Source organism: Aquarana catesbeiana, linkage group LG13, assembly GCF_042186555.1.
Source record: "Aquarana catesbeiana isolate 2022-GZ linkage group LG13, ASM4218655v1, whole genome shotgun sequence".
Classification (NCBI taxonomy): Eukaryota; Metazoa; Chordata; class Amphibia; order Anura; family Ranidae; genus Aquarana; species Aquarana catesbeiana.
In genome coordinates, this window is record NC_133336.1 from 193,355,823 (window position 1) to 193,500,001 (window position 144,179).

The 144,179-nt window shown below is 44.4% G+C and overlaps 3 protein-coding genes across 4 annotated transcripts in view; all 3 read left to right on the forward strand.

Annotated features, from left to right (window-relative positions):
- LOC141117205 (Fc receptor-like protein 3) overlaps positions 1-1,010 on the forward strand; it is an 80,207-nt gene extending 79,197 nt beyond the window's left edge. The window contains exon 11 of the mRNA XM_073609915.1: positions 1-1,010. This exon is cut by the window's left edge and continues 2,752 nt beyond it. The gene's annotated coding sequence lies outside the window, so the exon portion shown is untranslated.
- Positions 1,011-23,170: 22,160 nt separating this feature from the next.
- On the forward strand, positions 23,171-92,645 carry LOC141117206 (low affinity immunoglobulin gamma Fc region receptor III-B-like). Of its 2 annotated transcripts, none has more exons than XM_073609916.1 (7): positions 23,171-23,271; positions 27,227-27,247; positions 33,974-34,231; positions 47,714-47,965; positions 79,592-79,873; positions 81,126-81,407; positions 91,227-92,645. In XM_073609916.1, the coding sequence occupies exons 1-7, from the start codon at positions 23,241-23,243 to the stop codon at positions 91,394-91,396; spliced, it is 1,296 nt and encodes a 431-aa protein (XP_073466017.1). In that variant the 5' UTR covers positions 23,171-23,240; the 3' UTR covers positions 91,397-92,645. The 2 variants fall into 2 exon arrangements, with proteins under 2 accessions (XP_073466017.1, XP_073466018.1); XM_073609917.1 differs by having other exon boundaries at positions 91,328-92,645.
- A 36,393-nt stretch (positions 92,646-129,038) lies between these two features.
- Positions 129,039-144,179, forward strand: part of LOC141116640 (Fc receptor-like protein 3) — a 24,294-nt gene continuing 9,153 nt past the window's right edge. The window contains exons 1-5 of the mRNA XM_073609032.1: positions 129,039-129,312; positions 133,870-134,121; positions 136,521-136,799; positions 139,866-140,147; positions 140,793-141,074. Of these exons, the coding sequence (XP_073465133.1) occupies positions 129,039-129,312; positions 133,870-134,121; positions 136,521-136,799; positions 139,866-140,147; positions 140,793-141,074 (1,369 nt within the window). The remainder of the gene's footprint in view (positions 129,313-133,869; positions 134,122-136,520; positions 136,800-139,865; positions 140,148-140,792; positions 141,075-144,179) is intronic.

Below are 144,179 nucleotides of genomic sequence, written 5' to 3' on the forward strand. Positions count from 1 at the left end.
TTGGATTTAGGTCTGGTCCAAACCATTGATCTAAACCATTCCATTGTAGCTCTGGCTGTATGCTTAGGGTCGTTGTCCTGCTGGAAGGTGAACCTCCGCCCCAGTCTCAAGTCTTTTGCAGACTCTAATATGTTTTCCTCTAAAATTGCCCTGTACTTGGCTCCATCCATCTTCCCATCAACTCTGACCAGCTTCCCTGTTGAAGAAAAGCATCCCCACAATATGATGCTGCCACCACCATGTTTCACGGTGGGGATGGTGTGTTCAGGGTGATGTGCAGTGTTAGTTTTCCACCACACATAGCGATTTAATTTAAAGCCAAAAAGTGTCATTTTGGTCTCATCTGACCAGAGCACCTTCTTCCACATGTTTCCTGTGTCCCCACATGGCTCCTCGCAAACTGCAAATTGAACTTCTTATGGCTTTCTTTCAACAATGGCTTTCTTCTTGCCACTCTTCCGTAAAGGCCAGATTTGTGGAGAGCACGACTAATAGTGGTCCTGTGGACAGATTCTCCCACCTGAGCTGTGGATCTCTGCAGCTCCTCCAGAGTTGCTATGGGCGCCTTAGGTACTTCGCTGATGAATGTTCTCCTTGCCTGGCCTGTCAGTTTAGGTGGACGGCCATGTCTTGGTAGGTTTACAGTTGTACCATACTCTTTCCATTTTCGGATGATGGATTGAACAGAGCTCTGTGAGATGTTCAAAGATTGGGATTTTTTTAACCTAATCCTGCTTTAAACATCACCACAACTTTATCCCTGACCTGTCTGGTGTGTTCCTTGGCCTTCATGATGCTGTTTGTTCACTAAGATTCTCTAACAAACCTCTGAGGGCTTCACAGAACAGCTGTATTTATTCTGAGATTCAATTACACACAGAAGGACTCTATTTATTAATTGAGTGACTTTTGAAGGCAATTGGTTCCACTAGATTTTAGTTAGGGGCATCAGAGTAAAGGGGGCTGAATACAAATGCACCCCACACTTTTCATATATTTATTTGTAAATAATTTGCAAAAACATTTATAATTTTCCTTCCATTTCACAATTATGGGCCACTTTGTGTTGGTCTATCACATAAAATCCCAATAAAATACATTTACGTTTTTGGTTGTAACATGACAAAATGTGGAAAATGTCAAGGGGTATGAATACTTTTTCAAGGCACTGTATCCTCATAGTATTTTACTGTACATACAAAATGTCTTTGCAAAACACAATGCCGAAGACATCTGACACCACTCGCTTCTTATACCCACAAACAGGCCTGACAGAGATCTAATCTATCATCACTGGCCACAACAAGTCCGATCTCTATACATCTTCCTTCCTGTTCAAATTAGAATTCTGAGTCAGTAGAAATCTTTGTGTAATCTCTATGCTATGTTAGACTTAATTTATTTTTAAAAGCCCAATTCCAGATGAAACTTTTCTTTGGCAAACATGTGTGATATGTTGTACAATAAAAGTAGAGTTTTCCTTTAATAATCCTGCTTTAGTTTTTGTATTCTATTCCTTTATGTTACGCTGTCAGTACATTTACTGGACTGGAAAATGTGCGCAAACCCCAAAGGTTAATAAATAAGTGAGAGATGGGGCCACCACCTAAGTGTAGCCATTTATTAGTATAAATAGAACATAAAAACATATATGCACTCACTATATCAAGTGAAGGGTGGGAAGATCATAACTATTATCCATGCCAAGTATGTCCGGGAAATGGCCAGGGATGGCAGAGTTCAGGTATCGTTGCTCGTTGTTGGCTACTGCACTGTGATGTGAACAAGGAGCTGGACAATATTATATACCGACCAATGTATCAGATGATTACTTTCGTCCATGATTACTATTTTCTGTAAATCTTTCAAAATAAGTAAAGGTTTCTATCTACTTTGGAGTATATGTCCACCCAAAACATTTTTTTAAATCTTTGGATAAAGTAGGGAAAGGATTAGAACCCCTGTTGGGTTGCCATGTGATTCCATTAGAGACATTTCTTACCTACTGTGAAGCCTCGTACACACGATCGGATTGTTGGCCAAGAAAACCATGGAATTCTGTCCGAAGGGCGTTTGCCCAAACTTGTCTTGCATACGCACGGCCACACAATTGTTGGCCAACAATTACGAACGTAGTGATGTACTACGTTGTTTTTCAGCTCTTTAGCGCCACCCTTTGGGCTCCTTCTGCCAGTTTCGTGTTAGTAGAAGTTTGGTGAGTGTTGATTTGCGCTTTGCATTTTGCACTTTTCATTTTACACTTTTCATTTCGCGCTTTTCAGTTCGTTTCTGAACGGCTGTTCATCAACCAGCCATGTTGCGGAATCGGAGGAAATAACGTGTTATTTATTATTGGCCTTGGAGTTATTGCTTTGACATTATTTTTTTGGTTGAAAAATAATGATTTGATTTGGTATATTTTCTATATTTTTGGATGCATAGAATGCACTTTTTGGTAAAGTTCTATTGGCAGATAGCATGTCTAATTTTATTTGTTTTCTTTTTTAATGCACAATAAAAACAAATTGTGTAGAATAATACTTGGCTATGTGTTTTACTTCAAATCACAGTTTGGGAGTAGGCAGTTACATTTAAAAAAATACAAAAAAAATGTAAAATTAACAAGGGACACAAACATAGTTGTATCTTTGATCTTAAAAACTACAGGATAATGGTGTTGTGGTAACTTGCCCAAATAAAAAAAAAAAAAACAAAACATAATATTATTCTTGATATCACTAGAAAAAAAAAGCCTTTGAAAATTTGTTTACAATAACTCCATCAGTATCACCAGCAAAGCAGCTTCATTATTATCCCATTAAAGAAGAAGAGAATTGTGCGCTGCATTTCCAGATTTCATAATTTGCTGCGTCACGAATGTTAATTCTCCATTACGAACTGACTGACCGATTCCGGCTCGTTCTTGCTTCCGAGCATGCGTGTTTGTACTTTGGACTTTTGTCCAATGGACTTGTGTACACACGATCGGAAAATCCATCAACACACATTTGTTGGCAGAAAAAATTTGAAAACATGCCATCCAACAATTGTCCGATGGAGCGTACACGCGGTCGGATTTTCCGCCAACAGCCTGACATCGAACATTTCCCATCGGAAAATCCGATCCTGTGTATGGGCCTTGAGAGTAACAATGGGCTTTACCAGACCAGTAGGAGAGGTAAAATCTTCAACAAGAACACAAGAAAAAAATACAACGGTAAAATAAGTATTGAACACGTCACAATTTTTCTAGGTAAAAATATTTCGAAAGGTGCTAATAACATGAAATTTTCACCACATGTCGGTATCAACCCATGCAATCCATACATACAAAGAAACCAAAACAAATTAAGTTATGTGTAATAAAATGGAATGACACACGGAAAAAGCATTGAACACACTACCTGAAATGTATTTAATACTTCATACAAAATCTTTTGTTGGTAATGACAGCTTCAAGACGCCTCCTGTATGGAGAAACAAGTCGCATGTATTGCTCAGGTGTGATTTTGGCCCATTCTTCCACACAAACAGTCTTTAAACCTTGAAGGTTCCGTGGGCCTCTTCTATGAACTCTGATCTTTAGTTCTTTCTATAGATTTTCTATTGGATTCAAGTCAGGTGATTGGCTGAGCCATTCTAGCAGCTTTATTTTCTTTTTTTAAAACCAGTTGAGAGATTACTTGGCTTTGTGTTTGGGATCATTCTCTTGCTGAAATGTCCACCCTCGTTTAATCTTCATCATCCTGGTAGATGGCAGCAGATTTTAATCAAGAATGTCTTGGTACATTTTTCCATTAATTCTTCCTTCAATGATATGAAATTTAGTACAGTGACCTCATATGCAAGTGAAAAAAGTGCTAATAGTAAATGTAAATCTATGTTTCTATAATGGAAAGGTCATACAATCCCCATACAGTCACATAGACCAAAAAGTAGACAAACAGATGATTGAAAGTAATAAAATAATAATTGTGAAGCAAAAAAAGAATATGTGCATTCATAAGTGAACATCAGAGTCCATGAACAACTGTATATGACGACATGGTGACTTGAAAAACTTGGTGCAGACACTTTGTCAGTAGCTAATCCACCACCGATATATATAAGGCTTACCGGAAAAGTTGGATCCAAGTAGGCATACGCCTAATGAGTCAGTAAGGCTTGTGATATAATACACCCAGGGGGATATTTGATCAGCACATACAGTATCCAATGGGAGATAAACCGCATGTAGTCCTTCGCTGCACTACTTCCAAATGGATGCCCACCGGAGGGATGATGGCCAAAGAATGGATCAGAAAGTTTCCCCCAAATGGTGTAATTTATAGGAAGAAGAAGGAATAGGCCATAGAGTGTGATTCCATTTCAATAAAAAACATTGTGTGTAAAAAGGAAACACTCACATTTGTTGAAGATAAAAAGCGCTTTGCAATAAAAAGTAACGAAAGTGACGCAGTGGCATCAGCAGAGCCCGTCCCGATGCGTTTCATCTAATAAGACATCATCTTGTACATGTAGCTCACACCTACATAAACTTGTTGGAGATCCCATTCTAATACCATGGCTATTAATATAGAGCTGCCCTGTTCTCCCCCAACTTTGAAGCTATAACAGCCTCAATTTCTTTTGAAAGGCTTTTTGCAAGATTTTGGAGGGTGTCTGAGGGATTTTGTGTCCATTAAGCCAAAATAGCATTTTTGAGGTCAGGTATTGATGTTGGATTGATGTTGAACAAGAAGCCTTGATTTGCAATGGACTTTCTAGTTCATCCCCAAAGGTTTTCAGTAGGGATGAGGTGAAGGGATCTGTGTAGGACACTTGAGTTCCTCCACACCTAACTGGTTCAACCATTTCTTTATGGAGGTGACCACCATTTGTGATATCAGGTACTGATACTCTGTGAGAAGACCTGGCTTGCAAACGCTGTTTCAATGCAATCCAAAGGTGTTCCGTAGAGTTGAGGTCAGGGTTCTGTGAAGGACACTTGAGATATTCCACACCAAACTGGTCAAACCATGTCTTTATGGAAATGGCTTTGTACACAGGGGCAAATCCATGCTGGAACTGAAAAGGGTCTTCACCAAACCGTTACCCATAAGTTTGTGCAGCCTATTGCATTAGGGTGTGCACCCCAAAGCTCAAACACACATGCCTTTCACTGCAGCCTCAGTTGCAAGGAACAGTGAATGAATGGGAAGTTCTCTGTGCTGAGTGGCTTCCTTTTCATTCACAAACTGAAGCATAGTAAACACAGTTTACTAAAATTACATGTTTACTAGCCCCTTCCCCTGCTCTCCATCCTGGAACATCCCCTGCAGCATCTGAGGGGAGAGGAGAGGGGGGACCCCAGCAGCACCAGGGGGACCAACAAGGGAGGGGGGAGCCTGTGCAGTAGGGGTAATCGGCACAGCACATAGTGATTAGGGTGTGCCCATACCTGGCCCACACCCTGCACACATCTATGCTTTTACCACAAGTTTGGAGGTCCAAAAATGTCTTTGTATGATGTAACATTAACAGTGCCCTTCATAGGAAAGACCTGAACTCAGTCATTTGGAGGAATGTCCACATGCTTTGACCACATTGTGTATGACACCAAGGCGAGATTGCAAAAACTGGAGCATGCAAAACCTGGAGGCGCTCTGTATAGAAATATTATGATCAAAAAATGTGTGAGCTGCTATCAAAAAGGTAAGCAGACAGATGTAGAAACCCTGCAACCACTTGATAAGTGTACTCAATCTCTAAAATAAATATAAAATTATGTAAATATAGTGGTGCAGTGTGCTGCGCTTTTAAATACATATATTTAAATAAACCTTAAATAAAGTGAACTTGAAATAAAATATAATATATAAATGTAAGCAAGTATATCTCTAAAATAAAATTGCTAGATCCCAATTTGAAAAAATAATATATAACCATGCAGATAAGTAAGTGTCACATAAATGCACTTGTGTTATGTACTCTAAACTGGAAAGACACATACACACTTAACAAATAAAATCAAGTCCTCATATAGATCCAATACTTATAGTGCACTCACGATTGTATACAGTCAGGTCCATAAATATTGGGACATCAACACAATTCTAATCTTTTTGGCTCTATACACCACCACAATGGATTTGAAATGAACAAGATGTGCTTTAACTGCAGACTTTCAGCTTTAATTTGAGGGTATTTACATCCAAATCAGGTGAACAGTGTAGGAATTACAACAGTTTGTATATGTGCCTCCCACTTTTTAAGGGACCAAAAGTAATGGGACAGATTAACAATCATCCATCAAACTTTCACTTTTTAATACTTGGTTGCAAATTCTTTGCGGTCAATTACAGCCTGAAGTCTGGAACGCATAGACATCACCAGACACTGGGTTTCATCCCTGGTGATGCTCTGCCAGGCCTCTACTGCAACTGTCTTCAGTTCCTGCTTGTTCTTGGGGCATTTTCCCTTCAGTTCTTTCCCTTAAAAAACTCTTTGGTTGCTTTCACAGTATGCTTCGGGTCATTGTCCATCTTCACTGTGAAGCGCCGTCCAATGAGTTCTGAAGCATTTTGCTGAATATGAGCAGATAATATTGCCCGAAAAACTTCAGAATTCATCCTGCTGATTTTGTCTGCAGTCACATCATCAATAAATAAAAGAGAACCAGTTCCATTGGCAGCCATACATGCCCACGCCATGACACCACCACCACCATTCTTCACTGATGAGCTGGTATGTTTTGGATCATGAGCAGTTCCTTTCCTTCTCCATACTCTTCTCTTCCCATCACTCTGGTACAAGTTGATCTTGGTCTCATCTGTCCATAGGATGTTGTTCCAGAACTGTGAAGGCTTTTTTAGATGTTGTTTGGCAAACTCTAATCTGGCCTTCCTGTTTTTGAGGCTCACCAATGGTTTACATCTTGTGGTGAACCCTCTGTATTCACTCTGGTGAAGTCTTCTCTTGATTGTTGACTTTGACACACATACACCTACCTCCGGGAGAGTGTTCTTGATCTGGCCAACTGTTGTGAAGGGTGTTTTCTTCACCAGGGAAAGAATTCTTCGGTTATCCACCACAGTTGTTTTCCGTGGTCTTCCTGGTCTTTTGGTGTTGCTGAGCTCACCGGTGCGTTCTTTCTTTTTAAGGATGTTCCAAACAGTTGATTTGGCCACACCTAATGTTTTTTCTATCTCTCTGATGGGTTTGTTTTGTTTTTTCAGCCTAATGATGGCTTGCTTCACTGATAGTGACAGCTCTTTGGATCTCATATTGATAGTTGACAGCAACAGATTCCAAATGCAAATCGCAAACTTGAAATTAACTCTGGACCTTTTATCTGCTCCTTGTAAATGGGATAATGAGGGAATAACACACCTGGCCATGGAACAGCTGAGCAGCCAATTGTCCCATTACTTTTGGTCCCTTAAAAAGTGGGAGGCACATATACAAACTGTTGGAATTCCTACACCGTTCACCTGATTTGGATGTAAATACCTTCAAATTAAAGCTGAAAGTCTGCGGGGGGCGTGGCCAGCGCGGCATGTGAGCAGACGTCTAGTCACAGAGCTCCCGCAGTGATCCTGATTTGATCCGGTTACCGGTACTCTATTAACCCCGTTTTCGGCTTGATCGAACGGGGAGAACCCCCGGCACATTCCGCACCCACTCCGGTGTACCAAGAGGGCATGATGACCCGTGGACAGAGAGGAGAAAGTTCCAGGATGGATCCTCAACATGGCGCCGCTCTGCCGTCCACACAGAAACGTGACAAGCTGAAGGAGGGACAGCACAAGCAGCTGAAAAGCTCTAAGGATGGCTCCGCTGACCACCCTAAGGACATGAGGTACTATGCTCAAAAACTGTCTGAAAAACCAGGCCTAGATGCAGCACAGTCACTAAATGAATGCCCTGATTTTAATGACACTGTGGAGGAAGAATGTATGGAAGCACAGGGAGCAGGGGCCAGGCTGACACAGGGAGAGGACAGTGAGGCTATGCCTGATGAGCCTGAAGAACATGAGGAGGAGGAGGGGGGTGCACAGCCCACACTGGCAGACATCTTAAAAGCAGTTAATAAATGTACAGCCTCTGTAAACAATCTACAAGTACGATTTGGTGGCCTCAAGGAGGAGGTTAGTCTCATCAGACAAGATATCCAGAAAATTCGAGAGCGTACCACTGCAACAGAAAGCAGAATCAGTGAGCTTGAAGATAAACTACCTGCACTGCTTAGAGACTCCCAATCCACCACACGTCTAGCAAGAGCTACGGATATCCGCGCTGAGGATTTTGAAAATCGCCTCAGGCGCAATAACGTGCGCATAGTCGGCTTACCGGAGAAGGTGGAGGGCCGTGACCCCACGCAATTCATAGAACAATGGATGGCTGAAATATTCGGTAAGGAGGCTTTTACTCACTTATATGCTGTGGAAAGAGCTCACAGAATACCTGCCAGACCTCTCCCGCCAGGAAACCCCCCCCGCCCAATACTGGCCCGTCTCCTGAATTATAGAGACAGGGAAATTATCCTGAAACTAGCCAGAGAAAAGAGGAATGTCCAGTACAATGGCACGCGGATTTCATTCTACCCAGATTTCTCAGCTGCAGTCCAGAAGAACCGCGCACGGTTCTCGGAAATTAAAAAACGCCTGCAGAGAGTACAAGCCTCTTATGCAATGCTTTACCCTGCAAAACTCAGGGTTACATTGAGAGGCAGGGCACATTTCTTTGAACACCCGGCGGAAGCTGCGGACTGGCTAGACGCTAATGAAAATGAGCTGCGCCAGGATAGGAGACCAGAAGCGGAGATAGATTGATATCCCTAACAAAGGCCCAGGGATTTATCTTTTTCTTTTCCCCTCGGAGGAGGGTTGTGCCGGAAACAAACATTGATTCATTCTCTACAAAAAAGCGAGTTCGACGACAAGATGGATCATGGCAATGTACTTCATAGCAAGTACCAGAAAATACGTCATTGCTGTTTGGAGGGACCGGTTGTCCCACACAGGTTTGGTATATAAGTTGACACACCGGTGTCGTGGATTACAAAAAATAGTTGCCTTTCAACACGACAAGTGCATATTGATGGATAATTTATATCAGAAGAGGCACTTTTGTTCGATTTATGCACCGTTGTGCGTTTCACGTTACTTCTACACACAAGTTTATTCCAGAGCTATCGAGGTATTACGGTCCCTGGATAGAGCCGTAACTTTCTTCTTCTTGCATTGGCAGTCTTGTCACTTCTTGGCCCCTACGGGGTGCTGCGTGATGGTTCTTCCCCCCCCATGGATGAGAGTCAGGGGGGCACCATGTTGTTTTACCCTGTTATTTTCCAACTAGACACCCAAAAATGATGACAGTAACTGTCCTTTCCTGGAATATTAGGGGCCTGCAAGACCCCCTAAAGCGAACGATGGTATCATCCTTATTGAGGAAACGTCTCCCGGCAATATGTGCTTTACAAGAGACCCACCTCACTGCTGATTCACTGTCATGCATTAATTTCAGATGGGTGGGTAGGGCATACCACTCCACTCACACCTCATATTCTCGGGGTGTGAGTGTACTGGTGCCTGGCTCCATAGATTTTGTGGAGTTAGATTCTGAATTGGATGATGAGGGGAGATATGTATTTTTATGTTGTACATTGTTTTCCTTTAAATGTATACTGGCATTTGTATATGTGCCCCCGCCGTACAATAATCTGGTGTTGAGGTCCCTGATCACGTTCCAAATGAGGTACCCGGAGACGCCAATGTATGTCTTTGGAGACTTCAACAACTATATAGACGCAATACTAGATAAGCACCCGCCTGTGATGGGGGGAAGGGGGGTACACCGTACAGCTCTTAGGAAATTCATTGAGGAGGTGGGATGGAGGGACCCATGGAGAGCTAAAAACCCGGGAGTAAAACAGTTTTCCTGTTTCTCAAAAAGCTATGCTTCACTATCAAGGATAGATTTATGCCTATGCTCTAGTGCAGCTGAACGACACATCTCTGAGGTGACTTATGCTCTTAGGAGTGTGTCGGATCACTCCCCATTGATAGTAACTTTAGAGGTGCGCCCCCCTTCCACGATGGCAAAAACCCCATGGAAAATGAACGCTTTTTGGCTGAGTCTCTTCCCTTCCCATGAGCAAATAGAATCTCATATAATAGAATTTTGGCGCCTACATGAGGCTGACGAACAGTGGCCTGTAAACTGGGAAGCCTTTAAGGCGGTCCTGAGAGGCCTATTTATAAATGAAATTCAAGCTGTTAAGAGAAAGACACATGCTCAGAGGGAGGGAATTGAAAACATGGCAAAGGAACTCGAGAGCAAATTTATTACAGATCCAACCCAAAGTAACAAAGAGGAGTGGCTCTCTGCGCAAGATGCGTTGTATAGAATCACGACATCTACAGCAGAGAGGAAGAGATTTTTTCATAAAGCAGCATTTTACGAGGAGGGAGAGCACACTGGACGCCTATTAGCAACCATTGCCCATGCCCATCAAACTTCCCCCTCAATCGGGGCCCTAAGTACACAACTTGGAGGGCTAACCAATGCCCCGGACCAAATCTTAGCTGAATTGGTGGGATTCTATTCCTCCCTCTATGAGTCCAAACAAACATATACCTTGGACTCATTAACCGAATATCTAGACAATATTCAGCTCCCCAGCTTACAAGTGGCAGCTAGGGGGGAACTTGACGCCCCTTTGACTGTCGAGGAACTGCAGTTGGCGACCAGTCTGTTCCCTAATTCCAAGGCCCCGGGTGACGATGGACTACCCATCGAAGTATACAAACAATATGGCGAGCTTATACTTCCACGTCTATTGAAGGTATTTGAAGCAGCGAAACAGAGTGGTAACCTTCCTCAATCAATGACTAGAGCAAATATAGTTTTGATACTAAAACCCAATAAAGACCCTCTTGACCCGGGGTCATACCGCCCTATATCTCTTTTACAAACTGATGTAAAGATATTAGCCAAAGCATTAGCAATCCGTATGAATAAAGTCATATCCAGTATAATTCACTCGGATCAATCCGGATTCATGCCCCAAAAGTCGACTGCGATAAACCTCCGTAGACTTTTCCTCAATATCCAATCCCAGGCAGACAATAGGGGAGATAGAGCGCTGCTGTCACTGGACGCCCACAAGGCGTTTGATAGCGTCGAGTGGGACTATCTATGGGCAGTGATGCGAAAATTTGGAATTGGGGAGGGCTTTATCAAATGGGTGCAACTACTCTATTCGTCTCCTATAGCGGCCATTAGGGAGGGGGGAAGGATTTCTTCACCCTTTAAACTATACAGGGGTACGAGGCAGGGGTGCCCCCTGTCTCCGCTCCTGTTTGCTATGGCTATTGAGCCCTTAGCGGCTACGATACGCGCTAATCCCTTGATACAGGGTTTTAGATACGGAGACATTCAGGAGAAGGTAATTATGTATGCAGATGACACCATGCTGCTGCTGGGTGATACATCTAACTCACTGACAGAGGCAATGAGAGTAATTAGACAATTCGGGAAATACTCAGGCTTAGTTATTAACTGGACCAAGTCCTCTCTGCTGCTTCTGGATCGCGACCCGCCAACAACCCAACAAAATATGCAAGACATACCAATCTCGACATCCTTCAAATATTTAGGTATACAGATTACAGCCCGTATTTTGGACTATGTGAATCTTAATCTAACCCCATTGATCAATAGATGTCGTGACCGGGTCAAAGTGTGGAGTAAATTAAAGCTGTCCCTGGTAGGCAGAATAAACTTAATAAAGATGATCCTTATGCCACAATTACTATATGTGCTCCACAATTCTCCAATGGTTATTACTCTGAAAAAGTTTAGAATCATCAGCTCCCTCTTCCGTTCATTTATATGGCTTTCTAGGCCTCCTAGAATTAAACTAGAGCAGTTACAACGTCCCAAAGACAATGGAGGTTTAGCATTGCCTAACCCCTGGGTGTATTATTTGGCCTCTCAGCTACAGCACATTGCTAGAGCCATAGGTCCCGGGAAGGACCTGGAGATGAACCTGAGAGACCCTTCGGCCCACATACTTCGGTTCACTTCCAGGAGAGAGGTAGTGGATGGATTAGAGGCCTTACAATATAACAAATCTAATAAGCTTTACCCAACTTATGCACTTATGCAGAAAATTTGGAACAAGGTCAGGATGCTGCAGGGGGTGGAGGGCTTCACCAGGTATAGCCCCATCTGGGAAAATAATCACTATTCCGAAATAGCTAAAATACCCTATGGACCTAAATGGCAACAGTACGGGGTGTCCCATATAGTCCACATACTTAGAGACGGTAAATTGAGACCCTTCTCGGAGCTCAGGGAGGCCTTTCAATTACCGGCCTCTATGCTCTTCTATTACAGACAACTTAAACATGCAATGGATGCACAAAGGGGCCCCGATATTTGGAACCTGCAACCCACTCCTATTTTCAACCACCTATTTGCCATAACTACTTATAGAGGATTTATATCCGACTGCTATACCATGTTTCTGAACCTTTTCCTAGGGGACGCGCCTCTGAGGATCATGTCCCACTGGGAACAGGATGTTGGCTCCTTTGGGGAGGAACAGTGGGAGGAAGCCTTACTGGCAGTCTCCACGTGTTCATTAAACGCTGCTCAAAAGCTCTCACAGCTCTATATTATTTCCAGAGTGCACTACACACCGGCTAGATTGGCCCGTATGGGTTTGGGCACTGATCCCACCTGCACCAGATGCTCCAGAGACCATGGAGATCTCATACACCTCCTGTGGAGATGCCCAAAATTACACCTCTATTGGAACGAGGTTATTAATACCATTAATAGAGTTTTTCAAATAGTGATACCTTTGGATCCCAAACCATGTGTGCTGGGGATTGTGGATGATCTACTGACTGAGGATATCCTTAGACAGGCCATCAGAAGAGCTCTGTTTCAGGCTCGCCTGCTTATCCTCAGGCACTGGAAATCCGCGAGTCCCCCCACGGTACAAGAATGGATTACACAAATGGGGGCCACAATCCGTATGGAAAAAATTATATACCAGCATAGGGGAGTGACACAAAAATATGAGAAACTATGGGCTCCATGGTTGGACACTCCAGGTCTAGCGCCAATAGATTTGATATATGATCGCTTATTCTAAAAGTGACCTTTATTAACTTCAATTCTCATGAGATATATGTTGTGCACTGTATAATTAGCCAGTATGCTATGAGGTGATAAGCAAAATGTCCATTGAAGAAGTGTGGATAGCCCACAGAGAGATTTATCTGATGAGAGGTTATGTCTCTTCTTTTCCCCTCTCAATTTTCTTTTCATCCGATGTAATGGAATATGTACCTCCTTTTTCTGTACCTTTATTTTGTTCTTTATCCTAATACATATGTATGATGTGACTTCTGCCATGTAAATTGTTTAATGAGCTCTGGAACTGTATACGCCTATTCAATTTAATAAAACCTTTTGTTTGAGAAAAAAAAAAAAGCTGAAAGTCTGCAGTTAAAGCACATCTTGTTCGTTTCATTTCAGATCCATTGTGCTGGTGTATAGAGCCAAAAAGATTAGAATTGTGTTGATGTCCCAATATTTATGGACCTGACTGTATAAGGTATGCACAGTAAAAATGAATGGCCAGTATACAGCTCCTCACCACACTTCTGGGTTTTGTCAGACCAGAAGTACAAAAAATAAGGTATAGACCGGAGAAGAGACTCTGGCACCTTAGAAAAGTGGACTATAGAGACCAAACACAGGAGGCAAAATCAAAAATAATATAAAACATACTTTTTATTATACATTGTTAAAAGAGGAAGTTAAAAACATATACATACACCCCTATACATATAGGAGAAATAGGGCCTTTACATAAGCTGTGAGTTGCTCCAAAGGACAGGTGTAGTCACATCTACCACAAAATGGATATTGTCCAATATGGATGGTGCAAAATTGGATCTGATGCTTATAAGGTCACCGCGTTTCACCAGATATATGGCTTCTTCAGGACCCAAGAGCGGAGCACACAATCGGAAGCAACTCAGGTGATCCATCCACCCATCTAGGCTTGGGGTGGGCACAGGGGCACAAGCAGCTAATATCTTTCCACACAAGCAGGTAGAGGTGACCAGGACAAAGACTAGGAGATACATCTGTGCAGATGGAAAATAGCACATTTAAGAGACTGCTCATATGAAAATATATGGTGCCCTTCCAATATGGTTGGATTGTGTCCAAGATATAACGTGTACAGGATTCACAGATCCCAATGGGAGGGAGCACCAGATGTAGCAGGAAAAGAATAGACCCACGATCACCCCCAAAATTAATAAAAAGGAGTGATCATCCTATTCAAATGGAGCCAGGTGGTTATTCACAATAAGGGGAACATATGAAAACTGGCTACTGTCCAAGGGATGACTATTCTCAAAATGGAGATAAAGAGAGGAAGACATGTGTAGCTCCAGCATATTTGCCTGTTAATGTAATGCAATGTTAATTTATGAGCAGTTTTATAATTTAGTATTTGGCATCATCTAGTGGACAAAATGTGGAATGGACTTTATTTTATTTTTTTATTTTCAAGAATGTGAGAAATGTTACAGGAAGTGATTGTTTACATTCTACAATGAACTACCTACCCAGAATGCCGGGAGACCTACCCATGAACACTTAGCACTGAAATGCATCCTGGGTAGACTATAAAAAGGCCCTGTGTGGCCATCTTAGCTCTCTTCTGGACACGTGGCCTGCCTGTGAGGACCTGTGCGGAGGTGTTCCAGAGAGCCCGGCCTACACCTACTGCGGAGCAGCACGACCAGCAACTTCGATTTGTAGCAGCGGGCTGGAAAGACGGTGTAGCAGCACTAGGAAGGATCCAGAGATACCCATATGAGCCACCGGAAAGGTCCCTGTACATCTTGCTGAGCAGAGCGGAAGTGGATGGGAAGGAGCAAGACACCGGAGCGGAACTGTCCTACTATACAGACCTGGTTGGGTGAGAGGGCTGCTGCCCAAAGTTTTCCTAACGCACTTTTATACACCTGAATCTGTAACACAGTGTGCTGGGACCTGTAGTCCAACACAGGAGATCTTAAGGAACCAAAGACTGAGTTCAAACAGGACTCAAGCCTTTTCTATATAACTAGCACTGTGTTACATAAAGTTAATTGCATCGGAGACAGTTGCAGGTTACTACACTACACGGATAATTTTCAACATCCACTTACCTAACCTTGGTTTATTTAACCGATGGATTACAATTTATAATTCATAAATAGCTAGCAGAAGACAGAAGAAGGAAAAGACTTCATCTCTCATTGCAAGGCCTTGCACTCTCCAGTTAATCAGAGGGACTACATTATAAAGCAGGGGGAGCTCCCTGGGGATTGCATTTGTGCTTTATTTACTAACATTGTCTTCTTGTGGATACAAGGGTGCACTGGAAGTGGGAAGGTGCCCAGAGTTAAGGTGTTTCCTATTCTGGCATTCGTCCCATTTGGAGACGCTCTTCCAGAGACCAGTTAATATAACTTCATGTGTACAAACTGTTGTGAATATTTATTGGGCTGTTGCACTATGTTTGTGTGACAGTACAATTAATGTAAGTACTATCTTTATACCAATTCCAGTAAAATTACGTTCCTGGTTGAGTACAATTTGTGTGGAGTTGTTCCTTTTTCAGCAGGTGGAACATCGGATACCCAGGTGATAACAAAGGTATATTATCATTACATTATACATTGTGGGGTTAACCCTTACCATTAGCTTCACACTAACACTGCACCACAGCTGTGTCAAGGGGATTGAGTCAAGTCATTGGGGGTGTAAAAGCAGAGTACAGGTCCAATCACATACCAACAACTCCTTCGGGGGTCAGTGCTACACATGCTTGTAGTACAAATCATGAGAACAGCTTATGTGAAACTTTGGTCCACCTATAGATACAGCGCAGTAAATAGGTGTTCCCACCCAGGGGGTAATGTGTTATTGGCAGGATCATCAGGTCAAAATAAAGGGAAAAGACAACTAATGCTGCCACCACACCTAAGGGCCAGTGTGCTGCAATATATCACATTTTGTTTTTTGGTTGAGATACACTTCTTCAGGCAGCAGAGGGCGCTGTTTACCACAAGACACTTTCCAATAAAAATATATAAGACACTTAAAGCGTAACTCCACTTTTGTTAAGAAAAAAATTCCCATCTGGGTGATATATGTACATTGCAAGGATTATAACAAACTTTGTTGCAGATTCCTACCTTTTGTTATTCTGAAGAAATCCATGTGTGTTTGTCTGTGCCTCTGTTCTGAGTGCGTCTAATGGGAGTGGTTTCATAATTATCAATCAGGTGTGGAGATACACAACACTAATGAGAAAATCCGCTGTGAAATGCATCCCTTTAGACGTGTTCCTACTGAAAGTATCTCTCAAAAAAAATTTTTTGTAGCAGGGGATGCCGGAAATCTGACTTGTATCCTAGGCAGACTTCTGGGAAAATTGGTGAGCCAATCACACAAGCAGGAAATTATATTTCTGGGGAGGGGTCAGTACACACTCTGTGTACAGAAAACCTCCAGGTAGCCATATTGTAATGTATTCTCAGAAAATTACATTGGCGGCAGATTGAAAAGGAAAGGTAATTTTTAATAACATTCAATTACAATATAATTAGTGTCTCAATTATATGGACTATTTTATTTTTTATTTTTTTGCTATTTTTACGGCGCACGTTTAGGAGATATTTACAGTTTACAACCTCTTTAAAGTAGAACTATAGGCAAAACTTTTATTTTCATTTTGGATAGAGTAAGGGAGGGTTATAACTTCTGTAAGGTCTATTTTTGCCATTTTTGTTTCATTTGGGAGATTTCCCTTCACTTCCTGTCCTTTAGCCAAACAGGAAGTGAAAGGAAATCCCCGCAATTTAAGGTAATCTCTTGGGGACCCCCTATTTTTCCATTCATCCTTTCTTCAATGAAAAGAAGTTTGCCAGAATCATATGCTGAAAAACAGCTCCACACCATGATGTTCCCATCTCCAAACTTCAACGTTGGCTGTTTGCGAGCGTGCATACAGACCATGGCGGTTGAGCGCATTACTTATTGTTTTCTTTGAAACAATTGTACCTGCTAATTCCAGGTCTTTCTGAAGTTCTCCACAAGTGGTCCTTGGCTCTTGGACAACTCTTCTGATAATTCTTTTCACTCCTCTATTAGAAATCATGTTAGGAGCACCTGGTCATGGTCGGTTTATGGATAAATGGTGTTCTTTCCACTTCCGGGTTATGGCTCCAACAGTGCTCACTGGACAATTCAGAAATTTGGAAATCCTTTTGTAACCAATGCCATCAGTATGTTTTGCAACAATAAAGTTGCAAAGGTCTTGAGAGAGCGCTTTGCTTTTACCCGTCATGTGACCAATCACAGCTAGTATCACAATGTTAAGATAAAAAACAAAACAAGTGTAGCGCTAATGAAATGAATGTCCAATATGTAAAAACCATAAATGTTCCCAAAGATAAACAAAAAAGGCAAAAAGGCATCAATATGAGAAGTCCTTCAAGAGACTGAAACTTCAAGGAGACATCTATGATGAAAATAAACACACCACCACCTGAAGATGAAGAAGCTTACCAGATGGGATGGACCCAAAAGGCATACGCCAAGTGGGGTCCTTCCCGACGCGTTTCGTCTTCATAGACGTCGTCTGGGGGGACTATGAATTCGTCTATGAAGACAAAACGCGTCGGACAGGACCCCACTGTCGCCACTTCTTTTCTCAGCGCTGTTTTATCTTTTACCTGGATTTACATGTGAGTGTACATCCTTTTATTTTCAATAAATTACATATATTTTTTACGGATTTACACTATGTGGCCATTCCTTCTTTTTCCACTTGTCTACATCATCGTTTGGCTCTTCTAAACTCGATTCTGAGGGATACGATACCACCTGGCTTGCTTAATCTACATCGCCCCCCCTGGTTTGGACACCCACCATTTAAAGGGATTCAGCAACCAGCCGGTTCATTCACAAGTATCATCTTTCCAGGTCGTCTCGAGTCACTCACCACCCAAGCCTATCTGACCCAACTTGGCGTATGCCCTTTGGGTCCATTCCATCTGGTAAGCCTCTTCATCTTCTGGTGGTGGTGTGTTTATTTTCATCATAGATGTCTCCTTGAAGTTTGAGTCTCTTGAAGGACTTCTCATATTGATGCCTTTTTGCCTTTTTTGTTTATCTTTGGGAACATTTACGGTTTTTACATATTGGACATTCATTTCATTAGCGCTACACTTGTTTTGTTTTTTCTCTTGTCTATGCCTTGTTGGTTGTGTTAGCTGCTTTTGTTTTTATATAGGGCAGCGCAGAATCGTTTGTTTACAACTGTCATGTGATCTGTTGTGATTGGTCACAGCAGTCACATGGTACCGGCAGTGAGCCAATACACTGATCAGTCATCTACTGTGTCCCTGGTGGACAGATCATGCCGGAGTACGGCCTGGATCGGCCACACAAGAACAATAGGGTTCCTGCCCGTCATTTTACAATGACATGTGCAGGAAGCAGCTAAAGACCACAGGATACAACAGGAGCACTTCCTTTGCTATGATATTGCTTGGTCATACTGAGATTCCCCAATATCCCAATATGTCTCTGCTCTAATCCGACTGCCAGTTGGAGACATTCCAGGAGATTGACAAAGGATACACCCTATAAGGTATAGTTGCCAACAGTCATGATTTGGCCGGGACATTCACGGAATTCAGACCCATGTCCCGGTCTGAAAATGTCCCGGCCAGAATCCCAGGAAACTGGCTTTGTCCCAGGCAGGAGTGGACTGGGCCGGGGTGTCTGATCCCCCATAACAAAACTCGCTCTGCCATCACCTAGTGTCATCCTAGTCTGCCCACATAGTAAGCTGGGTGGGCTGGTAGTCGGGACTGGGTGATGAAGGGAGAGATTTAGCAGGCAACATGAGTCAGCTACTGACTGAGGAGGTATCAAGAGCCGGGCTGCATCCCAGCCAATGGGTGTGCTGGTACCATTATCGGCAGTGTGAATGGAGCTGCTGTGGAGCCACGTTACTGTCAGGTGAGGTGAACAGTACTGGAATCTGTAAAGAACAAAGTATAGCCGAACCTGTATGCAGCAGTGTCTCTCTCCCTCCTTCTCCTTCTCTCCCCCTCCCTCTCCCCCTCTCTACATCTCTCTCTCTATATATCTCTCCCTCACTCACTGTCCCTTTCACTCTCTTTCTCACTCTCTCCCCCTCCCCCTCTCTCTATCTCTCTCCCTCTCTCCCCTCTCTCTCTCTCTCTCTCTCTCTCTCTCTCTCTCCCTCATCCCTTCTCTTTTTCACTCTCTATCTCCCTCTCTCTCTTTCTCCATCCCTCTCCCCCTCTCTCTCCATCCCTCTCCCCCTCTCTCTCCATCCCTCTCCCCCTCTCTCTACATCTCTCTCCCCCTCTCTCTCTCCCTCTCTCCCTCGCCCTCCCCCCTCTCTCCCTCTCACCCCCTCTCTTTCTTCTTCTCTTGCTCTCTCTCCCCCTTCTCTCTCCCCTCCCTCATCCCCCTTTCTATCTCTCCCCATCTCTCTCCCCCTTCTCTCTCTCTCCCCTCCTTCTTCCCCCCTTTCTATCTCTCCCCATCTCTCTCCCCCTTCTCTCTCTCTCCCCTCCTTCTTCCTCCCTTTCTATCTCTCTCCATCTCTTTCCCCCCTCTCTCCCTCTATCCCCCTCCTCTTCCTCTCCCTTTCTCGCTCTCTTTCTCTCTCTCTCACCCCCTCTCTCTCTTCTTCTTCTCTCTCTCTTTCTCTCTCTCTCTCTTCCCCCCTCTCTCTCCTACTTTCTTTCTCCCTCTCCCTCACTCCCCCCTTCCTCTCTCCTTCTCCCCCTCTCTCTCCCCCCCCACCCTCTTCCCCTCTCTCTCGCCCTCCCCCCTCTCTCCCTCTCACCCCCTCTCTTTCTTCTTCTCTTGCTCTCTCTCTCCCCCTTCTCTCTCTCTCCCCTCCTTCTTCCTCCCTTTCTATCTCTCTCCATCTCTTTGCCCCCTCTCTCCCTCTATCCCCCTCCTCTTCCTCTCCCTTTCTCGCTCTCTTTCTCTCTCTTTCTCTCTCTCTCTCTCTCTCACCCCCTCTCTCTCTTCTTCTTCTCTCTCTCTTTCTCTCTCTCTCTCTTCCCCCCTCTCTCTCCTACTTTCTTTCTCCCTCTCCCTCTCCCTCACTCCCCCCTTCCTCTCTCCTTCTCCCCCTCTCTCTCTCCCCCCTCCCTCTTCCCCTCTCTCTCTCCCTCTCTCCCCCCTCCCTCTCCCCCTCTTTCTCTCCCTCTCCCCCCCTCTCTCTCTCTGTCTCTCTCCCTCTCTCTCTCTCCCCGATAAGACCCCCCAGACACAGCACAGGAGGGGATGAGGAGGTCTTTGGTACCCTTAAAGCCAGGTCATCATTTGGCCATGGGTTTTTAACGCTTAAAAGCAACACCGATAATACTGCCAGCACACCCAATCTAGTTAGGCAACTGTCTGTCTTCCTGTAAAACTTCCAGCCTAACTGCTGACAGGGAATGACATTTGCTGGTACTTGTAGTCCATTCGAATTGTCTCAGGGGACAGCCCAGGCCCTCCATCCCTCTTTTTCTCTTTCTTTCTTTCTCTCCCTCCATCCCTCTTTTTCTCTTTCTTTCTCTCTCCCTTTCTCTTTTGGGACGCTTGCCTTTACACAAGGAGGCCTGGTTCGCTCTAATTCACCCCAATGGTGTTCTATCGGGTTGAGGTCAGGACTCTGTGCAGGCCACTCAAGTTCCTCCACCACAAACTAACTCATCTATGTCTTTATGGACCTTGCTTTGGGCACTGGTGGAGGGGGGATTATGGTGTGGGGATGTTTTTCAGGGGTTGGGCTTGGCCCCTTAGTTCCAAGTGAAGAGAACTCTTAAGCCTTCAGCATACCAGGGCATTTTGGACAATTTTACGCTTCCAACTTTATGGGAACAGTTTGGGGATGGTCCCTTCCTGTTCCAACATGACTGCCTACCAGTGCACAAAGTAAGGTCCATAAAGACATGAATGAGCGAGTTTGGGGTGGAGGAACTTGACTGGTCTGCACAGAGCCCTGACCTCAACCCGACAGAACACCTTTGGGATGAATTAGATCAGTGACTCGGAGCCAGGCCTTCTCGTCCAACATCAGTGCCTGATCTCACAAATGCGCTTCTGGAAGAACGGTCAAACATTCCCATAAACACACTCCTAAACCTTGTGGACAGCCTTCCCAGAAGAGTTGAAGCTGTTATAGCAGCAAAGGGTGGGCCAACTCAATATAGAACCCTACGGACTAAAGCCTTGTACACACGATCGGATTTTCCGTCGGGAATTGTGTGATGACAGACTGTTGGCCTAAAATCCGACCGTTTGTACACTCCATCAGACAATTGTTGTTGGATTTTCCGCGGCCAAATGTTGGATGGCAGGCTTATAAATTTTCCACGGACAAATGTCTGATGTTGGATTTTCCGATCGTGTGTACACAAGTCTGTCATACAAAAAGTACAAACACGCATGTTTGAAAGCAAGGACGAGCCAGAAGCGGTCGATCTTGTAAACTGGCGTTCGTAATGGAGAATTAACATTTGTGACGCGGCAAATTATGAAATCTCAAAGCACAATTCTCTTCTTCTTTAATGGGATAATAATGAAGCTGCTTTGCTGGTGATACTGATGGAGTTATTGCAAACAAATTTTCAAAGGCTTTTTTTTTCTAGTGATATCAAGAATAATATTATTATGGTTGTTATTTTGGGGGGGTTTTTTCTGATGCAAGTTACCACAACACCATTATCCCGTAGTTTTTAAGATCAAAGATACAACTATGTTGGTGTCCCTTGTTAATTTTACATTGTATTTTATAAAATGTAACTGTCTACTCCCAAACTGTCATTTGAAGTAAAACACATAGCCAAGTATTATTCTACACAATTTTTTTATTGTGCATTAAAAAAAGAAAACAAATAAAATTAGACATGCTATCTGCCAATAGAACTTAACCAAAAAGTGCATTCTATGCATCCAAAAATATAACAAATCAAATGATTATTCAACCAAAAAATAAAATAAAAGCCTCATGCATGTGTCCTGCTTCTTAATATAAGGGGTCAACAATGCCAAGAGTTGGTGAAAGCAGGGGTCCGTCATCTGGAGATAATTCCGAAAATCATCCTGATTATTCTCCTGGAGCTCCCGCAGCAAAGTCATATGACATAATTGGTCACGATTAATAAAGCAACCAATTTTTGGTCCAAGAAATCCTCCTCCTCTTGTTCCTGGACTGGACTTGGGTCAAAGCAATAACTCCAAGGCCAATAATAAATAACACGTTATCTCTTCCGATTCCGCAACATGGCTGGTTGACGAATGGCCGTTCAGAAACGAACTGAAAAACGCAAAGTGAAAAGCACGAAATGAAAAGTGCAAAATGAAAAGCGCAAAATGAAAAGCGCAAAATGAAAAGCGCGAATCAACACTCACCAAACTTCTACTAACACGAAATTAGCAGAAGGAGCCCAAAGGGTGGCACTAAAGGGCTGAAATACATGCAGTACGTCACTACATTCGTGTTTGGTACATCCTTGCCGTTTGTATGCAAGACAAGTTCCTGGCCAATGCCCTTCAGACAAAAGTCTAAAGTTTCGTCTGCGGAAAATCCAATCGTGTGTACGAGGCTTTAGACTGGGATGTCATTAAAGTTGATGTGCGTGTAAAGGCAGGTGTCCCAATACTTTTGACAATATAGTGTATATAAATGTTATCTCTATTGTGGTAAATTTGATGCCTCTCTATAATTAGTGCTCAGTCACTAGTCAAGGCAATAATTGTGACTGCTTTTTGATTTTCATGCTGTTATACTAAAAACAGAACAGCCAGAACAATAAAAAAGAAAAAAATCATAAAATAATATTTAAAAAATAGAAAGAGTAAAGGGGAACTTGCAAGTGATTGTTGAAAAGGAAATGTTTATTTATTATATGTTCATGTGATTAATTAAGTAAATATATCATAAGCCTTGCATTTTAAAAACTTAATACTGTAAATCTGCAGATTTTTAAAGCACGTTTCATACTTCCCCGTAGCGATTTCACAGAGGACATAACATCTCCTCCTTCTTCCTTCCTTCATATTACAGACACATCTTTTATAGTTAAGTTGGTAAAAAAAAAATTCTTCTTGCACATTTTTCTGTCATCATGTGTCCGGAATTATCCATAATATTGGTCTGTAAGTACAGTTCACTTAAATCTATACCATGTTCTCATGTTGTAGCATTACATACATACCTAATTATTGGGAACAAAAATATTATAACAATCAATTCATAGTTCTGTCCACACCAAGCTGGTCAAAGGAAAAAAAATACTGGTTATGATTTGTTTTTTTCGTTTTGTTTTTTTTTACATTTAAAGTAGATGTAAGTCTTATTCAAATGACATTTAGCTTGCTAAAGCGCTGTGTATTATAAACAATTGCATTTATTTAAAATACAATATATGTTTCACCTGTTTTTTTTAATCTTTTGCTCAGTGCTGCTGATCTCCTGCAGCCTCCTTACAGTCACTTAAGGGAGAGAGTTCAAAATCTGGTACAACCAATCAGCTTTCAGGATTTTTATTGTCAAAGCTTAGATGAACAAGCCGAAGTTAGAAGCTGATTGGCTACCAGGCACAGCTGCACGGGATTTTGCACTCTGCAGTTTAAGTAAATCAACCCCTTAGGCTACATTCACACCCGAGTGTAGCGTTTTTGAGCAATTTTCTATGTTTTTTTTGTGTGTTTTTATGCGCCATTTTGGTGTGGTTTTATGTGCGACTTGTGCGCTTATATGCAATGTTTTTGGGCTTTGGCGTTTTTTTTATCAGCCAATAGAGAAAACTATTATCTGTTGCATCATTTGTTGCTAGGTATTTCAGCTTTTTTAGCTCTCCCATTAGCTTTTATTTCTTCTTTTATTGTTATTATTCATTTATTATAATGTTTTTTCGTTACGGTAACGGGTTCGAGTTCCGTTTAGGTTAGGGTTAGGATTAGGAGTTGGGGTTAGGGTTATTTATTATTTTATTTATTAATTTTTATTTATTATTATAAAAATAATAATAAATGAATAATTAAATGTAAAATAAATACACAAATAAATAAAAATCATAACTAAAAAATAAATAAATAAAATAAATTAATAGATTAGTAACAAGAAATAAATAATTGACCCTTAACTTTAACTCTTACCCCTTAACAAAATAAAATTATAATAAATAACTAAACACCCTAACACAAAATAAATCATTATTATTATTATTATTAATGTATTTTTGTTAGAATTTGGGTTTTTATTGTTATTTTATTATTATATTATAATAATATATAATAATTAATATTATATCATTATTATATATATAATATTATAATATATTGTTATTTTATTATTATATTATATATATTATTATATATTCATAATAATAATAATAATAACAACAATAATGTATTTAATATTTTTTTAAGGTTAGAGGTTAATTATTATTTATTAATGTGTTATCACATATTATTCATTTATTGTACTTATTTATGATGATTTTTAGTTATTTGTGTATTTATTTTACATTTATTTAATTATATATTATTACTATTTTATTTTACCATTTGAGCAAACACACAAAAACGCATGAATGGCCGTTTTGAGAATACAAACACACCAAAAACGCTCAAATCTGCCCGATTAGAGCTACAAAAAAAGCTCCAGAACTTTTTTGAGCTTCAGGCGTTTGGCTTCAGGTGACATGGAGTGGAGATGTGAACCGTCTCCATAGAGAATAATTTATATTTCTTACTCCTGCGTTTTGGAACTTTAAGTTACAAAATACTGAGGTGTGAATGGGCGCTATCTACCTGCATGCATCTTAATGAACATGCATGTATAAATGTCCAAATGCACATGACGTTTCTCAAGTCAATATAAAAGTCTGGTATTGGGCTTAAAAAATTCCAGAAATACACTCACCGGCCATGTTGTTAGGTACACCTTGCTAGTACCGGGTTGGACCCCATTTTGCCTTCAGAACTGCCTTCATTCTTCGTGGCATAGATTCAACAAGGTGTTGGAAATATTCCTCAGAGATCTTGGTCCATATTGACATGATAGCTTCAAGTTCCACCACATCCCAAAGGTGCTCTATTGGATTGAGATCTGGTGAGTGTGGAGGCCATTGGAGTACAGTGACCTCATTGTCCAATGGTGAGATGATTAGATCTTTGTGACATGGTGCATTATCCTGCTGGAAGGAGCCATCAGAAGAAGAAGGGTTCACTGTGGTCATATATTGATGGACATGGTCAGCAACAATACTCAGGTAGACCATGGCGTTTAAACGATGCTCAATTGGTACTAAGGAGCCCCAAAGTGTGCCAAAAAATTATCCCGAACACCATTACACCACCACCAGCCTGAACCGTTGATACAAGACAGGATGGATCCATGCTTTCATGTTATTTACAATAAGTTCTGACCCTACCATCTGAATGTCAAGACTCATCAGACCAGGCAACGTTTTTCCAATCTTCTATTGTCCACTTTTGGTGAGCCTGTGTGAATTGTAGCCTCAGTTTCCTGTTCTTAGCTGACAGGAGTGGCACCAGGTGAGATCTTCTGCTGCTATAGCCCATCTGCTTCAAGGTTCGATGTGTTGTGCATTCAGAGATGGTATTCTGCATACCTTGGGTGTAACGAGTTGTTATTTGAGTTACTGTTGCCTTTCTATCATCTAGAACCAGTCTGCCCATTCTCCTCTGACCAATGACATCAACAAGGCATTTTCCTCCACACAACCGCCGCTTACTGGATATTTTCTCTTTTTTTCTGACCATTCCCTGTAAACCAGAGAGATGGTTGTGCGTCAAAATCCCAGTAGATCATCAGTTTTTGAAAACCAGCCCATCTGGCACGTCATTTCCCATTCAAAGTCACTTAAATCCCCTTTGTTCTCTATTCTGCTGCTCGGTTTGAAATTCAGCAAGTCGTCTTCACTGCGTAGTAAAAGTCACTGTATTATATATACAGTATGTTGGATAAAACAGATTTGAATGGCTTCCTGTTGCATTCATTTACTCATTACTAACACACTAAGGTTACAATTACTAATTAGATTATAGAGGAATTTTTTATTTTTTAAATTTTTTTATAACCAAAGTACTAATCCAACCTCTATGTAGGTTCATGAAGGAATTTTGTTTTTAGGTTTTTGATCGTTGCTGTCCAGGATTTTTTGTTTTGTCTTTTTCTGCAAAAGAACTGAAGGCATTAAATGGAAAATTGCTATTTTCTTCTAAAGGTCTCAGGCACATTGGGCAATTGTTTAATATTAGTTGGTCGCATTCATTTGACTTGTTCTTTTTGTAGATTCTTCCAGCCACGTCTTTAGTTATGAGTGTCAGGAAGATACCCCAACATTTATATCCATACAAGGAATATAGACACCTTCATCAAATCACTATGGAATGTATAGATGTCCATTGTTCAAGAACAGGATGGGAGGTGTGGAAGTTGTGGAACCGCCCTGTTCTAGTTACATAATCCCATCCTTGGTGTCAAGAAGGCTTCATAGGAGTTAATCCTTCAAATTCAATGACTGAGGTGTGAATTGTCAAAAAGCAGGGTAGAGATGGTACAACGGCCTTACATATGGAAGACAGGTGGTGTAAAAGGCCCTCGACCCTGTTCAAGGATGGTTGTTCCAGTTTGATGTAGATGGCCTCCTTCATGCTTCTTAAGAAGGGTTGTCCTCTCTGTCCCTCCATAATGTTTGTAAACCCCCCCCTGAAAGCCAGGCATGTCTTTACCACACATTATACTAGCATTTCCTGTGACCGCACATACCAATGTATGGCAATATGTAGTGATAATGGCACATCTATTTGTAGCTCTATATGGGAGCGTTCATAGAGGGTGAAAATGCTGCCACATCAATCATAGAGTGTATGCAAAGGCAGAAGTGTTGGGGAAACACTTTTATAACAAGATTTTTCATTCTTGTTGAAGAAAAAGGTAATACATATTTTTATTTTCGAGATGAGGACCTAGACACTTTACTATCCTCTGTGAAAGAAACCCAATTTATTAATTTAAATAATTATATAGTTAGATAGTACAAAGTATTTTTTTACTAATCTCTTTGTGTCTCTTTTACAGTGCTGATTATGGGGAAAAAAGGTAAGTAGACATGATTTGCTGGGATAACTTTTCCTATGCTTAGCTCTCAGTGGTCCCTCATTTGGAGGGACTGTCCTGCTTTTGTAACTAAATCCCTCTGTTTGTCTTTCATGCCTAATACGTCTTTTTTTCCCCCTAGAGTATAGCAATAGTTGTTTCTTTTGCAACAAACCTTTCAATCGTTCTTTAGATTAGCCTGTCTCAATCTTTTTTACCAAGATGAACCTCTAAAATGAATTTTAGGTCTTGAGGAAATCCTACTTAAACCAATTCATCAGCAGTCAGTGGAACGAATGGTCCTAGTGTAGGCAGTATGTTAGTTAGGCACTTGGCTGGCCCAGGCTAGGAAGGAGTTAAACCTGCTTCTGCAGTTTCCCAGTCTTTTCTGGGCTCTGCCCTCTCCCCTTTGATGTAGATAAAAGGGGGAAGGGCTCTGTATGGTGGGATGCTACTGCCTGCATGGGAGAAAGGCAGGACAAGCCTAAAGATGTGATCTCCAGTTACTTCCCAAAGTTCCCACTCAGGATAATGTTACAACGTTTTTAGTGGAGGACTGCTGCGCCTTGCAGTCCATCGGAAAGCACCGAGAGTCCAAAGACCTGCCAAATCCTGGAGAACACCAAACATGGACTACTACCTTAAGGAGGTATGCCTGGGTAGTTACATAGTTACATAGTAGGTGAGGTTTTAAAAAGACACAAGTCCATCAAGTCCAACCTTTGTGTGTGATTATAAGTCACTATTACCTTGTATATCCCTGTATGTTTTAGTCATTTAGGTGCTTATCTAATAGTTTTTTTAAACTATCGATGCCCCCCCCCCCACTGGGACCACCGCCTGTGGAAGGGAATTCCACAATCTGGCCGCTCTTACAGTGAAGAACCCTCTACGTAGTTTATGGTTAAACAACTTTTCTTCTAATTTTAATGAGTGGCCACCTATCTTGTTAAACTCCCTGCCGCAAAAAAGTTTTTGTTATTGTGGGGTCACCAGTACGGTATTTGTAAATTGAAATCATATCCCCTCTCATGCATCTCTTCTCCAGAGAGAATAATTTCAGTGCTCGCAAGCTTTCTTCATAACTAATATTCTCCAGACCCTTTATTAGCTTTGTTGCCCTTCTTTGTACTCACTCCATTTCCAGTACATCCTTCCTGAGGACTGGTGCCCAGAACTGGACAGCATACTCCAGGTGCGGCCGGACCAGAGTCTTGTAGAGTGGGAGATTTATCGCTTTATCTCCGGAGTTGACCCCCTTTTTAATGCATGCCAATATTCTGTTTGCTTTGTTAGCAGCAGCTTGGCATTCTTCATGCTTTTGCAAAATCCAGATACACCACGCCTACGGGCCTTCCTTTATCTATATGGCAACTCACTTCCTCATAGAAGGTTAATAGATTGGTTTGCAAGAATGATTCTTAATGAATCCATGCTGATTACTGCTAATGATACCATTTTCATTACTAAAATCTTGTATATAGTTCCTTTTTATCCCCTCCAAGAGCTTACATACTATTGATGTTAGGCTAACTGGTCTGTAATTCCCAGGGATGTATTTTGGGCCCTTTTTAAATATTGGTGCTACATTGGCTTTTCTCCAATCCGATGGTACCATTCCAGTCAGCAAACTGTCAGTAAAAATTAGGAACAATGGTCAGGCAATTACGTGACTGAATTCCCTAAGTACCCTCGGGTGAAAGCCATCCAGTCCCAGTGATTTATTAATGTTAAGTTTCCCGAGTCCAATTCTAATTCTGTCCTCTGTTAGCCATGAGGGTGCTTCCTGTGACGTGTCATGAGGATAAGCACTGCAGTTTTGGTTACTAAAGCCCCCCGATTCACTTGTGAAGACTGATGAGAAGAATACATTCAATACCTTTGCCATCTCCCCATCCTTTGCAACCAGATGTCCTTCCTCATTCTTTATGGGTGCAATATGGTCTCTCCTCCCTTTTTTATTGTTTACATACTTAAAGAATTTCTTGGGGTTTTTTTTGCTCTCCTCGGCTATGTGTCTTTCATGTTCTATCTTAGCTGCCCTAATTGCACCCTCACATTTCTTGTTGCATTCTTTATAAAGTCTGAATGCTGATCCCTCAACCTTGTGTTTTTTGAAGGCTGTCTCCTTTGCTTTTATATGCATTTTATAGTGAAATAGAGATAGTTAGGGCACTGTATTGCCAAAGATTTCAGTAAAAGTTGCATCAACTGTTCGAAGCCTGGTCTGAAGTTCTTTAAAGGGGTGCATGATGTTACAGGGATTATGAAAGAACTAGGGTTAGTAAAGCACATATGGGGTATGTAAAGCCACTACTGCAAGGTAACGTGGAAGGACAAGTTTGAGGAGGAATGCAGCTGCTATGGGGAACCAAGAACTAGTGCAAAGTGCATTGCAGCCAGTCGGGAAGCGTGGTGCCTAGTGTAGGTGATGGGACTTTTGGTATCAAGGGAGTCGGTGTTCTGACTCTCTCCCTAGTGGTATCCCAAAGCATCCAGGATGGAAGCTGCGTTATGGAGACCCAGAGCCTGGCCACATGGTATGGAGAATGAAAAGAGTTAACAAGTGTACACATGAGGTCCATGCTAAGTGCATGGTGGGACCCCATTCTCTTACTGGGAGTAAGGTGATAGAGGTACACTGGACTAGTGGATAGGGCATATGCTCTGCAGTGTCCCTCCTAAATACAACATACACCCGGCAACAGTGCATAGTGACACAGGATAGCACTTTCCAGAGGAAAGCTACACTTTTATTATTGCACACAGTGGTACAGCTCCTCTCTAAGTTGGGGTACTGCCAAGTTAGACTTTCACATGAATGAGGCCCTGCCTGGTCCTGGGCAATGATGAGCGTGTACACGAGGAAAGGTACCCCCATGTGCAGGGTGAGGAGGCACCCGCCCATGCTTATATTTGTGGCAAGTGGAAAGAATTCCCCTTACATTGGTAGTCAGAGGAAAAAATACTCCTTAGAATGGTGGTCAATGGCAAGAATGTTCCTTACATTGATGGTCAGTGAGAAGAATGCTTCTTACATTGGTGATCAGTGGGAAGAATGCTCCTTACATTGGTGATCAGTGGGAAGAATGTCCCTTACATTCGTGGTCAGTGGGAAGAAACCCCTAGCATTCTGAGCAGGGACCCTGTTTGAGAATGGCTGTTTTAGATTCTTGCATTGGCTAATTATAGATGCAAATATAAAGTAAAATAAGCAGTGAAAAAGCCCTGTGGGGTTTTAATGACCATTCTTACACTTTAATTTGTCATGACGGCATTATCGGGGTTTGACACGGTGTGTGTCCATTGCCCAAATTTTCTGCGCTTTTTCCCATGTTAAAAGGTTGGGAGATATTCCTATTTACCACAAATGGTAAACCACACCTGCCCACCATATCTCCTTCAGATCTGCGCTATAGCCGAATGACGGCTACAGTGCGGATCTGCTTTGCCGGGAGGCCGTCAATAGACGTCCTCCCCTTTGCACGCTCGCCACGCCCCCCTGAAGGGTGTGCGCGGCACGCACTGTGATCACCCAAGTCAATGAGACTCGGGTGATCACAGATCGGAGTAAGGGGTAGATCCTGGCCCCTTACCACATGATCAGCTGTCAGCCAATGACAGCTGATCACGTGATGTAAACAGAAGATCGGTAATCATTTTTTTTTTCTTCTCACGCTGACAGCAATCTTCTCAAGCTGACGGTAATCGTTTTTTTTTCTTCTCACGCTGAGAGCGTGAGGAGAAAAAAAAGCCGATTACCGGCTTCTGTTGAAGGGACATCGTTCTCGAAGAGGAAGAGGCAGAGCCGCCTCATATGTGCCCACCAGTACCAGCTGCCAGTGCCACCTGCCAGTGCCACGAATCAGTGCCCACAGTGCCACGAATCAGTGCCCACCAGTACATAAGTGCCAGCAATCAGTGCCACCTATCAATGCCTTCAAGAACCACCTATTAATGCCCACCAGTGGTGCCAATCAGTGACTCATCAGTTCCACCTAGCAGTGCTGCCTATCAGTGTCACCTACCAGTGCCGATCAGTGCCCATCACTGCCACCCATCAGTGCTCATCACTGCCACCCATCAGTGCCCATCAGTGCCAGCTATTAGTGCCACTCATTAGTGCCCTTCAATGCCAACTATCATTGCCCTTCAGTGCCACCCATCAGTGCCACCCATCAGTGCCACCTCTCAGTGCCCACCAATGCCACCTATCAGTGCCCACCAGTGCCGCCTATTAGTGCCCATCAGTGCCGCCCATCAGTGTTGCCTTATCAGTGCCCATCAATGCAGCCTATCTGTGCCCATCAGTGCAGCCTATCAGTGTCCATCAGTGTAGTCTCATCAGCGTACATCAACGAAGGAGAAAAATTACCTGTTTGCAAAATTTATTAACAAAATATAAAACGATTTGGTATTTTTTTTTTTAAATTGCTTTTTTTTACATTTTTTTTAACAAAAAATAAAAAACCCAGAGGTGATCAAATACCACCAAAAGAAAGCTCTATTTGTGGGAAAAAAATGATAAAAATGTCATTTGGGTACAGTGTTGTATGACCGCGCAATTGTCATTCAAAGAGTGACAGCGCTAAAAGCTGAAAATTAGTCTGGGCAGGAGGGGGGCTTAGGTGCCCAGTAAGCAAGTGGATATTATAACATAAATATGTACAGTATCTCACAAAAGTGAGTACACCCCTCACATTTTTGTAAATATTTTATTCTATCTTTTCATGTGACAACACTGAAGAAATGACACTTGTCTACAATGTAAAGTAGTTAGTGTACAGCTTGTATAACAGTGTAAATTTGCTGTCCCCTCAAAATAACTTAACACACAGCCATTAATGTCTAAACCGCTGGCAACAAAAGTGAGTACACCCCTAAGTGAAAATGTCCAAATTGGGCCCAATTAGTCATTTTCCCTCCCCGGTGTCATGTGACTCGTTAGTGTTACAAGGTCTCAGGTGTGAATGGGGAGCAGGTGTGTTAAATTTGGTGTTATCGCTCTCACTCTCTCATACTGGTCACTGAAAGTTCAACATGGCACCTCATGGCAAAGAACTTTCTGAGGATCTGAAAGAAAGAATTGTTGCTCTACATAAAGATGACCTAGGCTATAAGAAGATTGTCAAGACCCTGAAACGGTTTAACAGGACAGGTTCTACTCAGAACAGGCCTCGCCATGGTGGACCAAAGAAGTTGAGTGCACGTGCTCAGTGTTATATACAGAGGTTGTCTTTGGGAAATAGACATATGAGTGCTGTCAGCATTGCTGCAGAGGTTGAAGGGGTGGGGGGTCAGTCTGTCAGTGCTCAGACAATACGCCGCACACTGCATTCAAAGAGTGACAGCGCTAAAAGCTGAAAATTGGTCTGGGTAGGAGGGGGGCTTAGGTGCCCAGTAAGCAAGTTGATATTGCTTACTGGGCGCCTAGTTGTATCAAAGGGGTATAAAGGTTTTATTATTGAAGTAAAAAGGGGATATGGGAGAGAGAATAACTTGGATGTTTGAAGAAGGGTTGATTTGTTGGTATATCTTGTAGAGAATGTTTGGTCGGCTAATTAGTAGATATGTGCGATTAGTTTTGTACGTATCGAAAATTCGTATGAATTTCCATAAGTTCGTACATGTGGGAGGATCTGAAATATGAATTGCTATGCTTCCGAATTTTGTACGAAATACGAAATTTAGTTTATGAATTTCGGATCCAAATTCCTAACGAACATTTGTAATTGTTATGAAAACTTAACAAACCTAAAAGTTAAAAACCCAGGATGTCAGCACAGCACAGAGATGGGGGGGAGCCCCTCATAATGATAAATTCATCATAACGAACATTCGTAATTGTTACGAAAAGTTAACAAACCTAACAAAAATACTAATTTGGGGGATCCCTGTGTAGAGAATTTGAGTAGTGGATTCAACATGCCCAGGTTTTACTAAATCTGGTAGGGTTGTCTTTCATTATATGTATCAGCTCTTCTATTTCAGCTGTTTGGTAACATGCAAAATTTTATACCAACCCCCCTAGTAAAAGTGTCCACACTGGTTGAGAGACGACTGAAAGCAACACAACTTCTTGTCAATAAACTCAATAAATTCAATAATCCTTCCTTTAGGTTAGGTTTAGATGGCCATTGTACCTCCTGTTGTAAAACAGCCTGTTGTGTACAGAATTCGGTAGTTCAAGCTGAAGACACAAAAGTAAAGTAGTCAGAGCATTGACTAATCTCTATACCAGCTCACTTCGTCAGACATTTCTCGCAGTCAAAGCAAGGCTAAAGACGGGAAGATTCTGCTATGCTGTCTCTTTATGTACTGTAACTTATAGTGCTCTGGGAATCCTTTGTCATGTATAAATCTATACTCCTAATAATATAATACAATTGAATCAAACACATTATTCTATTTTGGAGGTCGTATAATCCCCTTCGGGATTAGTCAGATTGCCACCTCTACCCTTCACCCACTTTTAGGGTTAATTGAACCCAATTCACAGGCCATGCAACAAACTCAGCCAATAGCAGGTTGGTTTAGAGAGCCTATTCAGTGTCAGTCTATACCTGTGCAAAACCATCGGGCCAAAACAGATTTATATCATAGAGAGCACAGGTTAAAGTATTGGCTGCAGAGAAAATATATTCTACAATGTTTTACAGATCTTTGACTGTATCTTTTTTTCTGTACAGTCTCTTTATTAATTGTTATGTACAATGTCTTACCTTGTAGGATATGCAGTGAGACCTGTGGTGACCTTCAACCCAAACTGGGACAAGATCTTCACAACTGAGTCTCTAACAATGACCTGCAATGTGAGGTCACCTATTCCAGCAGATATGAGCTACACCTGGTACAAGGATAATAATCTGATACACACAGGACAAAGCTTTACAATTGGACATGCAGCACAACATAACGGTGGGAATTACCAGTGTAAAGGCTCCAATACTGACAGAAGTGACTCCGTCAGACTGGATGTCAGTTCTGGTGAGTAAATATTCTGTACAGGGAATGTGTTATGGCTTTGGTCAACGTATTTACCGTTAAATTCACAAGTTTATAAAAGGATATTTATTGTTACAATACTACTGTATATACAATCTTAGTTTTACAAATGGGCAACTAATACAGAGTGAATCCATCACACTCGCTTTGCAAAGCACTCTTGGATTTCTACAAAAAAGTCCAGCACTGGCTGCATGTTTAAGGGAAACTTGTACTAAGATAAAAAAAATCACCCAGATCCCTTTTGGCTTAAAGTGTATCTAAACCCAAGAATACAAATTGAATGTATTGCAGCTTACCTTTCCCTAGATGTCCCAGGGTGTGTGACAGTGCGAGGTCCTAAAACTATGAAAATGGTTGTAGAAAGTACACAGGGTACACACATACACAAGAGTGCAGGACTCCGGAGTGTCGATTATGAGAGGAGACTTTGGTATTCTCAGATTGGGCTCCATCGTTTGGGGATTTCAAAAGTGCTTTGGGAGGGAAGAAATCTCCAATCCAGTGTCCAGGTCTTGCTGAAGACCAGCAGGATGTGGGTCCAGGTGCACACAGCCCTTATAATGGTAGGTTTGGGCATAGCTCAGGACTTCCATTAAGGTGTGCCCCTGATTTGGGACAGGGGTGCTCTACTCAAGAAACAACTTCATGCTGGAGGAGAGATTCTGTGTCCACAGGACTGAGAGAGAGAGAGAGAGTTGAGACGGCTGAGAGACTAAAAGAGTCTAGAGACTGGGAGAGCTGAGACGACCAGGTGAGTCCAGGGGACTGAGGGAATATTGAAGCCTCAGAGGTGTGAGAGAGCCTGGGGTATCAGAAGAACCCTGAAGTAGAGGCCAGGGAGTAGGCCTGTGCAGCAGGGTGCTCTAACAAAATGTTGAGAGAGCCAGGAGAACCCAGAGAGCTGGGTAAGACGGTCTGAGAAACCAATGTAAAGAGCAATAGTGCTGCTTATGTTGCGCATTTTATGTTATCTGGGCATTTTCTTTTATCTGGTTAGCAGCACTATTGCTCTTTACATTGGTATATTTAAAGTAATACTAAACACACACTGATTCATTTACATTGCCCCTTCTATTTCTGTATATGGATGATGGCACTATGATTATTTTGAAAAAAAAAAAAATCGAAGTACCTTTTTCCTAATCGATATACAGCTGTCACATGACCCAGGACCCAGATCATTCCCAGCCTGCCTGCAGGGAAACATAGGCAGGAGGAGCTTCTAGTCCTCTGCCTCTGGTCACATGTTCAATATAAAAAAACAGCCTTTGGAATACAGAGTAAAAATAAATAATTAATATAAAAAAAACTGCTTTAAATTGTCATACAAATATATATTTGAAGTCAAATGTTTATTATTTTTTGGCAATAACATTTTGTGGGCAATTTTCTGCCTGTAACAGGCTGTGTCTTGCCCCTCCAGCCTGTGTCTTAGAATAAAAGGGAGGTGAAGCCTCCGTTAATCTACAAAAAACCAACCCCTATAGTGTTTAGCTGGTTAATAGGCATGGAGGAGGAGGAAGGGAGTGGGCTGTCATTTACCACTGTGTATACACCCACATGTGTGACTCTATAGTCACATGGGCTGCTCAGATGTGATAGGGAGGAAAAGCTCAGCATAGAAACTCACTGAAAACTGAGCATGTGCAGAGCAGCCAACACTGCACTGCAAAATCCCCAACTACATTGGGGACTTGGAGATAGAGAGCAGCTGGATCATCCAGGATTTTTGCAGAATACAGAAAATAAATCCCACAGTGACTGAGTATGAACAACATGTAACACACCATTTATTGATAGTTTTTTTATCCCTTTCATGACTAAGCCTATTTTTGAAATTTGGTGTTTACAAGTTAAAATCCGTATTTTTTGCTGGAAAATTACTTAGAGCCCCCAAACATTATATATATATTTTTAGCAGAGAATCTAGAGAATAAAATGGCGATTGTTGCAATATTTTATATCACACAGTATTTGTGCAGCTGTGTTTTAAACGCAATTTTTTGGGAAAGGTGACACTTTCATGAATTTTAAAAAAACCAAACAGTAAAGTTACCCCAATTTTTTTGTATAATGTGAAAGATGATATTACGCTGAGTAAATAGATACCAAACATGTCACGCTTTATAATTGCACGCACTCATGGAATGGCAACAAACTACGGTACCTAAAAATCTCCATAGGCAACGCTTTAAATTTTTTCTATGGTTACCAGGTTAGAGTTACAGAGGAGGTCTAGTGCTATAATTATTGTTCTTGCACTGAGGTTCGCAGCAATACCTCACAAGTGTGATTTGAACACCATTTACATATGCGGGCGCGACTTCCGTATGCATTTCTTTGCTGCGCGAGCTTGCGGTGTCGGGGGCGCTGTAAACATATTTTTTTTTCTTATTTATTTTATTTATTTTTATATTTATAAATTGTGTTTAAAAAAAAAAAAAAAGATTGATGACTTTTATTGCTGTCACAAGGAATGTAAACATCCCTTGTGACAGTAATAGGTGGTGACATGTACTCTTTATGGAGGGATCGGGGGTCTAAAAGACCCCCGATCCCTCCTTTGCACTTTAAAGTATTCTGATCGCCGTTTTTGGCGATTCTGAATACTGTGTATCTTTTTAAAACCGGCGCCATTGGCAGCCAAGTAAACGGGAAGTGACGTCATGACGTTGCTTCCGTGTTTACGATTAGGAGGCTGGAACGAAGCCGCTAACGGCTTCGTTCCAGCCCGTCCCCAGCCCCGTAAGATTGGCGGGAGGCGGCGGGAGGGGGGGACGTCCCCTCCCGCTCCTCCGGTATAACAGCCGAGTGGCTTTTAACCGCATCAGTTGATATACCAGGAAAGCCGATTTCCGGCTCTTAAAAACAGTACTGGGATGATGCCTGCAGCTGCGGGCATCATCCCGGTATAACCCTAGAAAGCCGGTTACGCACATCTGCGTACGCTCGGCTAGAAGGGGTTATGATGTGGGTTTAGAGACACTTTAACAGACCACAAGAGAGCAGATAAAAGAAATGTATTGTAAAGCCTCGTACACACATTCGGATTTTCCGCAGACAAAACCTCTGACTTTTGTCTGAAGGGCGTTGGCCAGGAACTTGTCTTGCATACAAACGGCAAGGAATTGTCGGACAACAAACACGAACGTAGTGACGTACTAGATGTACTACGAGCTGATAGAGAGGAAGTTCAGTTGTCAGGCGCCACCCTTTGGGCTCCTTCTGCTAATTTCGTGTTAGTAGAAATTTGGTGAGTGTTCATTTGCGCTTTTCATTTCGCGCTTTTCATTTCGTGCTTTTCAGTTTGTTTCTGAATGGCTATTGTGGAATCAGAGGAGATAACGTGTTATTTTTGGCCTTGGAGTTATTGCTTTGACCCAAGTCCAGTCCAGGAACAGGAGGAGGATTTCTTGGACCAAAAATTGGTTGTTTTATTAATCGTGATCAATTATGTCATATGCCTTTGCTGCGGGAGCTCCAGGAGAATAATCCGGATAATTTTCGGAATTATCTCCAGATGACGGATCCCTGCTTTCACCAACTCTTGGCATTGTTGACCCCCCATATTAAGAAGCAGGACACATGCACGAGGCTTTTATTTATTTTTTTGGTTGAATAATAATGATTTGATTTGGTATATTTTCTATATTTTTGGATGCATAGAATACACTTTTTGGTTAAGTTCTATTGGCAGATAGCATGTCTAATTTTATTTGTTTTCTTTTTTCAGTGCACAATAAACAAAAATTGTGTAGAATAATACTTGGCTATGTGTTTTACTTCAAATTACATTTTGGGAGTAGGCAGTTACATTTTATAAAATACAATGTACAATTGACAAGGGACACCAACATAGTTGTATCTTTGATCTTAAAAACTACGGGATAATGGTGTTGTGGTAACTTGCACCAAACCTTTGAAAATTTGCCATAACTCCATCAGTATCACCAGCAAAGCAGCTTCATTATTATCCCATTAAAGAAGAAGAGAATTGTGCGCTGCATTTCCAGATTTCATAATTTGCCGCGTGACGAATGTTAATTCTCCATTACGAACGCTAGTTTATAAGACCAACCGTTTCTGGCTCGTCCTTGCTTCCGAGCATGCGTGTTTGTACTTTGGACTTTTGTCCGATGGACTTGTGTACACACGACTGGAAAATCCGACAACAGACATTTGTCTGCGGAAAATTTATAAGCCTGCCATCCAACATTTGTCCGCGGAAAATTCGACAATTGTCCGATGGAGCGTACACACGGTCGGATTTTCCACCAACAGCCTGTCATCACACATTTCCCGTCAGAAAATCTGATTGTGTGAACGAGGCTTTAGAGTTTATATATACCTCACCTCTGCTAGGAGTAAAGCCTCATACACACGATTGGATTTTCCGACGGGAATTGTGTGATATCAGGATGTTGGTGGAAAGTCCGACCATTTGTATGCTCCATCGGACAATTGTTGTTGGATTTTCCGTGGACAAATGTTGGATAGCAGGCTTTACATTTTTTCATGGACATCGGTCTGTTGTCGGATTTTCCGAGCGTGCATGCTCGGAAGCAAGGACGAGCCAGAAGCGGTCGGTCTTGTAAACTAGCGTTTGTAATGGAGAATTAACATTCGTGACGCGGCAAATTATGAATACCCAAAATAAGCGCACAATTCTTTCTTCTTTAATGGGATAATAATGAAGCTGCTTTGCTGGTGATACTGATGGAGTTATTGCAAACGAATTTTCAAAGGCTTTTTTTTTCTAGTGATATCAAGAATAATATTATTATGGTTGTTATTTTTTATTTGGGCAAGTTACCACAACACCATTATCCGGTAGTTTTTAAGATCAAAGATACAACTATGTTGGTGTTCCTTGTTAATTTTACATTGTATTTTATAAAATGTAACTGCCTACTCCCAAACTGTCATTTGAAGTAAAACACATAGCCAAGTATTATTCTCCACAATTTTTTTATTGTGCATTAAAAAAAGAAAACAAATAAAATTAGACATGCTATCTGCCAATAGAATTTAACCAAAAAGTGCATTCTATGCATCCAAAAATATAGAAAATATACCAAATCAAATCATTATTTAACCAAAAAAATAAAATAAAAGTCTCATGCATGTGTCCTGCTTCTTAATATGGGGGGTCAACAATGCCAAGAGTTGGTGAAAGCAGGGATCCGTCATCTGGAGATAATTCCAAAAATCATCCGGATTATTCTCCTGGAGCTCCCGCAGCAAAGGCATATGACATAATTGGTCATGATTAATAAAGCAACCAATTTTTGATCCAAGAAATCCTCCTCCTGTTCCTGGACTGGACTTGGGTCAAAGCAATAACTCCAAGACCAATAATAACACGTTATCTCCTCCGATTCCGCAACATGTCTGGTTGATGAACGGCCGTTCAGAAGCAAACTGAAAAGTGTGAAATGAAAAGCGCGAAATGAAAAGCGTAAATCAACACTCACCAAACTTCTACTAACACAAAATTAACAGAAGGAGCCCAAAGGGTGGCGCTAAAGAGCTGAAAAACCACATAGTACGTCACTACGTTCGTGTTTGTTGGCCAATCCTTGCCGTTTGTATACAAGACAAGTTCCTGGCCAACGCCCTTCAGACAAAAGTCAGAGGTTTTGTCTGCGGAAAATCCGATCGTGTGTACGAGGCTTAAGTCTAGGTTCATATCTATGCGATTGTGGTTGATGTGGTTTTCAGGAATGTTTTGTGGTGCGTTTTTCAACCCGTGTTTTTGATGCGGTTTTGCATGCAGTTTTATGGATTTTGCATTTTTTTTCTCTTTAAACACACCGTATATAGCTGATTGCTAAGGAGCCGTCCGGGAAGCTGGCCGCCACATCCTTAATAACCGATAAGTCATCAGCTGTCAGCGAGGTTCCCCACTGACAGCTGAATTTAAAAAAAAGAATTGCCAGCAAAAAAATAAAAAATCGGGAACAAAAGGGCCTGGTATGGATTTATGGATTTGGGGGGAATCTGACATCGTTTTTTTTCCTGAAATTTTTGTTTTTGCTGTCAATTCTTTTTTTTTACATTCAGCTGTCAGCAGGGAACGCCTCTGACAGATGATGACTCATCATTTGTTAACCACTTCAGCTCCGGAAGATTTACCCCCCTCCTGACCAGAGCATTTTTTGCGATTCGGCACTGCGTCGATTTAGCTGACAATTGTGCAGTCGTGCGATGTTGTACCCTATGTATGTCCTTTTTTTCCCACAAATAGAACTTTCTTTTGGTGGCATTTGATTACCTCTGCGGTTTTTATTTTTTGCGCTATAAAAAAAGAGCGACAATTTTGAAAAAAAAGTCAATATTTTTTACATTTTGCTATAATAAATATCCCCACAAAATATATAAAAAAACTAATTTCTTTCTCAGTTTAGGTCGATACGTATTCTTCTACATATTTTTGGTAAAAAAAATCGCAATAAGCATATATTGATTGGTTTGCGCAAAAATTATAGCGTCTACAAACTATGGAATAGATTTATGGCATTTTTATTATTTTTTTTTTTTTTTTATTAGTAATGGCGGTGATCTGCGATTTTTATCGTGACTGCGACATTATGGCGGATACATCAGACACTTTTGACACTATTTTGGGACCATTGTCATTTATACTGCAATCAGTGCTATAAAAATGCATTGATTACTGTGTAAATGACACTGGCAGGGAAGGGGTTAAACACTAGGGGGTGATCAAGGGGTAAAGTGTGTCCTAGGGAGTGATTCTAATTGTAGGGGGGATGGGCTTCCACTGACATGACAGCGATCACTGCTCCCGATGACAGGGAGCAGTAGCTCCCTGTCATGTCATGAGGCAGAACAGGGAAATGCCTTGTTTACAAAGGCATCTCCTCGTTCTACCACTCCTCACCTCAATCGCGGGCCACCGGCAAACATCGAGTTCCTGGGACCCGCGGGCATGCTCCCGCAGCGGGCGGGCGCGCCCGATAGGCGGCAAATTTAAAGGGACGTATAGGTACACCCATTTGCCTGCCTGTGCCATTCTGCCGACGTACATCTGTGTGACGCGGTCGGCAAGCGGTTAAGGATGCAGCGGCCGGCTTCCCGACGCGCTCATTAGCACCCATCTGTACACAGTGTTTTTAAAGTGAAAAAAGGAAAGAATTTTTGGTGGAACTTCATTGAAGTCTATTTACACACAAAACACAATCTGCTGCGAGAAAAAAAGTCCCTGACCCTTTTCAAAAAACGCAGTGCTGCAAAATGCACAAATGTAAACTAACATGACTAGTGTAGTCCAGATGTACCCCATCTTATCCCTTACTGTTTTGCCACCAATACTCCAACCCCTTTTACCATCCTAAATAATGAGACCACACCTTTTCTCCTGGAGTATAAATGGCCATAACATCCTCTTTTATTAAACAACTGTATAAATACTTCCAATATCAACTTAAATATAAATAACATATAACCTCAGAGAAAACAACATGTTTTAACCCAATCTGTTGGTCAATGACAGAGCTACCCCCTTTTTCACCACATATCAAAACAGTACACTGCAGGAACCATGTTTCAAACTGATAAGGCCTCCAGCTGTGCCGCTCGGAGACAACCCCCTCCCGCAGTGCAACATACCGGTATTCCTTTTCGGGAATACACAGGAGGGGCCATACTATTGATGACCCCCCACCCCTTTTTCCACATTTTATTTACCGCTACTGACTCGGTTGAATTGATGATAGGCAACTCCTATCCTCATATTGATTAGTGGTTCCAAATTAATAATAACTACTGCAGTAGGGAACAGACACAAAAGATACGCTCAGCATCTTTCCAAATTACTGTTCTGCTTTATTATGACGCAATTGAAGGTTTTTATGCACATGATTAGAGTAGGTATCACATTAATATTACAATTGTAGGTTTATCGTAACAAGGGGCGTTACATAGGCAGGCTTATTCTAATCAGGACTCAAAAGAATGTAAACATTTACTGAAAACATTATTAGTGCCGTGTGCACAGTGAGGGCAGAGTGCAATACATACAAAATACAATACAATTATATACAGAACTTACAAATTTCCATTACACTACCGTCACCGACCAACAGCAAAAACCAGCCACGGCCGAAAGGATGAAACCATATCCTTAAGGGCCCCTCCATACCCTCAAGGCCCGTTGTATTCCTTCCTGCAACCCCATGGTCCATAGATCAGTCCCCACATCTGTGAGGTGAACCCCATCCCTTCGCAAATAGAGGCCTACATTTATCTCCAACTCTCTATGCCGAATCACCATGCCCCCTTGCTGAACCAAAAACCTCCCCACCACCTTATTGACTCGTATACGAGCCTTGTTGATTCGCACCACAGACCTTGCATTGCGCCACGATGTTCGTGCCACAATATCGGACCATAACAGCAATGTGTTCAGAAAAATAGCATGTATGTGCAACAGATCAGCTTTTACATCTGCTATCAATTCCCTGACCATACGCACTCCCAAATCGTTACCTCCAGCGTGAATGACCAACGCATCCGGAGGTCTGTCTAACCATGCGTATCGTTCTACCTCTGTAACCACTCTACCCCACACCTGGTCTCCCCAGCCACCTGATAAAAGCCTCACTCCTTGATATGCCTAACTGCCACCCGTCTGGTCTTGCATCATCTCTCCTTGCCCCCCAACAAACGTAGGAGTGTCCCAGTATCCAGACGAGGCATAGAGACACTCCATCTGAAACGAAAAGACAACAAGGCAGGGTGACATCACAAAACAACAAAACTCCACCACATGTGTCCAACAACCAAAATTATTGTATATACTTTTTTTTTTTTTTAATTCCACTACTAATTGAGGGCGAATGTATGTACGGAATCTCTTTGATTCCCATCTACCGATCCTCCGCACAGCTGCCTCATCCAACCCGCATCTGGCAGCTTCTGTAGCCGCCCCAATGCGGAAGGAGTGTGAGGCGTATGCCTTCCCGTCCAAACCTATCCCAGATAAGCATTTCTGAAACACTGCCACAAATTGAAACCTTGATAGGTAAGAACCATCCTCATGACATAAAAATGGTCCCTCACCTACCGGTCTAATCTTCCCAAAATCACCAACCGTCCTTACCGGACACACCGCTGATCCTGGCAAGGCATACAGCCACACATCTATGCCTTTTCCTAATTGATCCGTTTTTGACCTCAGCCGTAAACACACCTTATCCGTTTATGACCGCACATCCTGTACCAAAATACCCCCCGTGTCCTTTCTGGACGGACTGACCAACTCCCCTACCCGAAAAGCCCCAAAAAACGCCAGCGAAAAAGCCGCTGTAAACAGTAAGCACTCATAACCTGAGTTACACACCGACCCCAGTTGTTCACAAATTGCCGACAGGTTTGCGAAAGTGACCGGCCGTCGGTTATCCTTTTTCTTGTGTCCCCTCCGGTACCCTTTTAATGCCTGCCTCAACCAAAAGTCCTTCGTCCAATCCTCTTTCCCCTGTAACTTAAACAGAAATGACAACGCCGCCAACTTCTTACCAATAGACGATACCGCCACCCCGTTTTCCATGTTTCTGGACACAAAATAAAGGTCCAATAATCTCACCTCCCCGCCGTCTTCCCCCGCCCCAGCTTCCTGGACAAGTCCCAACCATTCTTTCCATACCTTCACATAGACCGCCCATGTGGACTCACTCACAGACTGTTGTATCCATCCTGTGGCAACTCCAAGGCCAGCTCCCAGATCCAACCCGGCTAAGGAATTCCTTCCTTCTCTGCAGCCGGAGCTAATTCCCTGAACCTGTCCCACTGAAAGCGAGACAGCGAATCAGCCAGTGTGTTGTCAATCCCAGGTATATGTACAGCGTATATGAAAATATTCAATTGCAAGCACCGTAGTACCAACTGTCGTAGTAGCCTTATGACAGGTTGGGAAGACGCTGACATGCGATTGACTACCTGCACCACCCCCATATTGTCACAGTTCAATCTCAACTTTAAATTCTGACAAGACCGTCCCCACAACTCCATAGCCAGTACTACTGGAAACAAATCCAGTAATACCAGGTTACGCAGTACCAGCTTTCACCCACAATTTTGGCCATGGTTCCGCGCTCCATTGCCCCTGAAAAAAAGCGCCCTATATCCAGTAGATCCCGCCGCATCTGTAACCAACTCCACATCGAAATTACTTACCGGACCCGACAGCCACACCGACTTCCCGTTGTACTCAGTCAAAAAATGATACCATACCTTTAGGTCCTCCCGATGTTCTTTTTTAAGCCTAATGAAATGGGCCTGTGCTTTTACCCCAGCTGTAGCCGCCGACAGCCCTACCCATGGGGATGATCCTGCAAGCAAAGTACAACTTACCAAGCAAAGATTGAAGATCCCGCAGTTGTATTTTCTTCATCCCGTGGATCTGCCGTATTTCCTTCTGCAAGTCCACTAACTTTTCCTGCGGTAACCTACATTCCATTGCCATTGAATCAATAACAGTGCCCAAAAAAACGAAGTTCTGTTGTGGGGCCCTCTGTTTTTTCAGTTGCCAGGGGCACTCCAAACCGTTCTGCAATGTGCTGCAACGTTGACTGTAAAATCGCACACACACTTGAAGAAGAAGGGCCTATACATAGGAAGTCATCCAAATAGTGTATCATAGATTCAAGCCCGGACACCTCCCTTACAACCCACTCCAAAAAGGAACTGAAAACTTCAAACATGGCGCAGGAAATGGAGCAACCCATGGGCAAGCATTTGTCCACATAAAATTGTTCCTGCCAGTGGCATCCCAACAGTCAAAAGCTATCCGGGTGCACTGGAAGTATCCTAAACGCCGCCTCTATATCAGCTTTTGCCATCAGCGCCCCCTTTCCATATCGCCTGACCCATCCAACTGCCGCATCAAACGAAGTGTATGACACAGTGCATGCGTCTGGGTCAATGAAATCATTAACCGAGCCTCCTTTTGGAAATGATAAGTGGTGAATCAACCAAAACTTATTCGGCTCTTTGGCACCACACCCAGTGGAGACACCACCAAGTCTTTTAATGGTTTTGACCCAAACGGGCCGCCCATCCATCCCAAAGCCACTTCCTTTGCCAATTTATCCCCCACCACCCCCGGGTGTTGCAATGCAGATTTTAAATTCCGTGCTACTGGAGGAACCACCTCCAATGAACATGGTATCTTGAACCCCTCCCGAAACCCTTCGGTGATCAGTAACGCCGCTTTCCTATCCGGATACTTACTTAGGAAAGGCTGCATCCTTTCCACCTTCACCGGCATCATCCCTCTTGTGAGCAGACTCCCCAGTACGCTTTCCTTTTTTGAAGCCCCGAGACAGGGTGTGGGCTCCCCCACACCCTGAACATTCGTGGTTGAATTTTCACGATCTCCCGAACTTACAGGATCCCTCATTAAACTGCCAGCACACCCCCCCATTTTCTGCAGGCCGGTAGTCCTGAGGAGTGAGTACCCCCGGCCCCCCCCCCTGAAATAACCGAGGCGGGGCCCTAGCCCCAGCGTTGTTGAAACTCCTCATCGTAACGTAGCCACGCAGTTCCCCCATAAACTCTGTGTGCCTCTCCTAAAGCATCCATATAACAAAACAACCCCGAACAATGTTCGGGGTTCTTTTCGCCAATGACACTGGCCATGATAGCGAACGCTTGTAACCAGTTAACAAACGTCCGCAGTATCAATCTATATCTCCTCTTCTCCTCATCCTCCTTCTTGGAATTGTCGGGTTTAACCCTATCCAGGTTTAACTTTTCCAATGGCAACAAGGAGAAATTTTCCACGTACTCCCCTTTATAAATTTTTTCTTGAACTTTCTGCTTCAAATGCGCCCCCAGCGGGCCTTCGAAACAGACGTATATCTCGCATTTTGCCGCATCTGCCAGCCTAACCACATCAGTCCTTCCCTTAGGTTCTGTGGCCCCCTTCTCACCTGCCGTTTCCTTGCTCGTCACCTTCTCCATCGTCGTGGTAGCTGGTACCCCTGTGACCGTAGCCCCCTCTGCCCCCCCTTGTGCATCCCCCTGCGGAACCTGCCCTTGTCCCTCTCCAAAGCATCCTACCAGGAACCTCAGCCCCTCCAATAGCTCCTGGAGCTGTCCCCCGGACCCCGAACTGGCGGACGTGGTACCCGCCAGTTGTTGGACAGGAGCCTGTCCCATCACTCGCTGCGAAGGTGTCACTGTCCCCCCTGCATTCGTTGCCACCTCCCCCAACAAACCCTGCAAAGCATTAGTAAATGATAAGTTATCACTGGACTTACCGGGCTGACCAGGAGTCTTCCCAACAGCCGCCGTGCTACTCTCCCTCGCCGGTTCCAGATGCCGTGGCTCCTCCTCCTCGGACACCTCGTCTTCAGACTGTTCCCCCTGCACTGGGACTGGCGTCATAGGTAGCGTCATAGGTAGCCCCCCAGTTGAAGCCCTCCTGGAGGCCGTAAGCACCCTCTGTTGTGGGGCCTGCGATCCTCTGCGAACCGATGCCGATCCCCGCTGCCCTGAACTTCTTGCAACTGGGCCAGCCTGTTCACTGCTCCGTCCGCCATCTTGGGAAACCTCCCCCACCCGCGGCGTCGCTCGATCCACGACTCCCTGACATTGCGGCTCTCGGCGGTGGTCTCCCCTTCTGTCCACCCCCCTCCGCTCGTGTAGAGCTGCTGGGGACCTAGTGTGATCCCCCCTGTCTGTCCCAGTGTTCAGGGAAGCGGCGCCATGGTGGCCCCGCCCACTGCTCCTTGACCGCGCTGTGTAACCCGCCCGGGCCCCGCTGTGTCCATTTTGTGCCTCCTTTTCGCCGGCGGAGTTGACTGCTGTCCCCTCGGGCTCCGTGCCAGGCGGCCTGCTCCGTGTTCTGACCCCGGCGAGTAACGCGTCGGAGGCCGCGATCTCCCCGCACGCGCCGACGGCTCACCTTCTCCCTCTGCATGGCTTGCTTCTCCCCCGAGCATCGCTGCGACCTGGCTGTGAAGCCAGTCAGATCCATTTGCCGCTGCCGCCTGCCCCAAACGCGCCAAAATCTCCTCCACGTCGGCCATTGTAGCTGAGGAGCAGAGAAATTCTGCCTCCTCGTGTCTCCTTCCCAGCTCACTGCTCCGCTCTTGCTCCGCCCCTCCTTTTATATGGCCACTCCCCCCTACTTTCTTGTCATCTCCTCCCTACCTCTCCTTGAAACTTTTAACCCTATGTGTGTCACTAGACACACTATCATGCCCGGCCCTGCACTATTCCTCTTCTTTCCATCATTCCGGGCCTCACTTTCTTTATATAAGGTAATGACCAGGCATAGGTGTCAGTGGTTCCTGGTCTGCGGTCTGTCTTGGTAGCCGTCCCTCAGGTTGGTAATTGACATAATATCAGACGGATGGGAGGAGATATTGGGAAGAGGTAGATCATTGTTAGACAGACCTTGCTGTAATGTGATTTGTATATATTGATATGTTTCAGACTGGGTGATCCTCCAGGCTCCTCTCTACATTCATGAAGGTGACGATGTGACTCTGAGATGTCACCATTATCCCGGATATTCTGGAGGAAGGACAATATTTACCAAGGATGACACTGTAATAGGAAACTGGGGACCTGATTCTGTATTCCTTATTACAAACATAAGTATTGATAGATCTGGTAAATATACATGTAGAAAAGAGGTCTATGGAAGTCGTCTGGAGTCCTCAGAAGTATCTATTTCTGTCAAAGGTAAGTCCTTCTAGTTGGATTTGGGTGGGGGTGTCACAGTGTGTTATGCCCAAGATCTTCCGCTAACTAGTTTATATCAGGTTGGGCTCATCTTTGTGTCAGGTTAGCATTCTCACTGCACCTCCATATTGATTTTCTATATTTTCTAATTATATACAATATCATAGTTGCCAACATTTCCCAAAATTTTCAAGGACACTTTTTTAGCAGAAAGTCAGTGTAGGCGGAGCCGTGTGTTAATAAGGGGCATCCATTTTTGTGGGTGTGTCTGGTATTTAAAGAAATTGCAGCATGCGGATCGCGAAAATGGGCGTGGTTTAAATTACGCTAACTATTGGGCTGTGGCTTAAAGGGGGTGTGGTTAAATAGAATCTGTTTACAGCCTGTCCATAGGGATGCATGGACCTTCCCATCCTGAAAAACTGACAGGCAGACCTGATTGGACCCGCTGTGTGATAGGGGTCGTAGTGATGGGGTCAGCAAGGAGTGACTGAGAGAAATTGGGTTTAAAGCTGCACTGCCCAATTTCTCACAATCAGGACAGTTCTACATGAAAACAGGAGATACCATCTTTGTCAGCTAACAGCATTTTTTTTACTTCTATCTAAAAGTCTAAAAGATAGAAATAAAAGAATGCTGATAGCTGACATGTAGAACTCTCCTGACTGAGAAATTGGCCAGTGCAGTTTTAAACCTAATTTTTCACGGTCCAATGACTGCAGGATAAAAAAAAAAAAAAACTTTACCTTTAAAGTCCCCCTTTACTATCAGAGCCCTCTTTTACCATCACTGCAGTCTCATCAGTGCCCATCAGTATAGCCTTTCAGTGCCCATCAGTGCAATCTCATCAGAGCAGTGTAGTCAGTGCAGTCTGACCAGTACAGTTTCGTCAGTGCCGCCTCATCAGAGCAGTCTCATCAGTGCAATCTCGTCAGAGCAGTCTTTTCAGTGCAGTCCCATCAGTGCAATCTCATCAGAGCAGTCTTGTCAGTGCAGCCTCATCAGAGCAGTCTCATCAGTGCAATCTCATCAGAGCAGTCTCATCAGTGCAATCTCTTCAGAGCAGTCTCGTTAGAGTGGTCTCGTCAGTGCAACCTCAACAGAGCAGCCTTGTCAGTGCAGACTCATCAGAGAAGTCTCTTCAGTGCAATCTCTTCAGAGCAGTCTCGTCAGTGCAGTCTCGTCAGTGCAGTCTCGTCAGAGCAGTCTCATCAGTGCAGCCTCATTAGTGCAGTCTCATTAGTGCAGTCCCGCCAGTGCAGTCTCATCGGAGCATTCTCATCAGAGCAGTCTCGTCAGAGCAGTCTCATCAGTGCGGTCTCGTTAGTGCAATCTCAACAGAGCAGTCTCGTCAGTGCAATCTCATCAGTGCTATCTCATCAGAGCAGTCTCATCAGTGCAGCCTTGTCAGAGCAGTCTCGTCAGAGCAGCCTCGTCAGCAGTTTTGTCAGTGCAATCTCAACAGAGCAGTCTTGTCAGTGCAATCTCATCAGTGCAGACCCATCAGAGCAGTCTCATCAGAGCAGTCTCATCAGTGCAGCCTCGTCAGAGCAGTTTTGTCAGTGCAATCTCATTAGTGCAGACCCATCAGAGCAGTCTCATCAGTGCAATCTCATCAGAGAAGTCTCATCAGAGCAGTGTCGTCAGTGCAATGTCGTCAGAGCAGTCTCGTCAGTGCAGTCACCGACCTAGTAGTAAGAAGGACCTACCTGGTCCTAGCCACTCCAGCCAAGCTCTGCTCACTATCCGTGGGCTCAGCAAGCAGAACAAGGAACAACCCATACCTTTAGCGGTTTACCAGAGCCTTACATCTCAGGCCAAAAGGATGGAAGTAGTCCCGTCAGTCCCATAAGTCCTGCACCTCTTTTTCCTTGCTTCCCCCTAAAGGAAAGCTGCCAGAAAATAGAAAACCTCAGATTACATTCCTGTATGCCTTGGTCCTTGCATTGCTTCCCATGACCAACTTTAGTCAGTAGACTCTCACCAGACTTTTTATCAAGAGCATTTCTTCACTATCTATGGTACACCCCTATCACTATTTTAGGGATCTCCGGTGTCTACCTAGGCACCTACACTGTGTGTTCACTACAATGGCCCCAAACCTCACCATGGTGTCATCTAGTGACCAGTTTGGGGTACTACACCTGTGCCACTACACTACAGCTCATTCCCACAATGCTAGACACTTTAAAACAATGCACTCTCTGTGTTCCACCCGACACCCCTGCTGGCAAGGCTTTACAATATTTAAGCCCTCCTGCCTAAGGATTAGCCAGAATACCATAAATATGCAGATTAGCGCTTCCTAGCCTCCACTCACTAGCTTCCAGAAACGTCCCCATATTTTTAGAACCGGGGGGGGGGGGTACCAGAGGCCTGACCTGTAGAGCCCTCCAGCCTGACCTACAGTAACCTGACCTAATTACACAGATTAACACAACTACCATGAGTTCTACATAAGTAAAGACTTTGCTGTGGACTTTGGGTGTACTTGTGCTAGAAGGTATCTAAGTACCAAACGTTTGCTACATAGATACGTGGCTTCTCTGAAACTGATAGAGTCATAGATTTACTGGCCATTACCTGTTATCTCCAGGAAAGATTGCTGTAAGTTTGAGATTAGTTTGCCCACCCATTATTGCTATTGATCGTTTTGGTGTATCCTGTGACCCTAAACCCATCTCCAGTTAAAGTTCTTCAGCAATAAATATTAAAAAGCCATCCCTTAGACTAAGCCTGTATAGTCGGTGTGTGTGGGACTGTATGTGTGACTGGTAGCCTTTGTACGTTTGTGGGAGACCTGGTCATATTCTCAGTGGCCCCTTTAGGTGTAAGTGCTACATACAGCACATACACTTTAAAAATTGAAAAACTGCACCATGTGTAGCACCCCCTGTGTACAGTAGCTAAATTTAGTTGGGCCCCTGTTGTAGCCAGAGGAGCCAGGGTTAATTTGTTGAGTTAGGTTGGCAGGGTTCCGAGGGCTGAGTCTCTGTCGCCTCCCTCTGGCTTCTAGAAGCTCCTGGAGACTTTTACAACTTAGATGGTGAAGGGGCAGAGATAAGGCCTGAATATTTATGGATTCTCCTCCAATCCCTGGGTAAGGATGGTCCAGAAGGTGGAGAGATAGCCCATAAGTATTCTGGAACCTGGCCATGTGGGAGGCGCAGAGTCCAGGGTCCAGCGGCCTGGTTTGTGCTGGGGGGCTCTGCCTCCAGGCAGAAGGAGATAGAAGGAAGGTGCCAGAGAGGAATAAAGAGAGAAGGAGAGGAAGCCTCACCCCCTTCCAGCCTCAGCTAGGCATAGCTGAGTCACCCTAGAAGCCATTGGGATCTGTCCAGCAAGAGGCCTGTTCAGCAGTCACCACATGAACTACAGGAACTTTCCAAGGGACTGAGTGAGTAGCTTCAATGCTATATCCCAGAGCCTATAGAGGTGAAGCAGTCAGGTTCAATACCCAGCTAGCTATCTACAAGGGACAGCATAGAGACATTTAAGCCATCATAGCTATCCTACATCTCTGACTGGGGATTGTAGAGAGGAGCCAGGTGCTTTGGAATTACTCTGAGGAGGGGGAGTACCTGCAGTAAGAAGTTTCAGATTGTCCTTTTCCAGTTGGGCTATTCAGTTTGTTGTACTGGAACACAGCCTTGTGCCCTGTTCTGGAAGCCAGAGACAGTTGTTGCATGTTTTTCAAGTTCTATTATATTACAGTTCTGGGCATCCCATACCACCCTTTCCCCATCCAAGTTGATTCCCCTAATAAACTAAAAACAAAACAAAGCCCTTGGACTGGTTTCTGCCTGCAGAGTGTGTCCTGAAAATACCTGTTGCTTGGCTGTGCATGTAAAGAAGGACCAACAATTCTAGCGGCCCTTACGGGAGTAGCGCTACACATGATTATTCAGAATGGATGTTTACATTCAAGAGACCTCAAAAATCAATAAAATAATGTGTGTGTGTTGTAACTTTAGCTGATCAGTATTCATGAATTAAACAATCAATCCCAAATCCAGGACTAGGGATGAGTATGAGCAGTAGCAGCCGGTGGCGAAGGCACTGCCCCCCCCCCCCCCCCACTCGCTGTCTGCTGGTCAGTCCGGCACTTACAACATGAAGGTGGCAGGTGGTGGCTTTGGTGTCCTCTCCTCCAGCACGTTGGTTTCTGCCATGCGTCTCCTTCTCCTAGGTGCTAGGCGTCCAATAAGATCGCCTGACGTTTTGGCCAGTCGGGAAACGGGTCTCACGACCTGCTTCCTGATTGGCGGGGAGTTGATTTAGTGTGAAAATAGCAAATACTCATTTGCTATTGTCACACAACTGGGTGGGATCTGCACCCTGAGCCCACCCTTATTTGAAGCCTATTAGAGCCTCTGGCTCTAATCACATGCTTTAACCCCCCCCCCCATTGGAATCGATAGTCTGGCATCCTGTATGTCGATCAGCTAGCCGGACGCATGGATGGGGGGGAGGGGCTACCACTGAGTATGGGTTCAGACCTGCAGATGATTGGCCCAGTACAAGTGACAGGTGGACTTGCACACGTGGGTTTGGATTCCTGTCCGAACACACCCAGGCTCATCTTTACTCTACATGGCATCATAGGCTTGCACACAGGGTGATTAAGGTGTGTCTGGGCACACACCTAATCACCCTGCGCGCTAGTGCCGTATCATCCAGTTTTCAGGTCATATGACCCCGAGGGAAGGGGAGCCCACTGTGCCCTGTCACAGTACACCTCCCAGTAATCCATTGTATCAGCAACGCTGGATCTGCTCCATCATTTCCTATGGTGTTTCTGCCTGCGAGCTGTGGGCGGTTGCACTGTGCCAATCTTGTAATGTCTCACTGGCAGGATTGGCAGTGCCAGTCTACAGTGTGCTATTCACACAGGACAGAGGAGGCTGCATCTACCCCGTCCATACTCCACCGCCTTACAAAACCTGCTGGTGTGAAAAAGCTTGTTATGGAAGTGGCAGAATTAAATACAGAGCACACAGCAGCTCTAATCCTGACTGCCTGAGCCAAGAGAGCAGCTTGGGACCATGATTGTGAGTAGCAGGAATACTGAACATCCTCCTTCTCTCTCTCTTTTTCTCACCTCCTCTCTCTCCTACTCTCTCTCTCTTCCCTCTCCCTGGAACCCCCCTCTCTTCCCTCTCTCTCTTCCCTCGCTCCCTTTTTTCTCTTACCCTCCACCTACCTCTCTCTCTCACCCCCTTTCTCTCTATCGCCCTCTCTCTCTCTCTCTCTCTCTCTCTCTCTCTCTCTCTCTCTCTCTCTCTCTCTCTCTTTCTTACCCTCATCTCTCTTTGTCACCTTTTTCTCACCCCCTCTCTATCTCACTTCCCTCTCTCTTCCCCACCCTCATCCCTCTTTTTCACCCCCTCTCTCTCTCCCCCCTCTGTCTCTATTGCCCCCTCACCCCCCTCTTTCTTACCTCTTTCTCTCTCATCCCTCCCCTCTCTCTCACCCCCCTTCCTCTCTCACCCCTCTGTCTTTCTCTCACCCTTCCTCTCTCCCCCCCATATTCTTCTCTCTCCCCCCACCTCTTTAACCCCTCCCTACCTCCATCTCCTACTTTCCCATCTCTCTCTCCCTTCTATCTCTATCTCTCTTCCCCCTTCTTCCTCTCCTTCCCCCTTCTGTTTCTATCCCCTCATGCCCTCTTCCCCTCTTAGTTTCTAATAGGATATTTTAGGTCCTCGATAAAAAATGCGCTGTTAGTAGATTTTCTATGTTTTCATATTAAAAAAATAACGTTTTTTTGGAGGTTGGCAACACTATCAGGAAGGAGCCTAATGGGAGCCGAACGGCCGCACAAGGCAAGTGACCCCTCAATCATTAGGCATTGTTACTGTACTACATAACCAACGGGCGCTACCTACAGCCCCCGGAAACCAAACACAACTTTTGCCACAGCACGCTGCTAACTCCTCACTTTCATTGGGGCCCAAATTATGTTCTTGCACTCAGGCCTACTGGTTTCATAAAACGTCCCTGCCATACGCATTAGCATTATCGCTCTGTGTGTGGGCAGGGAGATGGCAAATGTATTAAAACATTAAAAAATGTTTTAATACATTTTTAATTGTTTGTTTACATTTATTTAAGAGTATGTGTGTATATATAAATATATATATATATATATATATGTAGACATGGTGTTGCAGCTAATAACAAACAATCCACCAAATCACCCCACTGCCAGACTTCATACATCCTTTCCAGAGACAATGAACAGTCTTTTGCGACCTTTGTTTTTGTTGTTTTATTGGTGGGTACAACTTGGATAGGGATTGGAATATGGGATGCCCATAGAATTTATAATTGCCATCATATTTCTAATTGAAGCACAAAAGCACAATGTTAGAGCCAGAAGATTGAATGTGCAAATTGAATTAGATACGAATCTCCTCCTGCATCTCCATGGAGACTGTTGCTCCTCCTGCGGCTCAACCTCTGCAGACTATTCCATCTAATGCCGCGTACACACGAGCGGAATTTCTGACAGAAAGAGTCCAATGAGAGCTTTTCATCATATATTCTGACAGTGTGTATGCCCCATCGGACTTTTTCCATCGAAAATTCAGACGGACTTATGCCCCGTACACACGGTCGGATTTTCCGATGGACAACGTCCGATCGGAGCGTGTTGTCGGAAATTCCGACCGTGTGTGGGCGCCATTGGACATTTTCCATCGGATTTTCCGACACACAAAGTTGGACAGCAGGAGATAAAATTTTCCATACAATTTAAAGGCTGCGCTGCTAGTGCAAATACATGATCATATTAACTGAAAATACCATAATTATGAATGAACACAAGTGAATTGTTTCATAACACAAAAAAAAAAAAAAAAAATGCATCTTCCTGGAAGACGACAGATTTGTCGAAACGGCGTGGGGAGGAGCGGCGTGCTGACGTCACCACCATACCACGCTGAACCCGGAAGAAACGGGCAGCAGCTGAAGCCGGCCGGCGCTGCATGTTTTTATAAGCGATCTTTACTGCACAAATTGTAAGTGCTTTTCTTTTATAAATTAAAGTGGATTTTAACTGTATTACGCTATGGAGCATTTCTTTCCTATTTATCCATGGTCTGTGAGCGGATAAATCACGTTTGGATTGATTTCCTGGAGAGGTGGCTTCCGATCTGCGCACTGACAGAGACCCAGTGGCTGGGGGACACAGCCACATGTGTGCATGATCTCTGTGACAGGAGATCTTTGGATCTGGTAAGGGGCTTACCTTACTTGAGGTGGAGGATCTTCTCTCTATTTTAACATCACGCTCCCTACGGAGATAATCTTTATATCACTTGAAGGAAGGGTGTCTTTCTCCCTCTATCCAACCATTTTCTACACCCACAAGACCTACAGTTCATTTCAATCTATGACTAAATGGACTCTACTTAATCGTTTTTGTTTACTGAATGTTCCACTCATTTTTTTTGCATGCGATTCTTTTTTTTTGCATGCGATTTATGTGCATTTTTTTTTTTTTTGTGTTATGAAACAATTCACTTGTGTTCATTCATAATTATGGTATTTTCAGTTAATATGATCATGTATTTGCACTAGCAGCGCAGCCTTTAAATTGTATAGCTAGTAAGGTGGAGGTTGTTTCACATCTAAGGTTGCAGCAGCATTTTACATTTCAATTTTTGGTTTGAGATATTTGTCTTTTCATCACACACATGTGGGGATCATTTCCACTTATGGGATAGCGCAGTATTTTTTACGATATTACAGATAAAATTTTCCGACAACAAAATCCGATCGCGTCAATTCCGACCGTGTGTGGCCTGTTCCGACGCACAAAGTGCCACGCATGCTCAGAAGAAATTCCGACACGGGACAGCTCGTTCTGGTAAACGTAGCGTTCGGAATGGATACAGCACTTTCGTCACGCTGCAATGTTCAAAATGGTTTAATACAGCGCACTCTCTTCTTCTTTATAATGTGACAAGAATTAAGTAGTTTTGCTGCTCATATTCACACACACTTCTCACAAACTTCTTTCGTTACTATTTATCGGGATTCCCTCAATATATTTTGATTTCTCACATCTGACAACAACATTTTTTGTTTTTTTTGGACTTTAATGTAGATTCTTTTTTTGTGTTTCTCTTTTTTTTTTTTTTTTTTTTTTTTTTTGGTGATTTTGATTTGTACTCCCGAAAATGTTTGTGTGTGTTTTTGGTGACAAGTTCCCACAACACCACTAATATGTTGTTCTATTTAATCTGTAGGAGATTGTTTGGTGTTGTTGTCCCTTATTGTACTTTAGAAATGTACCTGAATCGTCACCAACAAACTGTCCTTTTTGGATGAAAACACACACAGGAGAGTAGAATTTACCCAAAAAATTTATTAAGGGCTCACAACTAAACAAAGAGGGAGGCAACGCTGGAGAAACTGCAGAAGTGGGCAAAGCCTGGGACCCCCAGGGCACACATCAATTATTTAAAAGCAAAATTGGTGGCCTGAGGAGTCCTTATCTAAGGGAGGGCAGTCTGGTCCAGAAGTCCCAGAGATCCGGAAAGCAGCAGATGACATCTGTGTCCCCAGGCTGTGGTCATACGAGAGACTGCATCTTCTGTCAGACCAGACTGAACCCAGGGCAATCACTCTTTGGTCTTCCTTCCACGCTTCCTTACAGGCTTTGGCTGTGGTGGTGGAGTTGTGGCAGCAGGAGGAGGAGGAGGAGGATCGTCCCTCTCTATGACATCCGTCTTGTGTGTTAGTTCCCCACTCTCCCCCTTACGAAGGACTTTATAAATCAGGTCCTCAGAGATCTTGCGTTGGCCCTCCTGCATGCCCTGCAATTTTGTGGCAACCATGCAGGCAAAGGCCTCTTCAGGACTGGGGAAGGCTCTGAGGGACGCCGAAGCCTCCTGGATCAGCCTGTATGCTGAATCCTGCACGGGACTCGGAGTGGCCTTCCTGGCTCGTTTATATGGCAGGCGGAGGGGAGGGACCTGAGACTCAGTCAGGCTGCGACTTGTCCCTGGCTTCTCTTGGCTGCCACTTAGCCCCGCCTCCTCCTGGCTGCCACTAATCCCCGCCTCCTCCTGGCTGACACTAATAATCCCCGCCTCCTCCTGACTACCACATTCCACAGCCTCCTCCTGGCTGAGGTCTTCCTGTGTATGAAAAAGGGACATAGTTTTAGTTTTTTAGTCATCAATCACACACAATTTTCACCTCCTGACTGCTGCAAATTGAATGTTAACAAATATAACAGACTATGCTTCTGAGCCCAGCAGTTTTCATTCTTTTCCCAATTTTGGGTGCCTACTACTGTGTATTGATATGTAAAGCACTTTTTTTAATCAGCAATTAGTGATCAATAATAACATCTAATAAACATCATTTATTTATTGCCCAGAAATCAGTAGAAGAATGCTATACCTGACTCCAGCTGGGCTCCTCCACTTCTTCCTGGCTGGAAGGCCCAGGTTGGACATCGGAAGCCTCAGCTGGTATGGAAGGAAGAGTGGAAGGAAGAGTAGAGAGGGATTCCCTGACTTCAGTGTGGTCTGACAGAAATCGCAGTCTCTCATAGTACCACAGCCTGGGGACATAAACGTCATCTGCTGCAGCTCCGGACCTCTGGGAATCTGTGACCTTCTTGCGCTCCCTAAGATATGTGCTCCTCAGGCCACCAATTTTAGCTTTCAAATAAGGGATGGTTGCTGTGGGGACCACCGGCTTCACTAACTCCAGCAGTTTCTCCAGCGCTGCCTGCCTCTTCTGTTTGTGGTTATAGTGGTGATGTCTCACTTGCCACAGACAGGGCAGCTCCCTGTACTTGTCTATGAACAGGGGCAGGAAATTGTGGTCGTTGAACCCATCCATTTTCTCTGTAAGACACAACACAAGACAAAGCCTAATGTCAGGCCAAACTCCCCTAATCTTGTTACAATATAGGCTTCCATTTCGAAGCAGTATAGGCCCAAGTTTAGATCCTACCTTCGTTAGCACGATCGGCGTCTCCGACGCTCCTTCCTCCGCTCACAGATCGTACGTAAGACGCGCGCGTTACGATTTATACACACTGCGCATGCGTATAACTCCGCCGCCCCTGACGTTCTTTCTAGTCTATTCCCCGCCCCTTTTCGTTCGGCGCAGTGGGGGAAGAGCACATGGCGGATAGACAGCAGGATCGTGCTAATTGTAGCAACGAGGAGGAGGAGGAGGAAAGGCTGGAGCCTGAAACGTCCCGATCCAGAAGGAGATTAAAGGACTCAAATATGTCCTTTGGGGAGATGTTGGAGATGGTGGACATCCTGAAGAAGGCCGACTATGATGGAAAGTATGGGCCTTACCCCAACCCCAATGTCCGAAAGGCCAAGATCATGGCGAAAGTGGTCAGGAGTCTGCACCGGAAATTCGGGGTACGACGATCGAAAGATCAGCTCAGGAATCGGTGGTCGGACCTGAAATTACGAGAACACGAGCAGTACAGAAAGATCCGGAGAGTGCTGCAAATAAGTAAGTAGTTGTGCTGTGTTCCTATTCTTTATGTTTATGACGTTTGTGCTGCTCCATGTGCTTTTAGGAACTGTTGTACAGTTTAAAATGGCAACTTTCATGTTCATGGGCACATTATTCGTTCGGATCAAACATTTTTATTTCGGATGATAAAATACCATTGTTTAGGCCATATGCATTTGGCCACCATTTTGACGCCCTATACTTGTCTTCAAAGAATTGGGTTGTGTAGATGGCTTTGTTACTAGAATGAAATGCAAACTAGATTCTGTGTAAGGAGAGGACACTGAGCAGCTGTTTTCACATCTGGACACTGGAGCACTAGTGTGGGACCCCAGAACACCATTTTTATTAGGGGGCCACACAGGTGCTCCAGTGTATACTATAGGGGGGGCTACATCTGTGAAGCTTTTACCAAACAGGTAAAGTATTGCAGCTTGACAAAGGACACTAAAAAAGCTACATGTTGGAACTCTGCTAAAATAGACAATTTTACCCCACTTCCAAGCAATGTTTCATCTTTATAGTTCTGACATTAAATATCTGTGTGCTAATTATACTATTTTTGTTTTACATAGGGGAGAAAAGACTCGGAGGACACCCCTCATCCGAGGAGACCAGAGCCCCCCCCCCCTCTGGAAGAAGGGGAAATCCCCCCAACACAAGATGAGCAGGAGGAAGAAGACGTGGTGGAACTAGTCACCACAACAGGTGAGTGTCTGCAACCACAGGCTCAGATAAGAGATGGATTGCGGCATTTTTTTGAAACCTAATTTATATTGGGGTTACTCTCTTTTTAGGTGATCGTGAGGTTGTGGATGAAGATCCTTTCACATCCGAAAGTGCCCAGATCGTGATCGGGGAGATCATGGGGTGTAATTTACAATTGGAAAACATCAAGCAAAACATCAATGATGTTATTCCAAAATATAAAAACATCATTGATGTTTTGGGGCGAGTTTAAAACCCCTCCAAATCACTTTCTTCTTTTGTGTGCTACAATGTGTGAAATGTTTTTGTGATTTTTCCCAAAGCCAAATTTGGAGGATGCACACAGTGTGCCAACATGTGCTATCTGCCATCACGGGAGATCAATGGACACGTTTTGGGGGTGCAACCCCTTCCTCAATAATAAAGTAGCGGTAAGGAAGGGCTTTCTCCCCCAAAACACGTCCCTTGATCCCCCCCTGATGGCAGATAGCACATGTTGACATTCTGAACTTGGTGTGCATCTTCCAAATTTGGCTTTTCCAGGGGTGATTTCCCCCCATCTGAACGCAATATCAAACACAGTTCCTAAATACTCATGTCTGATATTGCCTTCCAGTTCTACCAAATGTGAACTTTGTAAGATCAAGATTTGTGTCTTTCTTGTTGGTTTTACACAGGCCTGTTTTCTATAAAATGCACATTTTGATTTTGGATAATGACACCACAAAAATTGTTATACAACAAACATGTTGGTTTGTCAGAAAAACCTTTGGTAAATGCACATGTGATTGTGCAGGTATTAAAAAGATTGTTCATCAAGAATGTGTGGATTATTGTCTCAATGCTACAACACTTTTGGGGTGATGTAATTGTTGTTTTATGAGAAAATGGGGGTAATTTCCTAAGGGCAAATCCACTTTGCACTACAAGTGCAGTTTCAGTGCAGTTGCAAGTGCACTTGTAGTGAAAAGTGTCTTTGCATTTAGTAAATAACAGCCAACAGTGCTTTGTATAAGGTTACACAATCACGACATTTTCTGGACTCCACACATTTCTGTCAAGGTCAGCTAAAACAAATACAAGCAGTAAATGTCCACAAAGAAGAGCCTGGGGGGAGATGCCTGTCGAGAACTTGAGGTCCTGCAGGCTTCTCCCTGTGGCCAAATACCGCAGGGTAGCGACCAACCTCTGCTCCAGGGTGATGGCTTGCCTCATGCAGGTATCCTGCCTGCTAATATAAGGGGTCAGCAAAGCCAACAAACGGTGAAACACGGGGTCCGTCATCCGGAGAAAGTTCCTGAAATCATCAGGATTATTCTCACGGATCTCACGGAGCAAAGGCATATGAGAGAACTGGTGACGCTGAAGCAACCAATTCTTGGTCCATGAACTCCTCCCCACCCTGTTCATGGACTGGACTTGTGTCAAGGTCAGGACCCCAACACCAAGCCCCCGCACAGCACGAACTCTACGAGGAGTACGCATACGAAACATGGCTAGAAAACGGTCGGCTGCTCAGAACGAAGTAACAGAACGCACTGAAGAACAGCAAGGCCTGTGAAGAGCGACCTGAAAAACAGCAACGAGCGGGCAAGATCACACAGAAAACTCTGATACGAACTGACTGCACGCACCGAAGAGCAGATACAAACCCACAAGCACAAACTGAACGGCAGAAAACGATCTGAAAGCCACGAGTCTGAAAAAGCGCGAATCGTCTCTCACCAAACTTTTACTAACACGAGATTAGCAAAAGGAGCCCAAAGGGTGCCGCGCTTGGTTCTGAACCGGCCTTTTCTAGTCTCGTCGTACGTGGTGTACGTGACCGCGTTGTTGTCGATCGGAAATTCCGACAACTTTGTGCGACCGTGTGTAGGCAAAACAAGTTTGAGCCAACATCCGTCGGAAAAAATCCTAGGATTTTGTTGTCGGAATGTCCGAACAAAGTCCGACCATGTGTACGGGGCATTAGATAGAGAACATGTTCTATATTTTTATACAACAAATTATTATTGGAAAAACCGCTCGTCTGTATGCTGTTCCGACACACCCAAAACTACACATGCTCTGAAGCAAATACGAGACGGAAGCACTCACTCTTTCTAGCTCCTTCATACGTGTTGTACGTCACCGCGTTCTGGACGGTCGGAATTTGGTGTGACCATGTGTATGCAAGACAGCTTGAGCGGAATTCCGTCGGAACTCCATCGGAAAAACCTTCAGAGTTTATTCCGACGGCAAAACCGGTCGTGTGTACACGGCATTAGAGTTCTCTTACCATCACTGTGTGAAGGACAGAGACATCACTAATGACCTTGTAAAAGCAATGTTCTTAGATCTCTTTCACATCCTGGCTCCTGCCCATAACTTTTTTCCTCCTGTACACTTGGTTCCTCCTGCACAAACTTGAAGTTACTACTTGAAATAGGACACATCCTCTTCTATTGAATAGTAGGGGCCCACTCTGAATAAGCCTCCCTACTGTGGATCTGGTTACTCGCTGCCACTAGGCCTGAGGCCTGCAGCACCTCTCCCCGGAAGCCCAGTGGGTTAAAAGCGTATCTTTTAGGAAATATAGACTACTGTTCCCAGCCAGTCCAACTTTCAAATTATGAGCCCGCAGGCAGCATTGACTTGACACAGATCCCCACAGTCTTTTTTCTGCTTCAGGACTCCCATCATCCACCGTGTGTTTGATGAAGACTCCGCTAGTGACTGTGTACTAGCAGAGTTCCCTTCACAGACTCCTCAGCACTTTCAGCCCTCCACTGTGGTAACACTCACCGACCTTCCAACAGCCCTGAGTCTTTAATGAGGAACTTTAACTGGACCATGCGTACCGACAGTTTTTCTTTCTCGAACATCACGGGACACAGAGCCACAGTAATTACTGATGGGTTATATAGGTATCACTGGTGATTGGACACTGGCACACCCTATCAGGAAGTTCAACCCCCTATATAATCCCTCCCCCTTGCAGGGATACCTCAGTTTTTACGCCAGTGTCTTAGGTGATGGACGTGTAAAGATGTCCTGTGCTGAGCTCCAAAGGGAATATCCTAAGATCCTATACTGGGGCAAGCCAGGCGAACCGGATCCATTCAAAGTGTCTTTTCATGGCCGAATTGAATGGTACCCGGGCCTCGTGTCCGAAGAAACGAGGTTTTACCCGTAATGCTTCTCTTTTTAGAGAGCTGGACCCCGCAGATCAGAAAATGGCTTTAAACTTCCTAATTTCTGGCGAGGTGCTTTACGGTCCCAGAACTGTTGGATCCCCCTACTGATGGGGGCCCCAGTCTCTGACGGTTTTTTCAAACGGAGCCCACCGTGAGAGGTGAAGATTGGGTCTGTGTAAACGGCACCCTGCGGCTGGATAAGGTAAGAGGAGATTCCACAGAATTTTTGAGTTCTAGTGGCTTTTCTCCTTTAAGGTAAATGCATGCTATGCCTATTGTGACCACCGGGGGCTGCCAAGAGCACAAACCTACACATGCTGACTGATTGTCTCAGGTGTTGTAATCGCTGTTTATGTCCCAGCGTATCAAGCAGGCTGCAAGCAGGTAAGGTGGATGGGGGGATTTCTCATGTTTGAATGTTCCCCCCCAGGCTAGAGAGGGGCCACAGGGGTCTAGAAAGTGGTTATACCACCTGGGCTCTGCGGCCTAATGGCCACCATCTCTGAAGATAGCCGCTCAGGCAAATCTTGTTACCAGTCTCCCTCCTTCCCCCCCCCCCCCCATCCCCAGCCTTTTCTCCAGAGCATGACAGGAGAGTCGGCAGTGCGGGAAGCGCTCGTTTTTTTCAAAACTCGAGGGGGGGGGGGGGGCGGTAGAGGAGGGGGCGGGACGTCAGCACAGAGTGTTTAGACTCCCACTCAGGCCAGCTGCAGGCTATTAAAGGCACTCTGTACAGGTGCACTCAGCCTTTTGAGAGACACAGAGCTGACGGTCGCATGTAAGGTGGGACACAGGCATTCTCCTAGGCAGCATTTACTGAAGTAACACCAGACTGAGCATTGGGTAGCAAGGCTTTTAGCCAGACTACATCGCTCAGCGGACAGTGTTCATTTGTATACCTCACACCTTGTTGCTTTGCACTATGGGTAGAAGAGGTTCAAGCACCCCAGGAACCAGAGACACTAGGGGATCTCGTTCAGGTTCTGAGGGCCCCCTGTCGGCAGCATCCTTCCCCCCTAAAGATGGGCCAGGGACGGCTAGCCAGGGAGAGCCATCGGGGTCAGGGGCTACACCTGCTTCTGGCACTTCAGCCCCTGTATATATTACACAAGAGGTTTTTTTCCTCAACCATTAATGGTCTAGAGGAAAGATTAATGGCCGTGATTACGTCTTCACTCAGTGGAAGAAAACGCACTAGGCTTTCCTCTGTTCCCCAAGACCCTCAGACAGAGGAGCTCTGGGATAAAGGAGATGAATCCCTTTCAGAGGATCGGGATGGGATGGATGATTCCTCTTCGGAGGATTCAGGTGGAGAGGGACCCTCTGCGACTTCCCAAGAGGAGAAAGTCTTAGTGCAGATCCTCACTGGATTGGTCCGCTCCACATTTAAGTTGCCCATACCTGAAACTGCTAAAGAATCCTCTTCTGCTTTGGGGTCACTGAAACCTTTCCAAGCAGCACATGCTTTTCCTGTTCATACTTTACTTGAAAAGCTTATTTAGTCTGAGTGGGATCACCCAGACAAACGTTTTTTTCCGCCGAGAAAGTTTTCAACACTTTATCCGATGGAAGAAAAGTTTATTAAAATGTGGGGAATACCAGCTATTGATGCCGCCATTTCCTCCATAAATAATAGCCTGACTTGTCCTGTAGACAATGCTCAGATGCTCAGGGATCCTGTAGATAAAAGGATGGAATCCCTATTGAAGGATGTTTTCTCCTTAGCAGGATCAGTGGCCCAACCTGCAATAGCAGCGATTGGAGTCTGTCAATACTTAAGAGACCATGTTAAGCAGGTCATCAAAGTATTACCTGAACAGCAGGCCCAGGGGTTTGCTAACCTTCCAGCGGCCTTATGCTTTGTGGTTGACGCCATTAGAGATTCTATCGTGCAAACCTCCCGTCTTTCACTGGGGTTGGTGCATATACGTAGAATCCTATGGTTGAAAAATTGGTCAGCCAAAGCACCATGTAAGAAGCTACTGGCTGGGTTTCCATTTCGTGGTGCAAGGTTGTTTGGAGAGGACTTGGATAACTATATCAAGAGAATCTCTTGTGGGAAAAGCACTCTCTTACCTGTCAAGAAGAAGAGTAAGCGTCCCTCTTTCAAACGGACTCTTTCCCCAGCGCCGGGGGCTTCAGCCTCCAGGCAGTCTCGACGGCCGCCTCCATCGGGGTCCAGAGACAAGAGTCAACCCCAGGGACAAAAGAAGTCCTGGGGAAAGAAGCCTACTAGGCAAAACACTAAGACCTCTGCATGAGGGGGCGCCCCCGCTCACTCGAGTGGGGGGAAGACTGCGACAATTCTCAGAGCTCTGGCAGGAGGACTTCCAGGACAGATGGGTAGTCTCCACGGTAACCTTAGGGTACAAGCTGGAGTTTCAGGAATTCCCTTCTCCTCGGTTCCTCAGATCAAATGTTCCCAGAGACCCAGAGAAGAAGCAGTCGCTCCTTCTAGCGTTAGAGCGACTTTTGTCGCAGGAGGTCATTATGATAGTTCCCGCAAAGGACCAGGGATTGGGCTTCTATTCCAACCTTTTTACGGTCCAAAAGCCAAATGGGGATGTCAGGCCCATTTTGGACTTAAGGGATCTGAACTGATTCCTAAGGATTCAATCCTTCCGCATGGAATCAATTCGAACAGTAGTTCCCACCCTGCAGGGAGGAGAATTTCTGGCATCAATAGACATCAGAGATGCATATCTGCATGTGCCCATTTTTCCTGCTCATCAGAAGTTTCTGCGCTTCGAGGTAGGAGGGCGCCATTTCCAGTTTATGGCTCTGCCCTTTGGGATAGCCACTGCACCTCGAGTGTTCACAAAGATCTTGGCTCCTCCTCTGGCCAGATTAAGGGCTCAGGGTATAGCTGTCATAGCATACCTAGACGACCTGCTCTTGATAGACCGGTCGGTAGCCTCTTTGAATGGAAACTTGAGGACCACGGTCAGGTATCTAGAACACCTGGGTTGGATCCTCAACTTAGAAAAGTCTTTCCTAAAACCAGTAAGAAGACTGGAATATTTAGGTCTGATTATACATACAAGCCAGGAGAAAATATTTCTACCCCAGGCAAAGATCACTGCTTTGAGAGAGCTGATTCTGACAGTAAGGACCAAGAAGGGTCCCTCAGTCCGCCTTTGTATGAGGCTACTAGGGAAGATGGTGTCTTCATTCGAAGCAGTTCCCTATGCTCAGTTTCACTCAAGAATGCTGCAACACAGTATTCTGTCGACCTGGAACAAGAAGGTTCAGGCATTAGACTTTCCGATGCACCTGTCGCATGCGGTGCGTCAGAGCCTCAATTGGTGGCTCATACCCGAAAACCTGCAGAAGGGGAAATCCTTTCTACCGGTTACCTGGACGGTGGCAACAACAGATGCCAGTCTGTCAGGTTGGGGAGCAGTTCTGGAACAGGCTGCGGTCCAAGGAGTATGGTCCAAGACAGAGAGGACCTTACCCATCAACATTCTGGAGATCCGGGCGATACATCTAGCTCTAAAAGCCTGGACTATCAGGCTACAGGGTTGTCCGGTCAGGATCCAGTCCGACAATGCCACAGCAGTGGCTTATGTCAATCATCAGGGAGGCACCCGGAGCCGAGCTGCTCAAAAAGAGGTGAACCAGATCTTAGTCTGGGCAGAGATGCATGTGCCATGCATATCGGCAGTTTTCATCCTGGGAATAGAGAATTGACAGGCGGACTATCTAAGTCGCCAGCAGTTACTTCCAGGGGAATAGTCTCTGCATCCCGACGTCTTTTGGGCCATATGCCAAAGATGGGGGGTTCCAGATGTAGATCTCTTTGCATCCCGATTCAACAAAAAAATAGACAGATTTGTGGCAAGGACAAAAGATCCTCTTGCATGCGGGACGGATGCGTTGGTGATTCCGTGGCATCGGTTCTCACTGATTTACGCATTCCCGCCTATTCTGCTACTACCACGACTCCTTCGCAGGATCAGGCAGGAAAGGAAGTCGGTACTTCTGGTGGCCCCCGCTTGGCCCAGAAGGACTTGGTATGCAGAAATAGTAAGGATGACGGTAGGTTCCCCGTGGACACTACCGGAACGCCCAGACCTGTTATCTCAAGGTCCAGTGTTCCATCCTGCCTTACAAACGCTAAATTTGACGGTTTGGCTATTGAGACCCACGTTCTGAAGAGTCGTGGGCTCTCAGGTCCTGTCATATCTACCTTGATTAATGCAAGGAAGCCAGCTTCCAGGATGATTTATCATAGAGTCTGGAAAGCTTATATAACCTGGTGTGAATCCAGAGGTTGGCATCCCAGGAAATATGTCATAGGTAGAATCCTTGATTTTCTACAGATGGGATTAGAGATGAAGCTGGCCTTGAGTACCATCAAGGGCCAGGTCTCTGCTTTATCAGTATTATTTCAGCGGCCACTTGCTTTGCATTCTTTGGTCCGAAACTTTATGCAGGGGGTGATGCGTCTTAATCCTCCGGTTAAAGCGCCCCTAAACCCCTGGGACTTGAATTTGGTCCTGGCTGTGTTACAGAAACGGCCTTTTGAACCAATAAGTCAGATTCCTTTGGTCTTGTTGACAAGGAAATTAATTTTTCTGGTGGCCATCTCTTCTGCTAGAAGAGTATCAGAATTAGCAGCTCTTTCCTGTAAGGAGCCTTATTTGATTATACACAAGGATAGAGTGGTACTACGCCCTCATCCTAGTTTTTTACCGAAGGTGGTTTCTGATTTTCATTTAAACCAAGACATTGTTCTACCTTCCTTTTTTCCAGATCCCTGTTCTCCGGAAGAGAGATCTCTACATTCGTTGGATGTAGTAAGAGCAGTTAAGGCCTATCTAGGGGCAACTACTCAGATCCGCAAGACGGATGTTTTGTTTGTGCTGCCAGAGGGTCCCAATAGAGGACAGGCAGCGTCAAAAGCTACCATTTCTAAATGGATTCGACAGTTGATCATTCAAGCTTACGGTTTGAAACAGAAGATTCCTCCGTTTCAGATCAGGGCACATTCCACAAGGGCTATTGGTGCTTCTTGGGCAGTGCATCACCGGGCCTCTATGGCTCAAATCTGCAAGGCCGCAACCTGGTCTTCAGTTCATACATTCACCAGATTCTATCAGGTGGATGTGAGAAGGCATGAGGATATCGCCTTTGGGCGTAGTGTGCTGCAGGCAGCGGTACAGGGTCCTCAGGTCTGATTGCACCCTACTTGGTCGTGGTTCCCCCCCCTCAGGTAGCATTGCTCTGGGACATCCCATCAGTAATTACTGTGGCTCTGTGTCCCGTGATGTTTGAGAAAGAAAATAGGATTTTTTAAAACAGCTTACCTGTAAAATCCTTTTCTTTCGAAGGACATCACGGGACACAGAGGTCCCACCCCTCTTCTAATACACTATATTGCTTGGCTACAAAACTGAGGTATCCCTGCAAGGGGGAGGGATTATATAGGGGGTTGAACTTCCTGATAGGGTGTGCCAGTGTCCAATCACCAGTGATACCTATATAACCCATCAGTAATTACTGTGGCTCTGTGTCCCGTGATGTCCTTCGAAAGAAAAGGATTTTACAGGTAAGCTGTTTTAAAAAATCCTATTATCCTACCCCTCCGCTCAAGGAATTCCCTGTCATCCAACCGTGTGGTGGCAGAGACATTGCCAATGACCGTGTAGAGGCAATGTTCCCTCACAGCTCTCCCCGGGCCTTCTCCTGCGATTGGCACACCCCCCTAGATGGGGATGGCCTCCTGCGACTGTCTAACATGCCATTCCTCACTTCACCAAGCTGACTCTGACTCCAGTGGCATATCACCTCAGCTTATATATGAGACCCGCCCCCTGCCAATACCAAATGGGGATTGCTCAGAACTCACACACAAGCTGCCTGCTACTCCAGTTCCAGGCCCAGCCCCTCTTCTAGAATATTCTCCTCAGAAGCAGGGGAGGCGCCTCAGAACTGATGTGCAGGTGGTCACACCCACTGCTACTCCGACCACTCCCAGCCCCCCAGATCAAAACAGACAGGCCTAGCATGCAGCAAGGCTGCCTAACCTTACCTGTGCTGGACATGTATGACCCTCTTACTACTGGTAGAGGGTGCTACATGTACAAAAGTGGTCTGTGGAAATCTGGAGTACTCAGATGTATCTATTTCTGTCAAAGGTAAGTCCTTCTAGTTGGATTTGGGTGGGGGTGTCACAGTGTGAATTGACGCAGTATGTTATCTCCAAGATCTTCTGCTAACTAGTTTATGTCTAGTTATTTATTTATTTATGTTTAGTTTTTTTTTTTTTTTTTCTTCTTTGGTTCCTTCAGGCTATTAAGTAGGGGGAGGGGGTGATTGCTCACAGGTGCCTGCAGTCTATATAACTGTGTGTAGGACTCATCCTGAGCCTGCTCATTGTGAAGCTGTAGGAACTTAAACCAAGTGGAACTTTTCTAAGTGGTGAGTTAAAACCAGAGTTTAAAACAGGAGGTTATAACAGGGGTCATAGTACCTGTGTAGTGTGAGTATCTGAGTGTTGTCTGAGTAGTGTGTGTGGATCGTTAGTACTTGTGTATTGTATACTTGAGTATTGAGAGTGTACATAGGTCTGCGACTGTTCTGCGATTGCACGTAGGTCTGTGAGTACCTGTGTATTGTCTTGTGTACCTGTGTATTGTCTTGTTGTGTACTTGTGTATTGTCTTGAGTATTAGTGCCAGGAAGCTAGCTGTTAGGTAATTTGGACAGGGTAAAATCCCCAATCCTCACTAAATTTAATAGGTACGATGCCCGGCGGGTGTGGAGAGGCGACTCTTTGTACATCTTGCCGCATGTATGCGTTCCTTGATCATCCGATCGAGGGCGAATACTGCTGTGCAAAATGTAAGCGCATTGTTTCCCTGGAAGCCCAGGTTCTGAATCTGGGGAAGCAACTGTCAGCACTGAGAAGTCCCTCCATACTAAAGGAGAGCCAGGAACGTACACGGCAGGTGCCGGCAGGGGCCAGCACAGAGGCGGGTGGAGACAAAGAGGTGCTGGCACTAGCAAAGAGTAGATGGGTGACAGTCAGGAGGGGTAGAGGGGGAAGTGCCAGGGAGGCCGATCCAGGACTGGAGCATCCCAATAAGTACGCTACTTTGAGTGACATTGGTGAAACCAGTCAGGGACCAGCACTGCTGGAGCTGAGGGACTCTCCTAGCTGCCGGGGGAAGAACTCCTCCAGTGAGAGTGGGGGGGCAGCAAAGGGAAAGGAAAGACAGATTCTGGTGGTAGGGGACTCAATTCTTAGAAGGACAGAGAGGGCAATCTGTAACCAAGACCTGAAGCGCCGAACAGTATGTTGTCTACCGGGCGCTCGGGTTCGGCACATCACGGATCTTGTGGACAGATTACTGGGAGGGGCTGGGGAAGACCCGGCTGTCATGGTGCACGTTGGCACCAATGACAAAGTCAGAGGCAGATGGAGTGTCCTAAAGAACGATTTTAGGGACTTAGGAGCTAAATTGAGGAAAAGGACCTCCAAGGTAGTATTCTCAGGAATACTACCGGTACATCGAGCCACACCAGAAAGGAAGAGGGAGATTAGGGAAGTAAACAGGTGGCTGAAGAGCTGGTGTAGTAAGGAGGGGTTTGGGTTCCTGGAGGACTGGGCCGACTTCTCAGTTGGTAACCGGTACTATAGAAGGGACGGACTGCACCTAAATGAGGAGGGTGCAGATCTGCTGGGAAGGAAGATGGCCAAAAAGTTAGAGGGGTTTTTAAACTAGGCGATGGGGGGGAGGGTCCAGAGGCAGAGATAGCCAGCGCGGAAGATATTCCAGAGGGTAGTATTGGGGGCATTAGTGGTAGGTTAACCAAAACACAAAAACACAAGGTGAGTATAGTAGCAAGTCCTAGTTGCAATCTCGAAACACCCAATACGAAGACAATATGCGACCGGTCTAAACTATGTGGCATGTTCACCAATGCCAGGAGCATGGCGGACAAGATGGGTGAACTAGAGATACTGTTGTACGAGGAGGATTTGGATTTTGTGGGAATTTCAGAGACCTGGTTCAACAGCTCTCATGATTGGCTGGCAAACATTCAAGGGTATACCCTATACCGCAAGGATAGAGAGGGTAAAAAAGGGGGAGGGGTATGCCTATATATCAAGAATAATGTACAAGTGAATGTGAGAGATGACATCACTGAGGGAGCTAGAGAGGAGGTGGAATCCTTATGGGTAGAGCTCCAAAGGGATAAAGCTAAGGGGAAAATAATACTGGGAGTATGCTATAGGCCCCCAAACCTGAGGGAGGAAGTGGAGACGGATCTCCTATCACAAATTGGAGTAGCAGCAAGGATGGGAAGTGTTATCATAATGGGGGATTTTAATTATCCAGACATAGATTGGGCGGAGGGAACCGCGCATTCATTTAAGGCTCGCCAGTTCCTTAATGTCTTGCAGGACAATTTTATGGGTCAGATGGTAGACGCACCAACTAGAAATAAAACATTACTGGATCTACTGGTAAACCAACAATACAGACCTGATCACGGATGTGGAAATGCGGGGCAATTTAGGTAACAGCGATCACAGGTCAATTAGTTTCAGTATAAATCACACAAATAGGAAACATAAAGGGAATACAAAGACACTGAATTTCAAAAGAGCCAACTTCCCTAAACTACAAACCTTGCTAAAAGGCATAAACTGGGATAAAATATTAGAAACAAAGAATACGGAGGAGAGATGGGTTTGCTTTAAGAGCATATTAAATAAGGGCATTAGCCAATGTATCCCATTGGGTAATAAATTTAAAAGAGCGAACAAAAGTCCTGGATGGCTTAACTCCAATGTAAAAATGCATATAAAAGCTAAGGAGAAGGCCTTCAAAAAATACAAGGTTGAGGGATCATCCTCAGCATTCAGACTTTATAAAGAATGCAACAGGATATGTAAAGGTGCAATTAGGACAGCTAAGATAGAACATGAAAGACACATAGAGGAGGAGAGCAAAAAAAATCCCAAGAAATTCTTTAAGTATGTAAACAGTAAAAAAGGGAGGACAGACCATATTGGCCCCATAAAGAATGAGGAAGGACATCTGGTTACAAAGGATGGGGAGATGGCGAAGGTATTGAATTTATTCTTCTCCTCAGTCTTCACGAGTGAATCGGGGGGCTTCAGTAACCAAAACTGCAGTGTTTATCCTCATGACACAACACAGGAAGCACCTCCATGGTTAACAGAGGACAGAATTAAAATTAGACTTGAGAAACTTAACATTAATAAATCACCGGGACCAGATGGCTTGCATCCGAGGGTACTTAGGGAACTCAGTCAAGTGATTGCCAGACCGTTGTTCCTAATTTTTACAGATAGTCTACTGACTGGAATGGTACCAGCTGATTGGAGAAAAGCCAATGTAGCTCCTATATTTAAAAAGGGCCCAAAATACATCCCTGGGAATTACAGACCAGTTAGCCTAACATCGATAGTATGTAAACTCTTGGAGGGGATGATAAGGGACTATATACAGGATTTTAGTAATACGAACGATATCATTAGCAGTAATCAGCATGGATTCATGAAGAATCGTTCTTGCCAAACCAATCTATTAACCTTCTATGAGGCGGTGAGTTGCCATCTAGATAAAGGAAGGCCTGTAGACGTGGTGTATCTGGATTTTGCAAAAGCATTTGACACAGTTCCCCATAAACGTTTACTGTACAAAGGAAGGTATGTTGGCATGGACCATAGGGTGAGTACATGGATTGAAAACTGGCTACAAGGGCGAGTTCAGAGGGTGGTGATAAATGGGGAGTACTCAGAATGGTCAGGGGTGGGTAGTGGGGTTCCCCAAGGTTCTGTGCTGGGACCAATCCTATTTAATTTGTTCATAAACGATCTGGAGGATGGGATAAACAGTTCAATCTCTGTATTTGCAGACGATACTAAGCTAAGCAGGGCAATAACTTCTCCGCAGGACGTGGAAACCTTGCAAAAAGACCTGAACAAATTAATGGGGTGGGCGACTACATGGCAAATGAGGTTCAATGTAGAAAAATGTAAAATAATGCATTTGGGTGGCAAAAATATGAATGCAATCTATACACTGTGGGGAGAACCTCTGGGGGAATCTAGGATGGAAAAGGACCTGGGGGTCCTAGTAGATGATAGGCTCAGCAATGGCAGGCAATGCCAAGCTGCTGCTAACAAAGCAAACAGAATATTGGCATTAAAAAGGGGATTAACTCCAGAGATAAAACGATAATTCTCCCGCTCTACAAGACTCTGGTCCGGCCGCACCTAGAGTATGCGGTCCAGTTCTGGGCACCAGTCCTCAGGAAGGATGTACTGGAAATGGAGCGAGTTCAAAGAAGGGCAACAAAGCTAATAAAGGGTCTGGAGGATATTAGTTATGAGGAAAGGTTGCGAGCACTGAACTTATTCTCTCTGGAGAAGAGACGCTTGAGAGGGGATATGATTTCAATTTACAAATACCGGACTGGTGACCCCTCAATAGGGATAAAACTTTTTCGCAGAAGAGAGTTTACCAAGACTCGTGGCCACTCATTAAAATTAGAAGAAAAGAGGTTTAATCTTAAACTACGTAGAGGGTTCTTTACTGTAAGAGCGTCAAGGATGTGGAATTCCCTTCCACAGGCGGTGGTCTCAGCGGGGAGCATTGATAGCTTCAAGAAACTATTAGATAAGCACCTGAATGACCACAACATACAGGGATATACAATGCAATACTGACACATAATCACACACATAGGTTGGACTTGATGGACTTGTGTCTTTTTTCAACCTCACCTACTATGTAACTATGTCAGGTTGGGCTCATCTTTGTTTTAGGTCAGCATTCTCACTGCACCTCCATATTGATTTTCTATATTCTGTAATTATTTACCATATGTACGTCAGAGCGGGCCGTCTTTAACATGGGGCAAATGGGGCAGCTGCCCCGGACCTAGTCTTTGTTGGGGGGCCCAAAGCAGTTGCCCCTTGAGCCCACGCCGCCGCAAATTGGAGCCCCGATGATGCCACTGCAGAGTGCACTAGGGAAGCAGTGCTGTATTCCCCAACTAGCAGAGAGGGGGCGGGGCCGGGAGCTCTATTGACGCACTCTCTGATCGTCCCCTACAGTATGTCCGCACTCTCTGACCGTATCCTGCAGTATGTCCGCACTCTCTGACCGTATCCTGCAGTATGTCCGCACTCTCTGACCGTATCCTGCAGTATGTCCACAATCTCTGACAGTCCCCTGTAGGTATATCCGCACTCTCTGACCATCCCCTGCAGTATGTCCGCACTCTCTGACCGTCTCCTGCAGTATGTCCGCACTCTCTGACCGTCTCCTTTAGTATGTGTATTAATGTACCGCTTTACTTGCTCAATTATTTGGGGTTCCATTAGCAACGGGAACCAATCCCGCATTACAGAGATCCACGACCTGGTCACATGGTACAGGAAGGAAGGAAGGTCCCTCCTCCTTTACTAGGTAGTGACATGGGACAGCACTTTTCAGGTGTACTCTGTAATTTTAGTACTGCACACAGTGACACGGCTCATCTCTAAGTCAGGGAACTGCCTTGTTTGTATCTCACATGACCGCATATTCCTTAGCTGCAAACTTAAAACAGCAGAGGGGAGGCAGATCAAGGGACAACCCATACATTTAGGGGTTTCCCAGAGCCCTACATCCCAAGCCAAAAGAATATGAGTAGTTCCATAATTCTTGCACCTCTCTTTTCTTGCTCCCCCTAAAGGAAAGCTGCCAGAAGATGGAAAACCTCACATTACATTCCTGTATGCCTCGGTCCTCGCATTGCTTCCAATGACCAACTTTAGTCAGTAGACTCTCACCAGACTTTTTATCCAGAGCACTTCTTCACTATCTATGGCACAAACCAGTCACTATTCTGATGACCTCCAGTGTCTACCTAGACACCTACACTGCCTACTATACACTACAAGGGTCCCAACCCTAACCATGACGTCATCTAGTGGCCAGTTTGGGGAACTACACCTGTGCCACTACACTACAGCTCCTTCCCACAATGCTAGACATAGTAAAACAATTTACTCTCTGTTAGTGGCGGCTGGTGGTAATTTTTTTTTTTTTTGGGGGGGGTGGGGTCGGCAAATAGTGCACCCACACAGGGAGGAGATTCAGCGTGAAAATAGCAACTGGGTTGGCTCGGTTCGCAGTGCTCTGCACCCCGAACACACCCTATTTAGAAGCCAATTAGAGCCTCTGGCTCTAATCACATGCTTCAAAAAAAACCCCTTTCATTGGAATTCATGCATCCAGCATCCTGAAAGGGGCCGGATGAATGGACAGGGGGGTGGCACCCGTGCACCCTTAATGGATGGACCGCCCCTGCTCTCTGTGGTACTATCACAACATGCATAGAGCTGAAAATGTGGAGAATAGTTACCCAATCTGATAAAACTCTTCTTTTTCAGTGACCATCGAGTGAAATTGTAGATTGGTAAAATAACAGAGGCCAGTGATCTTTATGTTATACAGAACTATTCAGAGCTCCTGAAATAAAAGTGAAGCCAAACCGGGTGCTGGAAGGAGATCACATGACCCTGACATGTGACACGAGTCTCAGCCCACACAGACAGACGGATCTTCAATTCGCTTTCTATAGAGATCAACTGACTGTTCAGAATTTCACTTTAACTAACCAATATGCAGCTGAAATGGCTCAGCTGGAGGATTCTGGCAAATATTATTGTGAAGCAAAAACTTTAAACAGTAATGTGAAAAAGAGAAGCAATGAGTTGAATATTGAAATAAATGGTAAGTATAATTCAAGGTTTGAATTATACTTGGATAGTAGATGTGTATACATTATTTTCCAAAAATAAGTCCATTATTTAGAGTCACTTCCCCTTCCTGCCCAGGCCAATTTGTAGCTTTCAGCGCTGTCACACTTTGAATGACAATTACGCGGTTATACAACACTGTACCCAGATTAAATTTTTATAAATATAATTTTTTCCACACAAATAGAGCTTTCTTTTGATGATATTTAATCACTACTGGGGTTTTATTTTTTTCCAAACAAACAAAAAAAGAATGAAAAAAAAAAAAAGTTTTCATAGTTTGTTATAACATTTTGCAATCAGGTAATTTTTCTCCTTCACTGATGGGCACTGGTAGGCTGTACTGATGGGCACTGATAAGGAGGCACTGGTGGGTACTGAAAGGCTGTAAAGATGGGCACTGATAGGTGGCACTGATAGACTGCACTGATGGGCACTGATAGGCGGCACTGATGGGCACTGATAAGGAGGCACTGATAAGGCAGCACTGGTGGGCACTGATAGGTGGCATTGATAGGTGGCACTGATGAGTGGCACTGATGGGCGGCAATGAAGGGCACTAATCGGTGGCACTGATGGGCACTGATGGGCCCTGATGGGCCCTGATGGGCACTGGTAGGTAACACTGATAGGCAGCACTGATGATGAGTAGGGTTGCCACCTTTTCTTCGAGCCAAACCCGAACACTTCAGCGGGGCTTGGCATTTTTTTTTTGTAGCATACGCAATGAGATTGTAAAATACCTGGGACACCTCTGTGTGCCCTAGGAGAGTATTAATGTGGCACGCGCAGCGGTGAACAGTGGGTGTAGCCAATTGCATATAGTGCAGGTGTGTAATGTGCAATATAGTGTATATAGTGCAGAGTGTTTAATGTACTATATAGTGCAGAGTGTGTAATGTACAATATAGTGTATATAGTGCAGAGTGTGTAATGTACAATATAGTGTATTTAGTGCAGGCGTGTGTAATGTACAATATAGTGTATATAGTGCAGGCGTGTGTAATGTACAACATAGTGTATATAGTGCAGGCGTGTGTAATGTACAACATAGTGTATATAGTGCAGGCGTGTGTAATGTACAATATAGTGTATATAGTGCAGGCGTGTGTAATGTACAATATAGTGTATATAGTGCAGGCGTGTGTAATGTACAATATAGTGTATATAGTGCAGGCGTGTGTAATGTACAATATAGTGTATATAGTGCAGGCGTGTGTAATGTACAACATAGTGTATATAGTGCAGGCGTGTGTAATGTACAACATAGTGTATATAGTGCAGGCGTGTGTAATGTACAATATAGTGTATATAGTGCAGGCGTGTGTAATGTACAACATAGTGTATATAGTGCAGGCGTGTGTAATGTACAATATAGTGTATATAGTGCAGGCGTGTGTAATGTACAACATAGTGTATATAGTGCAGGCGTGTGTAATGTACAATATAGTGTATATAGTGCAGGCGTGTGTAATGTACAATATAGTGTATATAGTGCAGGCGTGTGTAATGTACAATATAGTGTATATAGTGCAGGCGTGTGTAATGTACAACATAGTGTATATAGTGCAGGCGTGTGTAATGTACAATATAGTGTATATAGTGCAGAGTGTGTAATGTACAATATAGTGTATATAGTGCAGGCGTGTGTAATGTACAACATAGTGTATATAGTGCAGGCGTGTGTAATGTACAATATAGTGTATATAGTGCAGGCGTGTGTAATGTACAACATAGTGTATATAGTGCAGGCGTGTGTAATGTACAATATAGTGTATATAGTACAGAGTGTGTAATGTACAATATAGTGTATATAGTGCAGGCGTGTGTAATGTACAATATAGTGTATATAGTGCAGAGTGTGTAATGTACAATATAGTGTATATAGTGCAGAGTGTGTAATGTACAATATAGTGTATATAGTGCAGAGTGTGTAATGTACAATATAGTGTATATAGTGCAGGCGTGTGTAATGTACAATATAGTGTGTATATAGTGCAGGTGTGTAATGTACAATATAGTGTGTATATAGTGCAGAGTGTGTAATGTACAATATAGTGTGTATATAGTGCAGGCGTGTGTAATGTGCAATATAGTGTATATAGTGCAGAGTGTGTAATGTACAATATAGTGTAGGTGTGTGTAAAGTACAATATAGTGTATATAGTGCAGGCGTGCGTAATGTACAATATAGTGTATATGTAGTGTGTAATGTTTGGTGGGGAGCCTCCCAGTGTAATTTTGGGGGGTGGGGGAGGTCTCCTGGTGTAGTATGGGGGGACAGGGGAGAGGAGGAGGGGGGCTGACAGAGAGGAGAGGGGGGCTGACAGAGGGGAAGAGGGGGGCTGACAGAGGGGAAGAGGGGGGCTGACAGAGGGGAAGAGGGGGCTGACAGAGAGGAAGAGGGGCTGACAGAGAGGAAGGGGGGCTACAGGGGCTAACAGAGAGAAGAGGGGACTGACAGAGAGGAAGAGGGGGCTGACAGAGGAAGGGGGGCTGACAGAGAGGAAGGGGGGCTGACAGAGAGAAGAGGGGGCTAACAGAGAGAAGAGGGGGCTGACAGAGAGGAGAGGGGGCTGACAGAGAGGAGAGGGGGGCTGACAGAGAGGAGAGGGGGCTGACAGAGAAGAGAGGGGGGCTGACAGAGAGGAAAGGGGGGCTGACAGAGAGGAAAGGGGGGCTGACAGAGAGGAGAGGGGGGCTGACAGAGGAGAGGGAGGCTGACAGAGAGGAAAGGGGGGCTGACAGAGAGGAGAGGGGGGCTGACAGAGAGGAGAGGGGGGTTGACAGAGAGGAGAGGGGGGCTGACAGAGAGGGAAGGGGGGCTGACAGAGAGGGAAGGGGGGCTGACAGAGAGGGAAGGGGGGCTGACAGAGAGGAAAGGGGGGCTGACAGAGAGGAAAGGGGGGCTGACAGAGAGGAGAGGGGGCTGACAGAGAGGTAGACGGGGCTAACAGGGGCTGACAGAGAGGAAGAGGGGGCTGACAGAGAAGAGAGGGGGGCTGACAGAGAGGAAAGGGGGGCTGACAGAGAGGAGAGGGGGGCTGACAGAGGGAGGGGCTGATAGAGAGGAGAGGGGGCTGACCGAGGGAGGGGCTGACAGAGGAGAGGGAGGCTGACAGAGAGGAAAGGAGGGCTGACAGAGAGGAAAGGGGGGCTGACAGAGAGGAAAGGGGGGCTGACAGAGAGGAAAGGGGGGCTGACAGAGAGGAGAGGGGGCTGACAGAGAGGAGAGGGGGCTGACAGAGAGGAGAGGGGGCTGACAGAGAGGAAAGGGGGCTGACAGAGAGGAAGAGGGGGCTAACAGGGGCTGACAGAGAGGAAGAGGGGGCTGACAGAGAAGAGAGGGGGGCTGACAGAGAGGAAAGGGGGGCTGACAGAGAGGAAAGGGGGGCTGACAGAGAGGAGGGAGGATGACAGAGAGGAGGGGGGGCTGACAGAGAGGAGGGGGGCTGACAGGGAGGAGGGGGGCTGACAGGGAGGAGGGGGGGCTGACAGGGAGGAGGGGGGGCTGACAGAGAGGAGGGGGGCTGACAGAGAGGAGAGGGGGGGCTGACAGAGAGGAGAGGGGGGCTGACAGGGAGGAGGGGGGCTGACAGAGAGGAGAGGGGGGCTGACAGGGAGGAGGGGGGCTGACAGAGAGGAGGGGGGGCTGACAGGGAGGAGGGGGGGCTGACAGGGAGGAGGGGGGCTGACAGAGAGGAGGGGGGGCTGACAGGGAGGAGGGGGGGCTGACAGGGAGGAGGGGGGGCTGACAGAGAGGAGAGGGGGGGCTGACAGAGAGGAGAGGGGGGGCTGACAGAGAGGAGGGGGCTGCCGCTGCGATCATACCTTTGGGTTCCCGCATCCCGCTGTGCTGACAAGGTCTCGGGCTCCCCTGTCACCTCTCGTCTCCCACGGTCCCCAGCTGTGGTGGAGCAGGAAGAGGGCGAGGCCGAGGCTCCATGAGATGAGGACCGTGAGGTCGGTCGGAGCTCACGGCTGCTCGCCTCTTACACAGACAGGCTACACCGGCGGTCTGTGATATGGAGCAGAGAGGCACGCGCCGCACAGCCGCCCCGGCCACATAATAAATACTGAGCTGTGGGGCGGAGGACGGGACACAGACAGAGGCACTGGATATTAGTTGTGCCCGGGTTTCCAGGGGACAGAAACCCGGGCACAAGTTGCCAAACCCGTACTGTCCGGGTCAATCCCGTACGGGTGGCAACCCTAATGATGAGGCACTGATTGGCAGCAATAATCGGTACTGATAGGTGGCACTGGTGGGCACAAGTGAGGCGGTGGTGGCTCTCTGTGTGAGGGATCGATGTCCCTCTTACAGAAGCCAGTGAACAGGTTTTTTTTTTAACCAACATTGTTTACATCACGTGATCAGCTGTCATTGACTCCATTAGGAAGTATTAGACAAAGAATACATTTTATTTCTATTGCTCTCTTTCAGAGTCCTTCACTGACCCAGAAATCAAAATGTCCGCAAACCCAATAGAAGAAGGAGACAATATCACACTGACATGTCTTACCAAACCTTCTCTATTCATATCAGCCACAGAAGTGGAGTTTGCTTTCCAAAGAAATGGACAGAACGTTCAGGAATTCGGTTCCTCCAGTAAATATGGAATCCTGTTTGCTAAACTGGAGGATTCTGGGTATTATATTTGTGAGGTCAGAAGGTCATCCAATGGTTTAACTAAGAAGAGTAGAGAGATAAATGTCCAAATAGAAGGTGAGAAGGACACCATACAAGAGGAGGGAAAGGAATAGGATTTATATTATGTTACTATAGTGAGATAAGTGCGTTAAATAATGTGTATTATTAATGAATTAATTAAGGCAGATACTGAGCCACACCCTTTAGACCTTAAATAATATTGATTAATTAATACCAAAGGGCATGTGATAGTCCTGGGTGGATATATGCATCAAGTCCACATATTGTACTGACATAAGTGACAGAAACTGGGGTGAAAAAAACGTCACAGAGTGATTTTCTTCCTCATTGAACTTGATTCAATAGTTGTTATAACTTCACCCTGGGTTTGTTCACTATTTCACCATATGATCAGTTGATACACTTCTCCAGTATTAGTTTAATTAATGCAATAAAAAAGAAAGGATATCATTGCGCAATGAACCATACCATTCTAATAATTTCCTTGCCGAATCTAAATAAATGCACTCACTTGTATGCTACACAACATCAGCGCATAGAGCAGTCAGCCGCTCACCGCGATCTCTCTCCTCGCACCGTGCTGTGAGTACCTATCAGGCACATCAGATGAGGTCACTGATTCGGCAAGGAGATTATTAGAATGGTATGGTTCATTGCGCAATGATAGCCTTTTTTTTTTTATTGCATTAATTAAACTAATACTGGAGAAGTGTATCAACTGATCCTATGGTGAAATAGTGAACAAACCCAGGGTGAAGTTATAACAACTATCGAATCAAGTTCAATGAGGAAGAAAATCACTCTGTGACGTTTTTTTCACCCCAGTTTCTGTCACTTATGTCAATACAATATGTGGACTTGATGCATATATCCATCCAGGACTATCACATGCCCCTTGGTAATAATTAATCAATATTATTTAAGGTCTAAATGGTGTGGCTCAGTATCTGCCTTAATTAATTAATTAATAATACACATTATTTAGCGCACTTATCTCACTATAGTAACACTAATTTGAATTGAGTGGTATCAGAACACCTACACATAGGTGCGGCTTTATAATATTATATCTAGGATTTTTTTATTATATTTAAAAAAAAATTTAGTATCCCCTGAAATATCAAACAGAAATGGGAGCATGATTTTTTCACATAAGCTTGCAACAATCGAATTACCACATTTATCCTATTAGCGCTTTAGTTCACCATTGTTATTTATCACAGGATTTATATTATACCTCTACAAAATATAACTTATTTACTATTGTGTTCTGATTTTGCTTACAATTATATTAATGTCTATGCAGAGCTCTTCTCTCACCCGGAAATTGTAGCGAACCCAGATTTCCCCAGAGAAGGCAACAGAGTTATTCTAACATGTAACACGAGTATATTCACATTACGAAACGACATCGAACTGCAGTTTGTGTTCTACCAGAATGAAAAGAAGGTTCAGAAATTGAATTCATCACATCAATATATAATCCCATTGGCTCAACTGGAGAATTCTGGAAATTATTCCTGTGAAGCAAGAGCTCTATACAAGGGGATGAAGAAAAGAAGTGCGGTAGTAAGTGTGGTCATTCAAGGTGAGCATAGTCATTTCTGAACATATCTAATGTCAGTAAAGCATTAGAAGAAATTTTAAAGCGAAGCAGGTAGGTTTTTTTATGTCAGGATGGATTCTGAGGGGTCTATATATAATTTCACCAAAAACATCACACATTCTCCACCAAAGATCAGAGCTGGATTAAACCCTGTGGAGGCCCCTACGTGATGAAACGTTTGGAGGCCCCTACATAGATGAAACCTTTGGAGGCCCCTACATAGATGAAACCTTTGGGCTCCACTCGCAAGTTTATGGAGATTTCTTGTGAGCACCACTGGCATAGCATTGAACTAAGTAGTGTGCATGTCAGCTTCTAGATGGAGATGACCATCACTATTGTACATTGCATGTTTGTAGGTTGACCCAAAGTTTTTTTACAAACTGACAACTAAAAGAAGATGAGCTTTTAACCACTTCAATACCAGGTACTTATACACCTTCCCGCCCAGGCCAATTTTCAGCTTTCAGCGTTGTTGCAATTTCAATGACAATTGCGCGGTCATGCTACACTGTACCCAAACAAATTTTTTATTATTTTGTTCCCACAAATAGAGATTTCTTTTGGTGGTATTTGATCACCTCTGCGATTTTTATTTTTTGCGCAACAAATAAAAAAAGACAAAAAATTTTGAAAAAAATTAAGTTTTTCTTTGTTTCTGTTAAAATAATTTGTAAATAAGTAAGTTTTCTCCTTCAATGACGGGCACTGATATGGCTGCACTGACGGGCACTGATAAGGTGTAACCAATGGGCATCGATGAGGTGGCATCAATAAAGTGACACTGATGAGGTGGCACTGATCGGCACTGATGATAGGCACTGATAGGCGGCACTGATGGGCACTGATAGGCACTGATAGGCGGCACTGAAAGGCGGCACTGATGGGCACTGATAGGTGGCACTGGTATGCGGTACTGATGGGCACTCATAGGCGGCACTCATATGCGGCACTGATGGGCACTCATAGGTGGCACTGATGGGTACTTATGAGTGGCACTGATGTGTACTTATGAGTGGCACTGATGGGTGGCACGGATGGGCACTGATGGTCACTGATAGGTGGGCACTGATGGGGCTGGATGGGCACTGAGAGGTGGCACTGATGGGTGGCACTGATGACACTGATGGGTGGCATTGCTGGGCATCACTTGTCTGATCTGCTGCATAATGTTGCCAGTCAGTGTCCATTTGTGGGCACTGATTGGCATATATTTGGCATATTTTTGTATATGTGGGTGGCCATGGGATACGTACCTGGCCATCCATGTTATGGAGCCGAGTGGGGGCCATCTTTCCCTCACTCGGCTCCTGGCCTGTGAGGGGAAAAGAACGGATCGTCTCCGCCACTACTGGCAGCTCCAGTAAGCGGCGGAGATGACTTGAGCGTGGCGGGAGGGGGCCCTCTCCCGCCCCCCGGTAAAAGTGATCTTGCAACGAATCCACCGCAGAGACCACTTTTAAGGAGGACTACCTGCCATTTCTGGAAATTCTGGGGTTATGGCAGCTTTCTGAAGTTTGCGGTGAGTGGTTAAAAGAGAAGTTTGGGATCTGACAAAAAAAAACATTCATACTCACCTAGGTGGATGCAGCATCTGTCCCCCTCGGCCTCTAAGCCTGAGAACTGAGCGATCAAAGACCACTGTTTGCTCAGTTCTTGGTCTTCAGTGAGCAGAAAGATGGTGCCAATCAGTCACCAGCTCTCTAATCTGCCGCTCCATGCCAAACTCAAACACCTGTCAGCCATCTGGACACATCCCGACAATACTGCTGGGATATCTGCAGAGCCCAGAACAGCTCTTTGACATCAGCGGACAGTAGGCTATAGCCCATAGTTCTGCATTCTTGTGGTTGTGAGCCACAGGAGAAGTAAAGCCAAAATAGTTTTTGCCCTACTTCTCCTTTGATGTAAAGTTCTCATTTCTTTGAGTTGATTCATTTTTTCTATTTTTTGTAATCAATTTAAGAAAGCTTCATTATCATTTTCTTTCAAAATGTTATTTTGATCTTTTGTTGCCAGGCCCTTAAACGGTGTGGCACCTGCTCTGCCCTTTTGGTAATCCAGCACTGCCCAAGAATCCATAAAGAAAATGTGTGGATCACTTGGTAAATATCTTAAGTAAAAAATTGTTAAATTGACCTATTCTGGCAGAATTGTCTATTCTGACAAAAAAGGTCTTTCTCTGGCTACTAGCAAATTTTGCCTAATTGTCCATGACAGCTGTACAAGCACAGCTTGGTGTAAACTTTCGGCATGCTGTGACCATGTGTTGGGAGGCGGGACAAAGTAAGTCCTGTGCTCACGCAGGAGAGCTACATCATTCCTGGTGGTCCATTGCATAGAAATAATGTAGGTCAAAAACAGTGCTGTTCTGGTGGCACCAGAAGTAATAATGGACTGAACACCCAACCCCCCCCCCCCCCACCCCACCCCACCCCAGGTTCGGTTTGCACCAGAACTCCCGAACAGGGAAAAATTTTGAAACTCTATTAAAGTCTATGGGACCTGAACATACAAAATCAAAAGTCCCCATTTTGAAGGCTAATCTGCAAGTTATTGGCCATAAAAAAAGTTCGGGGGCCCGGGTACTGCCCTGTGGGACATGTATAAATGCAAAAAAAATGTTTTTTTAAATATTGTTTTTAAAGAAGCAGCAATTTTAATGATTGCCTGGGAGGTCCCCTTAGTCTGCCTGTAAAGTGGTGCATCTGTACTGTGTATAGAACCTGCTGCATAAAAACTGACATTTATAAAAAAAAAAAAAAAAAAAGACATTTAAATTGACTTTCGCAGCTGCAAATAAAATGTGTGCCCCCCCCCCCCCCCCCCCATGCATACCAGGCCATTTGGGTCTGGTATAGATTTTAAGGGAAATCCATGCCGAAATGTAAAGAAAAAACGTTGTGGGGTCCCCCCAAAATACATACCAGACCCTTATCCAAGCACGCAGCCTGGCAGTCCAGGAAAGGCGTGAGACGTGCAAGAGCCCCCCCTCCTGAACCATGCCAGGCCACATGGTAGGGGGCTCTGCCCCCTCCACCCCAAAGCACCTTGTCCCCAAGTTGATGGGGACAAGAGCCTCTTCCCGACAACCCTGGGCAGTGGTTGTAGGGGTCTACGAGCAGGGGGCTTATCTGAACAGGGGAGTCCCCTTTAGCAAGGGGGCCCCCACTTCCCGCCCCCCAATATGAATGAGTATGGGGTACATTGTACCCCAATGTAGATCCATCGTCAATCACGACACCTGTCGCACCGCCGGCCCAAAGAAAGAAAAAAAAAGGCGATGAAGGCTAACCGCCAAATGCCTGCTCCTCCATTTGACAGTTCTTAAATAGGCAAGGGACGGGGCCAATTGGTGGCCCGGCCACCTTGTGATGTCACTGACCGGTGTAAGTTGGGTATATGAAGTGGAACTGTCAGGTGACCCCGTCCCCTACCTATTTAAGAACTTTTGTGTCGGAGCGTTTTTTTTTTTCTTCTTCAGGTCTTGCAGTGGGCAACGGATCTACATCGGGGGGACATTTTTTACAATCTTTTTAAATAAAGGGATTGTCAAAAACTGCCTAAAATCTTTATTTCTTTGTGAGACTTTTTTTGGTGAATTATTAGGAGTACAATGTACCCAAACTCATTCACATGGGGGGCGGGATCTGGAGCCTCCTCGTTAAAGAGGGATTCCAGATTGCTTTAGATGCTTTAGGGTGGGGGGCCCCAAAGCACCTGCCCCATGTTGAGGGCATGTGGCCTGGCATGGTTCAGGAGGGGGGGTCAGTCCCTCATCTCCCCTTTCCTGGCATGCAAGGCCGCATGCTTGGATAAGGGTCTGGTATGGATTTTGGGGGGACCCCACACCAAAAAAAAAATGGTTTGTGGTCCCCCAAAATCCATACCAGACCCTTAATATAAAAAGAAAAGAAATGCGCTCAGTGCGTATACAGTAAAATATTAGAAAATGTTAGAAAATATTATTAATAACTAAAATTCGTGAGTCCAGCAGCTGGACACTATAACCCCGATATACAGTAAGGGCAAAAAAGTTGATATAGAAAAAAGCAGTGCAGCACTGGACACTTCAGTTGGTAATTTATTTACTTATTTAACACATTCACTCTTTTGATACTTGTCCAGCGCTGCGCTGCTTTTTTCTATATCCATAACAGACCCTTATCTGAGCATGAGCCTTGCAGGCCAGGAAAGGGGGAGATGAGCGAGCAACCCCCCCCCCCCTCCTGAACCATACCAGGCCACATGCCCTCAACATGGGGCAGGTGCTTTGGAGCCCCCCCACCTTAAACCACCCAAGGGCCTGGTATGAATTTGGGGGGGACTCCCACACTTTTCTATTGCCTGCAAATCCTGCAATTTTTTTTTCTAATCAGTTGTCAGTGGGGAAGCTCGCTGACAGCTAATGACTCATCCGTTGTTAAGGACACGGCAGCCAGCTTCCCAGCACCACTCCTTAATAATCTATTGACTGTGTGTTTGGTGGGCAAACTTCCCGCTGAGCACACAGAAAATTCTAGAGGGAGAATTGGTGAGAGAACTGGGGGGGGGGGGCACTGGTAAGAGAAGAGGAGGGGGAATTGGTGAGAGAGCTGGGGGGGCACTAGTAAGAGAGGAGGGGGAATTAGAGAGCTGGGGGGCACTAGTAATAGAGGAGGGGGAATTGGTGAGAGAGCTGGGGGGACTAGAAAGAGAGGAGAAGGGAATTGGTGAGAGAGCTTGGGGGGCATTAGTAAGAGAGGAGGGGGGAATTGGTGAGAGAGCAGAGGGGCACTAGTAAGAGAAGAGGGGGAATTGGAGAGAGAGCTGGGGGGCATTAGTAAGAGAGGAGGGGAAATTGAGGAGACAGCTGGGGGTGCATTAGTAAGAGAGGAGGGGGAATTGGTGAGAGAGCTGGGGGTGCATTAGTAATAGAGGAGGGGGAATTGGTGAGAGAGTCGGGGGTGCATTAGTAAGAGAGGAGGGGGGATTGGTGAGAGAGCTGGAGGTGCATTAGTAAGAGAGGAGGAGGGAATTGGTGAGAGAGCTGGGGGAGGCACTAGTAAGAGAGGAGGGAGAATTGGTGAGAATGCTGGGCAGGCATTAGTAAGAGAGGAGGGCGAATTGATGAGAGAGCTGGGGAGGGCCATTAGTAAGAGAGGAGGGGGGAATTTGTGAGAGCTGGGGGTATTAGTAGGCGAGAAGGGGGGGGATTGGTGAGAGAGCTGGGGAGCATTAGTAAGAGAGGAGAGGGGGGCTTTAGTAAGAGATAAGGGGGAATTGGTGAGAGAATGGGGGGCATTAGTAAGAGAGGAGGGGGAATTGGTGAGAGAGCTGGGGGGACACTAGTAAGAGAGGAGGGGGAATTGGTGAGAAAGCTGGGGGGCATTGGTGAGAACTGGGGGCATTGGTAAGAGAGGAAGGGGGGGCATTGGTGAGAGAGCTGGAGGGGGCATTGGTGAGAGGGTTTGGGGGGGACATTGCTATGTGAGCTGGGGGGCATTGCTGGTAAAGTTAGAGTGGGGCATTGATGTGAGAGCGGGGGGGCAATTGTGAGAGGGGAGAATGAGAGCTGGGGGGCATTTGTGAGAGGGGAGAGTGAGAGCTGGGGGCATTTGTGAGAGGGGAGAGTGAGAGCTGGGGGCATTGTTGAGAGAGATGGGTTTTGTTTAACCACACCAATTAAGTCTCTCCCACCATTAAGACTTTGGCCCCACCCACATTTTGCTGCTACGCGCGTCCCAGCTCACTTACTCCCTCAATTGTCCCTCATTCTAAAGTTCAAAAGTTGGGAGGTATGCCTTTGCATACCCATAGACTTGTATGGGGAGCAACACTGTTCTGAAGTGAACAAAAGCCTGCTGACACAGACCTCAGCACCCTATCCTAATCAAATAATCCTTAAAAGCACTAATGGAAAGAAGACCATGTTTTTTTAGTTTAACCACCTCATCTCCAAAAGGTTTATCCCCCAAAACCCCTGGCCAGGCCATTTTTTGCGAAATACGGCACGTTACTTTAACTGACAATTGTGCGGTCGTACGACGCTGTACCCAAATATAATTGATGTCTTTTTCCCTACAAATAGAGCTTTCTTTTCTTTTCTTTTTGGTAAAAAAAATTGATTGGTTTACATAAAAGTTATTGTTAGTTATTATCTATGCTCTATGGGATATTTTTATGGAACTTTTTTTTTTCTAGTAATGGCAGCAATCAGCGACTTATAGCGGTACTGCGACATTGTGGCGGACACATCGAACACTAAGTGACACTTTTGATACCTTTTTGTGAACAAGTGACTAAAAAATATATCAGGGGTGATCAAAGGGTTAAATATGTTTCTAGGGAGTGCTTGCTAACTGTGTGGGGGAGGTGCTTTAACTGTAGGGACGAGCCCGATGTTCGAGTTGAACATAAGTGTGACTCGAACATCCGGTGTTCGCTCATTTGCCGAATTTAGCATTATGGGGCGTTTGCGGGAAATTTGAGCGCCCACGGAACGCCCCATAATGAACAGCGAGACCGTCAATGCACTGCAAGATCGCATGCATTGACGGCTGCTGATAGGCCAACGAATGCATCTGACCTGCATGCTTTGGCCAATCACAGCGCGGTCTGCTGTGAGAGCCATGTTTGGCCAAAGGCAGGGTGCCTTTGACCAATCATGGCTCAGGGGGCTGAGTTCACGCCCCACACTATGTAAGGCTGCTTACATAGTGGCCGTACATAGTGTTATGAATGAGAGCAGCAAAATGACATTTGGAAAGGAAAAAATGTCATTTAAAACTCGCGGCTGTAATGTATTGTCAGATCCCGGCAATATACATAAAAATCATTGAAAAAAACGGTGTGAGTTCCCCCTCAGTCCATTACCAGGCCCTTCAGGTCTGGCATGGATATTAAGGGGAAACCCGTGCCAAAATAAAAACAAAAATGGCGTGGGGGCCCCCCAAAATCCATACCAGGCCCCTCAGGTATGCTATGGATTTTAAGGGGAACCCTACGCCAAAATTTTTAAAAAATCCCCCAAAATCCATACCAGACCCTTATCCGAGCATGCAACCTGGCAGGCCACAGGAAAAGGGGGGAGGGGACGAGAGAGCACCCCCCCTCCAGGCCACATGCCCTCAACATGGGGAGGGTGCTTTGGGGTCCCCCCAAAACACCTTTTCCCCATGTTGATGCCTCTTCCTCACAACCCTTGCCCGGTGGTTGTGGGGGTCTGCGGGCGGGGGGCTTATCAGAATCTGGATACCCATTTACATGGGGAGCGGGATCTGAGGGTCCCCTTGTTAAAGGGGGCTTCCAGATTCTGATAAGCCCCCTGCCCGCAGACCCCCACAACCAATGGACAAGGGTTGTGGGGATGAGACCCTTGTTCCTATCAACATGGGGACAAGGTGTTTGGGGGGGACCCCAAAGCACCCTTCCCATGTTGAGGACATGTGGCCTGGTACGGTTCAAGAGGGGGGGCGCTCTATTGTCCCCCCTTTCCTGCGGCCTGCCAGGTTGCGTGCTTGGATAAGGGTCTGGTATTGATTTTGGGGGGACCCCCACGCCATTTTTATTTCTATTTTGGCACGGGGTTCCTCTTTAAATCCATACCAGACCTGAAGGGCCTGGTGTGGATTTTGGGGGGACCCCCACGCAATTGTGTTGTTTAATTTTGGTGCAGGGTTCCCCTTAATATCCATACTAGACATGAAGGGCCAGATGGTTCAGGAGGGGGGGCGCTCTCTCGTCCCCCCCTTTCCTGCGACCTGCCAGGTTGCGTGCTCGGATAAGAGTCCGGTATGGATTTTGGGGGACCCCCACACAATTGTATCAAAGCCACAAAATCTCTGCGCTTAGGACAGATGACAGGGGAGAGAGAAAAGGGGGGGAGGGAAGAAGAAGGAGGAGTACAGAAGATGCAGGGGGTATGTACCCCAAAGCTGAGAGAGGAATGGAACAGGGAAAAAGAGGGAGGAAATAACCAAAAAAGAGAATCTAAGGTGTGCTGCCTCCCCTAGTTAAGCCCTCAAAGAGGACTAACATGTATAAAGAAATGTAAGTGGGGGTATGGCGCTCCCTTGTGAGGGGTATAATTGAATAAAGTATATGTGATAAATTAAGTGCTGAGAAAAATTAAATGAATGAATATATTGTATGTGACATACGCTAAGGGTGAAGGGTGCAATAACTTGTAATGGATTACCCTAAAACATTATTAGGAGGTGTGAACCAAATAACATGTGATGAAAAACCCTTATATATACTGCATACACAAGTATAACAAATGTAAGGTAGTGGCAAAAAGTGACCACTAGGTGTTGCTGCTATATCCACTATGCAGCTAATGTGATGATACAGCGTGTTATAAAAGTAAACAAATCCAATCAAATCCAAAAAATAAATAAAACGAAAAATATATGAAATAATTGGCGGGAAAGTACTTCCTGGCTTTCGGCTTCACCCATAGTGTAGTGCTGTGTGGATTTTCTTTTTTCTTTTTTGGGAAGTATTATTTTATTAAAGATTTTAACCATACTACACTATGAGGTGGCATCTTTTCTTATGAGGATTTCTCTGGTGATCCCCTTCTTGGACGTGGTATGAAGCGGTAACCTGGAACTCCTGGGAGAGAGGATATCATTTCTTAGCAACCACGGGACACCGACCAAGAGGACGGCATTGGGATCTTAAAGTGTCTATCACCCCTGCAGTGGTACTGGGAGCTGGTGAGTGGGGAGCCAAAAGGGGAGCACAGAAGTCACGGATATTCACCTTTGTGGGCACTACAGTCACTAAAGCTCTTGGAACTTTTTTACAATTTGGGACGTACCACCTTTGTACAAACTTTTTGTGATTTGATCTTTTTTTATTTCATATATTTTTCGTTTTATTTATTTTTTGGATTTGATTGGATTTGTTATTTACTTTTATAACACGCTGTATCATCACATTAGCTGCATAGTGGATATAGCAGCAACACCTAGTGGTCACTTTTTGCCACTACCTTACATTTGTTATACATGTGTATGCAATATATATAAGGGTTTTTCATCACATGTTATTTGGTTCACACCTCCTAATAATGTTTTAGGGTAATCCATTACGAGTTATTGCACCCTTCACCCTTAGCGTATGTCACATACGATATATTAATTCATTTAATTTTTCTCAGCACTTAATTTATCACATATACTTTATTCAATTATACCCCTCACAAGGGAGCGCCATACCCCCACTTACATTCCCCACACAATTGTGTTGTTTAATTTTGGTGCAGGGTTCCCCTTAATATCCATACCAGACATGAATGGCAATATAATGGATTGGGGGGGTAACTTTGCCTTTTTTTTAGAATGATTTTTTTATCTATATTGCCGGGACCCAACAATACATTACAGACGCAATTAGTTTTAAATGACATTTTTTCCTTTAGAAATGTCATTTTGCTGTGGTACTGTTATAAACACTGGAAAGATGTGCTACTTTACAGGCAGACAAAGGACACCCCCCAGGCACGATATTTAAAGGAATATTTCATTTTATTTGTTTCACTTTAAGCATTATTAAAATCACTGCTCCAGAAAAAAACATCTGGACCCCGGGTCCCCAAACACTTTTTATGCCAATTTTGGGGTTTTTCTTTCACTTTCAATGATAATGGTAAACAGGACAAACAGAGAGGGTGAATATCCCTAACAGCAATATAAAGCTGTCAAAAGTTCTAAACCCTCTGCACTCTATTCAAAAATAAAACCAATTTTGCCTTTAGTTGTACTTTAATTATGATAGCCTTTTCATATTGTTCATTCTTCTTAATTTCTCAAGGTAAGAAGGACATGGATTACACGTTACGGAACATAATTCGGCTGTTGGCATCTGGGATCATAATACTTATAGGGGCCTTTATTTTCTTCTCCCACATGAAGACTATAGGGGTTGCCAAGACCATGAATGTTGAAGATGCGGAGGATAGAGTGGAAGAGCAACAACTGTGATCTCAATAACTATAAAGCACCAACTGTATCTTGTCAGTAATAAGGAATTATGGAAAAGGAGATGGAGACAGAAGTCAGGATGGTTTAGTAGGTTTATCCTTAAAGCTGATTTCTAGGCAGATTTTAAAAAACACAAATTATTGCAGCACTGTAATCATAAATACATTATCGAATAAGTATATTTTATAAACAGAAGCAGTGTATATTCCTGAATGTGACCTAGTATCGACTTCTTGCGGTGCTTATACAGCAGGACTGGAGTGTGAGAAGAAGAAGCAGCACAAGGATCCAATCATTTCATGTGCTGACAAGAAGAATGTTGATAGGAGGAGAGATCAGAGTAACAAAGAGATGAGCTCATCACTGTGCTGCTTCATTCACAAGTTGGGGGCTGGTCCGGGATGACCTGTGCTCAGAGACACTGGGCTGAATGATGCTGGCCAATAAAATGAGGACAATTAACAGCAGAAAATAGGTACTGTGAAAGAGATCTTTGTATTGAAGGTAAACATTGCAGGAAAATATTTTTTTCATCTTTTAATGGGCTAATTAATTATAACTTGTTACTTTTGGCCAGAGTTCCACTTAAGAAGTATACGTAGTTTATGTAATTGTTTCTGCTCCTGACAATCTATAGTAATATATGACAGTGTATGGCAGCCTTTCTCAACCTTTTAACACAGAGGGACCTTTCAAAATAACTTTCCAGTCTCAGGGAACCCTTAACAAAAATGACTATATCTACAACTCATGATACTTTAGTGTGATGGTCAATGGGGAGAATGCTCCTTACACCTGTGGTCACTGGGAAGAATTGCCCCCTTACAGATAGCTAAAAAGGGCAATGGTGGGAACTTATCTGAGAGACAGAAATTGCTCATTGCTCAAGGAACCCCTAGCATGCTCTGAAAGAACCCTAGGGATCCATGGAACCCTGCTTGAGGAGCCCTGGTGTAGGGTCTATATAGTCATAAATAAATATTAAAATGACAAAACTGTTATTCCCTTCAGCCATCCCTTACCCCAATATGTGGCAGTGTAGACCACAGAGCAAGGTGGAAAAATGTTTCATAACTTGATCAAAAATATTTCTTGTAAAAGCCTATAAGTATGAACATAGGAGATACCATCTCATATAATAGATCTGTATATAGGGAATATTTTTGTTTTATAAGAGGTACAGGGAACTGTGCAGCCACTGAGGTCTATATTTTTGTAAAATACGCCAATAAAGCTTTTACCAAATCTACTGTATTGTTGCTTTGATTTGCACTGAGTTTTTAAGCCCAACCCTTTCCAAAACTTTTTAAGTCCAAGAAACAGTTTGTAAGGGTTAGAACCTCTTTCAAATGTTTGCTTTCACTTTTGTCCCCATTTGGGAGATTTCCCCTTATGTCCTGTGTGCTTAAATTACAGTATGTCAGACGAGACAGGATGTTAAAGGAATTCCTCCCCAATGGGGACAGAGGCAGCAAATAAAACATTTCCAGTATAGTGAGCAAGGGATGAAAACTGTGTAGGACTTTATTCTTATCCGTGATCCCATGAGGGACATTTTTCCTCACTTTCTGTTCGGGTAACAAAGTGGAGACTTGGACAACTTTTATAAAATCAATGGTTTGGCTTTAAAAAAAAAATTATAATGACATATAATACTAATACATACTGTATAAAATATAGTCCTGCCCATCTCTATTTAGCACTAAAGTGGGCAAAAACTGCAAAGAGAGAAAAACCAACAGCCATTTCCTGTAGACATGAGAATTTCTCACATATAGATATTTAGCAGTTGAGTGTTGGCCGTGCACCACTATATATAGACCAGAGCATTTTTCACATTACTACTATGGACTAATTAGTGGGAATGCTTTAGCAGTCCCACTATTGTTATTCGATTTTATTAGTGGGAATGTTTTAGCAGTCCCACTATTGTTATTCGTTTTTTTATTAGTGGGAATGCTTTAGCAGTCCCACTATTGTTATTCGATTTTATTTATTTTTAATAATTTTAATAATTTTATTCCGTACATTTTTTGGTTATGCGTAACTTCTGCATACTTTCAGCTATTAAAACCATTCAACTATTAAAATGTTCGTCTCTTTTAGCTGATGTGTGCTCTTTTTCAACTTTTTTTCTACCATTTATACTTTTTAAAATATTAAGCTTTTTAACACTTTTTTTTAACATTGAAGTCAATGGGAGCATGCTTGAAATACTTAAATTCTTCTTCCGCTCCCAAAAGTTTCAGCTCCTTCATACTTTCACCTAGAGACACCAAACAAACTTTAAAATGTTCACAAAATATTCAGCTATCTGGCTATATCTTTTCAGTTTGATATCTTTTACAGTTTTTGAGAAAAAGCTTTTTGTTTAGAGGTCATTTCAGGAAATTTTAGCCATTAATCAGAGTGTACTGTGTTTGTTTTGTTGCCATGGTTACCAAAGCTTCTGTTATACACGGGGGGAGGTGGCTGGAGCATCTCAGCTCTGATTACAGAGCCCGGGGGAGGGGACAGACACACCATGTACTGATTTATAATAGAGGAATATGATGGGGCAGTTTTGATGGGGCAATTCTGATGGGGCAGTTTTGATGGTGGCAATATGATGGGGGCAGTTTTGATGGGGGCAGTTTTGATGGTGGCAATATGATGGGGGCAGTTTTGATGGGGCAATTCTGATGGGGCAGTTTTGATGGTGGCAATATGACGGGGCAGTTTTGATGGGGCAATTCTGATGGGGCAGTTTTGATGGTGGCAATATGATGGGGCAGTTTTCATGGGGCAATTCTGATGGGGCAGTTTTGATGGTGGCAATGTGATGGGGCAGTTTTGATAGGGCAATTCTGATGGGGCAGTTTTGATGGTGGCAATATGATGGGGCAGTTTTGATGGGGCAATTCTGATGGGGCAGTTTTGATGGTGGCAATATGATGGGGCAGTTTTGATGGGGCAATTCTGATGGGGCAGTTTTGATGGTGGCAATATGATGGGGCAGTTTTGATGGGACAATTCTGATGGGGCAGTTTTGATGGTGGCAATATGATGGGGCAGTTTTGATAGGGCAATTCTGATGGGGCAGTTTTGATGGGGGCAGTTTTGATGGTGGCAATATGATGGGGCAGTTCTGATGGGGCAATTCTGATGGGGCAGTTTTGATGGTGGCAATATGATGGGGCAGTTTTGATGGGGACAATTTTGATGGGGCAATTCTAATGGGGCAGTTTTGATGGCAATATGATGGGGGCAGTTTTGATGGTGGCAATATGATGGGGCAGTTTTGATGGTGGTAATATGATGGGGCAATTCTGATGGGGCAGTTTTGATGGTGGCAATATGATGGAACAATTTTGATGGAGCAATTCTGATGGGGCAGTTTTGATGGTGGCAATATGATGGGGCAGTTTTAATGGGGACAATTTTGATGGGGCAATTCTGATGGGGCAGTTTTGATGGCTGTATGATGGGGCAGTTTTGATGGCGGCCGTTTTAGCAATTTAGCTATTCAGCATTCCCACGCATTTTCCCCAGGAAATGCATTTTCTAGTTATTAGTGGGAATGCTTTAGCAGTCCCACTATTGTTATTCGATTTTATTTATTTTTAATAATTTTAATAATTTTATTCCGTACGTTTTTTGGTTCTGCGTAACTTCTGCATACTTTCAGCTATTAAAACCATTCAACTATTAAAATGTTCGTCTCTTTTAGCTGAGGTGTGCTCCTTTTCAACTTTTTTTCTACCATTTATACTTTTTAAAATATTAAGCTTTTTAACACTTTTTTTAACATTGAAGTCAATGGGAGCATGCTTGAAATCCTTAAATTCTTCTTCCGCTCCCAAAAGTTTCAGCTCCTTCATACTTTCCCCTAGAGACACCAAACAAACTTTAAAATGTTCACAAAATATTCAGCTATCTGGCTATATCTTTTCAGTTTGATATCTTTTACAGTTTTTGAGAAAAAGCTTTTTGTTTAGAGGTCATTTCGGGAAATTTTAGCCATTAATCAGAGTGCACTGTGTTTGTTTTGTTGCCATGGTTACCAAAGCTTCTGTTATACACAGGGGGGGAGGTGGCTGGAGCATCTCAGCTCTGATTACAGAGCCCGGGGGAGGGGACAGACACACCATGTACTGATTTATAATAGAGGAATATGATGGGGCAGTTTTGATAGGGCAATTCTGATGGGGCAGTTTTGATGGTGGCAATTATGATGGGGCAGTTTTGATGGTGGCAATATGATGGGTCAGTTTTGATGGTGGCAATATGATGGGGCAGTTTTGATAGGGCAATTCTGATGGGGCAGTCTTGATGGTGGCAATATGATGGGGCAGTTTTGATGAGGACAATTTTAATGGAGCAGTTTTAAAGGTGGCAATATGATGGGGCAGTTTTGATGGTGGCAATATGATGGGGCAGTTTTGATGGGGACAATTTTGATGGGGCAATTCTGATGGGGCAGTTTTGATGGTGGCAATATGATGGGGCAGTTTTAATGGGGACAATTTTGATGGGGCAATTCTGATGGGGCAGTTTTGATGGCAGTATGATGGGGCAGTTTTGATGGCAGCCATTTTAGCAATTTAGCTATTCAGCATTCCCACGCATTTTCCCCAGGAAATGCGTTTTCTAGTTTTACTTCTTATTCCGTACGTTTTTTGGTTCTGCGTAACTTCTGCATACTTTCAGCTATTAAAAACATTCAACTATTAAAATGTTTGTCTCTTTTAGCTGAGGTGTGCTCTTTTTCAACTTTTTTTCTACCATTTATACTTTTTAAAATATTAAGCTTTTTAACACTTTTTTTTAACATTGAAGTCAATGAGAGCATGCTTCAGATCCTTAAATTCTTCTTCCGCTCCCAAAAGTTTCAACTCCTTCATACTTTCACCTACAGACGCCAAACAAACTTTAAAATGTTCACAAAATATTCAGCTATCTGGCTATATCTTTTCAGTTTGATATCTTTTACAGTTTTTGTGAAAAAGCTTTTTGTTTAGAGGTCATTTCAGGAAATTTTAGCCATTAATCAGAGTGTACTGTGTTTATTTTGTTGCCATGGTTACCAAAGCTTCTGTTATACACAGGGGGGGAGGTGGCTGGAGCATCTCAGCTCTGATTACAGAGCCCGGGGGGAGGGGACAGACACACCATGTACTGATTTATAATAGAGGAATATGATGGGGCAGTTTTGATGGGACAATTCTGATGGGGCAGTTTTGATGGTGGCAATTCTGATGGGGCAGTTTTGATGGGGGCATTTTTGATGGTGGCAATATGATGGGGCATTTTTGATGGGGACAATTTTTATGGGGCAATTCTGATGGGGCAGATTTGATGGCAATATGATGGGGCAGTTTTGCTGGGGGCCATTTTAGCAATTCAGCTATTCAGCATTCCCACGTGGGGGGGAAGGTGGCTGGAGCATCTCAGCTCTCATTACAGAGCCCGGGGGAGGGGACAGACACACCATGTACTGATTTATAATAGAGGAAAATGATGGGGCAGTTTTGATGGTGGCAATATGATGGGGCAGTTTTGATGGGGCAATTCTGATGGGGCAATTCTGATGGGGCAGTTTTGATGGCAATATGATGGAGGCAGTTTTGATGGTGGCAACATGATGGGGCAGTTTTGATGGTGGCAATATGATGGGGCAGTTTTGATGGGGCAATTATAATGGGGAAATTCTGATGGGGCAGTTGTTTTGATGGTGTCAATATGAAGGGGCAGTTTTGATGGGGCAATTCTGATGGGGCAGTTTTGATGGGGGCCGTTTTGATGGTGGTAATATGATGGGGCAGTTTTGATGGGACAATTCTGATGGGGCAGTTTTGATGGTGGCAATATGATGGGGCAGTTTTGATGGGGCAGTTTTGATGGGGAAATTCTGATGGGGCAGTTTTGATGGGGACAATTTTGATGGGGCAATTCTGATGGGGCAGTATTGATGGCAATATGATGGAGGCAGTTTTGATGGTGGCAACATGATGGGGCAGTTTTGATGGTGGCAATATGATGGGGCAGTTTTGATGGGGCAGTTTTGATGGTGTCAATATGAAGGGGCAGTTTTAAAGGGGCAATTCTGATGGGGCAGTTTTGATGGGGGCCGTTTTGATGGTGGTAATATGATGGGGCAGTTTTGATGAGGCAATTCTGATACGGCAGTTTTGATGGGGCAATATGATGGGGCAGTTTTGATGGGGCAATTCTGATGGGGCAGTTTTGATGGTGGCAATATGATGGGGCAGTTTTGATGGGGACAATTTTAATGGAGCAGTTTTAAAGGTGGCATTATGATGGGGCAGTTTTGATGGGGGCAGTTTTGATGGTGGCAATATGATGGGGCAGTTTTAATGGGGACAATTTTGATGGGGCAATTCTGATGTGGCAGTTTTGATGGCAGTATGATGGGGCAGTTTTGATGGCGGCCATTTTAGCAATTTAGCTATTCAGCATTCCCACGCATTTTCCCCAGGAAATGCATTTTCTAGTTTATTCAGCAATAACTTTGTCATAACTATAGCGGTACCCACGTAGGGGCTGCTAAGTGATGTGGCCCACCTGTCACCCTGCCTGGCTCAACATTCAATTCCCAGACACGCCAAGACACTCCAAGACAGTGAAGAGTCCATGTGCTTGTTTTTGGTATTTTATTGAGGGAATAGAACTTGGATGGGTAGAGGAATTTATGGGATGCCCAATAGAAAGCAATTGACTGCTTATGTAGCAATCAATTTTTGGGACAACTATATACACTTAGTTACTCCAGTCTCCTCCAGCACATCTCTTGCTTGCAGACTGTTTCTCTCCAGCAGATCTCTTACTTCTCAGGCACAGCTAGCTTATGTTTAGGCCTGACACTGACTCCAAGCCTTAGCAATCGCCCTTTGCAGGGAGAGACCACGGGCCCCTATAGTGTAACAGAAAATATGGAAAAGTCTTGTTAGTGCTATCTGTCCTCACCTGGTGGACTACTGCTCCCAGTCAGTCCTCTTCAGGCCCTGCCAGCCCTCCTGGCTGGAGCTGCCCGACTTCACTGCCCATGACATTGCAATCCTCCCTACTGGCTCCACACCCAGCTCCAACTTTTTCCTCTCAGTCCTCTCTGGCATGCCTCTCCAGTCCTCCCGACTGCCCATGTCATTTACCAGCCCTCCTGGCTGCAACCGGTGGTTCCCTCCTGAAAACTTGTCCAGCAGTACTAGCTCCTGCTGTTCTCTCTGATTCCTCTGTGTGCCTCCTGTTCTAATCCCTCATGAGTTATTGAAGGGCTCCGTCCTGCACCCAAGTCCCAGGTCCAAGGTCACCCCCCAGACTGCTGAGCTCCCTCAAAGGCCCCGACAGCCTATTACTCCATCCCTAGTTTCTTCCACCCGACAACTCCCCCCCAGCTGGGCTGACCCTGGGTATTTCAAGGAGGCTTGCCCCCTGCCAATCCTGGTTGGGGATTGGTCAGGGCTCCCTGAGACACCCTAGACAGCTCCACCCCTCTTCCCCTCCTCTTCTTCTAGAATGCTTTAGAAGGAAGAGGGAGGTGACAGTGGAGTAATTGTTGGGTACCTGGTAGTTGAGCCCGACTGGTAGCAGGAGGCCTCTCTTAAGCGCTGGTTCAGGAGCCACTGGAGTGGGAACAGAGGTCTCCTGAGCACAGTGGGTAGGAGTGCCTGATGCAGGTCCTTGCGATGGCCAACACAGGAGCTGAGGAGACTTCCTCTGGGGTAGCTGTACTGTGGATGCAGGTAAGCTGAAGCGGATCCGTAAGCAGGCAGGTGGAAGATATTGTAGCAGCAGAACCTGGAGCTGGAAGAGCAGGTGGTGAGCAGCGTCACAGGACACAAGCAAAGCAGAGTCAAACAGTCCCTATTGGCAGGAGATCAGGCAGGTATATGACAGAAGGGATGATCACAGAATAGTCAGGCAGGCAGGTGTTCGGCAACAGGTCACAAGATATCAGCAAGGTCAGGCAGGCTGGGTAAGATAGGAGATAGTAGAATGGTCAGACGTACCCGGGTCAATAGCAAATCGTAACAACAGGCAGGATACAGGAACTCAGGTGCAGAGCTGCAGACGAACAGCACCTGATGGAAGTATCTGACACCCTTTTAAAGGGTCTTTGGCGCCAAAAAGCACTAGCGCGAACGGGCGCGCACACGGGCGCACACGCGTGAACGGGCACACGCGGGAGTGCGCCAGCGCCCCCCAGTGGGGAATTCAGCTGAACTGCTCTGGAAAAGCCTCTCGTGCACCTACATGTTAGCCCGACAGCCACCGACATGTCCCTGACATTGCCCCCTCCCAACGGGCAGCCTCCGGATGCCCAGATAACTCCTCTTTTCTGGATGAGCAGAGAAATAGGCATGGATCAAACGTTTAGTGTGAATATTGCTATTAGGTTCCCATGAATTATTTTCCGGACCATACCCTTTCCATTTGATCAAAAACTGTACCTGCCCCAACCTCTTTCTGCAATCGAGGATGGCCTCCACCTCATATTCCTTGTTTCTGTCCACCAAGACAGGTTCAGGGACCCTGGTGCCCCTATTAGGGAAGGGGTTGGCTACAGCAGGCTTCAACAATGACACATGGAATACAGGATGGATTTTAAGTCAGGTAAACACAGTTCATAAGACACTTCGTTAGTCTTCTTTTTCACCGGGAAGGGCCCAATAAACTTAGGAGCAAGCTTTTTTGAAGGACAAGCTAGTTTAATATTATTGGTAGACAGCCATACCTTGTCACCAATCTGCAGGTTTAGATCTCCTCTTCTCTTTTGATCAAAGATCCTCTTACTGTCTGCTTGTGCCTTGGATACTGCTTCCCAGGGCCGGTCCTAGACGGGGTGCACGGGGTGCAGTGCACTCGAGCGCCAGAGAGGTGGGGGCGCTGAAGCGCCAGAGTGCTCCCCTCCCTCCTCCTCCTCCTCTTGTTTGTGTCCAGCGGCGCATCTCTGCCGGTGTTCTAAGAAGAAAGGCGCCGCTGTATTAACTGCTCAAGCCGGAGATGAGAAGGGAGGCAGAGCGGCTGGTCTCTGTGTGGAGAGAGACCAGCCGTGAGTGATGTCGCGCGCGGGGGGAGGGGGGGAGGAGCGGACCGTGCTGACACATTCTCCTCCTCTCTGTGTCTCTCACTCCTGCTGCCTGCTGTGTACACTTCTGTTCTCCACTCCACATAAAAACACCCGGGCGGCAGCTGGAGAGGAGAGGACAGTGTGCAGCCGCGCCGCCCGGGGGTTTTTATGTACTGTACCCTAATGGAGGGGGGGGGGGTCTGTACTAATGGAGAAGGGGGGTCTGCCCTGGGGGGTCATTACTAATAGAGGGGGGTCTGTACTAATGGAGGGAGGGTCTGTCCTGGGGGGTCTGTAGTAATGGAGGGAGGGTCTGTCCTGGGGGGTCTGTAGTAATGGAGGGGGGGTCTGTCCTGGGGGGTCTGTAGTAATGGAGGGGGGGTCTGTCCTGGGGGGTCTGTAGTAATGGAGGGGGGTCTGTCCTGGGGGGTCTGTAGTAATGGAGAGGGGGTCTGTCCTGGGGGGTCTGTAGTAATGGAGAGGGGGTCTGTCCTGGTTGGTCTGTAGTAATGGAGGGGGGGTCTGTCCTGGGGGGTCTGTACTAATGGAGGGGGGGTCTGTACTAATGGAGGGGTGTCTGTCCTGGGGGGTCTATACTAATGGAGGGGGGTCTGTCCTGGGGGGTCTGTACTAATGGAGGCGGGGTCTGTCCTGGGGGGTCTATACTAATTGAGGGGGGTCTGTCTTGGGGGGTCTGTACTAATGGAGGGGGGTCTGTACTAATGGAGGGGGGTCTGTCCTGGGGGGTCTGTACTAATTGAGGGGGGGTCTGTCCTGGGGGGTCTGTACTAATGGGGGGTCTGTACTAATAGAGGGGGGTCTGTACTAATGAAGGAGGGGTCTGTCCTGGGGGGTCTGTACTAATGGAGGGGGTCTGTACTAATGGAGGTGGGGTCTGTCCCGGGGGGTCTGTACTAATGGAGGGGGGTCTGTCCTGGGGGGGTCTGTACTAATGCAGGGGGGTCTGTCCTGGGGGGGTCTGTACTAATGGAGGGGGGGTTTCCTGGGGGGGTCTGTACTGAGGAAGGTCTGTACTGAGGGAGAGGTTTATACTTAGTGCGGGTTCTTCACTGATGGAGGGGGTCTATACTTAGTGGAGGGGGGTCTGTACTGAGGGGCGACTATAGTTGGTGGAAGGGGGAGTGACCCCAACCCTAGTGATGCCAATGCAGCTGCGGGCTCTTCTTTCCCCCCTCTCCCCCCTCCCTCTCCCCCCTCCCTCTCCCGCACGCTGCTGTACTAGTGAGCAGCGCTTGCCAGCACAGCTGCCCACTATGTATCTTCCCCCGCCTTCATATGCCCAGGGAAGAAACAGAATAGAAAAAGGAGCAGAGAAGAGGATTGTGGGACATGTAGTCCCGAGGACTGGCAGCCCCACTGTAACACGGAAACTGGAGCTCACACAGCATGCTCAGCTGAATGGGAGAGAGAGAGCCAGGAGTCCGGGAAAGCTTTCAGGGAAGTACACCCAGGACTCCAGAGGGAGAGGACATTGCTGAGGGAACCCCATCAGAGAGAGAACCCCGCTGCCCTGCGCCACCAGAGGGAAAGCCACACAGCCTAGCACCATCCCTGGTGGAGAAAGGAATGGAGTCATTGTCAGAATACAGATCTGGGTGCTATCCAGCGGAGTCACCACGGGCAATTCAGAGTGAGCTGACTCCTGATCAGAGGAACCGTTGCTGTATCGCTGGGTCAGGTGAGAGGGTCGATTGGCCATTATTTACTAACGTCCATAGGAAATGCAGTCTCTGACCATCTCCTGTACTATGTCTGCAGTCTCTGACCATCACCTGTATTATGTCTGCAGTCTCTGATCATCTCCTGTACTATGTCTGCAGTCTCTGATCATCTCCTGTACTATGTCTGCAGTCTCTGACCATCTCCTGTAATATGTCTGCAGTCTCTGATCATCTCCTGTATTATGTCTGCAGTCTCTGATCATCTCCTGTATTATGTTTGCAGTCTCTGATCATCTCCTGTACTATGTCTGCAGTCTCTGATCATCTCCTGTACTGTGTCCGCAGTCTCTGATCATCTCTTATATCCTGTCTGCAGTCTCCCTTACCATCTCCTGTACTATGTCTGCAGTCTCTGATCATCTCCTGTACTATGTCTGCAGTCTCTGATCATCTCCTGTACTATGTCTGCAGTCTCTGATCATCTCCTGTACTATGTCTGCAGTCTCTGACCATCTCCTGTACTATGTCTGCAGTCTCTGACCATCTCCTGTACTATGTCTACAGTCTCTGATCATCTCCTGTACTATGTCTGCAGTCTCTGATCATCTCCTATACTATGTCTGCAGTCTCTGATCATCTCTTATATCCTGTCTGCAGTCTCTGACCATCTCCTGTACTATGTCTGCAGTCTCTGATCATCTCCTGTACTATGTCTGCAGTCTCTGATCATCTACTGTACTATGTCTGCAGTCTCTGACCATCTCCTGTAATATGTCTGCAGTCTCTGATCATCTCCTGTACTATGTCTGCAGTCTCTGATCATCTCCTGTACTATGTCTGCAGTCTCTGATCATCTCCTGTATTATGTCTGCAGTCTCTGATCATCTCATGTACTATGTCTGCAGTCTCTGATCATCTCCTGTACTATGTCTGCAGTCTCTGATCATCTCCTATACTATGTCTGCAGTCTCTGATCATCTCATGTACTATGTCTGCAGTCTCTGATCATCTCATGTACTATGTCTGCAGTCTCTGATCATCTCCTGTACTATGTCTGCAGTCTCTGATCATCTCCTGTATTATGTCTGCAGTCTCTGATCATCTCCTGTACTATGTCTGAAGTCTTTGATCATCTCTTATATCCTGTCTGCAGTCTCTGATCATCTCCTGTACTATCTCTGCAGTCTCTGATCATCTCCTGTACTATGTCTGCAGTCTCTGATCATCTCCTGTACTATGTCTGCAGTCTCTGATCATCTCCTGTACTATGTCTGCAGTCTCTGACCATCTCCTGTAATATGTCTGCAGTCTCTGATCATCTCCTGTATTATGTCTGCAGTCTCTGATCATCTCCTGTACTATGTCTGCAGTCTCTGATCATCTCCTGTATTATGTCTGCAGTCTCTGATCATCTCCTGTACTATGTCTGCAGTCTCTGATCATCTCATGTACTATGTCTGCAGTCTCTGATCATCTCCTGTACTATGTCTGCAGTCTCTGATCATCTCCTGTATTATGTCTGCAGTCTCTGACCATCTCCTGTACTATGTCTGCAGTCTCTGATCATCTCTTATATCCTGTCTGCAGTCTCTGATCATCTCCTGTAGTATGTCTGCAGTCGCTGATCATCTCCTGTACTATGTCTGCAGTCTCTGATCATCTCCTGTATTATGTCTGCAGTCTCTGATCATCTCTTATATCCTGTCTGCAGTCTCTGATCATCTCCTGTACTATGTCTGCAGTCTCTGACCATCTCCTGTACTATGTCTGCAGTCTCTGATCATCTCTTATATCCTGTCTGCAGTCTCTGATCATCTCCTGTACTATGTCTGCAGTCTCTGATCATCTCCTGTACTATGTCTGCAGTCTCTGATCATCTCCTGTACTATGTCTGCAGTCTCTGATCATCTCTTATATCCTGTCTGCAGTCTCTGACCATCTCCTGTACTATGTCTGCAGTCTCTGATCATCTCCTGTAGTATGTCTGCAGTCTCTGATCATCTCCTGTACTATGTCTGCAGTCTCTGATCATCTCCTGTACTATGTCTGCAGTCTCTGATCATCTCCTGTACTATGTCTGCAGTCTCTGATCATCTCCTGTATTATGTCTGCAGTCTCTGACCATCTCCTGTACCATGTCTGCAGTCTCTGATCATCTCTTATATCCTGTCTGCAGTCTCTGATCATCTCCTGTACTTTGGCTACAGTCTCTGACCATCTCCTGTATTATGTCTGCAGTCTCTGACCATCTCCTGTGTTATATCTGCAGTCTCTGATCATCTCCTGTACTATGTCTGCAGTCTCTGACCATCTCCTGTACTATGTCTGGGGGCTCTTTCTAACAGACTCTCTAACAGAAGCCCTCTCTGTGTGCATCAGAGAGACCCCCCTCCAGGTCTCATTAGTGTACTCTCTTCCTGTATTTTCTTTATTAAAAGATCACAGGAGGATCCCAGGGTAACAAAGACTTCTTAGGGGAGCATCTCTGTGTTTGAGTCGTTGCCATAGAAACATTTGTAAAGGGGAGGAGTTGGTAAGATGACCACGCCCATGTGGGGGCGCCAAAAATATTTCTGCACCCAGGTGCCGGTGACCCTAGGATCGGCCCTGCTGCTTCCTGTAACATCTGGTTGTTGCGACTGAGGAACTGTACTGTGTCCTGGACCGCTGGAACTGGAGATTCTGGAAGAAAATCTGGTAAGAAAGATACATGAAAACCATAATTGGCAAAGAACGGGGACTGACCCGTGGCAGAGTGGCTAGCATTATTATAAGCGAATTCTGCTAGAGGCAGTAGGGACACCCAATCGTCTTGTACAAATGAGGTAAAACACCTAATGTATTGCTCTAGCGTCTGATATGTCCTTTCGGTTTGCCCATTAGTTTGGGGGTGGTATGCTGAGGACAGGGCTAGTTCAATTTTCAGGATCTCACACAGGGCTTTCCAGAAGCGTGAAGTAAACTGCACCCCCCTATCGGACACTATATTTGCGGGAACTCTGTGCAGCCTAACGATCTCTTTGATGAACACACGGGCCGTCTCCACAGCAGAGGGTGTCCCCTTTAAGGGCAGGAAGTGGGCCATTTTAGACAGACGATCGGTGACCACAAAGATCGCCGAACATCCTTCTGAGCATGGTAATTCAACTATAAAGTCCATTGCTATCATCCTCCAGGGCCTATCTGGTATAGGCAATGGCCTCAACAGTCCCCAAGCTCGGTTCCTGGAAGTTTTATTTTGAATGCAAACAGAACAAGAGCTGACGTACTTCCAGCAAAATTCTTTCAGGTTAGGCCACCAGAACGTGCGTTGCACGAGTTCAAGGGTCTTACGAACCCCAAAATGTCCTGCAAGTGGATGATCATGCAATAAAGTCAGCACCTTGACTTGGATGTCTTCCGGTACGAATATTTGACTTCCTTTCCACAATAACCCATCTCGAGATGCTAAGGTGAGTCCCTGAAGACTTGAAGGTTCTGGCGATGCTTCTCTGATCAAGGACAGGAGGTCCGTCTGAAGGAGTAAGAAACTATTTGCTGGCAGAATGGTGTCGGGTACAGAAGGTTCTTTAGGATGATCAAACATGCGCGATAGCGCGTCTGGTTTTACGTTCTTAGTTCCTGGCCGGTAGGTAATATGGAAACAGAAACGTGTAAAAAACGGCCCACCGGGCTTGTCGGGGTTTCAGTCTCTTAGCAGATCTTAAATATTCGAGGTTCTTGTGATCAGTATATATTAGAACCGGATGAACTGCGCCCTCTAACAGGTACCTCCACTCTTCTAGTGCTGCCTTGATGACCAGTAATTCCCGATCACCCACATCGTAATTTCGCTCAGCTGGCGAGAGTTTCATGGAGAAAAATCCCACGGGATGCATCAGGTCCTTGTTACCCTGCCGTTGAGAGATGACTGCACCCACGGCCACTTCGGAAGCATCAACCTCCAGAATAAAAGGTAGGGATGGATCAGAATGGCTGAGGATTGGAGCTGAAGTGAAACGCCTTTTCAATTCTTCAAAGGCCTCCTGAGCCTCCGAGCTCCAGTGAAAACGACAGTTCTGCTTGGTTAGCTGCGTGATGGGTGAAATGATGGCAGAAAATCCCTTAATAAATTTTCTATAGAAATTTGCGAATCCGATGAAGCGTTGCACGCCCTTCTTGTCCAGAGGAGCTGGCCAATCTAGTACAGCGGACACTTTTTGAGGATCCATTTTAATGCCGGTGGGAGAGATCACTAGCCCCAAAAACGAAATGTCCTTTTGTTTGAATTTGCACTTCTCCGCTTTAGCATACAGTCCGTGCAAACGAAGATGGCCCAAGACTTTGCGAACATGAATCCCGATGTTGGTCAAGTGAACTAGAGAAAATTAAAATATCGTACAAGTAAACAATCACAAAGATGTCCAGGAAATCTCTGAATACATTGTTGACCAGATGCTGAAATGTGGCAGGGGCATTGCATAGGCCGAAAGGCATGACCGAAACGGGTCCGGAAAGCCGTCTTCCATTCATCCCCGGCCCGAATGCGGACCGGGTTGTAAGCCCCTCTTAGATCCAACTTAGTGAAGATGATGGCAGACCTCAACTTCTGAAATAATTCAGGTATCAGGGGCAACGGATAGCGGTTTTTAACTGTGACCTTTTTTAACTCCCCCATAGTCCATACATGGACGAAGAGTCTGATCTTTCTTGGAAACAAAAAATATTCTGGCCCCAGCTGGGGAGGTAGAAGGTCAAATAAAGCCCTTTTTGAGGTTTTCATTAACGTATAGTTTAAGTGCCTCTTGTTCCTTCTCAGATAGTGGAAAGATGCGCCCGAAGGGAATCTCTGCCCCAGGGAGCAGCTCGATTGGGCAATCATAGGGGCGATGGGGTGGCAGGGAGTCCGCTCCCTTTTTGCTGAATACATCTGCAAATTCCCGATTAAGCCTCTGGTATGGTTTGGAGCAGATCTTGATCCACATCCATGCAAAGTAAGGTGGCAGCTGGTTTGGAGGGTTCAGGTAAACAATGTTTCTGACAATAGGGTGATAGAAACTTGACTTCACCGGTAGTCCAATTAACGTGGGGGTTATGGGCCTGAAGCCAGGGCATGCCCAGGATGATCGGGAACAGTGGAGAGGAGATGACGTCCAGAGTTAGGAGCTCTTTATGCTGAGATGAATAGGTGGCAGACAGAGGAAGGGTTTCTTGAGAGACTTGTCCCGACTTTATGTGGGACCCATCGGCCAGGAAAACTGAGAGTCTGTGTGTCTTGTCTTTCAGGGGAAGATCTTGTTGAGCAGCAAAGGCAGAGTCAATAAAGCAGCTGCAAGCCCCAGAATCAATAATGGTGTTGACCTGGATTGTTCTTCCCTGGAGCTGTAACGAGAGAGGGAGAGCAAGTTGAGTGGCATTGGCGGTTAATGCGGAAAGACTGGCCGGAGTAGAAGAAACAAACTTACGGGTCTTGGCCAGACAGTTGTTCTTATAATGGCCTGCCCCACCATAGTAGAGGCAGAGGTTTAGCTGGCGTCTGCGTGCCCGCTCTTCCGGGGGTAGAGTAGAATGCATTAGTCCTAGCTGCATCAGTTCAGGAACATCAGGTGTTGGAGTGGCCGGGTTGGAGCAGGTAGAAGGCAGGTATCAGGAGGTGGACACCAGAACTCTTGCAGTCATCCACATGGGGCGTGTTTGCTGGGAGGAACGTTCAGACCGGCGTTCAGGAAGGCCTCGGTCGATCTGGATCGTTAAAGCAATAAGTTCTTCAAGGGTATCAGGCATTCCTACCCGGGCGAGCTCATCCTTGAGACTCTCTGATAACCCCATGCGAAATTGATGGCGTAAAGCTGCATTGTTCCATTGTGTGTCCGCGCTCCAGCGTCGAAAGTCTGTGACATAGTCATCGGCCGGTCTGCGGCCTTGCTGGAGCGCGAACAAGGCTGACTCAGCAGTGGCAGTCCGCTGGGGATCCTCGTACAACTGAGCCATGGCCTCGAAGAAAGAGGGCAAGGACTGGATCTGCACAGAGTTAGTTTCAAGCAGGCGGTGAGCCCAGGTTTGAGGTTCCCCTTGTAGGAGGGATATAACAAATCCCACTTTAGTAGCCTCTAAAGAAAAAGTCCATGGCTGTAGGGCGAAATATAACTGACAGGCGCTGCGGAAAGCCAGGAACTTAGTTCGGTCACCAGAAAACCTCTCAGGAATGGGGACCCTTGGTTCGGGTGGAAGCATAACCACAGAGGGAGGTACAGCAGCTTGTACTGGAGTCGCTGCTGAGACAGGAGACGCACCTCCTGGGCCACTGAGGTTCAGAACTTGACCCTCCAGTCTGGTGTAACTGTCTTGCAAAGTCTTTACGGCTTGTGTGAGTGCCGCTAAGTGCGTACAGATCTCCTTGATGGGAGAGGTCTCTCCTGCGGGCTCAGTCATGGCTGTTCGTACTGTTAGGTACCTGGTAGTTGAGCCCGACTGGTAGAAGGAAGCTTCTCTTAAGCGCTGGTTCAGGAGCCACTGGAGTGGGAACAGAGGTCTCCAAAGCACAGTGGGTAGGAGTGCCTGATGCAGGTCCTTGCGATGGCCAACACAGGAGCTGAGGAGACTTCCTCTGTGGTAGCTGTACTGTGGATGCAGGTAAGATGAAGCGGATCCGTAAGCAGGCAGGTGGAGGATATTGCAGCAGCAGAACCTGGAGCTGGAAGAGCAGGTGGTGAGCAGCGTCACAGGACACAAGCAAAGCAGAGTCAAACAGTCCGTATTGGCAGGAGATCAGGCAGGTATATGACAGAAGGGATGATCACAGAATAGTCAGGCAGGCAGGTGTTCGGCAACAGGTCACAAGATATCAGCAAGGTCAGGCAGGCCGGGTAGGATAGGAGATAGTAGAATGGTCAGACGTAGCCGGGTCAATAGCAAATAGTAACAACAGGCAGGATACAGGAGCTCAGGTGCAGAGCTGCAGACGAACAGCACCTGATGGAAGTATCTGACACCCTTTTAAAGGGTCTTTGGCGCCAAACAGCGCTAGCGGGAACGGGCACGCGCGGGAGCGCGCCAGCGCCCCCCAGTGGGGAATTCAGCTGAACTGCTCTGGAAAAGCCTCTCGTGCACCTACGTGCACGCATGTTAGCCCGACGGCCACCCACATGTCCCTGACAGTGATGCTGTCTATGAGTCACAGCTTGCAAAACATGTCCTAGTTAATTTGGTACCTAAAAATAGGGTGACACTGTAGGTACTCTCAAAAAGATTGTGCCAACGTCCCTATAATTTGTATACAAGAAATAGAAAACTAGTAAAATGGGACTTTGGGGGCACACAGATATTTAAACTATGAAAAAGTCAAAATAGTTTTTAAATTTTATTACCGTATATACTCGAGTATAAGTCGTTCCGAGTATAAGTCGAGGCCCCTAATTTACCACAAAAAACTGGGAAAAATGTATTGACCCAAGTATAAGATGAGGGTGAGAAATGCAGAGGGTCAACAATGCCCATCTGCAGCTACCTGCCTCCCTGTGTCCTGTGCAGCCTACCTGTACCCTGTGCATGTGTCCTGTGTCCTGTACATGTGTATGTGTCCTATACATGTGTGTCCTGTACATGTGTGTCCTGTGTCCCTGTGTTCCTGTGTCCCTGTGTGCATGTGTCCTGTACATGTCCTGTGTGTATGTGTCCTGTGTGCATGTGCAGCCTACCTGTGTCCTGTGCAGCCTCCCTGTGGCGATCTCCATCCTCCCTGTGGCAATCTCCATCCTCAAACGGCGGCCGGCGTGTGATGATAGTGTTCGGTGGCCATTCCACAGTTCAAAAGCCGCGCCTCCTCCTCGTCTGTGATAGGCTGACCGCTGACTGCCTATCACGGACATTCTCTCATTCTCATACCACGGACGAGGATGAGAGAATGTCCGTGATAGGCTGTACACTGACAGCTGTTCAGCCTATCGACGAGCAGGAGGTGCGGCTTTTGAAAGCTGGAATAGCCGCCGAACACTATCATCACACGCCGGCCGCCGTCTGCCTGCATGACACGCTGATCATGCAGACAGACGGCGGTGACTCGAGTATAAGTCGAAGGGGACACTTTCAGCCCCAAAAAAAAGGGCTGAAAAATTCGACTTATACTCGAGTATATACGGTAGCTTGAAATTACAAAAATGGACATACTTGTTTAAAAACAATACAATATACATATAACAACCGTATTGCATATATCAAGTGGATCCTCCCCTGCATATATTGTCTAGAACCCTACTAACAATACATAAAATCCAAATTATTATTATTATAAACCTCACCCCCTACCATTTTACTGAACAAGAACTCTTGGTCTAAGCTTCTGTCCCACACAAAAAATTGATAAATATGAGACCATCAAAGATGTCTACCTGTTTATCCATAATCTAACCTATAAATTTCTATTCAACAAAGACCGTTTAAGAGCTAAAGAGGAACGGGAAGTTTCAGAAAGCATTAAACATCTCAAGATGGAGGACTTCCGGGCCCTTCGTGACCTGATGTTGCTACTAGATGAAAATAATGACACTAATCTAACTGATAGTACCACTCTTACACCCCCAGCTACCCCCTCACCTTCAGCTACCAAATTCAAACTTAAATCCCAACAATTCCCCGACCTATCTTCAAATCCCTAGGCTTGGGCCTTTCTACAGAGTGTCGTTAGTGATATTAAAGGGGTTGTAAAGGTAAAATTTTTTTCACCTTAATGCATTCTATGCATTAAGGTGAAAAAACTTTTGACAATACCGCCGCCCCCAGCCCCCCCGTTTTACTTACCTGACGCCTCGAATCTTCGCTGCTCGTTCTCATCATCTTCATTGCAGCTCAGCCTGGTCGCTGATTGGCTGCAGTGGATGGATTGAAAGCAGCGCAGTCATTGGCTCGCGCTGCTGTCAATCACATCCGATGACGCGGCGCACCGGGGGGCGGGGCCGAGTGATACTGCGAGCGGCTATAGCCGCCGGCTGTATCACGGGAGCGCGCCCGCAAGCACTCACCACCATGCGAGGGAGCTCGCATTAAGGTGGTTAATGCTTGCGGGGAGGAGCTGAAACAGCCGCCGAGGGACCCCAGAAGACCAGGTTCGGGGCCACTCTGTGCAGAACGAGCTGCACAGTGAAGGTAAGTATAACATGTTTGTTATTTAAAAAAAAAAAAATCTTACCTTTACAACCCCTTTAAGCGAATGGATGTACCCTCTAGAAAAAACAATTTGACTTTAACACAACGCCAAGCTGTCTCGAAAATACAAAATCATCCTGATGTGATCTTTAAATCTGCCGACAAAGGCGGCAACATAGTCCTTATGACTAGGCATTTCTATGAAACTATGTGTCTAAATATTTTGTCCAATAGACACTGGTACCGACAAATTCCTTTGTCATGCACTTCTTCTTTCAGGGACCAATTCCTTGATATCATTAACGATGCCTATTCTAAAGGTTTAATCAATAAAGACACTTACGATTACCTGAATGTTCGGTCTCCCAGGGTGGCGACGTTCTATGCACTTCCAAAAGTGCACAAGGACCCTCTTTCGCCCCCTTGGAGACCGATTATTTCAGGTATCGGCAGTCTCACAGAGAATGCCAGCAAACTGGTAGATGCTACACTAATGCCTCATGTCATAGCCCTACCTTCGTACACCAGAGACACCTTAGACTTACTCAAACAAATTATGGGTCTGTCGGTCCCTCCTAACTCCCTGCCCGTGACTCTGGATGTGGAGGCCTTGTACTCCAGCATCCCTCACGAGCAGGGAGTCGAGACGGCCCGTACCTTCCTCTATGAGGAGGACCACCACCACTGGAACTATAAAGATTTCATTCTGAAACTGCTTAATTTCATCTTAACCCACTATTGGTTTAAATTCATGGACTCCCACTACCTCCAGGTGCAGGGCGTAGCCATGGGCACCTGTTGTGCCCCTGGCTATGCCAATCTGTACCTGGGGGGGTGGGAACGCTACCTATTTTCCCAAGAGCAGTTTACCAAGTTCACAGATCACATTTTAGTCTGGAAACGTTATATTGATGACATTTTCATCATTTGGACAGGTACCCAAAAAACTAATAATACTAATCACTTTAATTTAAAATTCACCTACAATTGTGACATTAAAACCACTAACTTCCTAGATCTCGTGATTTATAAGAATGCAAATAACATACTATCAACAAACCTTTTTCGTAAAACGACAGCCGGGAATACATTGTTGCACGCTGCCAGTGCACATCCTCCAATACTCATTCGGAGTATACTTTATGCATACATTCGACTCCGCCGCAATTGTACACATATAGCAGATTTTCAACATCAAGCGAACCTTTTAAGATCACGCCTCCTAGCACGAGGCTATAGTCGATCTCTTCTGCGTAAGGCTTTCAACAAAGCCAAGTGTAAAACACGAAATGACTTACTATACACAACTAGAGCCCGTTCCAAGGAGTCCACTGTTGAAATGGTTACTAAATTTTCATCTCATCACCATGACATTAGAAAAATTATGAATACACACTGGCATCTCCTGTTAGAAGATCCAATTCTGAGTAAATATATCAATACACACCCAGAATTAGTATTTAGACGTGCAAATTCATTGAGAGACAAACTTGTGTCTAGCCATTACAACACCCTCAGCTTATCCGCACTTAAGATGCCAAAGGGGACATCACCCTGCGGCAACTGTGCGTTTTGTCCCTGGATAATGCCTGGACACCCTATCTCACTCCCCAATGGTGAGACTTATCACCCTAAATTTTTGGCCACATGCAGCACACAGGGGGTGGTGTACCTTATGACCTGTGTATGTGGAGCTTTTTATGTAGGGAAGACGGCCAGACAGTTAAGACAGAGAATTAATGATCATATATACTACTGAGGAAACGGGAAAATGCTCACGCCTATCAGTAGACACCTTGACCTACATCACCGGTTTAATACCTCTTCCGTCTTTTTCACTGTTCTGGCCGTCATCCCTAAAAGCCCCAGAGGGGGCGAATGGGACAAGTTTTTATTGCAGAAGGAGACTCTGTGAATTGAGCGCCTGAATGCTACCAAAGCACCAGGTTTAAATGAATCTCAATCATACAGACCATTCCTCTAAACACTATAGTCCCAAATTCCCTAACATATCCATCAGCACACATACACACAAATAACAGCTTAGGGTACAACTCTATACCTCAATCAAAGAGTTAATAAATACCGGTATTCTTTCCCAATTTTCAATTAATACCAAATTCCAAGATCAACATAACCTAGTCATTTATTCTGACACCATAATTGTTTATGTAATCACTAGGTATTTCTAAAATCTTTATAACCTAAGTAAACAATTTTTTACATACTTTATTGTTTTTGTATATGTATATCTGTTATTTTCCCCCTTTTTTGGTTCCATGGCAATTCCCCTGGTTGTGATCTCCTGGGGGGCACTATGGGTTTTGCCCGGGTGAACTCTATTGCACAGCGCCGCACATCCGGTTCGATCCTCTGACCGGATGTGCGGCAATTGACGGGGACATTTTAGGGTTTTTTTTTCAGGTTCCTTGTGCAGTCCCCACCTCTGCTACTGTGGCATTGGCCAGGTGCCGCCGTATCGCTGCGCTCAGCCGGACGCATGCGCGGTGGCTAAGGTTATCCTCTTCTGCCGTTCTTGTGTCGAATGACCGCTGCGTGGTTGCGGCGGTGTTCGGCGCATGCGCAGTAGCCAGCAGTCGGGCCGGGAGACGCTGTTGTTCTCACGAGCTGGCATCTTCCGGTCGGGGACCCTATTTAAGGGCACACCACTGCCCCCTCTTTGGTTAATGGACACTACCCCATTCGGAAGCAACACCAGACCCCGCACTGTCTCCCAACCAACTACAGGTAAGCCCACACACAGCCCAATATTGAATCTATCGCTGGCAATATCTTCAAATTAACGCTGACATGTCATACATGTATAGCGCTTCTTTTTAATTCACACTATCATTTTTTCTACACTAGAACTACGGTTTGCTGTAGCCAATATTTACCTGCAAGGCTTTCTACGGGCATCTACTCTCTGTGACTGGGGCCTTTCTGGTGCTTCTGATACGTCCCATATATACAATCGATTGCTTGCTCCACTACCTGCATCACCACAGCTGTATTCGTTTACTATCGACTATAGGTGGTAAGCTATGATCCAAACTGATGCTATCTATTTATATTTGCTCATCTAACTCTACATGATTACTCAGCCCCAAACCGCTATCAGTCATCTCCTGTTCCTGTCCTCTATCCTAATACTTTATAATGACCCAAATGCTTCTCCGTAGCTATTGGGCAATAGTGACATCTCTAGGGAGATTGTGAGGTACTAGGAACTTGTGCTAGCTGCACTAGCGTTCATTCCTTATTTACATAGTATTTCATATATATTTTTTATTTATTCTATTTTCCTTGCTTTCCTCTATATAGACGTTTTACCTGTAATGACTTGATAACGATAACAAGTGTAAGGAGACTGGTCAATACTAGATATCCATACCCTATATATAAGTGATGACCTCTACAGATATTTATGTGTATTTTTTTATACATATTTCACTACCTACATAAAACTCTTTTTACATACTTATACAGGCATCACATGTGTCACTTGAATGGTCTCCCCAGTCACCGGGTTGTACCGTTGGCACCCGGGAGATCATTTTCCTTCATGGGGTTATTTTCCGTGGATCATTACAAAGGGTGGAAATTTTATCTTTTATTTTATTAATGTATACCTTGCTTTGATTTTTGATGTACAATGTTATGTTCTTACTATTATACTCTCTTCTACATATATTTAGCAGAACTACCTTCAGCTCCCGAAGAAGCGTTTCACAACGCGAAACATGTCGAGTATATAGAGAGCATTTAAAGTGGATCACTATACCTGCAATTCAACCCAACTTCGTCTCCACATTCATAACTGCAACCTATTGGGGAAGGTTTCCTTCCTTTTTCTAATTGAATGTTGGATTTTATGTATTGTTAGTAGGGTTCTAGACAATATATGCAGGGGAGGATCCACTTGATATATGCAATACGGTTGTTATATGTATATTGTATTGTTTTTAAACAAGTATGTCCATTTTTGTAATTTCAAGCTAATAAAATTTTAAAACTATTTTTACTTTTTCATAGTTTAAATACCTGTGTGCCCCCAAAGTCCCATTTCACTAGTTTTCTATTTCTTGTATGAGTCACAGCTGCCTCTCTGAGCCACTCCCAGCCCACATAGAGCAAGACAAACAGGCCTAAATTTACCTGCACTTACAAAAATCCTAACCTCTAGCACCTACGTAAGTAGAGGGTACTACATTCACCCCCCACCAAAATCCTGCTGGTCCCTCAGCTAGGAAAAATTGAAAAATGGCTCCTGGGGCCAGGAGCAAGGGCATTCCATAAGATAAAATGGAAGGGGGAAAGGGAAACAACTTGGATGGGGAACTGTACAAATAAATTACGTACAAAAATATATGAAGATTTCTGGTAAGTATTTACATCTGTACAGAGAATATAATACACACACCTAGCTACAGGTTCCTGTAACTACCATCAATATACATTTGAGCCAGAGCATCTCTCCCAGGAGAAAGATAATCTGCCCACAGGAATTTTCTTGTCTTCAGCCGCAGGGGATGGACAGCCGTCCCATCCCAAAGGACCCTAAGAGAAGACAAAACAGTTTAACACATCCTACACTCAGGCCTAACTATACACTATACACGGTTTCTGTCGGGAGTGGGTTAACATCCTGCCGACAGAAATAGAAATAAAAACTCAATCCACACATTTTGTCCTGTTTGTTCTGTCAGGTTATAGGGGGTTATAGCCTGCTGACACAAACAATGGGAAGAAAATACATATAAACAAGGTGGACAATTCTTCTTCAGAGTTCCTGATGGAAGGGCCACCCCTCCCCGAATAAACAGGCTCCATAAAAGAGTTCAAATAGAATCAGACCTCACCCTTCATTGCCCTTGCAACAAGGGGAACTGTCCTTTGGTTGGGCACATCCAGGGTGGCAGGCCAGTCTGATCCTGCAGGAAAATCAGGAGGAAACAAAAACACATTCTGCTCCTCCCCAGCAGTTCATGCGTATGGTCTCTATGCCAACTGTCACTTCTCAGAGTCTCCTAGGCATAGAAATGGGGGTCGGGTAACCTCTTCCAGCTTCCCCCTTCCTCCTGAATGGAGACCGAGTGGCTCTTTGTAGGCCGTCCTTCCTTGGCAATTAGCACCCGGTCCTTGTAAATGTTTTTTCCCAGCCGTCACTCACTCTGAATGTCCTTGAAGTGGGCCCAGATCTCACTCTCTGGCACCCGCAAAGGCTTGGGGATATGCAAGAAATACCAAATCATGTGGTTCTCCCACTCTTCCCAGGAGTTCTCCACAATGTCCATGATCTGGGGAGGGACATAGGGATAATCCAGCCCCCATTCCAAAGCCACCCTACTCTGCACTTCCCAATGGTACCGGGAAAACCTTGGCAATTCCTTTGGTCTTCCTTTCCCCGGCAGGACACATGCGTCTTGGGACCTTACAACCCACTGACGGTAGGCCAGGGCTCTGGTCTGGGTGGTGGAGGGTCTGTTAAAGAAAAGCTGCCTGTGGCTTCTTCAGACTACTGCTGACTCTGGCCCATCTCCCACTCTCAGGCTGGGCCTCTTGGATTTGAGATCCTCCAGTTTCCCAGCTCCTCTTCTGAACTTTCACCACTCCGCCAGTCTCTCTAGGGATCCAAACTCAGCTTGTAGTCTGGGGGAACCCCAATCAATAACCCGGCCCTCACTCTCTCTGTCCAGCTCACCTGAAGGCGCACCTACCTCTGACACTGGCTCCTTCTGAACTAAGATGGCAAGGGACTTAAAGTTGGCCAGCACCTCAGGGACTTTATCTGGTTCCTGCTGGTCAGTACTCACAGTTGCCAGGTCCCTTGCCAGACCACAGCTTACAGCAGTCTTTTCTCCTCCAATGTCCGCTCTGTTCGTGGGGGAGTCACGAGGCCGTGACTCCACTCTGCCTTTACAGGATGATTCCAGGCCCTCTCCGACCTTCTGGGACTTCCACAGCTGCAGGCAACTCACAGAAATTTTGTAAAATTTGTGACTTTTACATCTGTGAATGTCTGTTGTCCTGCAGACTGCATGTCCATAACGTACATTTATGGACAGATATAAAAATCATAGATTTTACAAAGTGTCTGTGAATTTACTGATAGTTGGCATTGGCAACCCTGCCCTTGAATGGGAATGAAACTTTGAGCTCCAGGGGACTGCTTGCCCCTGGAGCATTCCTGGTCTGGATGCAGGACTACTTTGTTGGAGGCTGCATCTATGGACTATGTGGGTTCTAGAATCCCATGAGTAAAGCGTCTTTACCTGTGCTGAAACTTTTCATGGTCCCCAGCCATGAAACGTGGACTGTTTCAGCTTGCTATCACTAACACGTTATATTTGCATGGACTCCAGCTATGCACCTATAGGCTGTCCTAGTCTACTCATGCCTATGTGAATACTACTACTACTAAAATAGAAGTGTCCTCCATTAGCAATTTGTTTGGAGCATCCTACATCGCTCCCAGATCCCCTTCCAAGTTCTACTAACAATAAGCCTACAGACAAAAAGACAATCCCTAGATTGCTTGAATTAACTGACCGTTGGCAACCCTGCTCAAGGGAAAGATCCGGTCTATCTATCTATCTATCTATCTATCTATCTATCTATCTATCTATCTATCTATCTATCTATCTATATACACTTTTCCTATATATTAGATGTCTTGTGGTAGATTTGATGCCTCCATGTGATTAGTACTCAGTCACTAGGTCAGGCAATACTAATTGTACGTGTTACTTGGTTTACATATCATTATAATAAAAATCGAACAGTCAGAACAACTAAAACTTTATAAAATAATATAAAAATATGGAAAGAGACTAGCAAGTGATTGTTGAAAATGAAAGCTTTATTTATTTATTTTATGTTCATGTATTTACCGTAATTATGTAATTCAATCGTAAAACGTACATTTAAAAAAATAATAAGGCTGCATATTTTATATCATTTTTCATACTTCCCCATAGCAATTTCAGAGAGTATTTGACATCCCCTCCTTCTTCCTTCCTTCCTTTAAAGTACAGAAATAACATTTTTCAATTAGTTACAGTAAATTACTAAAAATCTTCTTGCACATTTTTCTGTCAACATGCGCTCGGAATTATTCGTGTTGTTGGTCTGTAAGTACAGCTCATTTAAATGTATATTGTTTTCTCGTGTTGTAGCATAACGTACATACCTATTTTTTGGGGACAAAAATATTATAGCAATCAATCCATTGTTCTGTCTATACCAAGTTAGGAAAAGAAAAAAAATACTGGTTACGGGTTTATATTTTACATTTATAGTAAACGTGAGTCTTAAATGAATGGCATTTAGTTTGCTAAAGCACCGCGTATTATAAAATGTTTTATTTTTTTTATTTTTTTAAATAAAATATATGTTTCACTTGTTTTTTTTTTTTTTTTTTTAATATTTTGTTGCTCAGTGCTGCTGATCTCCTGCAGCCTCTTTATAGTCACTTCAGAGTTTATTTTGGAACCCGCACAGATGTCTCTGAAATCGCTCCCGAAGTTGGACTGAAATGCAGGTTTGATATTTAAAACCCATCTTCAGTGTGAACCCGGGCTTACTGTCTACCTGCATCTATGTCTAAATGCAAATGGCATTTCTCAAGTCAGGGACTCAAGTCTGACATTGAGCTTAGTTGGTAAAAAATATTGCAGATATGTGTAGCAAATGTCACTGTATTATACATACAGTATATTTAATTAATTTACTCATTGCTATCCCACTAAAGTTAAACCTGTAATTATATTAATATGGAATAATTTTTTTCTTTTTTTAAACCAAAAAACGAATCCAATCTCCATGTAGGATTTTTTTTTCCTTGGTTAGTGATCATTACTAATGTCTTAAAGAACCTTGCGCTATGGAATAAAAACAGAAATGTGTAAACAAAAATACACTATATTACCAAAAGTATTAGGACGCCTGCCTTTACACGCACATAAACTTTAATGGCATCCCAGTCTTAGTCCGTAGGGTTCAATATTGAGTTGGCCCACCCTTTGCAGCTATAACAGCTTCAACTCTTCTGGGAAGGCTGTCCACAAGGTTTAGGAGTGTGTCTATGGGAATGTTTGACCATTCTTCCAGAAGTGCATTTGTGAGGTCAGGCACTGATGTTGGACGAGAAGGCTTGGCTTGCAGTCTCTACTCTAATTCATCCCAAAGGCGTTCTGTTGGGTTAAGGTCCGTACTCAAGTTTCTCCACCCCAAACTCACTCATCCATGTCTATATGGACTGTGATTTTTGCACTGGTGCGCAGTCATGTTGGAACAGGAAGGACAAACCCCAAACTGTTCCCACAAAGTTGGGAGCATGAAATTGTCCAAAATGTCTTGGTATGCTGACGCCTTAAGAGTTCTCCTCACTAGAACTAAGGGGCCAAGCCCAAAACCTGAAAAACAACTCCACACCATAATCCCCCATCCACCAAATGATTTGGACCAGTGCACATAGTAAGGTCCATAAAGGCATGGATGAGTGAGTTTTGGTCGAAGAACTTGACTAGCCTGTGCAGAGTCCTGACCTCAACCTGATAGAAAACATTTGGGATGAATTTGAGTGAGAGACTGCGAGCCAGGCCTTCTCATCCGACATCAGTGCCTGACCTCACAAATGCGCTACTAGAAGAATGGTCAAACATTCCCATAGACACACTCCTAAACCTTGTGAACAGCCTTCCCAGAAGAGTTGAAGCTGTTATAGCTGCAAAGGGTGGGCCAACTCAATATTGAACCCTACGGACTAAGACTGGGATGCCATTAAAGTTCATGTGCGTGTAAAGGCAGGTGTCCCAATACGTTTGGTAATAAAATGTATGTTGATCATAAAATAATCAAACTGTCACTGCTTCCACTATAATGACTACAAAAAATACCAATGTGTGAAAGCGAAAAATCACCACTAGTAGTAGCACTGTGATAATAAACATAAAAACCTAATTGTAGAGTGCATTACTGTTGCCATTTCATAATCAGGGTGAGTTTGTTTTTATATTTTTATTGTGCGTGGCTTTTCCATTTCTAATAAGCATTGGAAGGATTGGTTACTGTACCATTAGAGACTGTCTTTCTCTTTTATATATTCATTGTGACAGACCCCCGTACTCTAGAGGAGTATATCCGCCATATAAACTTCCCTTGCTCGATCCCAGCAGTATCCAAGATCCCTTCGCTCACACAGTCACTTGTCAAGACATCAGTGTAGGGTGGTAAAAAACATAAGACAGTTTATTCAAACACAGGGACAAAGAGATATACACTCAGGGAACAATCCCTTTTCTTTGCATAATGACACAGGGTGGAGTAAACTTTACCTCCTCCAGTAACATGGCACACAGGTATATTCAACTTTCCAATAGTAGACAGTCTTTAGGAGGGGCGGCTGGAGAAATTCCCCCCTCCCCTCTAGCAGCTAATCCACATACACATATAAATCCCATAATACTGTGCTCCCAAGGCAGACAGAAACAATAGAACAATGGGATACAGCCACTCAACAAACACATAACAAACCCCACCCCACCTTAAACTATCTAGCAATGGTCTGAGACACTTGTTCATGAATTTTAATGGCTCAAGTAAAAGAGCCCCTTCATTCTTTCAACACAAACCACACATATAGTACCCTGGATAACAGGGGTAAAAGAAAATGCTGAGTCCGATGTGGTTGTACGGTGAGTCTGGTTAATGCAGTACCGACTGGGGTTCTCGGTCACCCTGTGCCCCTAATAGACACAGGGTTACTTACACATAGGAGGAGCCGGGGGAGCTGGGAAATGGGTTTCCAGAGCTCTCTAAGGTAAGCTGAGCTCCACAAGGCCCCCGCCCAAAGTGACTCCCGTCACATTCATGATGCTTTATGAGCCAGATGGAGGGGTAATGTGGCAGTTTTACATGTCGGGAGCAGTAGTGTAATTACATATAAAGCGAGCTATACCAACCATGAGAGTGGGCGGCATAGCGTTTTGGTCAGTGTCTGTCTTGTAGGTGAGGGACTTCATGAGCACAAGTGGTGTATGGTGGAGAAAATTTACAGGAAAGGTTAATGCACTTTTTTCATGCACTATATTACTTTTAATGTGATGTATATGCACTTTATTATGAAAGATTTCTTATGTGATGATTAATGCACTCTACTATGAAGTTGTTATGTTTATTATTATTATTATTATTATTATACACGATTTATATAGCGCCAACAGTTTACGCAGCGCTGTACAATGTAGAGGGGGGACAGCACAAATACAGTACAGTTCAATACAGAAGGGACAGGAGGGCCCTGCTCGTAGAGCTTACATTCTAAAGGTAGGGGGTGGTGGTACAAAAGGTAATAGATGCAGGGAATGATTTGATGGGGGTGGCTCGGGGACAGTTGTTAAGTGGGTGTGGGATAGGCTTCCCTGAATAAGTGAGTTTTTAGGGATCTCCTAAAGGTGGACAGGTTAGGGGTTGATCCAATATACCAGGGCAGGGAAATCCAGCGGATGTGAGAGGCTCTGGAGAAGTCCTGAAGGTGAGCATGAGAGGAGGTAACAAGGGAGCTAGAGAGCAGGAGGTCCTGGGAAGAGCGGAGGGGACGATTTGGGCAATACCTGCAGATGAGGTTGGTGATGTAGATGGGGGCGATGTTGTGGATGGCCTTGTATGTTGTGATTAGCATTTTGAATTTTATATGGTGGGGTAGGGGAAGCCAGTGAAGGGATTGGCAAAGAGGGGCAGCAGTCATGGATCGATTAGTGAGGTGTATTAGTCTAGCAGCAGCATTCATAATAGACTGAAGGGGGGATAGCCTGCGTAAGGGTAGGCCATTAAGGAGAGAGTTGCAGTAATCGAGACGTGAAATAATCAAGGAGTGAATAGGATGCTTTGTGGAGTCATTAGTCGGGAAGGGTCGAATTCTGGAGATGTTGCTGAGGTTAAGGCGGCAGGATTTAGCCAGTGATTGGATGTGGGGGCTGAAGGAGAGGTCAGAGTCAAGGATTACACCCAGCACCCTGGCATGTGTGGAGGAACCAATGGTTGTGCTGTTGATCTTAATGGTAAAGTCATGGGGGTGGGGCGGGAAGGAGGAAATATTACAAGCTCAGTTTTAGAAAGATTGAGTTTGAGAAAGTGTGTGACATCCATACCGATATGTCATTCAGTAAGTTTGAGATCCGTGAGGAGATCGAGGGGGTGAGTTGAGGAGTGGAGAGATAGATCTGGGTGTCATCGGCGTAGAGGTGGTATTGGAAGCCATGGGAGGTTATCACCTGGCCCAGGGAAGAGGTATAGAGCGAGAATAGGAGAGGTCCGAGGACAAAGCCTTGGGGTACCCCAACAAAGAGAGGAAGAGGAGCGGAGGAGATGGAGTTGTAAGTGACACTGAAAGTGTGCTAAAATAGGTAGGAGGAGAACCAGGATAAAGCAGAATCACAGAGGCCAAGGGAGTGTAGTTTGCTTAGGAGGAGCAGGTGTTCAACTGTGTCGAAGGCATCAGAAAGGTTTAAGAGTAGGAGTATGGAGTAATGGTCATTGGTTTTAGCAGTCAGTAGGTCATTGGTAAGTTTTAGTAGGGCAGTTTCGGTGGAATGTTGTGGACGAAAGCCGGACTGTAGGGGGTCGAGAAGGTTGTTGTCCATGAGGTAGCGACTCATTCAGTCATGGACAAGGCAGTCACGGACAAGGCGTTATGATCACCTTCATACAATCACCATGGAATGTGTAAATGTCAATTTTCCAAGAACAGGATGGGAGGTCTTAAAGTTGTGGAACCCCCTTGTTCTAGTTACATAACTCCATCCTTGGGGCAAAAAATGCTTCATGGGCATTATTCCTTCAAATAACATGGCTGAAGTTGTGAATTATTCTTAAAATGCATGGTAGAGATGGCAAAACGGCCATACATATAACTTTGAAGGAGTAATAGTCATCTATAGGTCATACCATTATCGTAAAAATATAATTTTATTGAAATATGGTTAAAAATTAGAGTGTGCAGTACATAGAATATACATAGGATGCAAATACAGAGGTATGTGTAGCACTAACTCACCTGTAGTTTCACCGATACCAGACTTATGCCTCGTTTCCACTGAGCGGATCGGTTCGGTTCGGTGCGGTACGCTATTTTGGGTGTTTCCATTATCAAAGCGGCCCATACAACCGAACCGTACCGCTCCATTCAGGGTCCTGCTTCAGATGTGGGGCCATAGAAAATGGAACGGTTCGGTTAGGGCGGAGCTATGATACATTCCACTGATTGGCTGACAGAAAACCCTCTGCTGTGCTATGCTGAGGCATTTTTTCTAAATCCTGTATGGCCCCGTGTGGTCACACTTGCAGTGGAAATGCTCACCAGAATAGACTGGACCATTCTAGGCCATTGAAACTGTACCGACCCGAACTGATCCGCTCAGTGGAAACAAGGCATTAGAGTCCACGTTGAACTTATTATCAGACAATGTAGGCACCAGTCACTTTAATACTTTTCCAATGCTTTAATGGGAGATAACTGGAAGAAGTAGCAGGAAAGAGGTAGAAGAAGAGTTGCAAGGAAGTTCAAATACCTTTTCTTGGTGTAGCACTAAGGAATTGAAATCTCAGGGATGAATGTATCTTCGGTTCAGGATTAAATCTTTGCCCGCCCGGATAGGTCTCTCTCACTAACCTAGCAGCCGGAACGTAGCACGAACAAAAAGTCTCTGCCACAGACTTGAGTAGAACAAAACTGCACGATCCTCTGCCACAGGATGTAGTAGTTTTCGATGAACAGCAAACACAGTACCAGAACCTTTAAGCTGACCCGGCAGTACTTGTGCGGTAGATTAGATTAAGATGCGTCCTCCAATCGAGTCACCAGGCCCTTCTTAAGACCAGCCTTATGCATGGTCCCTTCCAAGATGGGTCCTTCCCTGGATCTTCTCAATTGTCCGGCTTCTTCCCGCAGGACAGACAGCACAGGACCATCCCCGCAGTAGTAGGCCCCAGACAGGCTTCTGGGCCTACTTACACGGCTGCAGCAACTCAGCCCCTCCATCCCGGAGGGCCACAAGGTAGAACTGACTAGCACATACCTTTAGGCCAGGAGGGCCACGAAGTAAAGACAAAGTTGAAAAACATGGCGTCTATCCCATAAATACTCTTACCCAGAATGCAATACAGAGGACCACCTCTCCCGAGTTGTCTCCGGGAAAGAAGAGCACTCATATACTTCAGCTTGTTGCTTTCCAACACCGACCTATGGTGACAACGACACCCACAGGCACAATGTGGAACTGCACGCAAAACAGCCAAACTGGAACAGAGGCTAATCTAACAATAGATTGAATCTGAAGTATGCACAGTACAGATGACCCACTAAATCTACATATAAGCGGTAGATTGAAAAATCTACCAGCGCTACATATACAAAAACAAAACAGTTGAAAATAACCACTACTCTGTTGAGAAGAGGACAACAGAGATAACCCAATGCGTTTCGAATCTGCTATATTAATTCTCTTCTTCTTGCCTTGTTTGGATGCATTTGCTTCTCCTTGGACCCAGACCGGCGGGCTTGAGACAGTAGCATTCTCCCAATCTTTTTAATCTGGATGCAACATCTCTGAGTTTTTATGCAAGTTGGACGGTCAGTTGTTTTATATATAATTGAGGACTTTATGAATTGGTGCCTTTTTTCAATAATATATATATTTTTATACTTTTTCTTTATCAGTTATAGACATATTTACGTCCTGCTGTAAAACCACCTACCCCTGAAGAAGAGAATTAATATAGCAGACTCGAAACGTGTTGGGTTATCTCTGTTGTCCTCTGCTCAACAGAGTAGTGGTTATTTCCAACTGTTTTGTTTTTGCATACCTCTATATTTGCATCCTATGTATATTCTATGTACTGCACATTCTAATTTTTGACCATTTTTTTATAAAAATTATATTTTTACGATAATGATATGACCTATAGATGACTATTACCCCTTCAAAGTCCCATTTAGAGGAAAACTTTGTGCAATTTATTCTGTTTTAGGGATGTGGTTTGGTCACCTTCATTGTTTGAGAAAAAGAGCACCACTTAGCCAAGCCTTACATATGAAAGACGGGTGTGTAAAAGGCCCTCAGCCCTATTTAGGGTGCTTGTTCCAGTTTGATGTAGATGGCCTCCTTCATGCTTCGTAAGAACGGTTGTCCCTCCATAATGCTTGTAAACTTCTCTGAAAGCTATGCATGTCTTTACAACATGTTCTACTAACACTTCTTGTGGCCGAACATACCCGTTAGGGGTGCAACGGATCGCCGCCGATCCGTGATCCGTACGGATCAACCTCCTCGGATCGGCACACCCGCGATCCGCGGAGCACTCTGCGGCCTCGGCCATAGGAAAGGCCACGGCTTTGGCCTAGCTCTGGAGCGGCGGTCATCTTGGTACACCCGGAAGCGGCCGCTGTCTCGACAGGAAGTGACGTTTCGTCGCCGCCATCTTGCTATACCCCACACTCCTGCACAGTACAGTAATAATAGAGTGAGAAGGGGGCAAGCGGACATCTTGCTACACCCACCGGAGTTTTAGATTTAAAAGCTATTTTCAACACAAAACCGAGCTTATATGCATAAATACAGTATTTGTAGATCGGACGGACTGTTTAGATGTTAGATTTTAAAAGCAACAGCAAACCTGCTGACCTTACATGGTTGCTAATGTGACAGAACACCTCTGATTTTTACATTTAATGTTAAATGTGAAAATCAGAGGTGTTCTGTCACATTAGCAACCATGTAAGGTCAGCAGGTTTGCTGTTGCTTTTAAAATCTAACATCTCAACAGTCTGTCCGATCTACAAATACTGTATTTATGCATATAAGCTCGGTTTTGTGTTGAAAATAGCTTTTAAATCTAAAACTCCGGTGGGTGTAACAAGATTTGTGTGTTTTTTTTTTTTTTTGTTTTTTTTTTCCTGATCCGAAAATGATCCGATCCGTGACTCTGATCCGAGGATCGATCCGATCTGTGAGTTTTTTGATCCGTTGCACCCCTAATACCCGTGTATGGCAATATGTAGCGATAATGGCACATCTATTTGTAGATCTATATGGGAGCGTGCAAAGAGGGTGACAATGCTGCCACATCAATCATGCAAAGACAGAAGTGTTAGGGAAACACTTTTAAAAACAAGGTTTAAATAGTTGGAGAAACTGGTAATACATAATTTTATTTGAAAAATTAGGACCTAGACACTTTACTATCCACTGTCAAAGAAACATCCCATATTATTAATTAAATTAATTATATAGTTAGATAGTGTAAAGTAGTTTTTTTTTTTTTTTTTACTAAACAAATTTTGTCTCTTTTACAGTGCTGATTCTGTGGAAAACAGGTAAGTAGACATGACCTCCTGGGATAATTTTTCCTATCCCTAGTTCTCAGTGATCCCTCATTTGGAGAGACTGTCCAGCTTTTGTAACTAAATCCCTCTGTTTCTCTTTCCTCCTTGAATGTCCCTCTCTTTTGCTCTGGCGTATAGAAAAAGCTGTTCCTTTGCATTAAACCTTTCAACCATACTTTTAGATCAGCCTTTCTCAATCTTTTTTTCCCAGAGGAACCCCTCAAATAAATTTTAGATCTAAAGGCACCCATGCCTAAACCAATTCATAGGTGGTCAGTGGAAAGCATGGTCCTTACATTGGTGATCAGTGGGAAGAATGTTCCTTATGTAGCAATAACTCTCGGTGGAGCTGCTGGTTTAAGCAGGCTTGTTACCTTCACTCTCCTTCCCTCTGTTTCACCGGCACCAGGTCTAGGGTTCCGTTGAGTTTACCTCCGGACGATACACGCACCAACACTTGAGTACGTTTTCAATGCTTTATTGAACAATTAACAAAGGAAGTAGCAGGAAAGAGGTAGAAGGGAAACTGCAGGGGAAACTCAAATACCTTTCTGTAGGATTCTTGACAAATGTCCTTTAGAGTTGAATATTACAGTAGAATGCGCTCCCCTTGTGGGACACACTCCTTGCTCGCCTGGATAGGCCTCTCTCACTTGCCTAGCAGCCAGTACGTAGCACGAACAAAAGTCTCTGCCACAGACTTGCTTGAGATGAACCCGTACGATCCTCTGCCACAGGATGTATTGGTTTTGCGGTGAATGTCAGTCACAGTGCTTGAACCTTTAAGCCAAACCCGGCAACACTATGCTGTAAAGTTACTTTAGGATACGTCCTCCAACCGAGTCACCAGGCCCCTCTCCAGACCAGCACGTTGCATGATCCTTCCATGACGGGTCCTCCCCTGGGATCTCCTCAGTTGTCCAGCTTCTTCACTCTGGATAGACAGCTCAGGACCATTCCATGTCTGCTGTGGTAGGCCCCAGGCAAGCTTCTGGGCCCACCTATGCGCCGCAGCGACGTGGGCCTCCAGAATGGAGGACCACGAGGTAGCACTCTAACGCATACCTGTCGGCCAGGAGGGCCAGCAGGTGGCTGTAAAAAGACCCTAAAACATGGCGTCTGTCCCATAAATACCCTCTCCCAGAATCCCAATCGGAGGACCACCTCCACCGAGTTGTCTTCGGGACAGAAGAGCATCCATACACTTTGACACGTTGCCTTTCCAACACTAGCCGATAGTAACAACGACACCCACCGGCCCAGTATGGAAACACATACAACGTCAGCCAAGCTGGAACAGAGGCAAATCTAACTTCCCCTAACAAGCAATTTTCTAAATTTACCAGCGCTTATCAGATGGTAGATCGCAAATCTACCAGCGCTACACTTACATTGGTGATCAGTGGGAAGAATGCTCCTTACATTGGTGATCAGTGAAATGAATGTTCCTTACATTGGTGGTCAGTGGGAAGAATGCCCCTTACATTGGGGATCAGTGAGAAGAATGTTCCTTACATTGGTGATCAGTGGGAAGAATGCTCCTTACATTGTTGATCATTGGGAAGAATGCTCCCTACATTGGTGATCAGTGGGAAGAATGCTCCTTACATTGGTGGTCATTGGGAGGAATCCTCCTTACATTGTTGGTCAGTGAGAAGAATGCTCCTTACATTGTGATCCGTAAGAAGAATGCTTCTTACATTGGTGGTCAGTGGGAAAAATGCTCCTTACATTGATGATCAGAATGTCACCCTTGCAGACTGCTAAAAAGATCAGTGCTGTCTTGCTGCTGTCTTTGCCAAGTGGCGTTGGCCCCAGAACTGTGCAGGCACCACCAAATGGGGGCACAGCTCTTGGAACTCCTAGCATCCTAAGCAGGGACCCTGGGGGAGAATGGCTGCTTATTGTGCTAATATAATGGAAAAGAAGCAGTGAAAAAGCCCTATAGGGTTTAAATGATCATTCTTGCTATTTAATTTGTAATGTTGGCATCACCGGGGGGTGTGGCAAGGGGTGTGTCCTTTGTCCAAATATTCTGGGCTAAAGGAGTTCCTTTTTCTCATCTTAGGAGGTTGGGAGTTTTTCCTATCTACCACAAATGGGAAACCACAATTGCCCGCCATATTATAACACAAACCTTTTTCTTTCCTTATACTTTTATTATATTTTTGTTTGTTTTTAAGAGAAAAAAAAAACATTAGAGAGCCTATTAAGTATTAATCTATACCTGACCACACCCATCAGGCCAAAACAGCTTTATAGCATAGAGATCACAGATGAGAGGATTGGCTGCAGAGTAAATCTATTCTACAATGTTTTACAGATCTTTGACTGTATCTTTTTTATTTTTTTTGATGTAGTGTCTCTTATTAAGTGACATGTACAATGTGCTACCTTGTAGGATATGCAGTGAGACCTGTAGTGACCTTCAACCCAAACTGGCACAAGATCTTCACAACTGAGTCTCTAACAATGACCTGTAATGTGAGGTCACCTATTCCAGCAGATAAGAGCTACACCTGGTACAAGGATAATAATCTGATATACACAGGACAAAGCTTTGTTATTGTAAATGCAGCACAACATTACAGTGGAAATTACCAGTGTAAAGGCTCCAATACTGACAGAAGTGACTCCGTCAGACTGGAGGTCAGTCATGGTGAGTAAATATTCTGTACAGGGAATGTGTTATGGTTTAATGCATTTTCCCTTAAATTTACAAGTTTATAAAAGGATATTTATTTTTGCAATATTTATATACAATCCTAGCTTTACAAATGGACAACTAATACAGAGTGAATCCATCATAATCACTTTGCAAAGCACTCTTGATTTTCTACAAAAAAGTCCAAAAAAGCCTACATGTTTAAGGGAAACTTGTGCGAAGACAATACAATCACCCATTCCCCTTTTGGCTTAAAGTGTATCTAAACCCAACAGAATCCACAAGGGAAATGGGGAGGAAAGAACACCTGGACTTTGTGATACCAAAGGAAAATATAACACGTAATGTAGCATAAAAAACAAGTATTTTATTGAAAAATAAGGACCCCTATTAACAACTCTATTGGGGGAAGTGAATAAAAAAGTTATTGACAAACAAGTTGAGCATAAAAGAAAAGTTTCATACAACATAAAGCAATATTCCGGATTGTAAGCTTCCAAGAAGCCCTGACGTGTTTTGACCTTGGCAGTCTTCCTCAGGGCATTGCCCTTGGATAACAAGTCAAGAAGCTCTTTGGGTACAAAGGTACTGAACAGTGGGTATGCATATATACAGAGGTACAGACATGCCTATAAACAGTCTCCCACATAATGAGGATCATAATACAATACACTTACATAGTTTATGGTTTTATACAACAAACAGAACAGGTTGTGTGATGCTGGAGGTCCACAGAGAATAGAGGAAGTATGGGGAGGATAAGCCTCAATACCCAGTGTGTGTGTCCCAAGCACAAGGGATAACAGCCAGTCTGATGGCGTGGAGCTTCCTAGCAGAAATATGGGGTAGATGGCATACAAAATAGAAATGATATAGCAGACGTGGGAGTATTCACAAGAGTGTAAAAGATGATGAACAAATGGAAAAAATGTCTATACCTTTAATAATGTAAACCTTAGTACCCCATATTTCTGCTAGGAAGTTTCACGCCATCAGACTGGCTGTTATCCCTTGTGCTTGGGACACACACACTGGGTATTGAGGTTTACCCTCCCCATACTTCCTCTCTTCTCTGTGGACCTCCAGCATCACACAACCTGTTCTGTTTGTTGTATAAAACCATAAACTATGTAAGTGCATTGTATTATGATCCTCATTTTGTGGGAGACTGTTTATAGGCATGCCTGTATCTCAGTCTATATGCATACTCACTGTACCTTTGTACCCTAGAGAGCTTCTTGACTTGTTATACAAGGGCAGGCCCCTGAGGAAGACCACCAAGGTCAAAACGCGTCAGGGCTTCTTGGGAGCTTACAATCAGGAATATTGCTATATGTTGTATGAAACTTTTCTTTTATGCTCAACTTGTTTGTCAATGCATTTTATATTCACTTCCCCCAATAGTGTTGTTTATAGGGGTCATTTTAATAATTTTCAATAAAATACTTGTTTTTTATGCTACATTACGCGTTATATTTTTCTTTGGTATCACAAAGTCCTGGTGTTCTCTTCTCCCCATTTCCCTTGTGGATTCTGTTATGTAACTATCATTGGTGTGTTTTAGCTGCATCAGGGATATATACATAGTTCTGAATTTAAACCCAAGGACAAAAGTTGAATGTACTGTATTGCAGCCTACCTTTCTGAATTTGTTTAATTTTTTCACACTTTTTTCTTTTAATTCTCTCCTGGTAATCCTGCCAGCAAAACGGTTCCTGTCCTACGGGGTGTGACAGTGTGAGGCCCTGCCACTTTTGAGATTGATTGTAGTAAGGACACCGGGTTTGCTCTTGTAGTGCTACACTCGCAGGAGGCACTGGTATTTTGCCTGGGTCTTCCCCACTTTTGCCCCGCAGCCAGGCACAAGGTAGATTCACACAGCCAGGTACACACACAGTTCCGCTCATCTCCAATGACCAGTGTAGGGGTTTTGTTTTTGTTGTTTTATTGGAGAACTTGGATAGGGAAGGGCTATAGTAAGATACTCCAAATTGAACTGTTCACACCAAGGACTCTAACTTGCTTTCCTAGTGAAACTTGGCTGAAATCCTTGCAGAAGGCAGATACAGACTTCTTCACAGCAGCAGCAAACTGATTGCAGAACTGAGCAATGTCTCTTAGTAAAGAAGTGGACAGTCCTGGACAAAGCTCTAAGTACACCAGCCAGTGTTCTCTTTATGTGGACACTCAACTGACTTAAAGCACAAGAAGGGGTTAACTGTCTAAGGCTCATTAGGATGTCTGTACTCACAAGGCTCCTGCAGCTCCACCAGCAGCCTTCTCTCTCCATGATACCAGACCAGATGCACTGCAGACTCTCCCTCCGTCACCTATGGTAGAACCAGGGTCAGCCACATAGATTCAGGCCCTCGGGTTGCCCACCTGAGGCCACATCAAGTGTCAGGGAAGGCAACACCTCTCACCCAGCATGGTGCAATCCTCTTCTAGAAATAACCAAGAGCCCATGTGCTCCTAGAATATAAATACAGGCACCCAGCATGCCTAGGGGTACCATCTCTGTCTGGCTGGTCTGGGTCCAAATGGGGAGGACTCCAGGTAGGATGGAGGGACCCTATCCTTTCCTCACTCATCAGGAACCTCTCCCTGCCACTAATCACTGTCCCTGTCAGACGGGTGACCTGTCCCTACACTACCCACATGCAAAATGTGTGCCAAGCCTGGGAGCCAGGGCCTTAAATAGTAGACATGTGCAGTTTGTTTAGTTCCAATTTGAAAATTCGGATTAATTTTTCGTTATTCGTAAATTTGAATGTATCCAAATTTCCCAATTACAATAGTAGCAAATTTAAATGAATCTGAAATAACTAAACAACATTTTAGATGAAAGTCGAATTTGAATAGTTTCTGAATCAAATTCTAATAGTTTTTTTTCATTCAAATTTGAATTGTTTTCTAATCGAAATCGAATTTCCAAAGAAAAATAAAATATAATAGAAAATAAAGGAATAGAATAGAAAAGAATATGATAGAATAGAGCCACTGTTGAATAGAAATTTGAATTTCAAATAGAATAAATTTGAATTGGAACACAATAAAAAATAATAGAATAAAAAAGAATAGAATAGAAGAAAATAGAATAGAAAAGAATATAATAAAAAAATAGAATAGAATAAAATAGAATATAACCTCTTCTGAAATTCGAATTTCGAATAGAATAAATTCAAATTACAATAGAATAGAAAAGAATATAATAGAATAGAAAATAAAAGAATAGAATGGAATTTAAAAAAATAGAATAGAAAGAACATAACCATTTCACAAAATTTGAATTGAATAAATTTGAATTTAAATAGAAAAGTATAGATTGGGATACAAAATAATAGAATAGACTAGAATAGACAAGAATAGAATAGAATAGACAATAGAAAAAAATAGAACAGAACGATTATAACAATATAGTCGTTTTCCAAAATTCAAATTTCGAATAGAATAAATTTGAATTTGAATATAACAGAAAAGAATAGAATAGAATAGTATAGAAAAAAATAATAGGATAGTATAGAAAAAACAATAGAATGGAATAGAAAGACTATAACCATCTTTCAAAAAATTAGAATAGAATTAATTTGATTTCGAATGGAATTAGATTAGAGTGGAATTTGAATGGAGTTTGATTTAAATTCGAATGGAATGCAAATTTGAATCAATTCTAGTTTGGAAAATTCAAATCAATTCAAATTCAAATAAACAAAACAAATTCCAAAAACGAATTAAATGAATTAAACAAATTTATCTAAACATTTTTTTTTCATTCTGCACATGCTCTGCCTGACCCAAGATGGCTGGTAGAGTCACGTGGGGCAACAGCATCCAATCGGATTGCTTCCCCAATGACCCTGGACCCAATAGAGGAACCTCTTGACTTCCTTTTCCCTGCAGTGCTGCTGCAGTTGAGTGCCACCTATGATGGAGAGAGTAGACTGCACCTGCCTACAAATAGATATAACAAAATGCTTTCAATTATATATTTAACAGACCATAAGAGAGCAAGTAGGAGAAATGTAATGTTAGAGTTTATATAATCTTTACCTTTGCTAGGAGTAAGAAAAGAGACGTGTCACTCCTCTGTGAGTCAACGTACAGACTGTATAACCTGATCTCCTTCACATCTATTTTTTAGCATCTGATTTACAATTCTGTTCTGTGTTTACAATCGCTGTTGGTGCAACCATTTCAGAATTGAAATAAAGAGTCTCTCTCACACCGCTGCATCTTTCAGGATATAGACTGCGAGAAACCAGCCTTATAATGCTAGTCCACCGGAGTCCGAAACAAGTGACCCCTTACCTCCATTTCTAAATAAATAAAGTATCAGTTGGGAAATATTTAAAATACATGACAGCTTTACTCAAATATTAAGGTAAAGACCAGGAGAGTGGTCAATGGTTGCTAGTCTGTGGTCTTGGTAGCCGTCCCTCAGGTTGGTAATTGACATAATATCAGACGATTGGGATGAGATATTGGGAAGAGGTAGATCATTGTTAGACAGACCTTGCTGTAATGTGATTTGTATATATTGATATGTTTCAGACTGGGTGATCCTGCAGACTCCTCTCTACATTCATGAAGGTGACGATGTGACTCTGAGATGTCACCATTATCCCGGATATCCTGCAGGAATGACGATATTTACCAAGGATAACACTGTAATAAGAAACTGGGGAACTGATTCTGTATTCCGTATTACAAACATAAGTATTGATAGATCTGGTAAATATACATGTACAAAAGAGGTCTATAGAGGTGCTCCGGAGTACTCAGAAGTATCTATTTCTGTCAAAGGTAAGTCCTTCTAGTTGGATTTGGGTGGGGGTGTCAGTGTGATTTGACGCAGTGTGTTATGTCCAAGATCTTCCGCTAACTAGTTTATGTCAGGTTGGGCTCATCTTTGTGTCAGTCAGGTAAGGTTAGCACTCTAACTGCAGCTCCATATTGATTTTCCACATTTTGTAATTATATACCATATGTACGTGGGAGAAGCCATATTTGCTCATTACATAGTCAGGCTCTGCTTCCTTTGTAATCATACAGAACGAAAGTGAAAGAAAGAGAGGCACTTCTAAGTGCAGTACCACTGGTATCTATTAAACAAATGTGTTTCAAAACACTCACAAAAAAGTAGTATAAAACGAGCTCATCATCTCACACAGACATGGTGGTAGGTTTCCTGTCACGGTTAACCTAGATCTTCACTAGCCGATCAGCAGCAGAGGGAAAGACAGATACCAAAAGCTGATGGCCGACCGACTTCCATGACAAGCTTGGAGCACATGTACTGGAAGTGACATCAGAATGGGGTGGTTACATGTTTCGGAGAATGTGCAGAAGATCCTTTGTTTATTTTTCTAGAGTTTGCTTCTACCTCTTTGAGTGCTATATGTTTTCAGGGCTACTGCCCCTAGGCATGGGATTCTCCTTTGAGTGCTATTCCTGAGGTACCCCTGGGAGGCCACCAGCCTGGCCTAACCAGCAGCACCACTAGTAGCCCCTCTTCCTTAGTATGGCAATAGACCCCAATAACAGGCTCACTCGTGTAGGCAGGTTACCTACTGGTATGCTGGTTTTAGTTAGTGGCTGACCCAGGCTGGGGTGAGTTAAATTGATTGTAAAGGATCGTGTTTTACTTTTTTAAAATAACAAACATGTCATACTTACCTCCACTGTGCAGCTCGTTTTGCACAGAGTGGCCCCCGAACATCCTCTTCTGGGGTTCCCCCAGCGTCTCTTGTGGCTCCTCTCTGCATTCTCCGCCTGGTCTGAAGTTATTCAAAGGGGTGCATGTTAGTTCTGGCGTATTCAAAGGACTTAGGTCAGTAAAGCACATGATACCGGATATGAAGCAAAGCTACAACAAGTGAATAACTGGGTAAGTTAAGCAGGAGGAGTAAAGCAGTTGTTATGGGTAACCAATGTCTAGAACAAGTTACATGCAGCCAGTCATGAAGCGTGGTACTTGGTATAGGTGACGGGTCCTCCAGTAGAGAGGGTTTGATGTTCTGGCTTCCTTCGTAGCAGTTGGTTTCCAGTAGTAACCGGAACCAAACCCACAGAGATCCATGACCTGACATGGTACAGGAAAGAAGAAGTTAACAAGAGTACGCATGAGGTCAGCGCTAGGTGCATGGCAGGACCCCATTCTGTTACTGGTGCGGTATCAGAAGTACTCTGGACTGGTGGAGAGGGCGCAGGCTCTGCAGTGTCTCTCCTTAATGCAACCTTTACTAGGTAGTGACATGACATGGGACAGCACTTTTCAGAGGAACTCTGTCATTTTATTACTGTGCACAGTGACACGGCTCATCTCTAAGTTGCCTTAATGTTTGGTTCTCACATTACTGCAGTCCCCACCTGGTCCTGGGCATTGATGAGCGCGTGCACAACAAAAGGTACACCCACATGCTTAGTGAGTGGCCTCGCCCACACCCACAAGTTTTGTTTCCAGAGGACATCCTATCCTTAGGTTAGGAGTAGGAAAAGTCCACCAAAAGACAGCATTTTAACTCTTTACTGAAACATAGTTGATTTACATATTTACGTTTCTTTAAGTCATCCCAATGGTGATGGCATATTCCTTAGCTGCAAACAGAAAACAGCAGAGGGGATGCAGATCAAGGAACAACCCATACATTTAGGGGTTTCCCAGATCCCTACATCCCAAGCCAAAGGATGTGAGTAGTCTCATAAGTCCTGCATCTCTCTTTCCTTTCTTCCCTCCTAAAGAAAAGCTGCAAGAAGATGGAAAACCTCAAAGATTATAATCCTGTATGCCTTGCATTGCTTCCCATGACTAACTTTAGTCAGTAGACTCTCGCCAGACTTTTTATCCAGAGCACTTCTTCACTATCTATGATACACCCCAATCTCTATTCTGGGACCTCCAGTGTCTACCTCGGCACCTACACTGCCTACTGTTCACTATAATGTTCCCAACCCTCACCATGGCGTCATCTAGTGGCCAGTTTGGGGAACTACACCTGTGCCACTACACTACAGCTCCTTCCCACAATGCTAGACATAATAAAACAATGTACTCTCTCTGTTACTACCACAACATGCATAGAGCTGAAAATGTAGAGAATAGTTGCTCGATCTGATAAAACTCTTCTTTTCAGTGACCATCAAGGTAAATTGTAGATTGGTAAAATAACAGAGGCCCACTGTGTGATCTTTGTGTTTTACAGAACTATTCAGAGCTCCTGAAATAAAAGTGAAGCCAAACCCAGTGCTGGAAGGAGATTACATGACCCTGACATGTGACACGAGTCTCAGCCCACACAGACAGACGGATCTTCAATTTGCTTTCTACAGAGATCAACTGACTGTTCAGAATTTCACTTTATCTAATCAATATGGAGCTGAAATGGCTCAGCTGAAGGACTCTGGGAAATATTATTGTGAAGCAAAAACTTTAAAAAGTAATGTGAAAAAGAGAAGCGACGAGTTGAATATTGAAATATATGGTAAGTACAATTCAAGATTTGATCTATATTTGGATAGTAGATGTGTATAGATTATTTTTGGAAATTAAGACTATCATTTAGTGTCACTTTCAAGGTAAATCTCTCCAATAGGACACAGTTGGCAAAGAACAGGTGTTAGTGTTAAACTATTGCTTACACCACCCAGAACTGGAAAATGGCTTTAGATATACTCTAATTGCTGAAGGTTTTGCTTTCCTATGACATTGTTGATTTATCACCACCTTAAATGGATTACTTCTTTACTTCTTTCTTCCTTTCGCTCAGCTCCCAGCCTAGAGGCTGAACCCCCTCAGCCCCGGGGTCCCCTCTCTGGGTAAACAAAACAGGCTCCTCACTCCATCTTCCACCCGACTCCCCTGCTGGCAAGGCTTTACAATATTTAAGGGCTAATGCCAGCCCTCCTGCCTTAGGATTGGCCAGATTACCATAAATATGCAGATTAGCGCCTCCTAGCCTCCACTCACTAGCTCCAGCTCCAGAAACTTCCCCATTTTTTTAGAACGGGGGGGGGGGGGGGGGGGTACCAGAGGCCTGACCAGCGATGAGCTGAATATCATAATAAATAGTAAGTAAGTTTCAAGGTTTGAATTATACTTGGAGATTTGATGTTTATAGATTATTTTTGGAAAATAAGGATATAATTTAGTGTCATTTTAAAGGTAAATCTCTCCCATGGGACACAGATGGCAAAGAAAAATAATTGTCAGGTGTTAGTGTTAAACTATTGCCTTCTCTACCTAGAACTGGAAAATGACCTTAGATATACAGTACTGTACTGTATGTAGTAACTGTTGAACGTTGCTTTCTCATTAAATTGTTGATTTATCACCACTTTAAATGGTTTACTTCCTGCGTTCCTCAATAGATAGCAAATGAAAGTCACAGTTATGGCCATACAGAACCAAGTGTTCATTTAAAATGTAGGTATAGCCAATTTCTGGCTAGAATAGGGAACAGACAAACCCATTATGCTTTTTTTTTTTTTTGGTGTCTGTTACCCATTGGGGAAATTTCTCTTTGTTTCCTGTCCTAAAACACAACAGGATGTTAGAAAAACTTTTCTAATTGAGGAAATTCCCTTTTTGGCTCGTAGTAGGAACAGTGGTTGATTGTTTTGTCTGTTCAGGGTTTCCTGAGCTTTGTGTTTGATTTATCGCACCTGTTTCTAGAAAAAGCTTGCAGAATATAGGGCAGGAAGATGCAGATGACCAGTATGAATACTTTCATGCCCCAGCTAATCCCTGGAAGGAAGTGTCCAGAAGGTGGCTGGTGGGGTGATAAATGTTTGGGAAGCTCAGAGTGAGTGTCTTTCCTCTTCAAGGACAGTTACAGTTTTCAGGGCTACTGTCCCTAGGAGAGAGTTTCTGAGACAGATGAGAAGGGATCTAGGTACCGAAAGTATGCTACATGAATTGGTGGCTTCTCTGACAGAGTCCTAGATTTACTGGTCATTCCCTTATCTCCAGGAAAGGCTGCTGTAAGGAGATTAGTGAGATGTGTGTCCACCCATTATTACTATTGATTGCTTAAGAGTATCCTGTGACCCCTCTCCTGTTAAAGTTCTTCAGCAAAAAATACTAAAACTCCATCCCCTAGACTAAACTTGTATTGTCAGTATGGGTGGGGCTGTGCGTGGGACTGGCAGCCTTTGTACTATTGTGGGAGACTAATAGGCATATTCTCAGTGGCCCCCTTCAGGTGTAATTGCTACATAGAGTACATACACTTTAATTGAAAACCTGTATCATTTGTAGCACCCCCTGTGTACAGTAGGTACATTTAGTCAGGCTCCTGATGTATCCAGGGGAGTGAGGGTTAATTTGTTGAGAGTTATGTTGGCAGAGCTTTAAGGGCTGAGTCTCTGTCACCTCCCCTTGGCTTCTAGAAGCTCCCGGAGAGTTCTAGAACTTAGGGGGTGGAGGGACAGAGATTGGGCCTGAATATTTATTGAGTCTCCTCCACTCCCTGGGTTAGGATGGCCCAGAATGTGGAGAGATAGCCCATATGTATTCTGGAACCTGGCCATGTGGAAGAAGAATCCGTGGGCCAGTGTCCAGGGAGGGGATCCCTGTGCTGGGGGGCTCTGCCTCCAGGCAGAAAAAGCCAAAAGGAAGGAGCCAGAGAAGAAAAAAAAGAGGAGAAGAACCTCAAACCTTTTCAGCCTCAACAAGGCTTAGCTGAGTCACCCTGGGAGCCATTGGGACCTGTCGAGCAAGAGTCCTGTTCAGCAGTCACCACATGAGTGACAGGATCTTTACTAGGACTGAGCGAGTAGCTTCAATTCTACATACCAGAGTCTGTAGAGCTGAAGCAGCTAGGTGCATTGCCCAGCTAGCTATCTACAGCTTAGAGCCATTCAGGCCATCACAGCTATCCTACACCTTTGCTTGGGGATTCTAGCGAGGAGCCAGTTGCTTTGGCATCACTCTGTAGAGGTTGAGTACCTGCAGTAAGACGTTTGGGATTGATCTTTGCCAGTTGGGCTATTCAGTTTGTTCTAGTGGAACACAGTTTTGTGCCCTTTTCTGAAAGCCAGAGAGAGTTGTTGCATGTCCTCAAGTTCTATTATACTACAGTTCTGGGCATCACATACCACCCTTTCCTCATCCAAGTAAATTCCCCTAATAAACTAAAAAACAAACAAAGCTCTTAGACAGATTTATGTCTACAGAGTGCTTGCTGAAAATACCTGTTACCTGGCCGTGTATGTAAAGGGGGACCCAAAAATCCAGCAGCCCTTACAGGGGTATCGCTACACATGATTATTCAGAATGGATGTTTACATTCAAGAGACCTCAAAAATCAATAAAATAATGTGTGTGTGTTGTAACTTTCGCTGATCAGTATTCATGAATTGAAAAATTTAGGTTTGTGTTCAGACCTGCAGATGGTTGGCCCAGTAGACGGGTGGGCTTGAAGACGTGGGTTAAGATCCCTGTCCAAACAAACCTAGGCTCATCTCTACCCAATACATGGCACTCTGCTTTCAATCCTTTAGGAAGCATTAAACCAAGAATGCATTTTATTTCTTTTACTCTCTTTCAGAGCTCTTTACTGACCTGGAAATCAAAGTATCCCCAAACCCAATAGAAGAAGGAGACAATATTACACTGACATGTCTTATCAGACCTTCTCTATTCATATCAGCCACAGACGTGCAGTTTGCTTTCCAAAGAAATGGACAGAACGTTCAGGAATTTGGTTCTTCCAATAAATATGGAATCCCATTTGCTAAATTGGAAGACTCTGGGTCTTATATCTGTGAGGTCAGAAGGTCAGCCAATGGTTTAACTAAGAAGAAAAAAGAGATAAATGTCCACATACAAGGTGAGAAGGACACAATACAACAGGAGGGAGAGGAATAGAATCTATATTACCCCTATGCAAAATGTAACTTACCGTATTTATCGGCGTATAACACGCACAGGCGTATAACATGCACATTCATTTTAAGAGGGAAGTTTCAGGAAAAAAACTTTTAAATAAGGAACTTTGAAGCAAAATAAGGGTCAGTGCCCATCTGCAGCCTCTCGAGTGCCATCAATGCAGCAGCCTCACCATTACCTTCAATGCAGCAGCCTCGCCATTGTTATCAGTGCAGCCTGATCGATGCCCATCTGCAGCCTAGAGGGGACAGGGAGGGGGCGGGACAAGCGCCAACCAATTTACATACAGTGAGAATCTCCTATGATAGACAGAACAGTGGTCCAATGGCGGCCCAGGAGACAGGACTTCTTATTACAGAGGCCGCCAAGTAAACAGAAGATTCTCACTGTATGTAATCTGACAGCACTCGTCCCGCCCCTCTCCCTGTCCCCTCCGAGGCAGCTAAAATTAAAGTATCAGCGTATAACATGCACACGCTCTTTGCACCCGATTTTCATGGTGAAAAAGTGAGTGTTATACGCCAATAAATACAGTAGTTACCATTGTGTTCTGATTTTGCTTACAATTTTATTAATGTCTATGCAGAGCTCTTCTCTCACCCGGAAATTGTAATGAACCCAGATTTCCCTAAAGAAGGCAACAAAGTTATTCTAACATGTAACACGAGTATTAACACATTAAGAAACTACACTGAACTGCAGTTTGCATTCTACCAGAATGAAAAGAATGTTCAGAAATTTAATTCATCACATCAATATATAATCCCATTGGCTCAACTGGAGGACTCTGGGAATTATTCCTGTGAAGCAAGAACTCTATACAATGGGATGAAGAAAATAAGTGCAGTAGTAAGTGTGGTCATTCAAGGTGAGCATAGCCAGTTATGAGTATAACTAATGTCAGTAAAGCATATGAAGAAATCTTAAAGGTAACTAAATATAAATGTTTTCACATAAATTTCACCCAAAATTTACACATTCTCCACCTAAGATTTAATAAGAAAAATGTGTGAATCATTGGGTAAAGGTTGTTGAAATCCTAAAGTAGAACTATAGGCAAAAAATTTATTTTTCAATTGTATGGAGTAAGGGAGGGTTATAACTCCTGTAATTGTTTTTTTTGGGGGGGGGGGGGTTTGGTGGGGGAGGGGGGTTTTACCTTCACTTCCTGTCCCACAGCCAAAACAGGAAGTGGAAGGAAATCAGTGCAAATTAAGAGAATCCATTAGCGCCCCCTAGGTCACCAGAACCAGCGTTCCCATTGGAAGATTTCCCCTCTATTGCTGTTCTGGCGACAGTCCAAATTTTGAACTTCCTTTCCTTTCACTTTTGATGAGATTGGTAAACAGGACAAATAGAGAAGGTGATTCTCAATAACGGGGGCCACTGACAGCAATAAAAACTGACAGGTGTTCTAATCCCTCTCCACTCTATTATCCAAAACTAAAAAAAAGTTTTTCCTTTAGTTATAGTTTAAGTAAAAACATTGATAAATTGACCTCACAGAGTCTATTCTGCCAAAAAGCACTTTCTCTGCATACTAGCAAATTTTTCCTAAATGTACACTGATAGGTGCTTATGCACAGCTCCGTGTACCATCTCAAGATGTCGTAAGCAATTTTTGAGAGACAGAATGAGGTAAGCCATGTGCTCATGTACGAGAGCTACATCTTCCTTAGTCAGCAAATACAAAATGCATAAGGATCTAGAAGAAGACCTAGAGAAGATATCAGCAAGAGCAGCAAGAGGGGAACATGGACATCACATCGCTAGATCTTCTTAGCTAAGGAAACTTTGAGGATAAAGCCCATCTACATCAATGTGAAATTGTGATCCCCTCTGTCTCTTGGTTTTCACATAGAAATAATATAGATCAAAAACAGGGCTGTTCTGGTGACACCAGATGTATAATGACTGTAGAATTGTTTTGGGACTTCATTGTAAAATTTCTTTTTACTAGCGGAAGGATATTCTGCCAGTAAGTGCACTTCCTGTTGCAAGAAAACCTTGCTAAACAACTTGTTAGCAAGGTGCAGCGTGGTGTGGCGGGCAGTGAAGAGTCCAAGTAAGGCAATTAATAGTTCTATTGTATTGCATTGTTAAATACAACTTAATCAGGCCTGGTGGGTAGGCACATCTGTCCAGAGCCACCTACAAAATATGATGGCGGTCTAACGACTTGAAGATGCCTACAGCATCTGCAACAAGGAGCGGAATATGGCCTGGCTGGTCTCTCTGGCTTCCTAGAGAGAGAAGGTCGTAGTCCCTGCACTGTCGCTACTCCTCAGGAACCTTTTTGTACCTCTAAGTAATGTCCCTGCCAGATGGGGACTCTGTCCCTACACTAGTTACTCGCATAAAGCGTGCCAAACCCTGGAGTCAGAGTCTTAAAAGACTGACCAAAGATGGTTGCTGGAGTCACATGGGGGAGATCTCACAACTTCCTTCCCCTTCTGCCAAGCCGTTTTGGTTGAGCACCACCTGACATGGGGAGTACAGACTGCTCCTGCCTAGGAACTGCCCCACAATTAGCAGCAGCGTTGTAGCTAGCCTCCTAAAGTTGGCCATCGGGCTGCCTATTAAATCTACCAGCTAGTCAGCCCAATGGGCAACTCAAGCAGCTTACATTGTAGACCTACAATACTGCAGCTAATTCGTTTAGGAAAACTGTAGGCAGTGAGGCATGATGTCATTCATATTGAAAAATAGATTTAGAGTTTACCTAAACTTTAAAAAACACACTTTGCATAGGGAAGGCTACTTTGTACTGAAGAACCTGGTTACACCCTTAAGCCCCGTACACACGGTCGGATTTTCCGATGGAAAATGTCCGATCAGAGCGTGTTGTCGGAAATTCCGACCGTGTGTGGGCTCCATCGGACATTTTCCATCGGATTTTCCGACACACAAAGTTGGACAGCAGGAGATTAAATTTTCCGACAACAAAATCCGTTGTCGGAAATTCCGATCGCGTGTACACAAATCCGACGGACAAAGTGCCACGCATGCTCACAATAAATAAAGAGATGAAAGCTATTGGCCACTGCCCCATTTATAGTCCCGACGTACTTGTTTTACGTCACCGCGTTCAGAACGATCGGATTTTCCGACAACTTTGTGTGACCGTGTGTATGCAAGACAAGTTTGAGCCAACATCCATCAGAAAAAATCCTAGGATTTTGTTGTCGGAATGTCCGAACAAAGTCCGACCGTGTGTACGGGGCATTATGCTTACAACCATTATGTATCTAGTGTCACCAACCCAACACTTTAACAAACACACCTCTTATAAGGAAATGTACTTTGTACCCAAGAACCTGGTTTCACCCTTTTTCTATCATGTATATCTGGTGCCACTGCCCCAACACTAATTTAATCTACTCTATTGCTATGTAGAAATCAACCAACAGAGGAGGACGCAATTTCACATCATAACGTTGAGATAGGTGGGCCTTATTTATATCATATTCCTGACCTAAGAACTATCACAACATCTTGAAGTTGCCAAGCAGATTCAAACTTTCAGGGTTCATCGGTCATTTTCTAGAGCGTTTTGTGATTAGTGGATGTGGGGTAAAAACAGAAGTTCTTAATACTGAAGCTAAAATGTATAAATGAGTGAATTTGTTTATAATTTATTTTTAATTTAGCTTGAGAATTTGATCAAATTTAATGCCAAGTTTTAAATTCTAGCTCCCTTATTCACCATTTATGGCCTTGTCCCAACCTCCAAAGGTGTTGAGTAGAGTTGGTGGGTACAATTAATGGGCTTTTGGAGGTAAATCTTTTTCACCTGCCTATTGTGCTACTTTGACTCCTCCTCTTTGGACCCTCATTAACTGACAACCGTTTTGTGTGGCTTATTTGTGACCCGCAGACAAATTGCCCTTAGGTGGACCCCCCACGCCCTCCTATCATATCTGTTTGGATTTTAGACCGCAACAAGTGTATCTCGTTTGAAAAGCATACCTAT

Bases quoted from the DNA above. Each gene is read 5' to 3' on its own strand.
- LOC141117206 (XM_073609916.1), top strand. From the start codon at position 23,241: ATGTGTCCGGAATTATCCATAATATTGGTCT. The intron at 23,272-27,226 runs GTAAGTACAGTT...TCTCTTTTACAG, and splicing joins ATTATCCATAATATTGGTCT to TGCTGATTATGGGGAAAAAA. The intron at 47,966-79,591 runs GTAAGTCCTTCT...GCTCTCTTTCAG, and splicing joins AGTATCTATTTCTGTCAAAG to AGTCCTTCACTGACCCAGAA.